This window comes from Lutra lutra, chromosome 10, assembly GCF_902655055.1.
Source record: "Lutra lutra chromosome 10, mLutLut1.2, whole genome shotgun sequence".
In the NCBI taxonomy this organism is placed as follows: Eukaryota; Metazoa; Chordata; class Mammalia; order Carnivora; family Mustelidae; genus Lutra; species Lutra lutra.
In genome coordinates this window covers 54065008-54192943 of record NC_062287.1, presented here as the reverse complement: position 1 = coordinate 54192943, position 127936 = coordinate 54065008, and the positions used below count along the sequence as shown (strand labels likewise).

At 38.4% G+C, this 127936-nt stretch overlaps 1 protein-coding gene and 1 long non-coding RNA gene across 15 annotated transcripts; one reads left to right on the top strand and one right to left on the bottom strand.

The window, feature by feature from the left end:
* Positions 1–17528: 17528 nt before the first annotated feature.
* LOC125078439 (uncharacterized) lies at positions 17529–28140 on the bottom strand. Its single transcript, XR_007120895.1, has 3 exons — positions 27724–28140; positions 18004–18064; positions 17529–17884 (listed from the first exon to the last, which is right to left on the bottom strand). It is a non-coding gene; the product is annotated as an uncharacterized LOC125078439 (long non-coding RNA).
* Positions 28141–28400: 260 nt separating this feature from the next.
* On the top strand, positions 28401–115887 carry EMSY (EMSY transcriptional repressor, BRCA2 interacting). 14 transcript variants are annotated; one of them, XM_047691128.1, is made up of 22 exons: positions 28401–28544; positions 30268–30376; positions 35730–35829; positions 37332–37406; positions 38744–38785; positions 42082–42257; positions 43849–43998; positions 46384–46643; positions 55431–55707; positions 67495–67749; positions 81082–81231; positions 84198–84368; positions 91147–91283; positions 93703–93876; positions 95815–96013; positions 102085–102249; positions 103967–104122; positions 105258–105299; positions 107556–107755; positions 109625–110188; positions 111160–111660; positions 115468–115887. In XM_047691128.1, the coding sequence occupies exons 2-22, from the start codon at positions 30307–30309 to the stop codon at positions 115660–115662; spliced, it is 4059 nt and encodes a 1352-aa protein (XP_047547084.1). In that variant the 5' UTR covers positions 28401–28544; positions 30268–30306; the 3' UTR covers positions 115663–115887. The 14 variants fall into 14 exon arrangements, with proteins under 14 accessions (XP_047547084.1, XP_047547082.1, XP_047547085.1 ...); XM_047691126.1 differs by having other exon boundaries at positions 43846–43998; XM_047691130.1 differs by having other exon boundaries at positions 28402–28544; positions 43846–43998; positions 107604–107755.
* The last annotated feature ends 12049 nt before the right edge of the window (positions 115888–127936 follow it).

The window sequence follows — 127936 nt, the reverse complement described above, 5'->3', positions numbered from 1 at the left end:
TGCTGGTCACAGCTACCCTTCCCAGCTCAGGGGAAAGCTCCACCCGAGATGTAGCAATGACACCATCATCTAGAGCATGATGGCAAAGACCCAAAGCCCCTTACCATGAGTCACACACTAAGTTGCTCTCCTTCCCTCCTTTGTCCAAAAGAAGCCAGCTCCTTCTTTTAGGAGTACTGCCAGCAAAATGGCTTGGAAGGCTTGGTATGGCCATGGGCCCACCCCAGGGGCTCATATTTTCTCAGTCTTTCCATCTTCTCTTTCATTTTAAATTGGGTTTTATTGTGCAAACAATATAATGATAACAACAGAAACCCCCAAAATAGGAGAAAGCGGGAAGATCTCCCACTCACATGTTATCTGTTTCCATTTCTCCTTGCCTTTTCCTGCAGGTGTCGGTAGTGTAATTTTTTTTGGGGGGGGGCTGCTTTCATCATTGATAGAATTACATATTCTATTTTTACTGCTCAGCATCGTATCATACAGCTTTTTCCATTTGCTACTTATTGCCAATGCCTGGTGTCTACACAGGCTTGGTCCGGTTTCCCCAAGACTAAAGACAGATACCCGGGGTATGTAGAAGGAATGCCCTGTAGATAACATTGTCATCATTGACAATGGGCATCAAGGTGCAGAGGAAAAACATAAACTGCTCTGTCATCACATAGACCTAGATTAGAATCTCAGCCCCTTACCTCAAAGCCAAATGGACTGAGCAGATCACTGCCTCTCTTGGAGCTTCTGGTCCTTGTCTGCAAAACGGGAATGGTATTTAGTACCACCTCACAGGACTGCCATGAGGATGTAATGAAATACTGAAAGGGAAATGCCCAGTGAATGGTAGCTCCCCTCCCCTTTCCCTTGCTGGGGCTGACCTAGGGTCCACTCTGCTTCCACCCTTCCTCTCTTGCCTACATTGGGCCTTCTTGCCTCCCCTGGGCCTCCTGGGCTAGTCTATCTAAATTCGGATATACCTAATCTGCCTATTTTTTTAAATTCCAAATATAATTTTATTAATACTTTACATACAATCTACTAAAAAAAAAAAAAACCTTAAAGAGTACAAAACCAAATTTCACAGAGATTGGATTTAATGTGAGGGGTGTGCTGGCCTGTTCATAAGCTTGTTCCAGTCAGGAACACAGGAGGATACGGCTACCTGCATGTCAGGTGCACTACTGAGCCTGTTTCTTTTCTTCGTTTTTAATCGTGTCAAGATTGAAAATCCTAGTTCACACAAATAAGTAGCTATGAACGGTAATAACAATATGCTCTTTCTACTTAGCAATGGAAATTCATCTTTAATCTTAATCCAAAATGCTGATAGACTCAATGTCTTATAATAATTCCTTAGTGTGAATGATGAACTGAGCTTCAGTAATTCATTCTCTTCTTCCGGCTCCAAGTTTAACTCACTGATTGATTCCGGGGTCTAAAAAACAAATGGAGCTTTTATCCAAATATTTTCCTTTAATGATTTAAATTTCTCTTCTGGAAAGTAACAATGAAAGGTTTGAGACAAAGAAGTGAGATGCATCAGTATCTCTAATTTTATTTCTTTTAAGCGGTCTTCATTAATGATGTTCCCTTTAATGTGTTGCAACAAAGTTGGGAACATATAGTAGCTAGGGTGATTACTTTTAAGTCTTGCTTGCCACAACAGTAATGTCTTTTGGAATCCTAGAATACGTTCAAGGTATTGAAATACATTGTTTTCCCCCTGTACTTTCAAATTTAACTCATTAAGAATGCCAAAAACATCACTTAAATAGGCCAGTTTTATTACCCAAATGTCATCTTCAAAAATATTTGCCAAATGAGATTGCTTTTCAATGAGAAAAATGTAAATCTCATCCCTGAGTTCATATACTTTGCTCAGTACTTTTCCTTGAGACAACCAACGAACTTCTGTATGAAACAGTAAGTGGATTTGGTTAATTCAAATCTCTGAACAGAATATTTCAAGAAGTCGACTGTTCTGGGAGCCTCCTTTAATAAAATTAACAATTTTCACTGCATTTTTCAATACACCCTTTAGACTTGGTGGAATTTTCTTAGACACCAAAGCTTCTTGATGAATAAAACAGTGATTCCAAAGAGTCCTGTTATGTGTTACTTCTAACAATTTTTCAATAACCCTGCCGTGTTTTCCAGTCATATTTGCTGTTCCATCACTCGGAATTCCTTTACAGTTTTTCCAGTTCAATTTATATTGACCAACAATGCACTTCTCTAATTCACTAAATAAATCTAATACGGATATGTGTGAATTTAAACTTACACAACAGATCCTCTATAAAATCATCTTGCCACATGTATCTGATGTAAACCAGGAGTATTGGACAACTTGTGATATCGTTGCTCTCGACAAGTTGGATTGCAAAATCGATCCCAGTCTGCAGGCGTGCAATAAGCATCGTCTTCAAGTGTTTTGTAATCGTACAGATTCGATGAGATATTGTATTGTCACTAAGAGCTATGGTTCTTAATTTATCAGCAGATTTATCATCAAAAATTGTCCGTACCATACCATACATGCTGGAAGAATAATTTTTTCAGCATCTGTGTGAGCCATTTTTTCTTTTGCTACCTGATAGACAATCAAGTATGATGATAACAAGGCCCTCTCATTGATGGTTGTGGACCAACTAAGAAATGGTGGGGATGATTCTATGCCATTTCTTTCCCTTTGGGAATGGTCTTCTTCATCTTTATCTTCCTCCACTTTCACTATCACTACGCCTTCCATCTCCTGGGTATGCCCTGACTCAGTCGGTGTTCAGGTTAAAGAACTGGCCTCCTTGATCCAAACAGGGTCTGTCTGCAGGACTATCCTTTTTGTCCTAGGTGTTTTAGGAGACCAGTTTCTGCCGTCATCCGGAGCCCTCATCCGGGCCTGCCTCAAGTCTGCCTGTTTCTTATTTACTGGGTGAATGCACCATCATTTACCTAAGTATTTTCCTTTGAGGGAAACATTGATTGCTTTCCCATTTTTCACTATATCCAATAAATATGCAATAGGGATCATAATGAATATTGGTCACTTCATCCTTTATCCTTCCTCCTTTAAAAAGTAAAGTAGTCCCTTAGGAACAATCTCCAGGACCTCACTAGGGCAGAAAATAGAATCATTTTAATGGCTTCTGATATATATTTCCAAGTTACTGTTCAGAAGGTTTGCGCCTTTTACTCTGTCACCAGCTCGAGGGAGAGGACCAGATGGACTACATTAGAAGCTCTTGGGCTCTTCACAAACTGTTGGTCTTGCTTTATTTTCCATATTTTCTCCCCCAACCTGCCTCCCATACTGTAGCCACACAGGATGACTCACACCCCTCCCCCAAATGATTCTGCCAAGCTTTTGTGCCTTTGTACTTCTTATTATCCTCCATCACCCTTGCTCAAGAATATCCTTTCCTTAATATGCCTTCTCACCATTCGGCTCACCCTTTATGGAACTGGAAGCTTTCACACTATCTACAAGACCCAGCTTAAATACCCCTTTCTCTCTGAACTAGCTGCAATTCTCCCAAGCAGAGCTAGTCACTCTTATAATATGTGGTGCCTGGAGGGACCTTTGGCATCCAAGTTCTCCCCAAGAAACAGTCCTTCTCTGAACCTAGCTCTATGCCCAGCTCTGCGTGATTCTCCTCTCTCTCTGCCTCTCTCACTCTCTGCACCAGCAGTTGCTAAGTTATGCCAACCATCACCTAATCATGATGTTGGAGCCACACATCTCTCATTGCCATCACCATTGGCATTAACAGCTGATCAGGATTCCTGCGTCAGTCTCCTAAAAGGAAAAAAAAAAAAAAAGAGTACTATGTCCATGGTTCAAAAGTCCTGTTTTCTCTAAGGCTTATAATAAAAAACAGTAGATTCCTGTCCCATGCCTCCCCACACCAAGCCCTGCACCTCAGAGTCAACTAGCCACTTTTACTTCTTCCAGCCTTTTGTAGTTACTTCCATACTCCAAATAATATACCTAGACTGCTGCTTTGTGATTTTTAAGTTCAGACATTACCTACTGACTTTGAGCAATGGAAGATTTCTCTAACACCACTTCCCTGCCCCATCTTCTGATATAACTGTATTACCATTTTTGGTTAAATCATCAGATGGCCCTTATCTATTGTGACCAGAAGTATCATTAAAAATATTTGCCCTCTGAGATGCCAGTATTCCCTCCAGGCCTGTTATCTCTCCTAGTGGGGTCAGAGCCTGTTGGGGGAAGGCAGAACACTTGGAGACAGGGACTGATGTGTGGGAGGTGGGGCAGGCCAGCCACTGGCTAGCAGATTGATGTCTCTGGAAGGTTCCCACATAGGGCTGGCTCCCTGGGCGCAGGGAGGTATAGCAAGCAGGGTTGAGGTAAACCTTCTGAAGAAATAAAGGGAGTGCCAAGGAGGGGCTGGAGTGCTTACTGGAACAAGCACTGACTGATACCAAGAGAGGCTGGCCTTTCCAGCAGGTTTCAGGAGCCCCTGCTGTGTCAGGTATTGTCTCTTTAGTTGCTGGATCCTGGGAAGGTTCAGGGAATTCTAAGATAGAGAGCTAGGGCAATTGGTGCTTTAGCAATGGGGTATTCAGGAAGCGTGGGGGTAATTATTATTTACTAACCGGTATAGAAAAATGTCAACAATTCATAAAGTCTAAAATACCTAATATGCCCTCTTGATCCTGATTATGGCTATGTAAATATTCACAGCCAAGCCATGAGAGGCTTTGTGATTATATTTCCATTTTTGTTAAACTTTAGTTTTTCCTAGAGTTAATAATTGCCTTGCTGTTTTCTTTTGCTTAGTTTCACTGTACTCATTGCTAAATCATTTCCCAAACTCTTTGGTAGAATAATATGATGACCAAGCCATCGAGTAATTTCTTGCTTCCAGCTTTATCCCAGGCACTGTGCTAAGCACTGGGGATTCAACTGGGAACAAGACAGACATGGTCCCTACTTTCACTGAGTTTATAGTCTAGCAAGGGATCAGATATAAGTAATTATACTTTTTTAAGTGTCACAATGGGAGAAGAATGGGTTGTATGGGAACACATAGCAGAAAAATGGATAGAAACTATTCATTCAGACATTTCATTTCATTTACATTTCATTCATTCATTTACTGAATTTCTCTTACGTGCCAAGATGTGTTCTAAATGCTGAGAACACAGCATCAAACAACCCACAAGGCCCCTGCCTTCCTTGAGCTTACATTCTATGAGATAATACAGATAATAAACATAGAAGATAATTTTTAATAGAAACAAGGACTATAAAATAAACAGGGTGGGGGCGCCTGGGTGGCTCAGTGGGTTAAGCCGCTGCCTTCGGCTCAGGTCGTGATCTCAGGGTCCTGGGATCGAGCCCCGCATCGGGCTCTCTGCTCAGCGGGGAGCCTGCTTCCCCCTCTCTCTCTCTCTGCCTGCCTCTCCGTCTACTTGTGATCTCTCTCTGTCAAATAAATAAATAAAATCTTTAAAAAAAAAAATAAAAAAAAAATAAACAGGGTGGCTTGAAGGGGAATGACTATGGCAGGACATCAGGAAGATTAAGCTATTTTAGGCAGATTGGCAAGATCATGGAAAGTCTTTCTGAGGAGGTAACAACTGACCTGATGTTTGAAGGATGAGAATAGGCAACTGTATGAAGAATAAGGAAAGGCATGTTCTAGACAGAGGGGACAGTATCTTCAAGATTGGAGGAGGAGCAAGTGCATAGGGTTACGTAACAGAATTGAAAGTAGTTCCATATGGCTGCGACATACAGGACAGGGGGGAAGTTGCTAGATATAAGTGAATGGATCTAATTTATAGGGAAGGAGCCCTGCCACCCTTAATAATATCATTATTGATAAAAATCCCTTCTATGCAGTTATTTGTCTGTCTTAAGATATATTCCCACCCTCTTTGCTCTCTGTAGTATTATAAGACATATGGACACTTGCAAATTACTTTTTTTTTAGACTCTCTTGGCAGATGGAAGGCATTGGCAGGAGACTAAAGGGTGTGTGGAAGGAAGAAGCCATTGCTTTGTCCCGCTTTTTTTATGGTGTCTCCAGCAGCAACAGCAGCAGCAACACCAACACAGGCTCTTGGGTTCCTTCTTAGTAGCAGCACCCCTAACAGATTAGTACCTGCTGTGGGCCAGCCCTTACCCAGGGTGGCAGCACCTTCGTAATCTCTTTTTCTCTTCTAATTCTTCTAAGCCCTTCTTTCCTTGGACCACTCCCATGAGCCCACCATCTCTGAAAACAATTGCCTGGTTTAAATCCCTTTCTGCTTCAAATAATCTAGAGTAGTACTATCCTATAGAATGTTCTGTGATGACAGAAATGTCCTAATGTGCTGGCCAATACAGTTTCTACTAACCGTATGTGGGTACTGAGCTCTTGAAATGTGGCTAGTGTGACTGAGGAATTGACTTTTTAATTACATTTAATTTTAATAATTTAACATAAATAGCCACATATGACTAATGGCTACCATACTGGATAGCACAGATCCGTTTAATTTGTTTTTCATTTCACGGGACACTAGCTGATATAGTAGTTGCTATGGAAAGTGGTGAGAAACTGACCCTGAAAGAGAGAACTCTGGGATTGTTGTATGATCTGACTGGGCTTGAATTCAGCAATGACTTCATTGCCAGTAGAAAACAGGATACTGGGGGTCCCTGGGTAGCTCAGTTGGTTAAGCGTCTGCCTTTGGCTCTGGTGATGATCTCAGGGTCCTGGGATTGAATCCTGCATCGGGCTCTGTGCTTAGCGTGGAGCCTGCTTCTCCCTCTGCCTCTGCCTGCTGCTCTGCCTACTTGTGATCTATCTCTCTTTATCAAATAAATAAATAAAGTCTTACAAAAAAAGAGAACAGGATATTGTGTCAGGGAAGAGCCCCCACCTCATGGAAGATGGCAAGGAATAACAGGACTCTAGGTTGGCTTGCCACACTCTATAGGTGTTGAGGGTAAGACAACTAGGTGCAGCAGATTGGAGACAGCTTATTTCATAATACTGCCAACAGCAGGGGAATAGTGTGGCTCAGCTCCTTGCCCTCAAGTCCCATTGGGCAATGCAATGGGCCCAGATGGCAGATACCAATACAATGCAGTTGCACCATAGCTGAGGAACCCTGGGCCGAGGGCTCAGAACCTTTTATAACAAGCAGCCAACAAGCCAGTGTCCTTCCCCTGGGGAGTGAAGAGTTGTACAGTAGTCATGTTATGATCACCTTGACCTACTTAATTGCCTTTGAGACTAGTTACAGAAATGACTCAGGGACAGAATGTGGTTAGGTCTTACAGTTTGGCACACTCAACAAAGATGTACAGGGACACTTGAGATCACCGCTGGACTGCCTCCTTCAATAACTAGTAATTGGTGGCATGCAATGGCACAAGAGTTGCTTAGAAACTATACCTGGGAATTCCTGGGATGATAAGCCTATGGAAAAACAAGTCTTTCGTAGATCAAGTTGCCTCTGAAATGAACTGTTATGGTAGGAATTGTGACTTCAAGTATTTTGAGATGGGTTGGCTGCTTTTGACTGCACTGGAAGAAAATTACAAGCTCAGTTCTATGCACATTCTGAGAACGTAAGAGCTTCTACTATGGCTCTAGGATAAATTTTTAATGTATTATAGCTTCAGGACTAATATAATTGAAAATCACACTCAAGCTTTGGTACTGTGGGTAGAGAATTACAATGTTACAATTCACCAGTTCCCAAGGTTCTTGGATGAAAGTTAAGGCATGAATGGGGAGGAATGGGACCCTGGGATCTGGAATGGAGACATTTGGTTTGATGCAGACAAATAGGAGAATCTGAATACCTAAATCATTGGGCTCCAGGGAAATAGAAAAGAAGCTTATGGGTCTTTTTTTTATCTATCTAATTTCTTGGGGAAGTATGGAAGTATATACTGATCAAGTTTTTTAGAAAAATCCTTACATATGGAAGTATATGTGTGAGTGTGTGTGTGGTGAGAGAGAAAGAGAGGGAGAGCAGAAAGCACACTTGTACATAAAGGCACCTATACCCCACTAAGCCGATTCAGCACCCTTGTGTTTGAAGACAGAATTTAAAAATCCAAAGCTCTTTCCAAGTCAGATGAATCTAGGGCTCTCTGTCCTTCAAGTCACTTTGACTCTATGTTCAGCCCTGCCTGTGAGTATACTAAAGGCAAAGAAGGTCCATGTGGAAACACAAAATTCCCAATCATAAATCTGTCAGCTTTAGGAGCATTCATAGCCTCTTGCCAAGTCCAAGTCCAATCTTCCTCTTGGGAGCCTACATTTCCCCTCTCCCATTTATCCCACACTTTTATTGTTTGTTTATTGAAGTGTTCCACTTGCTGGAAGTCTCCCAAGGAAGTAAATCATCATGCTATTTTATTGTGATTGGGATTCTGGGGGTGCAGAGGGAGGGTGAATGATTCTGTGGTGCCATTGGGGCTCCACACACCACCAATGGCAACTTCACTGGACATTGCAGAACTCCCCTTCATTGATAAGACTTCGTTGATAAGACTTATCAATAAAGTGATAACACTTTAACACTCTGCTCATCTGAAGGTAGAGAAATGAATAAATTGGGTGACCCTGCCCTCTACTCATGGTTTTATAATCTAGTGGCAAATATAAAGTAAAAGACAGTTATGATCCAGCATTGATAGAAATGCAATGGAAGAAATAAGTATCAAATGCTTCAAGATCATTTGAGCTGTGGGTAAGAGGTGGAGAAAGAGGTGTTTTCCTGAATCCCATCCTGAAGGATGAGGAGGGGTTTCCAGGCAAGGATGGGAGTGGGGCTGGCATTGATCCTGGCAGAGGAAGTAGCAAGATCAAAGACTTGGGGAGGACAGAGAGTGTGGTCCTTCTAGGAACAACAGGTCATTCCAAGTGACCAGTGAACAGAATTTGAAGGGAAACTGATGAAAGATGAGGCTGCCTAGGAGAGTAGGGGCACCTGTTCTGAAAGTTTTATTTTATTTTTTTTTAAAGATTTTATTTATTTATTTGACAGAGTTCACAAGTAGGCAGAGAGGCAGGCAGAGAGAGGGGGAAGCAGGCTCCCCGCTGAGTAGAGAGCTCGATGCGGGGCTCTATCCCAGGACCCTGGGATCATGACCCGAGCTAAAGGCAGAGGCTTTAACCCACTGAGCCACCCAGGCCCCCTGTTCTGAAAGTTTTAAGTGCATGAGTGACATGGTCAGCTTTCTCTATCAGAAATGTCATTCTGGGGGCACCTGGGTGGCTCAGTGGGTTAAAGCCTCTGCCTTCAGCTCAGGTCATGATCCCAGGGTCCTGGGATCGAGCCCCGCACCAGGCTCTCTGCTCCATGGGAAGCCTGCTTCCTCCTCTCCCTCTGCCTGCCTCTCTGCCTGCTTGTGATCTCTGTCTGTCAAATAAATAAATAAAATCTTAAAAAAAAAAAAGAAATGTCATTCTGAAGGGTGACTTAGGACACAGAGACTAGTCAGGAGGCTGCTGCATTACCCCAAGAAATACTGGGGAGTCTACAACAGTGGTGATAGTAGGAAGAGAGGGGTATGTAACAATTTCAGGGTTATTTAAAAGGTAGAATTGACAGACCTTATTAACCTATTGGATATAAGGAGTAAGGGAGAGGGCAGAGTCAAGGGGGAGCTCAGGTTTATGGCCTGGCTAGCTGGATGTACTCCTAAGTGTGAACCAATGGGAAGTTCAAGCTTTAGGAGCTCAGAGGATAGAGAGACCCCTGTGGGAAGGAATGTGGGAGGTGTGATGGGTGGGGGCCTCTGACTTCAGAGGCAAGATTACAAGAGTAGATTAAGAGAGAAAGATGGGCCAGTAGAAGAGCATGGGGCTTTGGAACCAGAGATACCTGGGTTCAGATCCCTGCTCTGTCACTAACTTTGCTGTGTGAATTGGACCAAGTTGTTATTCTCTGAACCTTAGTATCATCATGTATAAAAATTAATCTAAGGCTAATTTCTACCTCTACTGGGAAAACTTAATTTGTAAGAGTTGTAAGCATTTGGGCATCTTTACCAAAGCTCTATGACATAGATATTATCATCCCTATTTTACAGGTGAGGAAAATGAATTCAAAGAGAGACTTCACCTAAGGTCACAGTGCTAGTAAATGGTAGGGCTAGGATGAGAACGTGGATCTGACAAGGCTATGGTTCTAGGTGCCGTGGAGATGCGGAGACTACAGATGGTTCCATCAACTCCCATCCTAATTTGAGGACTCAAAGGCCAGGAAGTGACATCTACTTTTGCATGAGTTGTTGGTCTTAGGCCTTCAAATCCCTGCTGTCAGAGAGGCAGGATTGGGTCTAGTGCCCTCTAGGGGCAAGAGCACCAGAAGAGTGGGGCCCTCTAGCAGGAATCCTTGTCTTACTGGGTCTCCTGAAACCAAGGAACTATTGGGCAGGGGCAACCATTCCTGACAGATTAGGGTCTGGTAAATTGATACTCACAACTCAACCACAACTACAGAACATGAAGTATGAACTGCTTCTAGTACTCATGCTTTTGACTTCTGCAGGCTGAGGTTAACCCTGGAACTTCTGGTCTTTGTTGGAGACCTCAGCCTGCTGCCCAGTACTCTGGCAATAATTGTATACAATTATAATAAATAGTCTTCATTTACTAAGTACTTAAGACTTTATAAATGTCATCTTATTTAATCATATAACCATCCAGCAGATTGCATAATCCTATTCCCATTTTACAAATGAGGAAATTAGGGCTCTAGGAGATATGTGATTTGAGTAAGTTCACACAGCCAGTAAGAGTTCATAACAATAGCTAACGTATACTTACCATCTGCCAGATTCCAAGCTGCAGCAGACCGTGTTGGTTACTCACCCACAATCATCCCATCTTTATGATCCCAGAATCCTAATTCTATTCAGATATCCATCCCTCAGAAAAAGGGACTCTATCTCCAATATGACTGCCCAAGCCAATCGTTGTGATCTATTCCCTTTTGTCTGTGATTGGATTAAATCCCTTGAGACCCAGCTCCAGCCAAAAATACGGGAGGGCCATCAGTGAGGAAGTAGCATAAGTAAGAACTTGGAGGGGAGAGACAGGGAAATGTTTTCTCACTCTTCAAAAATATGAAAGAGGTACGCCTGGATGGCTCAGTAATTAAATGACCAACTCTTGATCTCAGCTCAGGTCTCAGTCAGGATTGTGAGTTCAAGCTCCAGTGTGGAGCCCACTTAAACACACACACAGACACACACACACATACACAAGGAAGAAATGACTCCCTTCTGTTGCATATTGTAGTGTTTGGATGTGATGCCTGGAGCTGTGGCAGTCATCTTATGACCACAAGGAAAGCCAGCCCAGGAGAGTATCATTCTGGCTGGAGTATTTGGTGTTCATAGTAGGAGACAGGCCTAGAAAAAGCATTTGGGGGTCTTCCCGGGAAAGGCCCAAAATACTGGGGCAGGTGACTTGGTTTTTGAATTTGGTGGAAAATGAGGCGCCAAAAGCTTTTCATCAGAAGTGTAGCATATTTAGCATTATGCTTTAATGTATGTTAATTCAGCAGGTATAAGCAGAACTAGTGTGGGAAAAGATGGGGAGTGGGGAGTTCAATTTTAAAACTTTGGGGGTCCCTTCCCCCGACCACGTCATGAAGGCACTGTTTGCCGACTAGGAGAGTCCGAATGTCCGGCATACCACAGAAAGGCAGATTCAGTGGCTTGCAAAGAAACTCACACCTCTCTTTGAGGGTTCCTGCCTGGCTCAAGGCTCACACATGTCATGGTGCATACAGCAGAGGTGCTGACAGACCTGGAGGACTGGGATCAGTTACGCAGGGGCAGGAGGGAAAACTGCCAGAGCAGAGCTGCGGAGAATCATCACTGAAAATAAGAGGCCCCAAAGGAGCCCAAGGCAGTCTCTTCTCACTCAGCTGGCTGCAAGGAGCTCAGAGCTCAGAGCTCGGAGCAGGAGTTCCAGGCTCTGGGAAGGTTGGAGGTCTTAGCTGCATGGGAGTGTGGTGTGCCTACGTAGGATGGAAGGACCAAGGGGGTTTCTAAAGTCATCCTCTTACTAAGAGGCTGGGCCAGTTCTGCATGATTATTGGAGCACCTTAGTCTTCTGGCTGTGGATCTGGAAGTGAGGGTTACACTGCATTTCCCTGTGTTGTCACTGGCTGTGGAGAACTCCTGCCATTAGCTGCTTTGGGGTCACAGACAAGCCCTTTTCTGAGTCCCATCAAATTCTTCCTACTTGATTCATCACCTATTTGAGGCTCTCAGAGCCAGCACTGGCGTCTCTTTGACAAGCTCTAGGCAGACATATACATGTCTCCTACACCTTCTTTAAGACTAACACTCTTGGGACGCCTGGGTGGCTCAGTTGGTTAAGCAGCTGCCTTCGGCTCAGGTCATGATCCCAGGGTCCTGGGATCGAGTCCCACATCGGGCTCCTTGCTCGTCAGGGAGCCTAATTCTCCCTCTGCCTCTGCCTGCCATTCTGTCTGCCTGTGCTCGCTCTCTCTCCCTCTCTCTCTCTGACAAATAAATAAAATCTTTAAAAAAAAAAAAAAAAAAAAAAAAAAAAGACTAACACTCTTGGCGCATTCCTTTTTGATGGTCTATGAACACTGCAAAGCTTTCTGATGAGTGTAGCGGCCCCATGAAGTTACCACTCTAGGTAACAAACCTTGCAGGTAACATAAATGAGGGAAGGGGACAGAGTTGAAATGAAAGTTGCAGTCCTCCAGTGGATGTATTTGTTTCTTCACTTCCAGAAGACACATACTGTTCCCAGTTTTTGGAATGCCTGGCTCTTGTGTCTAAACTCTACTTCCCGGCTTTTCACAGAAACCCAGGTATTGGGATGCCTGGGTGGCTCTGTCAGTTAAGCCACTGCCTTCCCTTCAGGTCGTGATCCCAGGGTCCTGGGATCAAGCCCCACAACAGGCTCTCTGCTCAGCAGGGAGCCTGATCCCCCTCTGTCTCTGCCTGCCTCTCTGCCTACTTGTGATCTCTGCCTGTCAAATAAATAAATAAAATCTAAAAGAAAGAAAGAAAGAAACAAACAAACAAACAAACCCAGGTATTAGGAAATATTTCTCTCCTTAAAGAAAAACAAGAGTGCAAGTATGATGACCATATAGTGTGGCGGAGACAAGCAAATTACCGAGCACATAAGTGGGGTGCCCGGTTGGCTGAGTTGGTAACATGTGTGACTCTTGATCTCAGGGTTGTGAGTTCATGCCCCACATTGGGCCTAGAGCTCACTTTAAAAATAAATAAGTAAAGACCAAAAAAATCCACTTTTTAAAAAAGATTTTATTTTTTTTTAAAGCAACCTCTATACCCAACGTGGGGCTCGAAACCTACAACCCCAAGGTCAAAAGTTATACATTCCACCAACTGAGCCAACCAGGTGCCCCTAAAAGATCCACTCTTTAAAAACAGCAACAACAGAAAACAAAAGCACATATGGCATCTAGCAAGGATGCGTAACTCAGCCCATATGAGAGTGAAAGCCCAGTATGGCCAGATCTGATTTTTCGACAGAAACCGGAGATCCAGAATTTTATGTGAAATCCCCCAATTTTACAATGTTGGCTCATTTCCCTCCACTTCCCAACTGCGCTTGCAGGCTCTTGCCACCACACCAGTGCACCCGCAGCTTCCCAGGCCCTGTCTCTCCCGTCTTCGCAGCTCTGTGTTGTTGGGCTCTATCTGCGACACACATCCTCCCTTTCTCTGCCTGGGAATCTCTTAAGCAATTTCTCAAGACTCAGATCCATGTTTACTTTCTTCTTATAAGATTAGGTGCTCTTCATTCCTTCTATGCTCCCACCGTACCCTGAATGTACCTCAACAGACCTCATTCCACACGGTCCTGGAATTGCTGGTTTCCTTGTCTGTTTTTCACCAGCCTAAGAACTCCCCGAGGGCAGGGACTTTCATGGTCTCTGACCTGAAAACTTCCGGTAGGAAAGTGGGAAATATGCCAAGAAAGGGAAAATAGTTTACTCAAAGGGGAAAAAGAAAAATTCAAACAAGTTAGAGAGCCAGGGGCTTGAACACTTTAAGTAATAGGGCCAAGAGGTGCTAAACAGGTGCTAAACAGAAGACGAGCCCAAGAGCCAGAAATCGGAATAATTAAAAGAGGTTGGGAAGTGAGATGGTTTAAGATAGAAGCTGTGGATGAGGTAAGAGTGTCTGGAGCCTGTTTTTACAGAGTACTGGATGTGATAGGGACAGAGGTGGGTCTCACTGCCTTAATGTCTTAGTTTGGGGCTCCACTGTTATTAGCATAATAGTCTGGTGAGTTTCTCTTCTCCATTCCAAGGATTCATCCTCAGCCAGCATTTACTGAGCATTTTATCCTGTGTCAGGCTCTGTTAGGCACCATAACTATAGTGCAGAATCGGATCTGATCCCTGTGCTCAAGCTTGTGGTCTGGTGCAGGAAATGGACACATAAATAGATAATGACAAGAAAATGAAGTAAATGCTACAGCTGAGAGCATAGGCAGCTACAGTAGCACAGAGGAAGGATTCCCAATCCATTAAGGTCTGGAAATGGTAATTTACCTGAGGTCATATGGCTGGTTGGTGGGGGGTGGGGGTGGTGCAGACCCAGGATTAGGTAGAAATTGGGAGAAGACAGAAATGACTTTATGGCGTTGGGGGAAATTTATGTGCGCCGGCTTGGTTAAGTGGCAAACCCCATGGTTCTAAGTTAATGTTGGTTTAAAAAGATAGTTGTTTGAGGGGTACCTGGGTGGCTTGGTTGGTTAAGCAGCTGCCTTTGGCTCAGGTCATGATCTCAGGGTCTGGGATTGAGCCCTGTGTCAGGCTCCCTGCTTGGTGGGGAGTCTGCTTCTCCCTCTCCCTCTGCCTCTCCCCACTGCTCGTGCTTGCTCTCTCTCTCTTGCTCCCTCTCTCTCAAATAAATAAAGAAAATCTTTTTTAAAAAAGATAGTTGTTTGAGATTTGGGAAGCAGAAGTGAATCAGCAGCCATTGATCACTAAAGTCATGGACAGATGTGAAGATTCCAGAAGGTTCCAGCTCTTCACTGTCCTCCACTCTACACCCAGCTCTTCCTAACTGCTGACTCTGTTGGTCAATAGAAGCTCCAAGCCCACCACCAGACCCCTGGCTGTGGACCCGCAGCCTTCCCTTGTAGACTTCTCTATCAGCTTCCCCTTCACAGCCCCCGTCACCTGGATGTGCTTGACTTCTGGGACTGACTGGTTGGTGACTCCGCTGATCACCCTCCTTTCAGAGGTGCACTGCCCCAGCCCCTCCCACGACTGTTTAAGTTCTAATGTCTATAATAAATCCCTTATCCCACAATGAAGAGTGGTTCTACTTCCTTAGCTGAATGCTGACTGAAATACTGTGCTTTTCCGCGAAGATGAAAATAATTGAGCAGAAAGACAAACAGACGAAGTTTAGAAGCCTAGCTTCAGCAGTATCTCCATAACTTCAATGCCCCTGCATTTCATAGTTCAGTATTTGTCGAATTGAATTTTATGTTGCTTTTGGTTCTTCACTGGTACAAATATCATGGCACAGAATAGTTTCTGGGGAAGAGATTTTGTTGTTGTTGTTTTCTTTTCTTTTTTCAATTCCCTAAGATCAATGTGAAGTTTTGGAGTCATTTATGGCTCAGGCTCTGAAATTCTGACCCAGGACAGTATCTGCTGTATTGACTACATGTGTTCTTCATCTCCTGGGGTGCAATAGATTTTCCTCTGGCTTCAATTTCCCTCTCTCTCCCTCACCTTCTGTCCCTTGCAAAAACAGAGAAAAACCTCACTCTTGTGTATTTTCTCCAAAGAAAGTATTTCACACTCTAATCAAATCAGCCAAAAAAGATATATTGGGTTACCCTTATGGGAATGCTCTTCTGGCCTGGCTGAGTTGGAAGTGGGAGAAACAAAGACATCTGGAAGTGGAAGACAGACAGCAATCAACTTTGAACCACTTAATTGCATGGGAATTTCCTCCTTGCTACTTAGACCATTCAGCACTTGTGAGAAGACATGTTATGCACTCACTTTGCCTCCTGGAAAGCTGGGTTAAATGTTGTTTCAATTAGACAACCATTTATGGAATGTCTGTCCTAAACTAGTCCCTCCACTAGTTGTTGGAGATACTGCTCTTAAGGTGTTTTCAGCCAGAGTGGGAGGGAAACATAGCGAGTTACATAGTTCAAGTCAGCCTATAATAAGTGCTAGAAGAGAGGCATAAGCCAAACACTATGGAACAGAGGAGGAGCAATTACATCTGAAGATATAATTGGCAGTGGGGAAGGGGAAAGAAGTGTTGAGGAATTATAGGCAGAGGGAGGCAACATTTTTTTTTAGAGATTTTATTTTAGAGAGAGAAAGAGGGAGTGAGAGAGAGAGTGTGGAGAGGGGCAGAGGGTGAGGGAGAAGGATAAGTAGACTCCATGCTCAGCGCTCCCCACGTGGGCCTGGATCCCACAACCCTGAGATCATGACCTGAGCCAAACCTAAGAGTCAGCCACCCAACCAACTGAATCACCCTGGTGCCCTGGGAGGCAGTATTTTTTAAGCACGGACCTGGGTTTCACAGAGGATGCTAAACAAGGGGAGAAGGCTAACAGTCACTGACTATCTACCCCATGCTGCTCACTGAGATAAGACTGTACTGTACTTATGCTATCACATTAACTTCTCCCAAAACCCATCTGGAGGAAACTGAGGCACAAAGAACAGAGGTAACTTGCTCAAGAACTTGAAAGAAGTAGAACTGGGATTCAAACCCGTTTCTGTTGGACTTCCAAGAACATTCCCTGCTTCCATCTGTGCATGGAGAATTATTTTCAAAAGATATTTGCAATGGACTATAAAGAATGAAGATTTTAATAGGCTTCAAAAGGCCAGAGGGTGTAAGAGGGATGGCATAAAAGCATTCCAGAGGAAAGATGGGAGGAGATCAGCCCCAGGGCATGACATGAAGGTGCAAGGTTTGTGTGGAGAAGCTTAGGCAGTCTGGAGTGACTGTGGGAAGACACTGCCATGTGCCCCTACCACTGTCTTTTCAGGTTCCACACGTCATTCAGTAATTTACTCAACAGTGCTGGGCATTCAGAACCCAACTTCAGTTCTTGAAAGTCTGGAATCAGGGACACCTGGGCAGCTCAGTGAGTTAAGCGTCTGCCTTCCGCTCAGGTCATGATCCCAGGATCCTGGGATCGAGTTCCACGTTGAGTCCCACATCCCCCTGCTGAGCAGGGAGTTTGCTTCTCCCTCTGTCTGCTGCTCCCCCTGCTTATGTGCTCTCTTGTGCTTTCTCTCCCTGGCAAATAAATAAAATAAAATCTTAAAAAAAAAAGGTTTCTAATCAGTCTGGTGAGATTAACTGCTGTCTCCACAGACTGCCTTTTACACTTCAGCTCAGGTTGTGTGTTTACGGTGGGGGTGGGGCACATACTCATACAACCGTTATTTGGACCATTTCCTTCCCACAATCATTCCTCAACAAATACATTCCCCAGGCCCTCCATAAGCATGCATTCCTTTATTACCTTTGCCTTTAGCAAGGCTTGGATTTGAACTGCTGGCCTTGACGTGATTAAGTTTAAAGCTCATAGCATCTCAGCAAATGCCCTTTCAATCCAAGAGAGACCTGGTCTTGTCTTCCATGAGCTCACCTAGAAAATAATGATCAGTCCTAGGGTTGTGAGGAAACGATCTTCATTGGAACTGACAAGAAAGCAGATACCTTGTACAGTTTCTCTGCAGACTTCACAAGTGCTCAACACTTCTTGAAAGAGAATATGGTTCCCAAGCCTTTTGCTCAGCTGGCTGGAGCAGTTTAAGAAAATGGATTTCATCTCTGGCAAATCACAGCAAAACGTCATTAACAGCTGGAAACTCTCTGAGGTGAAGACAAGTTGGATATTATGTTTGGAATTATAGCCCCCTCCCCTAAGATAGCTGACTTCCATTTCCGACAGGGTTATTATTTCCATCTTTATGAAATATCTTGGATCTCACCTTGGATAATTGCTGATTATCATCAGCTCCTCACCTGAGGCGCTTTAGCATTTGGGTGAACCTGAAAAAAAAAATTTTTTTTTCAGGAATATGTACTAGGGAAAACTCACTGTGTGAGATTATGTCTTTATTTCTATTTTCATTTGCAATTCCCTTTGGTTTTCTAATGATCAAGTCATTAATCAGTGTCAAATCACCATCCAGAGCACGGACAATATTTTTGCCACTTGGGTTCCAATGTGGATTAAATGGCAATAACTTGTGTTCTTCAGTCTGGTGCTCTCTCATTCCTGTGGTAATCACAGACTCGAAAAATCTTGAGGGTATTCATGAGATCTCAGCCATCTAAGGTTTTTAGCCAAAGGTGTACATTACAATCTTCTGAAATTTGATGGAGCTCCCTAAGTTAGTCCAATGAGTACTCCCAGTTGAGGATCTCTAAGAGTCCAGCATCCTTCATTTCACTCTTTGACATTGCCATTCTACGTGTCCCTTTATACTTCCAGTCTTTGCTTATTTCCTCCGCTGTGTTACCCTTGATACCCCCTCCCCCACTTCTCAGCCTGGTAAAATCTGTTCACTCAAGAGGCCCAACCCAAATGCTACCTCTGCTACGAAGCCTTCTGTGATGAAAATCTTTTTCTTCCTGATCCTATAGCACTTCTTCAACACCTTTATGAACATTCTGCCTTATTGTGTTCTCCTAGGGTATATAGAGCTATCTATATGTGTCTAACCTCCCCACTCAACCATGAGCTTCAGAAAAATGGTGGTAACTTATTCATCTTCATATCTCCAAGGCCTGGCATGGGGCCTAACATTCACTCAATTAATGAACAAGGAGGTTGATACCCAAAAGTAGTCCGTACATTGGTCCATTTAAGTTAGTCAGATCTGAGCTTACTTGGTATTTCTTGACTGAGTTGCTTACAAAAAAAAAGATGTGCAAGGATGTAAGGTAAGGAACTTTTAAAGGGGCATGATATTAGTTTTTAATAGCCTTTTAAAAACAATACTTTCCCAACGAAAGTGATAATAGCTCCTTTAATATGAATTAGTAATGAAAGGCTGTATACCAATGTGAACTTGAGGATTGTTTTCAGGATAACAATCTCACAAAAATCCAAATCTTAATTGATTGGTTCAATCAATGTAGAAAATGTTAGCCTGAAAATCATAAGACCCGCCCTCGGTTCCTGTGTGACTTTGTGCAAGTTACTTCTTCTCTCTGGGTCTCAGATACTTCTGTAAAATGGGGCATTACACTGAATATCTCCAAGGTTTCTGCTAACTCTAATGTTCTGTGACCTTAACCAGGATCATTAGTAAACCAAGGTAGCAGTTTATTTTGGTTCTACTCCATAGTACTTAGGAGACTGGAGTATTCTTATTGAGATGCTAAGGAGTGAGGCACCTGGGTGGCTCATTGGTTAGGCATCTGCCTTCAGCTCAGGTCATGATCCCAGCATCTTAGGACTGAGCCCCATATTGGGCTCCCAGCTCAGTGTGGAGTTTGCTTCTCCCTCTCCAGCTCCTCTGTATTTGTGTTTCCTCTCTCGCTATCTCTCTCTGTCATAAATAAATAAATAAAATCTTAAAAAGAGATGCTAAGGAGTTTTACAAAATCCATTATTAAATCATAACAATGACATAAATACCTAAGAGGAAACTTGAAAAATAAAGGAAAAATAATCATCCATAGTGCTACCACTCTAATAAGTTATTGTTTGGGCAGGTTTTCTTTCATTTTTCTCATATTTACACGTGTCCTTTTATATATGTATATACATGTAAGTACATGCTTTTCCCCTTATCTTAAGCATATTCCTTGATGTTAACTATTTGTAATTTTCATTTTAAATGACTACATACTGAGTAGATATGTGGGATATGCAAATACTCTTCTACTGTAAGATAATTATGTTGTCAATTTTTTGATAGCATTGAAACTAGAATCTCTGTAAACATAACTTTTTGGATTATTGTGGATAATCATAATAATCCACATTTTGGATTATTCTCACAAATGGGAATCCTGTATCAAAGGTATGAACATTTTTGACTCACACAATGTCCTGCCTTATTTTAATAAGCATCTGTGATTTTGCTGGGTAGTACCCTATTTTTCCTAAGGGAAGCCAAGCCTACCCCCACCCTACTCCACGTACTTTGGAATAACTGACTTTGCTACTCAGCTTCCTCCTTTCCAGAGAGTAAGTAACATGTGGATAAGGCCTGACAAATCAGAGCATTACATTCCCCTGGCCAGTTTAGGGATAGGCATGTGACCCAGATGGCGCCAACAACAGAGGAAGACTTTTGATAAGATTGTTGGAAGCGATGGCATGTGCTTTTCTGCTGAGGCTATAAGCAGGGAGGATGACAGAAGCCTGGAATTGCCGGGAGTCAACATGTGGAACCTGAAATGAAGCCAACACAGCAGGACAAGGTGGGGGATGGGGATACTCTACATTCAGTAATGTCATTCAGTAATGTCCAGAACTATTCTAGGACTTACTTTTAAGTAAAGTGAACCAAAATTTTCACTGTCCCTTAAATCATTTCCTCCTCCCTCCCTCCATCCATTCTTTCATTTGACACACAGACACACTCCTAACTGGTACGAATAGAGCTTTTTTTTTTTTTTTAATATTTTATTTATTTGACAGACAGAGATCACAAGTAGGCAGAGAGGCAAGCAGAGCGAGAGGAGGAAGCAGGCTCCCTGCGGAGCAGAGAGCCCGATGCGGGGCTCGATCCCAGGGCCCTGGGATCATGACCTGAGCCGAAGGCAGAGGCTTAACCCACTGAGCCACCCAGGCGCCCCAACGAATAGAGCTTTTTAAAAGAAACCCTTTTTACTTTTTTTTTTAAGTAATAAACTTTAGTTTTAGAGCACTTATAGGTTCACAGTATAAAAAGTTCCCACATACCGGGGCACCTGGGTGGCTCAACAGGTTAAGCCACTGCCTTTGCCTCAGGTCATGATCTCAGGGTCCTGGGATCGAGCCCCGCGTCGGGGTCTCTGCTCAGGAGGGAGCCTGCTCTCTACCCCCTTCCCTGCCTGCCTCTCTGCCTACTTGTGATCTCTCTCTCTCTGTCAAATAAATAAAATCTTTAAAAAAAAAAAAAAGTTCCCACATACCTCCAGTCCTACCCAGCCCTTCCACCTGCCCCCCTCAACATATAATCTCCCTATTAACATCCCATGCCAGAGTAGTATGTTTATTACAATTGATGAACCTACACTGAGGTGTCATTACCACCCAAAGTCCATAGGTTACCTAAGTGTTCACTCCTGGTGTACATTCTATAGGTTTTGACAGATGTGTAATGATATGTATCTATCATTACAGTGATTTTAGTTTTTATTTAAGTATAAACTACATAAAGGATATAATCTTACATGTATAGCTTGATTCATATAACCTCTACCCAGATCAAAGATCTAGATCATGGTTCCCACTCCATCCAAGTATTTGCTCCTCTAAAGTTATTTACTATTCGGGCTTCTTTCACAAAATTTTTTTTTGCTGCTTCTGAACTTTATATAAATGGAATCTCACAGTGTGACTGCAACCTCTTAGCCTCTTAACAGCCCAATCTTTCCTTCACAATGAGAAAAGACTTGGGGGCTGGGGATGGGAGCGGTGGGGGAAGGAATGAGTATGCCTTGCATATGAGGGTATATTGTGAACAGAAGGTTGACTACAGCAGATGATGTTTTTCAAAATGGCCACAGCAGTATTTCTGGTTCTGTGTGTTCTTTCAGAACTCTACCGCTCTCGCATTAGGAAATGGAGTCTATTCCCCTTCCCTTTGAACCTGGTGGGCCTGACTGTTCCAACCAAGAATATGGCACAAATGATAACATGACTTCCATTGTTTGATCATAAAAACTTCCATAGTTTTGTTTCTCTCTCTCCAGTCACTTGCCCTTGGAATTTTGCCACATGTTGCAAGGAAGCCTAGGCCACATGGAGATGCTACATATGGATGTCTCTGCTGATAATCCCAACATAGATTCCTGGCAACATCAATTGCTGGTCATATGAATGAATGAGACCTCAGATGACTCTAGATCTTAGGTGCCAAGCTTCCCCAGTGGACTTCCCCAGTGGACCCCAGAGGAGGAGAGATAAACTGTCTCCACTAAGCCCCACCAAAATGAAGATTTGGGAGCAAAATAAATTGTTCAAGCTACAGCAATGGTTTGTTATGCAACCACAGATAACCAGGATTCTGTAATATCTGTGTGTTCTTGGGAAGAGTCTTTTGGTGATACCTGACATCGCACAAATTACTTTTCTCTCTAGGTCCTGGTTTCCTCAGCTATGAAATGGACAATGATTACTGTCATGGGAATGTTGTGAGGTTTAAATGAAGTGATGTACACATGGTGCTCTTTTTATAACTGGACTTCAATAAATGCTACTTAACTTCCATAAAGTTGTTCTAGATTTGTTGCTTTGTACAGATTCCAAAAACCAGATTTTGTCCACACACAAATGGGCAGGTACATTGCAACATTGTAGCTTCCACACTGCTCTAACCCCTCACTTGCTCTAGGGGGAGCCAGCCATCATGTTGCGAGGATGCTCAAGCAGCCTTATAGGGAGGTCACAGAGTGAGATACAGATCTCTTCCCTGGCTAAAGTGTCAACCACCTGAAGGAACTACCTGGGGAGCTGATCTTTTAGCCCCAGTCAGTCTTCAGATGACAGCTGCCCCAGAGGACATCATGACGGCAACCACTTAGAGATTCCAAGCCAGAATGAGTCCGCTAATTTAATTCCCACAGAAACTGCAAAACCCATATGAAATGAAAACAAAAACAAACCCAACTGAAAACCAAAATCTTATTTTTGTTTTAAATCAAGGTTTGGGATTACTTATTATGCCCCAATAGTTAACTAATAGCTACATCAACATGGGAAGGGATGTAAGGAAGGAACTGATTGAAGGAGGGCTGTTTTAGGGTTTATATGGAAGGACGGAAATGGCTGAATGAAGTTGAAAGTGCCAATGAGACCAAGTTTGAAACACATGATCCCAGGTCCCAGCTTAGAAAGGGAATAAAGTAAAGTTGGAGGAGGGGAACAAACTTGGAACCGGTAGACTGTAAACTACAGATTTCACTGAAGTTGAAGAACAGGTTTGGTGAGGGTAAAGGAGTATAAAAAGTCTGGACAAAAGAAGGTCTTGTTTAGAAGGTAGAATCCCTTGGTTACTGATTTCAGAGGTGGAAGAGTTCTGGAGAACAAAGCACAGGATATGATCAAAGAAATGGGTGGTTGAAAGGCAGTGCCGGGGGAAGGTTTTTAGTGTTTTTTTCTTTAATCTTTCTGGTGAGGACTAGGGCAGAGGGGACAACGGGGCAACATAAACTAATGATAGCAGACTGTTAAAAAGTTTATAAGATCCCATCATCCCTTGAGAAATGGAATGTAGATGGAATGGAGTTTGCATGGCTTGATAGAAAAAAGCCTCAGTGCAGGAGTAGCTGATCTAGAAATGTGGTTACAAGGTGAGGAGAATGCCAGCCTTTACTTCTGGTTCAAAATACTAAAGATGGGGACAGAATTCCATTTGAAAGGGCTTTAAGAGCAGCAGTTAACTTTAGGACTGTATCAGATTTTAGGCAAGATAAAGAAGTGATGGCAGTGCTCTAGGAAAATGTTAGATATACAAGGAAATTTCTTTGCACTGATGTGAGTTTGCTTGTAAAAAAGCTTGGACTTTATTCTGTTGGCAACTGGAAACCACTGGAAAGTTTTGCACAGGTGGCTGACATGGTGAGCTTTGAATTTTAGAAAGGTCACCCTGACAGCAGTGGCGGTATGGTGGATGTACTGGGGAAGGAGTGTAGAGAGGTGCTTTTAGAGAAAAAGGGTTGGGAAAAAGGTCTACTCCACACAGGTGGTGTGATGAGGCCTCATTATCAGCTCACTGAAACACTGGGGCCAGCTATTTGTGAAGTACAGACTACAGAGTTTAGTGGGCAGTAAGGGAGAGGAGTTAAGACAGTTGACAAGGCAGGGTCCAGATCTTTCACCTCGTTTCTGAAGCTGTTCTAGATTGTTCAGAGCATTTCTGATCTTTCAAGAAAGCCAGGTATATAATTGCCATCTCCCCTTACTTACCTTTTCTTTTCTGTCTCCCAAATCTACTTAACTTGATCTATTATTTTATATGCTACTAATATAGTTTATTGCCAAGTTATTTTTAAATATTACTAATTTAATTTTTTGCTTTTGCTCTTCTCATTTTTAGTATGCACCTTGGCTTATACCATTGTGGTAAAAAATCTTTCCGAAGGTAAGAATCTAAAGGCAGTGTGGTACAATGGAAGGACAAGCAGCCTTTAAGTCAAAAGGGTTGGTTTCCAGTCCCAGTCCTGCCACGAAGTTCCTGTATGACTCTGGTTAACTCATTTGATGTTTTTGGACCTTTTTTTTTTTTCATTCTGAAAATGAATCTCTAAAGTCTTATCCATTTCGACTTGCCCACCTGTATAATATTACAGGGAACTTAACATATTTTCATGATAATTGTGAAATCCAACTTCTCCAATAAAGCACTACAAAATTAGAGTAGTGGATGGTAGGCTTCTTGAAAAAGTCTGTTTCAAGAAACCTGCTTAACCTGGTTGGTCAATAGAGGAATAAAGTTTGAGGCATATACTGTACTCCAACACATTTTCCCAGCCTAGAGTTAGTTATACTCATGTCTAGTGGGACAATAAGTCTCGGCTTTTCTTTTTTGGAAATGGAGGACAGCTCATGTTTCCTGGACTTAATATGCCTTAACTTGAAATCATCGCTCTGCTACTTACTGGCTTGTTACCCTAGGTAAACTACCTAATCTATCTGTGCCTCAGTTTCTTCATTCATAAAATGGGAACAGTATATCTCATAAGGCTATTGTGGAGATTAAACATGTTAATGTATAAAGCAGCATCTGAAACAGAGAAAGCCCTAGATAAGTATTAGCTATTCTTTTTATATGCTAGACACTGGAGTGCAAAGACCTCTCCTTAAAGAGCTCATTGTCAGGAAGATTTCTGAACAAATGACCGTAACTTAAATGTTCTGGATTCTGTAATAAGGTGTATAGAAGCAGAGGCAGAAAGAAATGCCTGTCCTATCCTAGAGGGAAAGTCAGGGGCAGGATAAGTTTCTTTTCTTTTTTCTTTTTTTTTTTTAGATTTTATTTATTTGACAGACGGAGATCACAAGTAGGCAGAGAAGCAGGCAGAGAGGAGGAAGCAGGCTCCCTTCTGAGCAGAGAGCCCGATGTGGGGCTTGATCCCAGGACCCCGAAATCATGACCTGAGCTGAAGGCAGAGGCTTTAACCCACTGAGCCACCTAGGCACCCCAGGATACGTTTCTTGAGGGTAAAGTTTGACTCTGAACCTTAATGAAGAGAAGTTAATACTGGGAATATTTGGGAACATGGAGCAATCAGAGGCAGAATGGGGAAGGCGATTCTGGCCACAAAGTACAAACATATGTAGTTAGGAGGAAAGGAAGGATATATGATAGATTGGGACTTTGTTAGAAATACAGAATCTGGGACGCCTGGGTGGCTCAGTTGGTTAAGCAGCTGCCTTCGGCTCAGGTCATGATCCCAGCGTCCTGGGATCGAGTCCCACATCAGTCTCCTTGCTCAGCAGGGAGCCTGCTTCTCCCTCTGCCTCTGCCTGCCACTCTGTCTGCCTGTGTTCGCTCTCTCTCCCTCTCTCTCTCTGACAAATAAATAAATAAAATCTTAAAAAAAAAAAAAAAAAGAAATACAGAATCTAGGGCACCTGGATGGCTCAGTGGGTTAAAGCCTCTGCCTTGGCTCAGGTCATGAGTCCGGCTCTCTCCTCGGCAGGGGGCCTGCTTCCCTTCCTCTCTCTCTGCCTGCCTCTCTGCTTACCTGTGATCTCTGTCAAATAAATAAAATCTTTTTAAAAAGAAAAAAGAAATATAGAATCTTAGGATGCTTGGGTGGCTCAGTTGGTTAAGCGGCTGCCTTCGGCTCAGGTAATGATCCCGGAGTCCTGGGATTGAGTCCCGTATCAGGCTCTCAGCTCCACGGGGAGTCTGCTTCTTCCTCTGACCTTCTCCCCTCTTATGCTCTCTCTCACTCTGTCTGTCTCTCTCTCTCAAATAAATAAATAAGATTTTTTTTTTTTTTAAAGGAAGAAACATAGAATCTTAGGCCTTACCTAGACATAACTCAGTCAAATGGGAATTTTTGACAGGATCCTCAGGTAGTTCCTACTGAACATGCAAGTTCGAGAACCACTGGTCTAGAGCAGACGCTGGAGTCAAGCTGCTTAAGTCCTGGCTTTATTATTTACTTACAAATGTATGACTCTAGGCAAGTTATTTAATGCCCTTCCTGTGCCTCGGTTTTCTCATTTGTAATTAGAAATAATAGTTTCTACCTCGTAAAATTTTAAGGACTAAATGATTTATATGTGAGATGCTTATAATAATACTTGGCACCAGGTAAGCACAAGAGTTAGCTATAATTCTTGACTTATATGCTACGTATTATGGTCAGAGTCAGTTTTATAAGCAGCTTGTCTTTCCATTTCTACTCCATTACTGTCACCTTGACATCTGATGTAGAGGAAGACACTTGGAAGTCAGAAAACATGGGGTTATAAAGTCCACTTCACTTTAATTCCTAGCTTTGTGTAATTGGGTGAGTTCTTCAATTTCTGTGTTTTCCTCATTCAAACGTGTTTGTGGGGGTGGAAGGAGGATCTAAATTATACCTACCTGAGATGCTGTGAGGCTCAAAGAATGTATGTTAAACTACAAAACTGAAGTTTCTTTTTTTTTCTTTTTAAAACGATTTTATTTATTTATTTGACAGAGAGATCACAAGTAGGCAGAGCAGCAGGCAGAGAGAGAGAAGGAAGCAGGCTCCCTGCTGAGCAGAGAGCCTGATGTGGGGCTGGATCCCAGGACCCTGAGATCACGACAGGGGCTGAAGGCAGAGGTTTAACCCAGTGAGCCACCTAGGTGCCCCAAAACTGAAGTTTCTTTTACCATCTTTCCAAAAGTTAAGTAACTGACCTGAAAACAGGTGGGAAATAAATGGAACAGAATGCATTTTAAGATCAAGGAGGGAGAAAAGGGCCTGGGTATTATCTGTCCCAATTCATGACTTTCTGGAGGGGCAGGTTTGGATTTCAACGATAACAATTTTCTGGGACCTCAGAGACTATCTTTAGCTAATGGGTAAATAGAAATAAGAAACTTAGATTCTATTTATTTTCTCTTTTTAAGCTATAGCTCCATTCGGAATATCACCAGTCTCACACGTTTGCACAGAGGTCCACAATTTACAAATAACTTTTTTCTATGTTGTGTATCACCAACATCCACATAGGGTACGATTAACCCCATTTACACGAAAACTGTTAATATCAGAAAGCGTATTAAGAACCCCATTTGACTTGGGCATTTTAACCAGATCCTACATTCCCAAAAGTACAAACTTTAAGAGGAAGAACAATCACAAAACTTGGGATTGAATCTTCTACAATACCAAGCACTGGCTTCGATTGTATGGCCACGAGAAACGACAGACTGGGTCCCTTATCTCATACGTAAAATAGGGTCAACAATACCTTCTTCGCACAATTGTTCTGTGATTAAATTAGAACAAAGGCTAGAAGGGTGAACCTACCACGCCGTAGGGCCTCTAATAAATACCTTCTCCTTCTTCCCTTTGACAGCTAAAGCACGAGATATCACTATCATTCCCACTTCACACGTGGAGAAACCCGAAGTGGAGAACGCTCGGGTTCCCCTTATCCACTGGCAACTCCGCAACCCCCAGACTGGGTTTGGGCAATTGAGGCGTCCGCTATGTCGGTTCATGTAGCGTGGATTCTCTCCTTGAGTTGCGTCTGGTGGGGGCTGGAGGCCTCTGGTAATTGCTCCCATGACTCTGAGGAATCCGATACTAATCCTGAACGGCGGTTCAGGGACAAAGCTTCTTTCCTACGGTCCCTAACCTCGCCTAGAGTAAAGGTCGCGATAAGCCCTCGGCTCCAGCTACCGACGCCATTTTGGCCTCTACGTGTGACGCCACACGTAGCAAAGAACGCAGTTGATTGGTTGGGAGACAGCAGCCGGAGGAGAGGCGCGCGAAGCCCGAGAGGAGGGTATGGAGGAGAAGCCAAGGAAACTACAATCCCGGCCTTCCTTGCGCCTACGACAGCATACAGAGAGCGAAAGAGAAGGGAGCTTGGTTTCGGACCACAATTCCCAGAACCTCCCGCGATGTCTCCTCTTTCCTTTCAAAACGCGGAGGAAAAGAGGGACTGGGAGAACGGAGGCCTTCTGGAGTCTGTTCTCCGAAAGGCGGGAAAGGAGAACTACACCTCCCGACTGGCAGCGCGCGGCTGCGCTTGCGCCCTGATGCCTGTCGCCATCTTGCCCCTTCTGAGGCACCGCAAACAAACCCAATTCCTGGTGTTCCCTAGTCTTGGCGGAGGAGCCTTTTAGATGAGCCCCGAAAGGCCGGGCAGGTGGGTGACTCTCAGACAGGGTGCTGGGAAGAGCTGGCAGGTTAGCCAGGCTGGAGGAGCCCCGGGCCAGCCATTTGGTCCCCGGCTTGGGGCGCCCAGCCCCATCCTCCGTTGTCTCCTAACGGGATCGTGGGGGCTCCCCGAGGTGGGCTGAGGGGGACTTTGGCAGGCCTGGTGCTGGGATCCTCGGGGTCCAGCTCTGGGAGCCTCCCGGTGAGTCTCGGTCGTCCGTCTGGCTGTCCGCGCGCCTACTCTCTCCGTTGTCCTCTCCGCTGAGGGAGCGAGCGAGGTGCTGATGCCGGCCGGGGCCCCTGACACCGGCTACTGGTCCTGAAGGGTTTGGGTAGTGGGATTGACATTGGGGTTGGCGCTGAGCGGCACCGGTGAGGAGGGTGGGCGGGCTGCTCTTGTTGTGGTGCTGCGAGAGAGTGCGTGTTTGGGGAGGGGGCGGGGCGGGCTCGCCTCCTTGACACTTGAGTGGGGGAAGGATTACTCGAGATCCCGGCTCCGGAGCGGGCTCCCGCTACTGCTGCCTAGATTTCCAGTGCTCTGCGGCCCCGCGGTGGGGTGCGCTGGCGGGGACGCGTCGGGATGCCGTGACGTGGTGCTTGATTCGGGCGGTCGCCGGCCGCCTCCAAGATCCTGTCGGGGGGCGGGGACTGGCCTATGGAGGGAGCGGATTCCTTTGGCTCTGCCCCTTCTTCCTCCTCCCCACCCCTTTTCTTTATGTCATCCTCCTGGCTGGGGCGCGCAGTCCGGTTCTCCTTGCTCTGGCTTGGTTTGTAGCTGAGAGGACTATGGGAAGTCGGAGGGGGGGGGGATCAACTCCGGGCGCAGAGCTGGAGTTAGGAGCCCCAGTGCCTGGAACGGGATGTAGCAGTTATTACGGTTCGGTGCCTGACTCCTCGACTAGACATTGAGCTGGCTCACTCACTCACTCACTCACTCACTTACTCATTCATTTTACCCACTCTTCTCTATCTTCATTCATCTACTCAACAAATATTTACACTGGGTCTACCGTGTGCTAAGCAGATATTGTGCAAGCGCCCAGCGCTGTTGTCTTTTTATCCTCTAGACCAGGCAATTCCCAGTATGAAATAAGTTCCTGACATCTAAACTTTTGGTAAATGATTCTTTAATGACTACAGAGTGAAAATTCATCGCTCATTGTTAAGACTTGAGAAGAAAGTTTTTAGTTAAGTTCCATTAGCCCATGTAACGTGCTAGGAGGTATATGTGTTTTATCTCTTGTAACTCGCAAGTGAGAAACCAGACACAAATCAGGTAACTTGGGCAAGGTTACACGGGTAGTAGCACCTATTTATTAAACAACGTGCCAGCCACTATCATAAGAACTTCACATATTGTTCTTTAATCCTTAAACAGATTGGATGAAAGTACTTCTGTTTTTACAGATGTGCAAAACTTTTGTTCAGATAGTCCACTTTACCAGGATCACTCAGCCAGTGAGTTGAAAGCTGGAACTAGAAACTAGAGATGTCTGACCCTAAAGCCTGTGCTCTTTCCACTGCCCCATGCTGGAATAATAAAGCTGCGGAATGGTTGTTTAGTTCTTCATTTATCAGAAGTTGAAGATGTGGTGGTGAAGTAGGATTGTGAGATGTTCTTACTGGTTTTACTTCTTAGTGTGTGGATCTCCAGGTAAGTGGCCTTTGAATGTACTTTGGTAATTTGATTTTTGTTTCATTTGTTTTGGTAGGGAAGACAAGCTCTTTGGGGCTACCAAAAAGAAGCAGCAATGCCTGTTGTGTGGCCAACCCTTTTGGATCTCAGCAGGGATGAATGCAAAAGGATTCTTAGAAAATTGGGTACGATTTTCGTTTTTGATGTTTATACCTTTCTATGATACTTTTCCCTTTCTGTCTTTGTCATGGCTGTTTGCCTGGATGTCATCTCATGCTGCATTAGAAATTCTTTAGAGGTGCACTTTTCATCTTCTCATTGTTATTTCCCCACTGCCTAGCATAGTGCTTTTTTTACTTAGTAGATGCATGGACCATAATAATAAAAATAGTAGCTCAGAGTTCTTGAGGGGTGCTGGGCTATTCGGAGTTCTTTACATTCAATATCTTATTTAATCCTCACTCAAATGGGAAAGGTGGGTATTTGTGTATGTGTGTGCTTCCATATTACAGATGACAAAACTGAAGTTTAGAATTCAACGTGATGCTGATAGTATAAGTCAGGGAGTCAGGACTGTAACCCAGGGAATATGGTTCCAGTCTTACTTTAGCATTATTTTAATCTTCATGAATGTATGTGTGAATTATAAACTGTTTCTGAATTCTAAGTAAATGTTAACTATGCTGACTTTCCTAAATTATGTTTACAGTCAGTAATAAAACATGCTTTATGTTTATAATTCATTATTTTGAGCTGCTTTTCCTTGAGAGGAGCCTTTCTCAACTAGCATTTAGGGAGAGAATTAAGCACTAATGCCAAGCCTAATCCATTGTATGTAACATTGTATGAACTAACTTCTTTTTATGCATTTAGAATGGTAATAGTTTTGTACTGTTCTTGAGAAAATTGAGAAAGTTACTCAAATCATTTTTTATATTCTGTGTCTCAAATGAAGATCCTTGTTTGAGAACGAATGCCTTAGACTCTAAGGTCCAAGAATGACCTTGTGTCTTCTTTACCACTATAGTCTCAGGCTAGCACATAGTGAGTGCTCAGTAAATGAAAAAATAATTTGAAAAAGAACATTAAATGTTTTGGAGGTGGATATGAATTATTTGTTTATAATTTTAAAGGGGAAAGTGTGAGCCTTGAATTCAGAGGGACCTGGGGTCTTGGTCTTGTCACTAATGACCCACAGGATCAAGGACAGTTTATTTAATCTCCTTAAATGTGTTGACACTTTTGTAAAAAAAAAGCATAATATCTGCCTCATAAGTTTGTTATGTGGATTCGTTGTATATAAAAGGGTCCTACCATAGTGCTTGACATCTGAGGGTATAGTGTTTTAGAGCAGTTGCTTTCAGACATTATTTGCAGGAGAATCTTCAGAGGAAATCTTTGTTGGGAATTCTTTTGTATAAATCTGAATCATAGCTGCCCTGGTGCTGTCTGCTAGTAACATTATCTTTTTTATTTCCCATCAGGCCACTGGGAGGATTTCTCTTATTTTAAACTATTTCTTAGCATTGTATTTTAGCATGTTTAGAGAGCTTTTTTGGGCAATCATCCATTATCATTTTTTTCCTTTAACCTTATATCCAAACTTTTAGTACTAATTCAAGGATGATTTTCTACACACTTGCATGCAATTGCTATAGTTTGCTATCTACCGTTTATAGAGTTGGACTGCTATTTAATACATAGCTAAAATAATTGCAGATGAACAGATCCCAACTACAGTAGATTGGATTAGAGTTTCTGGGCTTTTGGGGCCTTGAGTCAAGAGATTATGTTTAAATATAAAAATGGTAACCTTTAAGTCTAAATTTATCCTTAACTTTAGCCAGAGCTGTGTGGGTAATATTGCGGGAGAGCTCTTTCTATACAAAAGGAAACAGCCTTCCTACAGGGTAATGTCATCTTCAATGACCCTTCACTTTGGGAGGTGAGTCTTGATAGTGATTTGCAGAAAGACTTCCTCCCCACCCGTTGGCTCATTATCATAACAATGAAACTTTTGAATTGCCTTCAAACACTAGGTCTCGATCCAAAGTTTAGAGAAAGTACTGTATTTAAGAATTAACTTAAAATATTTTAACAATTAAGTTTGTTCTTTTAAAAATAGTTATAAATCATTTAACATAAAATGCTAAACATTTAAATTTTACTTAGATAAAAAACACTGAGATCGAGAATTTTTTTTTTAAGATTTTATTTATTTATTTGACAGAGAGATACAGGGAGAGAGGGAACACAGCAGGGGAAGTGGGAGAGGGAGAAGCAGGCCCCCTGCTGAGCGGGGAGCCCATTTGGGGCTCGATCCCACATGACCTGAGCAGAAGGCAGATGCTTAATAACTGAGCCACCAGGCGCCCCAAGAATTTTTTTAATACTATACTGAACATGCCAGTCTATCCTGCCTTTCCCATGCCTTATTTTAAAAAAACCATTCCTCAGTTACAACACCAACATGGGGCTTCATGGATTGTAGTATAATTGAATGGCTGATTTGTTTAAATGGAACGTTGAGTACTTTATAGAGTGATTTGGCAAATCTTTTTGTTTTCCGTGGTGTTTGCATGTATCTCTTAAATTTTTGTGCCATTGGAGTTAATACTACAATAGAATGGCACCAAAACGATGAGAAATTCAATTAAGTTTGATATTTGTCAGGATCTGAGGATACCCATCAAAATGGAAATCATATGTCAAGGAAGTTGGGAAGTCAGTAAAGGTTCTTTACAATGAGTGAATTTCTGGAGAATGGAGGAAGTGCCTCAGATTGTGTGACTATAACCGTGGTCTGAGTTCTGGTTTAGTGTGAGGTTACCACCTCTTAACTTATGTCCATGACTTTTTAGTTAGACTTGGAACGAGACTTGAAATGTCAAAAACCTTTGCTGCATTTCTTTGATTAATTTCACTCTTTTTGAAGTAGTATCTTGATCACCATAAATTGCATAGGCCAAAAGTGAACGTCTTTTTCTTTTTCTCATACCATTTCCTCTCTCTGACCTCTCCATTTCTTTTTATGGTATTGCCCTTCACCTAAATATCTTGCGGACTACAAAATCTGTTTCCTTTCCTTCTGCTATTCCTTCCACATTTAATCAACTACTGGGTCCTATCCAATAAAAGCTTTTTAGCCTGGAACTAGAGGCTTAGTCTGGCCCCAAACTACTTTTCCATTTTTGTCCTTCTTTATTCCTATGTACAGGTCTCTTCTTTGATTTTAATTACCTTGAGGATAGGACTTTGTTTTATTCATGTAGATATTCTCCATGGTACCTTGTAGTAGTAGTAAGGTGCAGTTAAATTTGGTTTGAGTTAGTGACTATCCAAATACAGGCATATTTTTACTTATACTAAAGTAGAACTCCAAAAATATTCACTGACTGTTCCTGGAAGTTTGATGTCTGTATGAGACATTATTTGTTCTTTTAATGTATTCCTTCTGCATATTTGCATTTTTTTTCTAATTGCTTAGAGCACATTTCTCTTTCTGATGAAAGCTTATGCTTCTAGACTGGGTGATGTGTTTTCTTCTCTTTGCTTTTATCACTGTATTATAAACTGTATCATCATTGTCTGATGACTTGTTTCACTGTAGCTTTATTCTAGAGTTAACTGACTCAGTACTGATCTGTTGAGTAAAATATTCCATAAACGAGGTGTAAACTTTTAGTATAGTGATTTCTTAGTTGGTTATTCCCAGTGTCTTTCTGAACTTTACTTTGGGTCCTGATAAAAGCTGAAATAAATGTTTCTTGGTACTAAGTATTTCCTTCACCATTCTAAGAGCAGGAAAGCTTTGTTCTTCCAGAGATACCCCATGAAACATCTACATAGTATTCAGCATAGATTGAATATGCAAAATGTTTACACATGGGATAATTCAGTTGGATCAGACATTTCTTTCCAGCAGGGAGGAGGAGCAGGGGGAGAGGGATAAGCAAGACTCCCTATTGCTCAGGGAACCTGATGTGGGGCCTCAATCCCAGGAACTTGGGATCACAGCCTGAGCTAAAGGCAGATACCCAACTGACTTGAGCCACCCAGACACCCCATGGATTGACATTTCTGTTTAATATAGTCAGCTCACTCTTTTTTGGCTCTCAGAACTGTGAATAACATGAACTAAACAAGGCTACTTGTTTATTATTGGTGCAGTACCTAGGATGCACATATGTATGCCTTCATTATTTGTGCGTCAGGCCTTGGGAAATACCAAATACTAGTAGCAGCTTGAATTGACTAAGAAGATAACTTGTAGTTTGGACACTTATTCCTATCATTCTAGTTTGCTTAGATTTACCTGTCTCATAGTGTTAGTGGCATAAAATGACTATTTTTTTATTTCTTTTGATTCTGTGGTTGCTGGTTTTGCCCGAGCTCTCATGTGGCGTATTCAGCTGGTACGTTAGCTGGTTTGCTGGGCTTAGCTCAGATGGCTGGGCCTCTCTCCATGTGGCCTTTATCCTGGTCTTCTTCGCAGCTTGGTTATCTCAAGAGAGATCTCAAGAGAGAGAGAGAGCAAGGCCCTGCAGGCAAATGTTAGTGAGCTTCATACATAATGTTTGCATTATGTATGCTGATGTTCCACTGGCCAGGGCAAGTCACATGCCAAGCTCAGAGTCAATGTGGGAAAGGAGTATTCAAAAGTAGTACAGTGCCCAAGGAGTGTGCTGGGAGACAGGCATGGTTCATTGGAAGCCAGTGAGGACTTTTTGCTTTTATATTTTAACCAGTATTGGAGACTGGCAGTTTCATTTCATAATGGTTGTTGCTGTGGAAAGATAGTGAAATGAAACTATTTGGCATTAGGGTTCAGTATATTATATGCTGGTTGCTATAAGAGCAACTCATGTTTCCTAACCGGTCTTAGTCATTTCGATGGTAGATGCAGAGGATCTTAGATCTGGAAGATACCTTCGATGTTTCTTCTAGATAAAGAAATTGAGGTTCAAGAGTGAGAAAGAACTTGCCCAAGGTCACACAACTAGTAAGTGGGAGTGCTGGAACCAGAATCTGGTCATTTGACTCTTATTCTAGGAGTTTTCTACTGTGCATTACTCATTGTATTCTCAACCCCAGGAGGGAGGTAGAATGTAGTTTGAATTCTAGGCAGGACTAAGAAATTATTTCAAGGATTGGTCATTGTAGGTAACCTGTCAGTAAAGCTAAAAATTTCTCTTATCAGCCTTGTATCACTTGGAGCCTGTTCCCAATTGTTGGTAGCATCAGAATTACATGTTCTTCAGTGATAATGTGTGAGATAAAATACTTACCATTAGATTTTTCTACCTAAACATTTTGTACACATGACTTCTGTGACACAATAAAAAAAAGATATACAATTATAAAAACCACATTTTAATCAGTGCTCTTAGATAACATTTTTGAGAGGAACTTTAAAAATTTTGTGTGTTGATTTTTTTTACTGATTTCTAGGTTTTTTTGCCCTAAAGTTTCACTATATGTAGCCACAGTATTAAAATATTGAAGGCCTATCTTGATAAAATAATTTTCTTCTTCTAGAATTGGAGGCATATGCTGGAGTTATCAGTGCACTTCGGGCACAGGGGGATCTCACCAAGGAAAAGAAAGATCTTCTTGGAGAACTCTCAAAAGTTCTTAGGTAAATTATCATAAAAGTTTGTGAGATATGACTCTAGAAATTTCATTTTGAGGAGTTTTAATACTTTTCATTCTCAAGTTGAAGACAGAGTTGTTCAGGTTGTTGGTACTTAGTTCATCCTAGTTGTGTGCTTTTTACAGAAAGTTATGTAATTTATCATTTATTCTGTAACCAGAAAGAGTTTAAGGCAGGTTATTTTAGGTTTTGGTCACCTGGGAAGGGGAGGTATTTTTGACATGGGTGAAGGGAAGAAGACCTGGTAGCAACAAGATCTGAAGACTTGGAGTGGCCCAGTGTCATTTGTTGGGAGGGAAGAAGGACATACTAGGAAGCTATTATCTTAATTTATAGAAATGGGTGGTTTTGATATAGTCATAGCCCTGCAGATAGTTTATACCCCCATTTTCCGGCTAGAGTGGCACTTGAATCCATTAAAAAATTCTAGTGAGTGGAATTCTTTGATACCTGTCTTGATCCATTCTGACATCTTGAGCTTTCTCCGAAAATACTGTTTTAACTGAAGTTTCCTTTCTACATTTAAAACCATTTTGTCCTGTTCTTTTTTTTAAATGAAAATAGAGAAGTCTTTTCCTATCTATGGTTGATATAGATATTGATATTATAAGATATAGGGATATTATTAAGTCAAATCCTTAATCTTATTGTCTTCCTATTTAATAGTTTATATATTTTTTGTTTGTTCTTTGTGGTTCCCCATAAATCTGCTTTCCAGCAGATTTACCTATTTTATATTTTAGTCCATGATACAGATTTTGCTTAAGCAGTAAAGATTACAATTTGAAGAGTGGTTATTCATTTTACTGAATATTTACTAATGGAATGGGTGTAGCCTTTTTTCACTTGTTTAGTATTAACTTTACGTGTATTTAGTCAGGATCAATATCTGCACATTTTGACTGGAATGGTAACGGTGTAATGTAGAAGACATACAGCTGAAGTGTTGAGTAGGGGAGTAATGTCTTGGTGTCAAATTTCATAGCATATACCCACAGGAAACAGATTATCTTGCCACTTTTGTTTCTTTATTATATTCACTGAACATAAATTATAGATTCTTAAGCTTTAGAAAGAACTTTAGAAGACTTGCTTCTAAGTGCCAAAATCTTCTCAGTAACCACAATTACGGGTCATTCAGTGGCTGTTTGCATATTTAGATAATAGGAACCTCTGCTAATCTTGAACATGGTCTGACATTTCTGCTGCGTTTTGGAAGTAATGACTTGCTACCAAGCTGATTTGTCTTCCCGTGATTTCTAATTTGCAACTAATTCTTCCTGCAGTTACACAGAATCACTTTGAACCCTTTCCTATGATTTTAATTAAAGCATCTGAAGATATATATTAGGCCCCGTCTATATCTTTTCACAAATCAATCTTGTCTCCCCTCTTCCCCAAACAAAATGTTGACTTAAACATTAATAAAAATATAGAAAAGAGCTGCCTGCTTGGCAGAGTTCTATAATGGCTATTTTTTTTCATAGCATCTCAACAGAGCGCCACCGTGCTGAAGTTCGGAGAGCAGTAAACGATGAACGGTTAACAACAATTGCACATAAGTAAGCCATTAGTCATACAACCCCTGATTTTTATGACGTAGTATAACATAGTTTTGAAACAGTCTTCCTGTTGTATAGCAGATTCCTGAGTCTTTTATCTTAATAGTAATATTTCTTTACTCAGGGATCCTGACCATAGAGGTGTTAACTGTTTATTCAGTTGGTTATGTTTTTGCATTTGGTTAGGCAAGCTTTAAGTACTCAGGTCAAATCCAGTTATAATGTGATCTCTGGATAAAAGGCCACCACAGTTTAGCAGATGATTTGCTTACTTAAAGCAAAGTTCAGTAATAAAGTAGTATGCTCCCCTCATTTGACAGCCCCTTAGAGGTTCTTTGTAATGGTATGTGGTATACATATTGCTTTATAAATAGGCATTATATATTTTCTTTATAACTAATATTTCATGTATTTTGAGAGTCAGAAAAAGGATTGTAAGAATATATGTTCTACTTTTAAGAAATATGAATATATCTTAATTTAACTTTAAAAAAGCCAACAAAATAAAATTATGAAGGATTCTTATCAAATTATTTTCAGATCATTAAAACTATGTGACAGATGGGGGGGTGGAGGGGGGTGGAGGACTATGGGCAAGGATCAAACATTGTATGGAGATAGTGCCTCCTAAAGAATAGAAAGAAACAAATTATCCTTAAATGTTAATGCAAGATGACAGGAACATTTCATTAAAAATAAGATCTATTACAGTATAATTCATTTATTTTTTATTTTTATGTTTTAATGTGAAATAAAACTAAAGGAAAAAATTCAGTGCATTTCCATAATGTGATCAATAGTGTGTTTAAACCAGTTGGCAGTATTTGAATTGACGCTGCAGATTCATTAGCTTCATGTTGTGCTTCGTTGTTCCTCATTTTACTTAACTTATAAAATGGGGTGCTACCTTTTTAACTGTGTAGTTTGAAAGCTTAGGTATCTGGATTTTGAGGTTTTTCAGTGGTGGGTATGTATGCACTGTAGAAGTTTGGAATTTTTCTACTAGAGACATTAAGTATTTAGTTGTCAGGCCAACATGGTTGAACCATTCAAATATTAATGTGTTCCTTCTTTAATTTGCTCTAAACTTTTGAACTGGGTTGCTCTAAAAATAATGACTGAACCTAGATTCTAATTTGAGATGGTAATAGGAAACTTATGTGCTAGATAATAAAGTAGTAAACAATAGCTTAACATTCAGAGGCACTTAGAGACAGTTAGTACCTTAAAAGCATTGGAAAAATGTTGTGGGGCAATTAGTTGTAAGTTGATGCATCAGTTTCATACTTAAAGGATAACATTTATTTAGTCTCCTTTTCCTTTTTTCCCCTTTAAAGAATGAATTTATCCTTATATTTGGGTGAAAGACCAAGTTACAGGTATGCAAATAGGTTATTATTATTTCAGGCTTTTTCTTGTATTATTTCAAAATTGAAGCTCTCAATTATTCAGGGGCACATATTCCCATTTACGAATTAACCGTGCCCTCTGCTTTTCCTTCTCTTCCCCTCCTCCCCCTCCTAATACTGCCCACCCTTTAGCCATTTTGCTGCTTGGGAGTACCTCTAGTCAGAGGGTGGGAAGGGAGAGGAGGTGAAAATTTTAATTAGTCATTTTACTACTTGTTAGTTGACCTGGAAATGGCTTGGTGGAAGAATTTACAAGTATTTACCAAAGTATTTTTGGATAATATGTGGATTTCTTTAATCTGTTTGACCTCTCCCTTTCCCTCCTCTCTCTATTAGCATGGATAATTGAGAGTTGGCTTTTATCTGCCTGTGTTTCCTTTTTTCTCTCCTTTCTGATTTCTTTAATACATGAATTTAATTTTCTGAAGAGTTTACTTCAGCATATAATTTTAAAAGCTTCTTAGGTCTTTCTGTACTCCTGTTTTAATATTTTATGCTGTGGTTTTAGTTTGACTAGGTGTCGTATTTTACTTGTTGAGCCCAGGGGTTGGTGAGTGTGGAGTGGTAAGGAAGGCATAGATCCCTTATTCTCTATACCTCCTCTGCCCTCTTTCCTTCAGAAGTAGTAACAGAACCTAAATCCAAAGATTATCTATAGGATGGCCTCATACTCTGAGCCGGAAAAAAGCAACTGGAGCCAAGGGGAATGCATCTGAGCTGACTACATTCCCTTCCCCTCGCCCTTCCCTCCCCCACTCAGAATCGCAGCTTAGGCCAGAAGGAATGTGGTTGAAAGGTGAAGAGAAAGCCGAGAAGATCGAGCACAAAGGAGGTGGAAACAAAAGGAGCTGGGTTTCTGGGATCAAAGAAAAGCCTTGCTTATGGCCGGAAGCATAACACGTGTTTACTATTTGGCACCAGACCATTTTTTTAAGTTTGATACTCGAATTCAGTTTGAAACATGTCAGAATATTATAATATTAAAGCCTGGAATGTCAAGGGGCTTCAGAGTTTTTAATTGTGCCCCCCCTTGCCAGTACTGTCTCTAACGTTCAAAGAAAGTCGCTGTCTGGAATTACTGTTCTTTTAAACTCCTTCCCCATAAGCCGGACATTCATAGGCTACTGTGTGAGTTTCTGTGTGAGGGTAAAGATTTCTTTTTTTGCTGGTGCACTGCATACCAAAGGATGTGAGGGCCAAGGTAGTTTCATTAGTATCATGTTAGATTTTTCAGGAAAGGGTCTGGAGCAAGGTTTCTACCCTCCCTTGCCATTCTTAATCTAAATAGAGAAGCGATCCTTATATTGAAACTTAGGGGCTCCAGGGAAGCCCCGGAGTAAGATGTAAAATTCAGTTTAGATGATTTGGGCAACTAATGCATATTTACACCCTCATTACTAAGCAAATAGGCATTTCTTAATCTAATTCTAACATAATTTTTTACTCACTTAAAAAAAGTTTGAGCATGTTTGCATGAGTAGAAATTTGGAAGATTTACAGATTTTTTAAAAAGTTGCAGTTCTGTCTTTTGCACTGCAAATTCTGTCTTTTCAATAGCAAATATACATGTGTTTCAAATTATTAATCTTCCATAATTTCTGCCACCATTTAAACAATGCACCAGGTAAGTGTAGACATCACTTTATTTGTGTGTAAACAATCACCTAGCAAATTTACTAGTGATGTTCTAATAAAATTATAGCAAAATAGGAGTCAGTTAAGAAAACACTAAATAGCTTTTAGAATTTTTTCCTTTGACAGTTAGCTGTAGCCCGTTTCTGTTTCTCTTATTTATACCATTCTTTATTTCATAACTAGTGTCAAATTGGAGATTATGTGATAACAAATTTATGGAGTTAATTGGGGTTTTAGAAACTCTTCTTTCCCTCGTTTTAGGTAGTACTGGTTAAATAGTTTGCAAATTTCTTATAGTAACCCAACTAGATTCATCAACTAGAAATTCCTTTCTGAACTGAAAGTAAATCTTAAGTTGTAAAGTAATTTATTTGTTCCATTCAGCAAAAGTGTATGAACTTAGGAAGTTATTTAACCTTCCAGTGACTCAGTTTTTCCATCCACAAAATAGAGATAATAATATTACCAATTTCATAGGATTATTCAGAGAATTATGAGTTACTACATAGAAAATGTTTAAAATAGTGCCTGACATAAAAAAAGTGCTTAGTTGATGTTAACTACCATAATCATCATCATCATCATCATCATTATTCCATTATCCACTAACAAGGGCTTTTGTGTACGCTCTCTAAATATGAAGAATCAGTGGACTATTCAGGTCTTAAGCCTTAGATTGGGTTGTAGAATCTTTGGTTTGGAAAAGGTACAGAAATATTTCTGATGTAGTAAAGAGATTGATTAACCTATTCTGGGTATATTTTAAACCTTGACACACTAATCATTAGGAGAAGTGATGCAACTGCCTTTTGTGAAGCCAAATCAAGAGAAGTGACACAATTATCTTTTCATATTTCAACCATATTTCAGTTGGATTCCTGGGATAAAATTCATTCAAGTTTTTAGAGTAGAGAAACAGAATAGTGTCTACTTAGGGAGATAGTTCAGTGACCTCAAATATTTCTTAAAGAGTGGTATAAGTAAAATTAAAGTAGTGGCAGGTTTCTTCCAGTGACCTCAGATCTAGTTTATTTTTTAATGGGAAGGATACTAATATAACACACCATCAGTGACACATGCAGTGATATATACAACCCTCTTCTCTCCCTCCATACTTGGTCTCCCTCGTTTACTGCCTCAGTTTCCCTTGTTTGAAAGCCTTAGAACCTCTGGCCATGCAGGCAGTTAGATAATTTTTGCAAAGATTCAGTGAATTCTATCCTCAATTATTAAAATCTAATCTTAAAAATTATAAGTACCTTTTACCTTTTTAGTTGAATTACAAAATTAAGTCTAAAACTAGTAGATGTACTAGTTTTCGTTAGCAATGCCAGATTTAAAGTAATGAAAATAAGTTCAATATTTAGAAGGCATAAAACATTTTTTTATAGTTTCAGTTGTGTTAATTATAAGATTTAGATTCTAGAATAAAATGTGTAAGAACTTTGTGTGTGAAATCCCTTGAATTCTGATAATTATTCATAATTTTGATTTTGCTTGCTTAAAATAAAGTCTCTCCTATTCACTCAGGATAGTTTTTATAATTTAAAAAGTTATATTTGCTTGAGAAAATAGTTGATTCATTTTTAGTGATTGAGAACCCTTGTAGCAGCATTTTCTTTTTTGTTTAGTATGTCTGGACCTAATAGCTCTTCAGAATGGTCCATTGAGGGTCGTCGCTTGGTTCCACTGATGCCCCGGTTGGTTCCTCAAACCGCCTTCACGGTAACAGCTAACGCTGTTGCCAATGCAGCTATCCAGCACAATGCATCTCTTCCAGTGCCTGCAGAAACCGGAAGCAAGGAAGGTGAGTAGAAAACTATACTTCTGTGTGTAGAGATGGCTTTTCTCAGATTCTTCAAGGAAAGGTATCCTGTTTTTCATCTGTTTTTAAATCCCAGTGTATGAAGGTTAAAAAACACAGTAAGCAGCTCTTACTCTGAAACTAGAAACTGCCAAGTTTTTAGTCTCAGCCAAAACTAAATCTCCCTTTTATTCAAAGTGTGAATTCTATTAATCAGAAAATTGCAAAAGCCTTCTTGGAGAGAATTTTTGATATCAGTCTTGTGAGAAGTGCATGAAAGGCCTTAATGGGTGACATAGGAAAAAAAAGGATGGAAGTCACTTACCTGCTGGGGAAAGATGCCTAACTGATTACTTAGACAATAAAACTCTGTTTTATCTTCTGGAGTCAGTGGTATATGGTGTTTCTCTGTTCTAGTCAGTGTTCTGAATCTATTAGGGATTACCTGGCAGAGGAGAAGGCTTTTTTATTGTTATTTAATCTAGTAATTGGTATGTGCTTTACTTGAATTCTCTTGAGATCGCCAAGACTAATATTAAATTCGAGAGCTCGTATTCGGATTGATTCTAGTAGCTTAGTTTGGTATTGCTTGAAAGTAACTCTGAAAATAATGAAGTTGTCAGATTACTTTAGGGAATTGTCGTTTCTTGATTAGCAGTGGATTGTGGAGCAAAATGAGACACTTCATGCATGCCAGGCTCTGTTTTTGACTACAGGAAGCTATATTTAGAGAGAGACAGGTACCAATATACAAAATCCTGTTTTCTTTGTTGTAGGAGAGTTATCTTTCTCTCTTCTTACGTTTACCTTTTCTATCCACCAGCTGTCTGGTAAAGTGAAAAGAATATAGGATTTCTGCCTTTGAGTCCTAGTTAGCCATTTCTTAGTTATGTAACCTCCAGCAACTTAAGTTTCTGTGAACCCTAGATTCCTCATCTTTAAAATGAGGATGTGGTGGTGTGAGAATTCGTGCTAATATACGGAGAAGGATTTAGTGTAATGCATGCTATCAGTAAATGGTGTCTTATGAACTATTCTTCCTTCTTGTTGTCATTCAAGAAATTAACATATGATGTCATTTAGTTGAGTTATTTTTGTACTGGTTGGATGGCAAGTGACTATAAGTTGTTTTATAATAAAATAACCTTGCTGTGGTTCCCCCCAGTAGCCAAGTTGGAAATTGCCATGGTTAGGGAAAAATTACGCATCACTCTATCATTGGTGCTGCTGTCAGTATTAAAAAGGGAATACAAGTATGCCTTTTGTCTAACTCTTGCCGTGAATGAAAAATTATTTTTATTTTTCTCAGTATAGTTTTAAACTTGATTCTTTATAATTGTGCTCTTTTCCATTGGCAATGTCACCTGTAGAGCAGCTATTACATACTTGAGTAAAACCCAGTGAAGTGATGATTTTCAGGAAGGGTTATTAATACCTTTTAACTTAGTGGACCTAATACCTCGTAATGGCCTCTAACTTCTGATCACATGAAAATGTTAAAATTGGCCTGCAGTAAAAAAAATTACTTTTCTGTATATGCGTGGACAGTTTTGGTGAAAGTTAACAGCAAACTTTCTTATCGTTCCTTCAGTAGTGGTTTGCTATTCCTACACAAGTACCACGTCAACCCCAACCTCTACCCCTGTTCCAAGTGGCAGCATAGCAACGGTTAAGTCTCCAAGACCTGCCAGTCCTGCCTCCAATGTAGTTGTCTTGCCAAGTGGAAGTACTGTTTATGTCAAAAGTAAGTGATATTCTCAGTGTTATCAGGGCCATCTTGGCTAAATGCTGCAACATAGGCTCCGATTAGATCTGCCTTCCTGGATTAAATCATCGGTCCACTGGCTATTAGCAGTGGTTAGTTTTTGAAGGTTGTAAATTCCTTTCTTTACATGTGACTAGGTATATATTGCTTTTTAATCAATACTGGGGGTTGAGAAATGACGTTTTTTTGTTCTCTGTGGGAAATCTGCCTTGAACAGTGCTATCTTCCAAGTATTCACTTATTTTTGTTGTCATGGAATAGAAATGGGAATGGAAACTGAAGAAATGTGCTTATATGATTTATTCAGCATTTACTCCTATAATTGTAATCTCTGTAATGTTCTTTAAAAAAATTATTTATATAGCATATCATCCAACTGTTACATTCAGTGCTACGTTCTAGAGAGTCCATCTTTTATATTTCTAGTTGACTGTAAGCTTTTGAAGTTTATTTACAGTTTTTAACCCCTTGATTCTCTCCTGTGAAACAGTTTAAAGACCAGGTCATGTTTTGGTTTTAGTGTCTGTTATGTCAGTATTGTTTTACTTTTGTTATCAGCTGGAGGGATTACTAACATTTGAGTTTCATTTTTCTCAATATGGCGATAAACCTGATTTCTTTGTAACTTTTAGAGGTAGAGTTGCTGTTTTAGGAATGATTTTAGGTCATTGTCAGCCTTATTTAAATTAAAGTCTAAAAATGAAGGTATAACTGTATAAGGAGTTATATTTTATTAACAATTCCATAAGTCATGCTGTATACTTATTTTTGTCTGCTCTGTAGAGATTTCCTGTGTATGTTGCAAGGTTTTATGCTTCTCACTTAATTTTTTCTTTTTTTAAAGTCTGCAAAAATAATTGAGGCTTTAGTTCATAAAGAAGAAAACTAAGAATCTGGAACTGTTAAGTTTCTATCTGATTTCTGTAGATTTTGCCAAGGTGACTGTAAGAGATCTGTTTTTTTGTTTGTTTGTTTGTTTTTGGTAATCTCTATACCCAACATGGGGCTCCAACTCACAACCCTGACATCATTGTATGCTCTTCTGACTGAGCCAGTCAGGCGCCCCACAATCTACCTTTTTTTTTTCTTTTTAATCATTTTTTAAAACATTGAGAGTGAATCCCAAACCCAATGAAACCTTTAAACATAAAATGTTGTTTAAAGTAATGGGAAGTTTATTGCTTTATTCTCAGAAGTCACAGAGGCAACATTAGTTGGAGATATAATCGTTCATTAATCTAGCTTCATATGTACAAGGCACTTGCCAGGGAAACAAACCAATAAGTCTTAGTCATTGCCATCTGGGAGCCCCTTTATAATGGGAGATATGCAGTCCAACAGCTACAGTGCCATGGGGTAAGTGATACAGAAGAGAATATACAAAGTGCTTAAGCTCAGAGGAGATGTGGATTAGTTTTGCTTAGAGGAGTAAGGGAGAACGTCACTGAGGAGATGATTTGCAGGATGATGAAGAGTTCATTGTTGGTGGGTAGTATTCCCCAAAGAACAATAGCATTTGGAGAGTCTGGTTGGGTAGAATGTGGTAAGGTAGGGCTTTGGGGAATCGTGAGCAGTTTAGTGTATCGGGATTACAGGGGGCACAGGGTTGGGTAGAATAGGGTATAGTTGGCCCTAGAGCAATGTGGGACTAAGGGACGCTGACTCCCTGTACAGTCAAAAATCTGCATATAACTTGACTCTGCAAAAACTTAACTACTAATAGTCAACAGTGGGCCAGAAGTCTTACTGGTAACATAAACAGTTGACTAGTATGTATTTCGTATATGTGTTATGTACTATATTCTTACAATAAAGTAAGCTAGAGAAAAGAAAATGTTACTAAGAAAATCATAAGAGGAAAGAGAAACATTTACAGTAATGTACTATATTTCTCAAAAAAAAGCACGTATTAGTGGACCTCTGCAGTTAAGACTTGTGTTTGTATTCTTGGAAAGCTGTAGAACCTTAAATGATGTAGTAATGATTTAAGTGCCTCTTCTTGTAGGGAGATAAAAACTACTTAAGGATTTAAGGCAAAGCATTGACACCATTAGATATAAGATTCTGTAACTGACAGCAGGATAGAGGATTGAATTGGAGTGATTGGAAGCATGGACACCTTTTAGGAGGTTGCTAAAATACAGGCTGGGGATAAGAAGGCCTGACATAGCCAAAGTGTTAGAGAAAGAAGGAAAGGTATTCAGAGAAAAATTCTGAGGGAGGATTGATAGGACTTACTGTTTGATTGGGCTTGAGGCAAAGGGAGAGAAGTAAAGGACAGCTGATGACACAAAGGCTTAAAATGAAGTATAAAATGCAGGGTTAGATCGTGATAAGTACAACAGAACTGTCATTGCCTTTCAGGTGTTAGCTGTTCAGATGAAGATGAAAAACCCAGAAAACGAAGGCGAACAAATTCTTCTAGCTCCTCCCCCGTTGTCCTAAAGGAAGTTCCAAAGGCTGTTGTTCCTGTCTCAAAGACTATCACTGTGCCTGTGAGTGGCAGTCCCAAGATGAGCAACATCATGCAGAGCATTGCCAACTCCTTACCACCCCACATGTCTCCTGTGAAAATAACCTTCACCAAACCATCAACACAGACGACAAACACAACAACACAGAAGGTATGTGAAGGAGGGAGTCTCTGTCTGCCAATTGCTGTTTCCATCTCTTTCAGTCAGTATGATTCAGATTTAACAAACATGCACTGAGTGCTTACTATGTGCTTGGCATTATGCTGGGAACAATCACGTTTCTTTAATTCTCCACAGAAAGCTTTGGGATAGATATTACTAATTCACTTTTTGTAAACAAGGTTCAGAGATGACAAATGACTTGTCTAATGTCACACAGCCAGCAGATGTCATACTTCTAAGACTTGTTCTGTTTTATTACTGTAATGCCATTTGGGAAAAAAATGAAAATGTAGATTTTTTTAACCTGTATATGGATAACTTTACCTTTAGGAACTCAATTTTTACTTTGCCAGAGTAACAAAGTTGTCAGAAGTGGGTGTTTTATAGAAGAAAGGAAGGATATGATTAAGTGAATAATTATTGTTGCCTCCTTTTTTTTATTCTTTGTATGGTATCCTTAGTTCTTTTCCGAAACTCTTCTTAGTATGTTCAGATCATCAGTATTCTGTCAGTTGTATGTTATTAGAACACTCTAACTTTCCACACTAATCTGGATGCTGATGGTGCCCAAGGCTTGTTGCACACCTGTATTTCTGGAGTCTCCCTTCACTAGCATGCTGGTCACCCTCTTTCGTTTATTTACTCATTTGCTGGAGCATCCTCTGGTAGCTTCTTGGTATATGGGTGGATGGAAGGTAAAGTTTTGGAGACCTTGTATGGTGGACTGAAAATGTCTTTATTTTAGTCTCCCACTTTCTTGATGGTTTAGGTAAAGTATTTTTTAGGTTGGAGGTAATTTTCCCTGAGAACTTTAAAGATAGTGCTCCATTGGCTGTTGCCTTCAGTATTGCTTTTGAGAAGCCCAATGCCGTTTTAATTTCCTCTTTTTGTCTTTGAAAACTCTTGGTAACTTTTAGAATTCTGAAATTTCAAGGTAATTTCTCTTGGTGTGGGTCTTTATTTTATCCATTGGTGCATACTCAGTGGTCCCTTTCACTTTAGACACTTGTATCCTTCAGTTCTGGGAGATTTCTTGAATTATTTCCTAGGTCTTTCTCTGTTCTCTCTTTTTGGATCAACTATTTAGGATGTTGAACTGCCTGGATCGATCCTTTTGCTTTTCTTTTCTCGTTCCCATTTTCTATTTGTTTGCTTTTTCTTTCTACTATAATAGTGGTTAAAAGCCTGGATTTTTGGAACTAGACTTCTGAGTTTGAATATCAGTTTTTGCCACTTAACCAGTTTTGTGACTGTGGGGAAACTAAATTCTGGAATTAAGTTTTCTCATTTGAAAACAAGGAAAACAACCTATAAGATTTTGGGGTGTAAATAAATGAGATAATAAATATAAAATTGTTAGAATAGAGCCTAGCACATAGTAAATGCTCTTTAAGTATTATTTTCTTTATCCTTTAATGTTATTCTTCACTACTTTTCTGGATTTGTCCTTTTAGCTATCATACTTTAAACTTCTGGTAACTCTTTCTTGATCTCTAAAAGTTCCTTTTTTAAAAAACAGCATCCTGTTTTTTAGTAAAATCACTGTATCCTGATGATATCTGTGATTTTTTTTTTGATGTTTTATTCTTTTATGTTTTCTCTCTTACCTGTAAGTTCCTTGTATCTATTTGTTTTGATCTCTGTTTCATTTCAGAGTTTTCTTAAATGCTGGCTAGCTGTCCATTATATACGAATATGGGCACTAAAAACTGACAGAAAGCTGTATGTATAGGGTGGGGCATGTTGGCTGGCGGCTTTCATTGTAGACCTACCTAGGCTCTTCTGTTGAGAAAAACCTACTACCCCTTTACATCTATCAGTTATCAGTCTCGTTATGGCTTTATTATGGACTGGTCAGATTTCCCCAGAGAAGAATTTTCCAGTCTCCTGCTTAGAATAGTTAGCCAGTCTGCTAGTATTTTGGGAGTAAATGGAGGGAATGGGCTGGGTAGTCTGACCATTCAGTATATAGACTTCACTTAACCCCTCTGCAGCACAGTACTCGGCTCCCTTGGCCCAGTTTTAGCAAATTCCCTTGGATTCAATCTCTCCCTCAAGAGACTAAATTCCTAATCTTCCTTTAGGGTGGGGGAGGATATCTGTAGATATATATGCTGCTTAAGTAGATTTTCAACTAATTTTCCTCTCTCTAGTGCTACTTTTACTCCCACTTAAGACATATCTCCTGCTCTCAAGTCCTGAGTCTTTCTGGGGTTCTCTGTTTCCACTTTGAGGTTATGCTTGATTGATTACTACTTATCTGTTGTCTACTTTACAAAACTTCACAGCTGTTATCTTCTTTCCATTTTGACCTTAGGGGTTTACATGCCTCTTCCCCTTTAAAAAAAACATCCCTTCATATCATTTTAGAGGGATTTGGGGGAAGGAAGGGAGAGGTACATTCTTATCTTCCGCAGATGATCTTTCCTATCTTTGAACCCTCAGACACACAATAACTTTCATTTAAAGAACCTCCTTGAGTTTCCTGGAAAGATATCATTACATAATACATGAGAAATTATTTTCTTAGTAAACTGTAAGCAATAATGAGCTGATCTGTGGAATGTAATTCTGTTTTCAGTTTCAGGATGAGGCATTATGGTACAGTGTTAAAATCAAGCAAGAATTTTTGTAGTCAGAGAGGCCTGAGTTGGAACCCCAGTTCTTCTAGTATGACTTGAGATAAATTAGGTCTTTCTGAATCTGTTTTCCTATTAGTGAGATGAGAATAATGCCAATCTTAAAAAGTTACTGTGAGGATTAAATGAGATCGGGTATTTTAAAGTACAACAATAGCTGTATACTCAAAAAAATGTTAGCTCTCTTTCCTTGCCAGTATTTTATGTAAGGCAGTGTTTTATTTATTTGCACTATTGAGAATGAGCTCTTCCAAATGAATTCATCAATTAACTGAAATTACCCCTTAATATGTAGAAATTGACTATTTTTGATAACTTTTTAAATGTTAAACTGAACATGGTTTTTGCATTTGTTTTTGATGACTCCAAGGTAATCCTTCTGAATATCACTTTTCATATAATATAATACAGTTAATGCTTTCTGGACTAACCCTATATTAAGTGTTATCAGCCTCCTCTATGAGTTTATAAGTCTGCTTACTGTAATTTTTTACTGCCCTCCCCCCCTTTTTTTGCTGGGACTTAACTTTGTAATTCTTCTATCTTCCCCCTTCTTTTTTTTTTTTTTTTTAAGATTTTATTTATTTATTTGACAGACAGAGGTCAGAAGTAGGCAGAGAGGCAGGAAGGGAAGCAGGCTCCCTGCCGAGCAGAGAGCCTGACGTGGGGCTCAATCCTAGGACCCTGGGATCATGACCTGAGCTGAAGGCAGAGGCTTTAACCCACTGAGCCACCCAGGCGCCTCTGTCTTCCCCCTTCTTAACTACTCATTTAATTTGGTATTTAAGAAATAGTGTAGCAAAGTTTGTTGTTTTTTTTTTTTAAGATTTTTAAATTTATGACAGAGAGATAGAGCACAGGTAGGCAGAGCAGCAGGTAGAGGGAGAAGCAGGCTCCCCGCTGAGCAGGGAGCCTGATGCGGGACTGGATCCCAGGACCCTAGGATCATGACCTGAGCCGAAGACAGACGCTTAACCAACTGAGCCACCCAGGCATCCCAGTGTAGCAGAGTTATATCTGAAAGAGCACCCATCTCCCATCATGTCTTTTTGTTTCCTTACTCATTTTATTTTTATTTATTATACTTATAACCAGTTAGTATCATATTATATTTTTATTCATTTCCTATTTCTCATATGTTGCTGAGGGTAGAAACTTTATCTTATTCATCACTGTATTTCCTAGTATTTAGAATAGCTCATAGAAGGTGTTTATTAATGTTTGTTGAATGAATGAATGAAAAAATGAATAAATAGATCTGATTCCTAGTTCTGATTTCTGCCAGCTCTCTTGAGCCTCAGTTTCTGTATAAAACAAAGATCATAGTACTTACTTCCTAGAGTTATCAGGAAAATTACACGAGATGATTCATGGAGAGTACTTAACATAGCACATATGATGAATGCTTAGTAAATGTCACCTTAACATTTTTAACTTTCAAATCTTCTTTGAAAGATAGACATAGATAAAAATACTTGTAAAAGATGGAAGGTTCACCTGTAAGTGAAGTTGGCGTTTTTTGTTTTGTTTTGATTCAATGACTTTATCATATCTTTATTTTTGCTTTTTCTTCAGAATTGCCAATTGAGAATGGGTAGTCGAGGTTGTCGACATATGATGTTATAAGCATATTTATCTCCACGGTCATATGAACCATACCAGGAGATTCCAAGCTCAAAACCTTAGATTTGTCCTACTGTACTTAAAAAATAAACATTTAAAACAAATTAAATTAAAAATAAGACTCATTCATTCCACAAATATTTACTGAGTATCTACTATGTTCCAGAGGCAAAACTATACTCTTTGATTTCATGTGTACCCAGTGCCATTGGTTTTGTTACGTCTTGGACAGGCTGAGTATGGTAGCACTAATAGATCTTCTTTGGGATTTTTGTTTGTTTTTTGTTTTCCTTCTGCTGGGTAATTGGACTTTCTTGAAATCTCTGTAAGGCTGTTTTCATTACTGCATTCACCTTTGATTTCTCACAAATCCTATGTAAGTCAACTTAGGAATTATTTTAGGTAAAGTGACTTTACATTAAGTATAATTATTTATGAATTTGTGGACTTGATTCAAATTCAAATAGGTCATATATTTTCAGGGTAGACAAATTTCCACCTATGTTAATATGGTGCCTTCATTTTAAGATTAACGTTGGTACAGCACTTATATGAAAAAAGCAACAAAATATAGCTTTATGCTTTCATGTGCTTGATTGATATTTTTCATTTTATCCTTAGGGTGCAAGTCCCAGCACTCTTAAGGAGTTTTTGTGAGTGCTAGAAGGTCAGTAATTTGAATTATGGCCTGAATAAACACTGTTTGGTTCACTTGGTTTCAAAATCCCTTTATTTCCCCTGTTGTAATTCATAACTTTGAAGTACAGGTGCATTTTCTTTAAGGTGGATCTCTAATTTTGGATAACCCCTTTTCAGATCAGAAATCAACATGCAGACTGAAATCTTAAAATATATTTTAACATTTGTATCTATAGCCTAAAAAATGCTCTTAAGGACTTCTAGATTTATTTTGCTGAAATTTTGTCTTAATGTTAGAAGCCTACATGGATACTCTAGTTTTTAAACATTGGAATTATTTGACACAAGTGTGAATGCTTCCCCTTCCTTGCCCATGACAGACATTGTTAATTGACTGTGGCATACTTTCCTGCCAAGCCTTGGTGAATCCTTACCTGTGTCACAGAGTCCTTATAAACGCTGCTCCAGGAAGCTACTATTATGAGTTCAGAGTTGGCAAATGTGAAGATGTGAAACCTAATTACCATTACCACTATAATTGGTTTGACTATGGTAGTAGCTATGAGTTCTTTGGATTCTGAGGGGTATCAGAATTTGGGGAAAAGATATATAACATTTTATATGTATATATATAAAAGATATGTAACATTTTTTAATGGAACAAAAAAAGAATACATAAAATATATCTCCAGATTGAATTGATCCATAACACCTTTACCAAATAGTAGTAGTAATAATAACTACTGTTTGTTGACTGCCAAATATTGACCACCTGCTATGTGCCTAGCACTATGTTAGATGCTTCACATCATTATCTCATTCAGTCCTTGTAATGATTTGCAAGGTAGGTATTATTATCCCTATTTTATAGATGAAAATAGGAGTCCAGAGATTTTTAACCTGTCTGGGGGCCTGCCATTTGTCAGTGGCCGAAGCAGAATTAAGCTCAGGTTCATTTGACTCTTAAACTTCTGGTCTTTTTACCATTTTGGTCTATTTCTTCTCAGTTTATATGATAGCGTTTGATTGTTTTTGTAATAATGCTATATAGATATTTGCTAAGTCTATCTAGAAGTGTGCTGGTCAACTCTATATAGATGTTTGCTGGTCAAGACTTAGATATCTGTCTAAACTCATCAAATAATTAACAAACTGCTTAAAGTAGTGGATATGTAGTTACGTCTTATAATTCTCCATGACACTTCAAATGTATAATAATGATGATATAGTTAAAATAGTGATGATATAGCCATCTTTGAATTGTCAGGATTGAGTGCAGACATACTCAGTAAATTTTGACCAACTGATGTAGTATCAGGCCTTCTTTAGGACTAATGTGAAAATGAAAGAGAATTTCCCCCTTAATTTCTTTGGATTTTTCAAAACAGTTTTCTGCCCTAGATAGGTAGAGGGAATTTTGGTGAAAGAAGAAAAAGAAACTCTGGTCTGTTTTGGTTATCACCATACCACCATTATGCCCACCCAGAATAAAACTGTGATACTATAGTTGTGTAAATGATTTTTGTGTTCTCAGCTGTAAAATGGGGATAATAATAGTGTCTGTGTTACAGAATTTTGGGGAGATTGAAATTTAGCTAATGCACATTAGCTCTAGGAGTTCATCTTGATTATGTTATTTTCCTTAGGCCTATAGTTTCTCTACATCAACAAGTCCTATTGACTCTACCTCTTAAAAGAATCTACATGTGATCACTTCTCTTTATTTCCACTATTAATACCCTAGTCCAAGCAGCCTCTATCATTTCGTGCCTGCTCTACTGCAACAGTATATTTACTAGTCTCACTGCTTCCATTTTTGGCACTCACCACATAGCAGCTAGAATCATCTTTTAAAATATAAATCAAATTTTGTTGTTTCCTCACTTAAAAATCCCCCTATGGCTTCCTGTTGTACTTAGTATAAAATTTAAATCCTTTACTCCAGCTTATAAGTATAACCTGGCCTCTCCATACTTTGCCAACCTCTCCTTACTCTATATAGTTTTTGCTACACTGACTTTCTTTGTTTTTAAATACATCATGCTGATTCCAACTATAGGTCCTTTGCTCTGTTGTGTTTTTCTCATCTGAAATTCTTTGCCTCCCTATGTCTTCTACACTTTTCTAGCCACACAGGCTAACTTTGAAGTCTCTTTCCTGCTTCTTTTTTCCCTCCATTCCCTGTATCAAGCTATGAGCAAATCCTCTTCATTTTATCTTTAAGTATATTCAGAATCTGGGACGCCTGGGTGGCTCAGTTGGTTAAGCAGCTGCCTTCGGCTCAGGTCATGATCCCAGCGTCCTGGGATCGAGTCCCACATCGGGCTCCTTGCTTGGCGGGGAGCCTGCTTCTCCCTCTGCCTCTGCCTGCCATTCTGTCTGCCTGTGCTCGCTCGCTCTCCTCTCTCTCTGACAAATAAATAAAATCTTTAAAAAAAAAAAATGTATATTCAGAATCTTTACTTTTCATCACTTCTACTACAAACACTTTGGTCACGATCATCTCTGCTTGCTTTATTCCAGGAGCATCCTAATTGTCTCCCTCTTTCTACTACCTCTGCCCTACTGTACTCTTCATCTAGCAGCAATAATGCTTTTTTAAAAATATTTTTTGGAATAGTTTTAGATTTACAGAAAAATTGAGGAGATAGTGCAGAGAGTTCTCATATACCCTATACTCAGTTTCCACTGTTCTTAACATTTTATATTACTGTGGTACTTTGTTGTAATTAATGAACTAGTATTGATGCATTAAGATTAACCAAAGTCCATAGTTTGTTCAGATTTCTCTCTTACAGGATACCACATTACATTTACATGTCATGTCTTCTTAGGTTCCTCTCGGCTGTGAAAGTTTCTCAAGACTTCGCTTGTCTGTGACAGCTTCTAAAGACTTCGTTTGACCAGTATTTTAAAGAATACTGGTCAGATATTTTGTAGGAGGCTCCACTATTGGAATTTGTCCGATGTTTTCTCATCATTAGACTAGGGCTTGGGGGTTTTGATAAAGTGCCATTTTCATTTATCATATCAAGGGTATATAGCATCAACATTATTTTATATCATCTGGTCTCCCATTACATCCCTGATTCTGTCTCCTACTACTCAATGTGTCCTAAATTCCGGTCCCATTCATTAAGTCCTTGAAGTTTATTGAAGATACCAAGCTTGCTTCTGCCTCAGGGCCTTTTAATTTGCTGTTTTCTATGCCATTGGAGCACTTGTTCAAGGTGGCAACATGGTTCACACCCCTACTTCTAGCTTCTGCTCAAATGTTACCTTATCAGAGAGATTTTCATGGACTCCTGTATAAACAATAATACAGTACTCTCAGTATTCTTTATTTCCTACCCTACTTAGTGTCTGTTCCATTTATCTCTATATGACATATATGTGACATATATTTTCTAATTTGTTTATTGTTTTCTTCCCCGCCTATAAGAATTTAGCTCCATGAAAGTATGAACTTTGTCTGCTTTGTTCATTCCACTATCCCCAGCATCTAGAACCATGCCTGGCACATAGTAGATGCTCAACAAATATTTATAAATGAATGATTATGCAAATTACTTTCTAGAAAGATTGTACGTATTATACTCCCTAAGCAGTATATTGAAATGCTTATTTCACGGTATCTTATACCGCATTGAACATTATTTTTAAAAATACTTGGTTGGTAAAAATTGTTTCTTTTAAACATATTTTGATGGTTACTAGTAGAGGAAAGCTTACACATATTTTTAGTTGTGTATTTTTCTTTGGTGAATTGTTTCTTCATATTTCATAAGCTATTTTTGGATTATATGTAACTATGAGTCTAGATACGTTAGTAGTATAGTGGGTTCATAAAAATAACTTATTTTTCCTTCCTTAGGTTATTATAGTGACCACATCACCAAGCTCAACCTTCGTGCCCAACATTCTCTCCAAATCCCATAACTATGCAGCAGTCACTAAGCTTGTACCAACATCAGTCATTGCTTCCACAACCCAGAAGCCACCAGTGGTTATAACTGCTTCACAATCCTCCCTGGTCAGTAGTAGCAGCAGTGGCAGCAGCAGTTCTACACCATCACCTATTCCTAACACAGTTGCAGTGACAGCTGTGGTATCTTCCACACCATCCGTGGTCATGTCAACAGTAGCACAAGGTGAGTGGTGACCTGCCATGTAATTCTGTACCTGTGGTGTATGGGGATTTTGAAGACAACCAGCTGGGTATATTTTTCTGCTTTGGGTATGAGGATCCCTGCTTTTTATATCAGCAATTCTTAAATGAGGAACTTGAAATTACAATGGACTTTTGAGCAACACAGGGGTTAGAACACTGACCCCTGGCACAGTTGAAAATCCACATATAACTTTGACTCCCCCAGAATTTAACTACTAATAGCCTACTTTGACCAGAACCCTTACTGATTAACAATCAATATATTTCATATGTTGTAGCCATCAAATACTGTATTCTTATAGTCAAGTAAGCTAGAGAAAGGAAAGTGTTATTAAAATCATAAGGAAGAGAAAATACATTTCTCATACTGTACTGTATTTATTGAATAAATCTGTGTATGAGTGGACCCATACAGTTCTTTGAGTCAGTCTTACTCAAGATTCTTAGGCGGGGGTGCCTGGGTGGCTCAGTGGGTTAAAGCCTCTGCCTTCTGCTCAGGTCATGATCTCAGGGTCCTGGGATTGAGCCCCACATCAGGCTCTCTGCTCAGCGAGGAGCCTGGTTCCCCCTCCCTCTCTCTCTGCCTGCCGCTCTGCCTACTTGTGATCTCTGTCTGCCAAATTAAAAAAAAAAAAAATTAAAAAAAAAAAGATTCTTAGGGGAAACATTAAGTATACAACGTTTTCAGAGTAAGTAACCCAATGATAAGAAGCAGGAGGAAGAGGATGAGTTCAGGGACATGTCATTCACCCTTTCTTCAGTCTTCCTAAGTTTTTCTGTATGGTGGATGATGGGAGATATTAAGAGGAGCTAAGGCTGACCTGAAGAACAATTGCTTCTTAGTAATTCCAGAGGAAAGGAAATGTGGAAACCTTAGTTCCATATTAGCCTAAATAAGTTTAGCTCTCTTCCATATCTTTGTCTTCCTCCCTATGAAAGCCAGATAGCATACTTTCAGAAATCTTTTTCTTAGTGCTAGTGAGTCTTCAGATGGGGATGGGAGAGAAGCATGTACTGTACAGAAATCACACTCATGGTTGAGGTCTATCAAAGGGATCATAGAGACAATATGGAATACAACTTAGTTTTAGTTTTCATTGAATTTTACTTGAACAATACATAGGACTTGAAAGTGTCCTAGTTTATGAACTAGTAGTGAATGCAAGCACTAGCATAGGAAAACAGAAGTATTTTTCATCATTGTTTTAGTAATGTTTAGTGTGTTCTCTGCAGCTGCGTAGGCAAGGAAGAAGCTATATAGATGCAACGCCATCAGTATTCCTTTACTTTATAGCTCCAGTGCTAGGATGTGAAAGCAGCTGTCATTATTTCCTGGCTCTCATACCTATTTAATGTCTCAATCAAGGACAGAAAATAGTAGTCTTGAAATTTTCTATTTGTTATTTTAAGTAATTAAAAAAAATTCCAACTTTTCTATTTGCATAGCAGTAAACTATAATAAGTTTTATAAGAAAGTTTGTTGAAAATGTTAGTTACAAAAATAATCCAAATTCATCATTTTAAAATTTGAAGGTGGGAGAAGGGACGGCCACCTCTGTCCTTACCTGAGTGATCCTTGTATCAAAACTATCATCCACTGATAATTATTTTTTCCATCCAGTACTCATCACACAGTTTGTTGAAGTTTAATTGAACTATTAGAAGAATTACTGTTCTTCCAAAGAAAGATGTTATTACTTGAGATAAAAGGGGGAGGTTCTCTTGGCCACTGATGAAATATCTTTTTTTTTTTTAAAGATTTTATTTATTTATTTGAGAGAGAGCGCGCCCTAGCAGAGGGAGGGGCAGAGGGAGAGGCAGACCACCCCCCCTGCCCCAGGACCCTGGGATCATGACCTGAGCCAAAGGCAGACACTTATAGACTGAGTCACCCAGGAATCCCACTACTAATGAAGTATCATTAGGCAAAATGAATATTCCGTTCTTCTATTTCTCACACTGTTTTTTCTAGGTATCTTCTGAAACTCTTGGGAACTTAGGACTTCCCTGTTTTCTCCTTTGCTTCTTATAGTATTCTGTATCCTTTTGAGCTTCAGGTAGTTATTGGGGAATTGAACAGAATATCTCAGAGGTTTCTTGGAAATTCACTGGAATTCAATAGAACATGAGAGCTATAAAAATAAACTCATGAATGCAGATACTCAGGGAAACTATGATTCCTTTGAGTCTTTGAGATATTTAATTTAGCTATTACTAGTGCCAAAAAAATTAAAGCAATTCCTTTTAAAAAAGGTAAATATTAGTGGAAGTGGTAATATACAGACCAGAGCTGTCATTCTGACTGTAGGGCTTCTGTAGCAGCTTCAGTGTGGCTAACTGGGGGACAAGGGCATTCAGTGTCTAATTTTGTCGGGGACTAGAGACAGGCTATTTCAGAGTTGATGTATCTGTCTCTGGTTATTCTTGTAAGGGCAGCTGGTGGTAAAGGGGGGGGGAAGAGTCTTAATGGCAGCAACTTGGTAGGTAATTCCATGTTTAAAAGTGTAGAGATGGTTCCAAAGGTAGGGGGTATGTTCTTATGGTTGGTTTATGCCAAGGGGATGGAAAGGAAACCCTTAATATTTCAAATATGGGAATTCTTAAAATTTTGCCAATGAGAGTGGTTATTTGGGGTTGGTCATCTGAAAGTTTAAAGGATGATTTAGGAGTGCCTCGGTGGCTCAGTCAGTTAAATGGCTGCCTTTGGCCGGGGTTGTGATCTCAGGGTCCTGGGATCAAGCCCTATATCAGGCTCCCTGCTCAGGGGGGAGTTTCCTTCTCCCTCTCCTCTGCTGCTTCCCCTGCTTGTGCTCTCTTGGTTGTGCTCTCTCTCTCTCAAATAAATGAATAAAATCTTAAAAAATAAAAAATAAAAGTTTGAAGGATGACTTAAAAACTTTTTTTATTATGGAAAATTCCAATCACATGTAAGTAGAGAGACCAGTAGAATGAACCCCCATGAGCCCATTGCCCAGCTTCAGAGATAGGCAGTATATGGTCAGTCTTATTTCATCTATACATGCTATTTCCCTCCACACACCATTGACCTGGAATGTTTGGAAGCAGAGAATTTCAACTATTAATACTTCAGTATGTATCCCTGAAAAAAAGATCACAACTCACAATGCCACTATCACCTAGGATTTTTAACAATAATTTCTTGATATAATAAAATATTTAGTTCTTATCCAAGTTTCTTTGATCATGCTTAAAAAAATTTTAATTGGGATCCAAAGTCCATACATTGATTGATATGGTTATGTCTTTTTATTTATTTATTTTTTATTTTTTTTTAAAGATTTTATTTATTTGACAGACAGAGATCACAAGTAGGCAGAGAGGCAGGCAGAGAGAGAGGAAGGGAAGCAGGCTCCCTGCTGAGCAGAGAGCCCGATGCAGGACTCGATCCCAGGACCCTGAGATCATGACCTGAGCCGAAGGCAGCGGCTTAATCCACTGAGCCACCCAGGCGCCCAGGTTATGTCTTTTTAAACTTTATAAGTCTATCTTCCTTTTTTTTTCCCCCTTTGCAGTTTATTTGTTGAAGAAATCTGTCATTTTTCATGAGAGTTTCCTATAGTCTAGATTTTACTGATTTTTATCCCCATGGAGTGGTTTAACAAGTGCTCCTGTTCCATGTATTTCCTTCCATAAAACTGGTAGTTAAATCAAGAAGCTTGATCAGATTTAAATCTGATTGTTTTCGGGAGATGTGGGATTGAATATTTTTTTTTAAAAAGATTTATTTATTTGAGAGAGAGAGAGAGAGAAAACACGAGTGGGGGAAAGGGGCAGAGAGAGGGAGAGGGACAAACAGACTGTCCCCTAAGTGGGGCTTGATCTCAGGACCCTGAAATCATGACCTGAGCTAAAGTCCAACACTTAACTGATTGAGCCACCCAGGGCTCAAATGGAATTGAACATTTTTAATAACCTTTTTTTCCCTTTAATTAGTTTTTATTTGTTTTTATGTTTTTTAAATATGTAAGCACGTATGTACATAATTATATTTTCTCTTTCTGTTTAATGGAAAGTAACATACACATACACACTGTGCACTTTAGTGTTGAAAGAGATAATTTTTAATTTGGTGGTTTTAAGTCTGGTGCTGGTAATACAAAATGAGGCTGATAAGTTGAAATGTGCTTTATGTGCATAGAAGGAAGTTTATTAGATGACTGCTTCATATTTGATTCCTTCCCTTTTTTCCCCTATAAATTGCATAGCCTTTTCTGTTATATCTTGAATCTGTGTGTCTCTTCTTGTTCCTCATAAACCACACAGGTTGATTACCGTGACCTTTCTACTTTTTATTCTACATGCTTCTCAGATAAATCCTGTTGCCATTGTCTTTTCTCATATTTTGGTGAGAGAAATTTTCTTTCATGTCATTCTTCAACTTATATTCTTTTGTGGACTTCATGAATTATTTATCCAATACTGAATCTGTCTTCCACTGACCTTTTATTTTATGTCCTTGACCCCACTTCAACCTGAGTAACATAATTGCTTTCAGTTGTTTCCACTGAAAACTCCTGTTTTCTTCACTATATTGATTTTCTTTAGGGTCTCCCTGAATGGAGTTCCCGTTTTAATATTTCTGTTTCATGAAATCCTTTCCTTACGAAATCCCCCAACCCTGTCAATTCAAAATGATCCTCATTTAGCATCTAAGTTTTTTAAAACCTTAAAGTATTAATGGATTAATTTCAGAGAACAAAAACCCATCAGTAATCCTACCACTGTATCACAATAGAACTTTCCATTTTATGTATTAATGCATTTTTACCTATGTGAGTAAATTATTTATTTAGAATTAAAAACTCATATTCCCTTTGGTATCATACTTTCTTCAAAACATTCTTCTATTTTTCTAAATTACCCTAGTTATTTTCAATGCTATTTAATATTTCTTTTTCTATTGTAGTTTATTAAATTCTCTCAATGTTGGGTATTTAGAGTATTTCTAGATTTTGATATTATAGATTTACCTATAGCAAATATCTTTGTGAATTTAATTGAGCCCTCTCTTAGAACCAGTTTTCAGGAGCAGGATTACCAAATCAGAGGGTTGGAATTTTTTTTTTTGTAAGTACTGTATGAGTTTTTCTTTTTTTTAAGATTTTATTTATTTATTTGACAGAGAGCACAAAGGGGGAATGAGAGGGAGAAGCAGAGTCCCCTCTGGGCAGGGAACCCCACTTGGGGCTTGATCCCAGACCTGTGGGATCGTGACCTGAGCCAGAGTCAGACATTTAACCAGCTGAGCCTCCCAAGCTCCCTGAGGGATGGAATTTTGGGGGAGAGGTTGCTAAATATTATATTTTAGTTCCCTGAACTATATCATCTTAGAATATTTTACTAGTACGTTTCCACTATTAAGTCTTTGTTCCTCCTATTCACAAAAGTTGGGGGGGAAGGAGTGTAATTTCTAGGATTAAAAAAAATTTTGAACGGCATACTGTTGAATCAGTCAGTTGTTTAATACTAGGTTTTTTCCTTTAATCTCTATAAAACAAAACACAGGTAAGACTTAAAGCTGTATAACTTCTTTCCCCTTCACTTAAATGACTTTTTTTTCCTTTTTTTTTTTTTTTTTTAGTGTGTTTTTGGCTTCATTCTTTCCTTGGGGCTCATGTTAAAACTCCAAGCAGTTCGTGTTTATTCAGATACCTGTGTAGCCTAAACTGTATTTAATGTCTCCAAATATGGCTTATTATGTTTGCTTCAGTGCTATTCACTGTTGCCTGTATTCTTTTGGCATTCAGATGTTTGATTGTTTTGGAGCCCTGGGTTATTAATACATAAACTGAATTGCAAAATTTGATAAGTAATTGAATGACTTCATATAAATTTGAGCAATTTTTTTTCCTTTAAAGATTTTGTTTATTTATTTGACAGAGAGATAGAGAGCACGAGTAGGCAGAGTGGTAGGCAGAGGAAGAGAGATGAGCAGGCTCTCCACTGAACAGGGAGCCTGATGCGGGGCTCTATCCCAGGAGCTTGGGATCATGACCTGAGCCGAAGGCAGCCGCTTAACTGACTAAGCCACCCAGGCACCCCAGCAATTGGTTTTTAATAAGAAATTTTTTATCTTATTATTATCTCATAAAACCAAAAGTTCAGAAGCAGAGAAGTTCCAATTAAGTTATTTTTTTTAAAGATTTTATTTATTTATTTGAGAGGGAGAGAGTGAGAGGGGAGAGGGTCAGATGGAGAAGCAGATTCCCCGTGGAGCGGAGAGCCCAATACAGGAGTCAGTGCTGGGACTCCAGGATCATGACCTGAGCCAAAGGTAGTTGCCCCCCAGGTGCCCCCAGTTAAGTTAAATGGTAGCTCACCGAAGCCATCAAGAAGTTTTTTCTAGGCTTTCCTTGTATGTCAGCTTTTTTTTCAGGTAGCTCACATCATGGTTGCAGAATGAGTGCAGCAATTTCATGTATCGCATCCAGATATGACAGCAGGCACAGAAAGAAGAGACAATCAGTCCCCTTTTGTGAATCTGTCTTAGGAAAGAGAATACCTTTCCCAGAAGTTCCCAGGAGAAGGAACTTAAATCTTGTTGGACACAACTGTGTTATACACCCTAACCTAAATTAGTTCCTGGCAAGAGTAATGGAGCCATCATGACTGGCTTAGATCAATTAGAAATTGCCCTCTAGGGCTGGTTTGGGGTCCTCCATAAAATAAATGTCAGTACCCAGGAAGGTGGATCCTTTTGAGAGGAGAAAACGGGTTTTTGTTAGAAAGGACAAATGGCAGAGGAGAAAGAATATTAACCGGGCAACTAGAAGTATATACTGCATTAGATTATTTAGTAAATGGTTTTAGAAGAATTGACTTTTTATTTGGTCTTTTACATGTCAGTGAGGTTAAATTGGTTAAAAGAATTGTTCAGATATCCTTTTTTTAATCTTTTTTTTTTTTTTTGGTCTACTTGTAATATCAGTTACTGAGAGAGGAGTGTGAATAACTTCAGCTATAACTGTGGCCTTGTGCATTTCTCTTTACAGCACTATCAGTTTCGTCTCATGTATTTTGATCTCTTTTATTAGGTGCATGCACATTTAGGATTGCTGCCTTTTATTAGTGAAGTGTATTTGACTTGTTTCTTGATGAAATCACCCCCTTTTTATAAAGTGTTGCCTTTTTTCTCTGATATTTCTTGTTTTAATGTCTACCTTTCTTGATATTAATGTCGCCATGCAACTTTCTTTTTTTTTTTTTTTTAAAGATTTTATTTATTTATTTGTCATAGAGAGAGAAGCGAGAGTGAGCACAGGCAGACAGAGTGGCAGGCAGAGGCAGAGGGAGAAGCAGGCTCGCTGCCAAGCAAGGAGCCCGATGTGGGACTCGATCCCAGGACGCTGGGATCATGACCTGAGCCGAAGGCAGCTGCTTAACCAACTGAGCCACCCAGGCGTCCCGCAACTTTCTTATAAGTAGTGTTTGCATGATATATCTTTTTTCATCCTTTTACTTTTAACCCATCTGTCCTTTGTGTTTAAGATGCATCTCTTGGGGCGCCTGGCTGGCTCAGTCAGAGCATGCGACTCTTGATCTTGGAGTTGTAAGGTTGAGCCCTACGCTGGGTATAGAGGTTACTTAAAAATAAAATCTCTTTAAAATAAGTAAATAAATAAAAAAATAAAATAAAAAAAATAAAATAAAAATAAAATAAAAAATAAAAATAAATAAAAATAAAATAAGTAAAATCTTTTTTTTGGATGGATTTGGATAGTGGTCATGGATTTTTTGGATGGATTTGGATGGTAGTCATGGATTTTTTAAATCCATGACCACCTCTGCCTTTTAATTGAATTACTGAGTCTGTTTATATTTAATGTAATTATCAATATGATTGAGTTCAAGTTCTTCTATCTTGATAATTGTTTTTATTCATCCTTTCTGTTCTTTGTTTCCTTTTCCCTCTTTTCTCATCTTTTGGATTTATTGATTTTTTTTTAAATTTTTTATTTATTTAATAGAGATTACAAGTAGGCAGAGAGGCAGGCAGAGAGAGGGGGAAGCAGGTTCCCTGCTGAGCAGAGAGTCGGATGCGGGACTCGATCCCAGGATGCTGGGATCATAACCTGGGCTGAAGGCAGAGGCTTTAACCCACTGAGCCACCCAGGCGCCCGGATTTATTGATTTAAAAAAAAAAAAAGATTTATTTTATCTCTTCCATTGGTTTCTTAGCTGTGTGTGTGTATACTTTTTTTATAGATACTTTTTTTTTTTTTTAAGATTTTATTTATTTATTTATTTGTCAGAAAGAAAGAGGAAGAAAGCACACAAGCAGGCAGAGAGGCAGGCAGAGGCGGAGAGAGAGGCAGGCTCTCTGCTGAGCAAGGAGCCCGATGCGGGACTCGATCCCAGGACCCTGGGATCATGACCTGAGCCGAAGGCAATGGCTTAACCCACTGAGCCACCCAGGTGTCCCTATAGATACTTTTTAAATAGTAGTAGAGTTGGGTCTCAACTGTCACATATGGACATTTTGGGCCGGATAATTCTTTACTATGAGGGGCTAACCTGTGTATTATGGGATGTTTTATAGCATTTCTGACCTCTGCCTACTAAATAGCAGTAGTTGTAGCCCGTCATGACAATGAAAAAGGTCTCCAGTGATCGCCACCTGTGGAAATAGGAGGAGGCAAGCTGCCTTTGGTTGAGAACTCAGCTCTAGAGCTTACATTTTGCATTTTTAATTTGTAACAGTCTGTCTTGAAGTAATACGCCACTTCCCATATTGTGTTAGAATCTTAGAATAGTACACTTCTGTTTTGTCTCTCTCATCCTGTGCTATGGTTATCCTGCATCTTATTTCTCTACATTACAAACCCCACATTGCATTGTTATTATTTTTGCTTTAGTTTTTCTGTTTTCTGTTAAAGATATAACAAAAAGGAGTAAAAAGTCTTATATTTACCAAGCTCATTTTGTACTTTTCCTCCTCTAGCCGTGGGGTCAGCCATTTTTCCAAGGAACCCTGATTCCATTAGTGGAAAGTAATAATTAGCTACAATCTGAGTACTAGATATGCTACTGCTATATTATGTGTGTGCATTTATATGTACACATATTTATATCTATATTTATTTCTATATATTGAAAACTGTGGGTTCATACTGATAAATCTAATTTCAATCAAACAGCTCTAGTTTTTTTTTTTTTTAAAGATTTTATTTATTTATTTGACAGAGAGAGAGAGAGATCACAAGCAGGCAGAGAGGCAGGCAGAGAGACGGGAGGAAGCAGGCTCCCCGCAGAGCAGAGAGCCCGATGCAGGGCTCGATCCCAGGACCCTGAGATCATGACCTGAGCCGAAGGCAGCGGCTTAACCACTGAGCCACCCAGGCGCCCCAAACAGCTCTAGTTTTTTCCTTTCCCTTCTTTGATAGTGAAAAACCTGACTTCCATTGTCTTTCATATATTGACTTATTTTGTCAGTTCCCAGTATGCAACCAGTCTGTTGTTGCTGTTGCTCCCACCACAATGCAGTACCTCTCAACTCCACTCAGGCTCTGACATCCTGTAGACTCCTGCATCACCCCACCTATTTCTGACACTCTCCCCACATCAGTCTTTTGCATGGATGCCAGTCTCATCCTTCTCAGCTCTAATACCTATGACAGGCTGCCCTCCCACCCAGAAGGCCTTTTCATTTAGTTTGGATTCTGATACTACCTTAGCCACCCCTTCCAGTGGACATTCTGCTAAAGCTTTGAGTCTGTTTGTTAGGTGGCTCACACTCACTTGCTTGGGCTCTAGCTATACATGTGTGCTGCCTCCTGAGCTTCCCCAGCATGGACACCCTCCTCATCCTCTCCTGATCCCATGCTAGCCCCATTTCTGCAGTGAGCTCTGACATTTCATGCTAAGCTACTCTTCTCTTTAGTTGCCTAGTTGTTCATCTTGCTTTGCACCAGCTGATAGCTTTAGTGCTGAATTGTTTTGGAAACAAAGGGCAAAAGGAAGAGGACCTTTCACTTATTTAAAACAAAAATAGTCTTCATTACAGTTTATGGTAATAGATTTGTATAGTCATTTGATTATCTTCTCTTGTAACCTTTCTGAAGGTAAGGACTGTTTTATGAATACAATATGGCCCCAAGGAACTAGCATGAAGTATGTGCTCAGTAAATTTTTACTGAATGAACATTCTTAAATTAAGTACTTCAGTCAGGTCATATAGCTGTTAATGTGTTTATGTGTTGAAGGCACGATTTGGACATGGTTCTCTGATTCTAAAGTTATCCTGACTGCTTTTACATCACATACTTACACTATAAAAACTATGGAGAACAGAGGGAGTTTCCCATGTACACAATTTATCTCAGTATAAGAGTTCATTATAGATTCAATATAAAGGTTAGAGCTTTTAAATAGTTTAGAAATAATCTCATCCACTAATATAAAACTTTATATTCATTGAGTCATAAAATGTTGGTGCTGAATGGGGCTCCAGAGATACTCTTGTTCAGCACAACTAAGCAATGTAACACAAACTTGTCAAATACTAGTATTTGGGGAGGGATGGGTTTGGGTGAGGTGGGAGAATGTGTAGGTAATGTGGATAAGCCCTCCAGGTGATTCTGATTACACTCTTAGTCTCTTAAAATAGTTCTTAGTCTGTGATTTCACCTGATCCACACAGCAACCCTTAGAGACTTGCAGGGTAAGGAAAATTTAACAGATGTAGGAGCTGAGGCCTCAGGAATCAGAATGACTTCCCAAGGTTTCTTTTCCATCTTTATCATTCTCCAGAAACATTTTACATAGGAACATGATAGTATTTAATGTTTTTTCTATAATGCAATGTAATTGTCATAATGGGAGGTGTGGGAGAAGAAGGTGTGAAATAGCCCAAGAATTTGGCAATTGGGCTAATTAATTTATGAGTTTCATTGCATTTCAGCAACGCTCAAAAAGTTGATGAGTTATATTCCAGGTTGTTAGGAAGATTAAATCATTTACAGATAATCATCCTGTTGTGTAGTTGAAGAATTTTAAGAAAATTACTGAAGAACTATCTGGGAGAGGGAAGAATTTCTCTCAAACTCGTACATCTTTAGTGGACATTACTGGTACTTCTTATCTATGCATGCTACTAATATTAGCATTGCACTGAGAAGCAATGTCTTAATACCTTATGTCATCAGAATTGTTTTGCTATGGATATATTGAGTATACCCGCTTGTAATTTTTCACAGATTACTTAATGGCCCAGTTAGAGTTCCTAAGCAATGACTTTAATTTGTAGATCATCAGAAATGAGATATAGGAAAACTCCTTTGCCATGCTGAGTAGTTCAAAAGATGAATGTTTCAGTGTGAAATATTTTCTCTGGCCTTATTTAAATTGACTTGCTGGAACCTGAAAAGTAGTATTTTTAAAATGTATCACAAATAAGATTCAAAACTTAGTTTGCTGTGTTCTTATATTATTCACACTAAGAACTTGTATTTTTCAAAAGAAAATTTATTGAGAGACATGTAAGTATTCTTCCTGTTATTTTCTCTCTTTTACTCTACTGTTCACCAAGGGAACATCATTTTTTTCAAGTGTGAGAGCAATGACACCTTCCTTGCCAAGTTGAGGACTGTGTATCAAATATGTAGAACACCACATCTTATGTATGACACTTAACAGGTGCTTGATCATTGTTTTTATTGATTTACCTAGTCTTTATCAATTACTACAAGAAGTAGCTTTAAGTATGCTTTGCTATTAAATAAATTCTTTGCCCCCTACTCTTCTGCAGGTGTGTCTACATCAGCGATCAAAATGGCATCAACCAGGCTTCCTTCCCCCAAAAGTTTAGTGGGCGCCCCAACTCAGATTCTCGCACAGTTTCCTAAACAGCATCAACAATCTCCTAAGCAGCAGTTACATCAAGTGCAGCAGCAGACCCCGCAGCATGTGGCCCAGCCTGCGCCAGTATCTCATCAGCAGCAACCTCAGCAGTCTCCTTTGCCACCTGGTATCAAGCCAACTATTCAAATCAAACAGGAGTCAGGTAACTGGAAAATGTTTATAAGATATAATTCTTCCCCAGTCACTGCTTCTCTGAAGACTGTGAGTATATATGGATATACAGTTTCCTCAAGCACCAGAATTTAAATTCCAAAATATGTTTTGAGAGCCTCCTGTGGGAAATACTTATATAAAGAACTAGAGCTTGGGCATAGAAATGAGAAAAAAAGCAATTTGCTCAGCAGGAAGTTATTTTCAATGAACTCTCCAGGGAGGTAAGGAAGCTGAGGAAGCAAACCCAGATTTTAGAATTATATTCTGGATGCATTGGGGTTATAGAATGTAGGCAGTTGAAAAATTAGTCTGGAGTTTTGTGTTAGAATGCTGTATTATGAATTTGGCATAAAATGGTATGAGCAGAAGCGCTAAGATTATAAGACACTGTGTACGATAGTTTGTGGAATAATAATTTGGGAGTTTATTGAAAGCATCTCTAGGACAGTGGGAACTCAGGAGTAGGAGTCAATTAGTTTAAGTTATTGAATCATAAAGTATTGAATAGAGGTCAACTGGGTGGCTCAGTTGTTAAGCATTTTGCCTTCAGCTCAGGTCATGATCTCAGGGTTCTGGGATCGAGCCCCGTGTCAGGTTCCTCGCTTAGCAGGAAGCCTGCTTAACCCTCTCCCACTCCCCCTGTTTGTGTTCCCTCTCTCACTGTGTCTCTCTCTGTCAAATAAATAAATAAAAATCTTAAAAAAAAAAAGTATTGAATAGAAAAGCAGATAGGATGGGGGTTCAAACACAGGGAAATTAGAAAGACTCTTAATATGCTTTATATCTTTAAGAAATAGAAATGGCTTTTTTTCTTCCTCCAATGAATCTGGACTTTATTTGGTGGTAAGAGAAGTGTTTGAAGATGCCAACATTTTCAGTTTTGTTTGTTTTATTTTTTGATAGGAACATTTTGTTATTAGTTTTTGAGATATGACTGACATATCTCAAACTTTGTATTATAGGTGTACAACATAGTGATCTGTGTATATATTTCAAAATGATTACAGCAAGTTTAATCAACATTATTACTATACATAATCACATTTTTTTTCTTGTGATGAGAACTTTAAAGATTTATTCTCTAAGCGGGACGCCTGGGTGGCTCAGTTGCTTGAGCGGCTGCCTTCGGCTCAGGTCATGATCCCAGTGTCCTGGGATCAAGTCCCACATCAGGCTCCTTGCTCGGTGGGGAGCCTGCTTCTTCCTCTGCCTCTGCCTGCTACTCTGCCTGTGCTCACTCTCTCTTGACAAACAAATAAATAAAATCTTTAAAAAAAAAAAAAGATTTATTCTCTTAGCAACTTTCAAATATAGTACAGTATTGTTAACTATAGCCACCATACTATAGGTTACATGCTTAGGATTTATTTATCTTATAACTGGAAGTTTATACCTCCTGACCAGCTTTACCTATTTTGGCCAGCCCTCCATCCCCTGCCTCTGGCAACCACCAATATTCTTTGTATCTGTGAGTCTTTTTTCTGTTTGTTTTTTTAAGATTCTACATGTAAGTGAGATCGTTCAGTATGTGTCTTTCTCTGTCTTATTTCACTTAACATAATGCCCTCAAGGCCCATCCACGTTGTCGCAAATGGCAGGATTTCTTTCTTTCTTTTTTAGTTTTTATTTTAACTCATTAGTTAACATACAGTGTATTAGTTTCAAGCGTACAATATAGTGGTTCTACAATTCCATATATCACCTGGTGCTCATCACAAGTGCACTCCTTAATGTCTATCACTCACCTCCCCTCTGGCAGCCATCAGTTCTCTGTAGTTAAGAGTCTGTTTCTTAGTTTCTTTCTCTCCCTTTGCTTCTGTCTCTTTCCTTTTGCTCATTTGCTTTGTTTCTTAAATTCCACATTTCAGGGAAATCCTGCAGTATTTGTCTTTGTCCAACTGACTGACTTTGTTTAGCATTATGTTCTCTAGCTCCATTCGTGTTGTTGTAAATGGCCAGATTTCATTCTTCTTCTTTATGGCTGAATAATATTTCATCGTACACAAACACACGTATACACACACACATAATGTCTTCCTTCTCCATTCATCTATCAATGGACACTTTGGCTGCTTCCATAGTTTAGCTATTGAAAATAATGCTGCAGTAAACACAGGGGTATATGTATCCCTTCAAATTAGTTTTTTTTTTTCTTTGGGTAAATACCCAATAATACGATTGTAGGATCATAAGGTAGTTCTATCTTAACTTTTTGAGAAACCTCCAAACTGTCTTCCACAGTGGTTGCATCAGTTTGCATTCCCAACAAGAGTGCACAAGAGTTCCTTTTTCTTCACATCCTTGCCAACACCTGTTGTTTGTTGTATTTTTGATGTTAGCCATTTTGGTGGGTGTGAGGTGTTTTCTCATTGTAGTTTGGATTTGCATTTCCCTGAGGATAAGTGATGATGAACATTTTTTCATGTGTCTTTTGGCCATCTGGATGTCTTTTTTGGAGAAATGTCTGTTTATGTCTTCTGTTCATTTTTTAATTGAATTATTTGTTTTTTAGGTGTTGAGTTTTATAAGTTCTTTATATATTTTGGCTATTAACCCTTCATCAGATGTCATTATATCTTCTCCCGTTCCATAGGTTTTAGTTTTGTTGATGTTTCCTTCACTGTCACTATACAGAAGCTTGCTATTTTGATGAAGTCCCCAAGTTATTTTTGCTTTTGTTTCCCTTGCCTTAGGAGACATATCTAGAAAAAAATTGCTACAGCCAATATTAGAGAAGTTACTACCTGTGTTCCCTTCTAGGATTTTTATGGTTTCAGGTCTCACATTTAGGTCTGTAATCCATTTTAATTTGTTTTTGTGTATGGTGTAAGAATGTGGTCCAGTTTCTTTTTCTTTCTTTCATATATTTTTTTTAAAGATTTTATTTATTTATTTGAGATAGAGAGCGGGAGAGAGAGAGAGAGAAAGCAAGCACCAGTGGGGGAACAGAGGGAGAAGCAGGCTCCCACTGAGCAGGGAGCCTGATGTAGGGATCAATCCCAGGACCCGGAATCATGACCTGAGCCCAAGGCAAACACTTAACCAACTGAGCCACTCAGGTGCCCCCAAAGTGGTCCAGTTTCATTCTTTTGTGTGTTGCTGCCCAGTTTTCCCGATACCATTTGTTCAAGATACTGTCTTTTTCCCATTGGATGGTCAAAGATTGATTGACCTTATGTTTATGGGTTTATTTCTGGGTTTTCTGTTCTGTTCCAGTGATCTTTGTGTCTGTTTTTTTGTTGTTGTTGTTGTTTTCTTAAAATATTTTATTTATTTATTTGACAGACAGAGATCACAAGTAGGCAGAGAGGCAGGCAGAGAGAGAGGGGAAGTGGGCTCTCTGCTGAGCAGAGAGCCCGATGGGAGCTCAATCCCAGGACCCTGAGATCATGACCTGAGCTGAAGGCAGAGGCTTAACCCATGAGCCACCCAGGCACCCCTGTGTGTCTGTTTTTGTGCCAGTACCACACTGCTTTGATGACTACAGCTTTGTAATATAACTTGAAATCTGGAATTGTGATGCCTCCAGCTTTAATTTTCTTTTTCAAGGTTGCTCTGGCTATTTGGGGATCTTGGGGTTCCATACAAATTTTAGGATTGTTCTAACTCTGTGAAAAATGCTGGTGGTATTTTGATAGGGATTGCATTAAATGTGTTGCTTTGGGTAGTATAGACATTTTAACAGTATTTGGGCTCTCAGTCCATGAACATGGAAATGTCTTTCCATTTCTTTGTGTCATCTTCAATTTCTTTTATCAGTGTTTTACATTTTCAGAGTATAACTCTTTTGCCTCTTTGGTTAGTTTAATTCATAGGTATTTTATTGTTTTTGGTGCAGTTACAAATGAGATTGTTTCTTACTTTCTTTTTTGCAGCTTCATTATTGGCATATAGGAATGCAGCAGATTTCCGTACATTAATTTTGTATCCTGTGAATTTTCTAACTTCATGTATTGGTTCTAGCAGGGTTTTTTTTGGAGTCTTTTAGGTTTTCTATACAGTGTCATGTCATCTGCAAATAGTGAAAGTTTGACTTCTTCCTTACCGATTTAGACGCCTTTTCTTTTGTTGTCTGCTGTGGCTAGGACTTCCAGTTCTGTTGAATAAAAGTGGTGAATGGGATTGACTCCTTAATTTCTCTTTCTTCTGTCTTATTGTTGGTGTAGAGAAATGCAACTGATTTCTGTGCATTGATTTTATATCCTGACACTTTACTGAATTCCTGTACAAGTTCTAGCAGTTTTGGAGTGGAATCTTTTGGGTTTTCCACATATAGTATCATATCATCTGTGTAGAGAAATTAAAAAAAAAAAAAAAGTGGTGAGAGTAGACAACATTGTCTTGTTCCTGACCTTAGGGGGAAAGCTCTCAGTTTTTCCCCATTGAGTATGATTTTTGCTGTGGGTTTTTCATAGATGGTCTTTATAATGTTGAACTTCCCTCTAAACCTACTTTGTTGAAGGCTTTACCATGAATGGACGTTATACTTTGTCAAATGTTCTTTCTTTGTCTACCGAAATGATTATATGGTTCTTATCCTTTCTTTTATTGATGTGATGTATCATGTTGATTGATTTGTGAATATTGAATCACCTTGCAAACCAAGGATAAATCCCACTTGATGGTGGTGAATGATTTTTTTAAATGTATTGTTGGATTTAGTTTGCTAGTATTTTGTTGAGGATTTTTGTGTCTGTGTTCATCAGAAATATTGGCCTATGGTTCTTTTTTTTTTCTCCTGGTGTCTTTTTCTGGTTTTGGTGTCAAGGTGATGCTTGTCTTATTCCAAAAATTAATTTTTAATTATCTCTTTTGAACAGCAGGGGTAGGAGATACTAAAAAATTTCTAGTGAGCAAGATGTAGTTAATCACACAAAATCTAGTATAGCTAATAAAAGCTGTATGATATTATATACTTATTATGTTGTCTGGATTTACTTTTACTCTATGTGAAAATGCTTATAAAAGCTTTTCTAGATTGACTCAAAAATCTGTCTGCTAACCCTATTTTCCCCATATGCCTTAAGCCTCAATTGTGGAGTCTTATGCCATGACTTCTTTAGGAAGTCTAACCATCATAGGTATACAAGGAATAGGTTACTAATAAAATTCCACTAATAGCTCTGAGTTGTTCATTCATACTAGATTTTGATTCAGTCTGGTTTATCAGTTTTTCCTTTTATGGATTATGTCTTGGGGATGAACTCAAAATACTTTGCATAGCTCTAGGTTTTAGCATTTTTCTCTAAAAGCTTTATATATTTTTAATTAATTATTTTTATTAACATAATGTATTATTTGCCCCAGGGGTACAGGTCTGTGAATCGTCAGGCTTATACATTTCACAGCACTCACCATAGCACATACCCTCCCCAATGTCCATAACCCAGCTATCCCTACCCCCCACCCCCCAGCAACCCTCAGTTTGTTTTGTGAGATTGAGTCTCTTACGGTTTGTTACAGTTGTTTTTTTTTTAGTATCTAAGCCATAATTTATTTTGAGTTAGTTTTCTTTTTTTTTTTTAAAGATTTTATTCATTCATTTGACAGAGACCACAAGTAGGCAGACAGGCAGGCAGAGAGAGAGGAAGGGAAGCAGGCTCCCCACTGAGCAGAGAGCCCGATGCGGGACTCGATCCCAGGACCCTGGGATCACAACCCGAGCTGAAGGCAGAGGCTTTAACCCACTGAGCCATCCAGGTGCCCCTTGAGTTAATTTTCATATAAAGTATGTGAGGTTTAAGTCAGGGTTAATTTTTTTTGCATGTGGATATAGTTGCTTCTGTGCCTGTTGTTGAAAAGGTTGTCATACTCTACTGAATTGCTTTGGCACCTTTGTCAGAAATCAGTTGGGCATATTTGTGTGGGTTTATTTCTAGGTACTCCCATTTGTTTCATTGATCTTTGTATCTCTCTCTCTGTTAGGACCATACTGTCTTGGTTACTATAGCTGTATAGTAAGCTTTAATGTAGATAGAGTGATTCCTTCCACTTTATTTTTCTATTTCAAAATTATTTTAGCTATTCTAGTTTTGTTGCCTTTCTAATTTAAGCTTAAATGTATCTGTGAATAGTAAAACCTTACTGGGATTTCCTAGGAATTGCATTCAACTTCTAGATGAGTTTAGGAAGAATTGACATCGTGTTGAGTTATCCAGTTCATGAACAGAGTGTGGCATTCCATTTATTTAGGTCTTCTTTCACTTCGTTCATCAGTGTTTCACAGTTCTCAGTGTGCAAATCCTGTACAAGTTTTGTTACATTTATACTTAACATATTTCATTTTCTCTGTGTTGTTTTATTTTCATTTCTCATATTGAGAGTGAGTTTGAACAACTCTTTTATGTTTGAGAGCCCTTTGTATTTCATTTTTTTGTGTACAGTCTGTATTCATTGTCCATACTTCTGCTGTGATATTTTTCTCATCAATTTCTGGGAATTTTATTATATCAGGATAATTAGCAAACCCTGTGTGTGTTTCATGATTTGCAGGGATTTTCCTCCCAGTTTGCTTGTCTGTTGTTAACTTTATTTATGAGGACTTCTGCTGTATAGATCTTTTTTTGTTTTTATATAGTTGAATTTATCAGTGTAGTCTTTAATGCTTCTAGATTATTAGCTATGATTCACATTTTCTACATTTAAATATTTTTCCAATTTATCCCAGTATGAGGAATTGATGACATATTGCAGTCTTGGGAAGTTGGTCTGTAGTTTTCTTTTTGTGTACAGTCTTTGTTAGGCTTTAGTTTAATATTATGTGCTTTCGAGAAAGAATTGCAAAGTTTTCTTTCTTAAAAATGCTTGGAATTAAAAAGAAAAGCTTATTGAGTTTTAATTTATATACCATTCAAATAACCATTCAAATGACAGTTTAGTAGTAGTTAGTATATTCACAGATATGTGTGACCATCACCACAGTTAATTTTAGAACATTTTCATCACTTCAGAAAGAAACCCTGTAACCTTTAGTTATCATTCTTTACTCCCTATGACAGCCTCTCCAGCCCTAAGCAACCACTAATCTACTTTCTGTCTCTGGATTTTTATATGAATGGTCTCATGTAATATGTGGTCTTTTGTGACCAGTTTCTTTCACTTACCAATGTTTTCAAGGTTCATACATATATTGCTATTTCATTTGTTTTTGTGGCCAAATAATATTTCACATTTTGTTTATTCATTTGTCCATTGATAATACATTTGGGTTTTTTCTACCTGGTGGCTGTTATGAGTATATTCTCTGGAAAGTATTATGTGTAAGTTTTGGGTATTCAGTTCTCTTGTGTATATATTTTGGAGTGGACGTGCTCAGTTTATGGTAACTCTATAATTGTTTGAGAAACTACTAGACTGTTTTCCATAATGACTGTACCATTTTACATCTGCATTTGTGTATGAGGGTTCCAGTTTCTCTGCCTCCTTTCCAACACTTGCTATTCTCTGACTTTTTGATTCTAGCCCTCCTAGTTTCTGTGAAGTGGTATTTCATTGTAGTTTTGATTTATATTTCTCTGATGACTAATGATGTCAAACATCTTTTCCTCTGCTTATTGGCCCTTTTTATATCCTCCCTTGGAGAAATATTTATTTATATCCTTTGTCCACTTTTAAATTGGGTTGTCTTTTTATCAATGAGTTGTAAGGGTTTGTTTGTTGTTGTTTTAGTTTATATATTTTTTATATTAAATCCTTGTTATTAGATACATGATTTACAAATATTTCCTGCCATTCTGTTGGTTTTCTTTTCACTTTCTTGGTGATGTCCTGTTACAGAAGTTTTTAATTTTGGTGATGTCCAATTTATTTTTTCTAATGTTCCTTATGCTTTTGGCATCATGTTTAAGAATCTTACCAAATTCCTGATCATAAAGATTTATTCTGTCTTTTTCTAAGTGTTCGGTAGTTTTACCTCTTAAATTTAGGTCTTTGATCCATGTTGAGTTAATTTTGTTATGATGTGAAGTAAGCGTCTCATTTAATTTTTTTGCATATGTCTATCCATTTGTTCTAGTACCATTTATTAAAAAGACGATCCCACCCCACCCCGCTGCCTGCACCCTTGAATGGTCTTGGCATCTTATTGAAAAATCATTTGGTTTGTTTCTGTGCTCTGAATTCTATTCCATTAATTTGTATGTGTATCTGTATGCCAGTGCCACATTGTTTTGGTTACCATTGATTTGTAGTATGTTTTGAAACCGGGAAATGTAATTACTGTTACCTTGTTCTATTTTTAAAGATTGTTTTGACTATTTGGGTTCCTTGAAATTCCATACAAATTTTGGAATCAGCTTATTAGTTTCTGTAAAGAAGTTAACTTAAGATTCTGATAGGGATTGCATTGCATCTATAGGTCAGTTTAGGAGTATTACCATCTTAATAATGTTAAATTTTTTGACCCATGAACATGAGATGTTTTCCCATTTATTTAGATCTTCTTTAATTTATTTCAACAATGTTATGTGGTGTCTAGAGTATAAGTTTTACACTAATTTTGTCAAATTTATTCCTAAGTATTTTTTTGAAGCTACTATGAATGAAATTGTTAATTTCATATTTTGGATTGTTCATTGCTGATTTATACAAATAAAACTGATTTTTGTGTTGTTTGATACCCTGTACCTTTGCTGAAGTCATTTTTAGTTCTAATAGTTTTAGGTGAATTTCTTAGGATTTCCTATGTAAAAGATCATGTGATCTACAAATAGAGATAATTTCTGCTGTTATAGTCTGGATGCCTTGTTTTTTGGTTTTTGGTTTTTGGGGGGCGGAGGTTTGTTGTTGTTGTTGTTGTTATTTTGCCTAATTTTCCTGACAAGAGTCTAGTAAAATGTTGAGTATAACTTTTAAGAGTGCACGTCATTGTTTTGTTCCTTGTTCCTTTTCATAGAACTTCTTTTAACGTCTTTTGTAAGGCAACACATTGTTACTAGCAACAAACTCCATTTTTGTTTAACTGGTAAAGCCTTCATTTTCCATGTATTTCTGAAAGATAGCTTTGCTGGATATTGGATTCTGGGTTGGCAGTTTCTTTCTTTGAATACTTGGAATAGTTATCTCATAATAACTGCTGAGAGTTCAGTTATTAACCTTAATGCAGTTCCTTTATAAGTGACGTTGTTTTTTTTCCTTGTTACTTTCGAGATTTTTCTGTTGCTTTTGACTTTTACCATTTTTAGTATGATGTGTCTGTTTGAAGATCTTTTTGTGTTTATTCTGTTTGGCTTTTGAAGAGCTTCCTGGATGTGTAAGTTACTGCTTTTCAGCTTCCTGGATATGTAAGTTACTGCTTTTCAAAAATTTAGGACATTTTCTGCAATTTCTTTGAGTATTTCTTCTCTTTTCTTGCTGTTCTTTTCTTTTGGTAGTTCTCTTACTACATGTTTGAGCACTTGTTGGTGTTCTGCATTTCTCTGAGGTTCTGTTCATTTTTCTTCATTCTTTTTCCTTGAACATTTTTCAGCTTTCATAATCTCAGTTGCTCTTTTCACATTTGCTCTTTTTTTTTTTTTAAGATTTTTTTTTATTTATTAGAGAGAATGAGAGAGAGAGAGAGCGAGAGCACATGAGAAGGGGGAGGGTCAGAGGGAGAAGCAGACTCCCTGCCAAGCAGGGATCCAGGGAGTCCAGGATCATGACCTGAACTGAAGGCAGTCGCTTAACCAACTGAGCCACCGGGTGCCCCGCATTTTCTCTTTTATTTTTTTCCTGCCAGTTCAGATCTACTCTTGAGCCTCTCTAGTGAATTTTTTATTTCTGTTATTATACTTTTTAACCCCAATTTTTCCCTTTGGTTCTTTTTTGTAATTTCTTTTGCATTATTAATATTCTCTGTTTGATGCAACTTTGTTGTCATACCCTCTTTTACTTTTCTATAATCATGCTTTCCTATACTTCTGTGAACATGTTTATAACGGCTACTTTCAAGTCTTTTGTTGTTGTTAAATCTGACATATGATTGCTCTCATAGGGAATTTCTGTTGCCTGCTTTTTTCCCCAGTGTATGGGTCATATTTTCCTGTTTCTTTGTACGTCTCCTTGTAGTTTGTTGGAACTGAACATTCTAGATGTTTATATTGATAATTTAATTTATTTTACTTACTTAATTATTTTTTTAAAAAGTAGATTCCTTGCCCAACATGGGGCTTGAATTTAGCCTGAGGTTGACAGTCACATGTACTACCAAACTAAGCCAGCCAACCACCCCTGATATTTTAGATATTAGACATTATATATTGTAGATGTAGACATTATATATTGTAGGTAGACACTGGTCTTGTACCTTCTCAATCTGTAATTTTTTTGTTATTGTTATTTACTTTATTAAATGTTGTTTAGTAACTAGGTCATTTATTTTAGTGAAGTAATCTTCTGATGCTATTGATCAGGGAATCACAGCTCTGGGTATGCCCACAGTTGTTCTGAGAAGACAGTGATTCTCTCCTGCTCTTTCTCTGACCACACCCAACTGTCAAACTATATTAACTGCTCTATTGTTTTCCAAAGTGTCTTGGAGTCTTAAGTTGCTTTACGAACTAGTTTAAATTGTAGCTTCTTTGAAGGAATAGTTTCAGAGGTGTATTTGTTCCGACCACAGGAGGGTTCCTCCCAGCTTCATTATACCTCAGTTCTCTCCTGCAAGCTATCTGGCCTATTGTCTTGAATGTTGGTTGTTGTTGTTGTTTTTTTTTAAGATTTTATTTATTTGAGAGAGAGAGCAGAATGAGAGGACATGAGCAGGGGTGAAGGGCAGAGGGAGAGGGACAAGTGGACTCCCCTCTCAGCAGGGAGCCCTACTCGGGGCTCAATTCCAGGGCCCTGAGATCATGCTCTGAGTGAAAGGCAGATGCTTAACCAACTGAGCCACCCAGGTGCCCCGAATGTTTTTTTCTTAAATCCATAAATTTTCTTCCAGTTGTCGCATCCTCAGCTATTCTTGAGAGCTTGAACTTCTCCATGTGGTATTACAAATGAAGTCAGTTCCTTTGGGAAGAGATTACAGACTACCTGTTTTATTATCTATTTCTACTCTCAGGCAGCTCTGGAGCTCTTCTCTGAATGACACTGCTGCTCTAGAAGCTTGAGCATTCAGTGAAGGCAAGGGTGGGAGTGTGGGTAGCAACCTGATATCCTCTTGGCTCGCTTCTCTAGAGCCACCACCTCACAAGCCAGGGCAGTGGTGATTAGGATTCCAGTTTTTCAGTAGAGTTGTGCCCAAAGTATAGCCTTTGTTCCATAAGTTGGGGGCTTGGCCAAAGAAGGGAATGCTTACTTCTTGACATCACTTGCCTGGGGCTTAGCAGTACCTACCTGGGGGCAGGATGAGGTAAACTGAAGTCTTGGGGCTCCTCAGAAGAAAACCCTCCAACAAGGAGCTCAAAAGAGGAAACCTTGTGTTATTGACTACAGCAGTCTGGAGAGGAGTCTGCTTCCCTCGTAGTGGGTAGGGACGGACAGGTCTTAGTTTAAATACCACAGATCTCTCCTTTCTTTCTTTCTTTCTTTTTTTTTTTTTTTTTTTTTTTAAAGATTTTATTTATTTATTTGACAGTCAGAGATCATAAGTAGGCAGAGAGGCAGGCAGAGAGAGAGGAAGGAAGCAGGCTCCCTGCTGAGCAGAGAGCCTGGTGAGGGACTCCATCCCAGGACCCTGGGATCATGACCTGAGCCAAAGGCAAAGGCTTAACCCACTGAGCCACCCAGGCGCCCAGATCTCTCCTTTCTTACTGAATTTTTCTGCATATTCTTGAATAAATTTTTCCTCATTTGTCCTTGGGACTATTTCCTGAGCTTCTCATTGGTATCGTTTTACTAGTTCCATTGGGTTAGCAGATTAGCAGAGCTCCTTATGCTCTCTTGTCAGAAATTGATCTCTGAATGGTTTTTGTTTTTAATTGAGATATAATTGGCATATAACACTGTATTAGTTTTCGGTGTATAACATAATGATTTGATTGATATATATATGTATTATTAAATAATCACCCCAACAAGTTTAGTTAACATTTATCACTGCACAGTAACAAATTTTTTTTTTTCTGATGATGGGAACTTTAAAGAGGAATGGTTTTAAATACATTGTAATTATCTTTTTTTTATAGGGCTGTGGAATTGTTCTGTGAAACTATCTGGGCCTGCTATTTATTGGTGAAGGGGGAGGAGTTCCTTAAAATTTATTTTAAAGAAATTTGTTTATTTAGGTCCCTGTCTTTTCTGAAGTCCGTTTTGATAACTAATATTTTTCTAAATAATTATCTATTTGATCTAAATTTTCAACCTATTTGCATAGGACTGAGCAAAGTAATCTCTTATGATTCCATTAAGTTTTTTCTGACTGTGGTTATTGGGGGGGGTGGATGTACTTCTTTTTATATGTCTTAAGGATTATTATAATCCACTAATGAGGTAATACTGGAAAAAAATTTTTTCCCTACAACTTGTCTGGTTATGATTTATTGTAATCAGGGTTTCTTTATTTCTACAATAATAGTGCTTTATTGAATTCTTGCTGTGTATTAGGCACTTTACAATTTTGATTTATTTAATCTTTATAACAATCCAAGAATGTATATACTGATAGTATCTTTATTTTATGGATGAGAAAATTGAGCTATAGAGAAAATAATTTGCTCAGTTATGCCTAGGTGATGATCATAGTTTTAACTTCTTAGTTGGCCTACAGAAATTTAAAATTATTTAAGGTTGTTAAATAAATAGATGTATTTACTTCCTAATGTCTCAACCTAAATCACTATCCAAAAAGTATAATTTTTAGTTGTCTATGACAATATACTCCATCCCATGAATTTTTTCAATGAAGTTAGTGGGGTGAAAAGGGTTACCAAATTTTCCTTCCTCAGTTAACAATTAGTACTTAAATTTGTAGTTAGCATGAGGGATTCGTTTTATTTTTTATTTTACTTTTTTTGAGAGCTTTCTTTTAAATGGATATTTTATATTTGGAAAGTCAGTGTAACAATTAAAACATTTAAATAAAAATTTTGAAAAACATAAGAAAAATCTACATCATTACACTAATTTGGTTTGAAAGCTCTTATTTGACATGATCATATACAAAAAAATTTTTAAAGAAATTATTAATAGTTTCTGTAATATCTTAATTATATTCTTGAATGAGAGAAGTTAAGAAAGATAGGAATTTAAGGAATAAAAATTGAGAGTGTCATCATTTTGAAAAAAAAACTTCCTGTTTAGGCAAGACTGAGTAAATATGTGTAACTACTGCCCTCTTGGGTTGGTATAAGGAACATGTTTTTCAAAATAATCTGTGTTGAGATTTCTCTTTCTTCTTTTAAAGGTGTTAAAATCATCACACAACAAGTTCAACCAAGTAAAATCTTACCCAAACCAGTGACAGCAACTCTGCCCACCAGTAGCAATTCCCCTATTATGGTGGTTAGCAGTAATGGTGCAATTATGACAACTAAACTGGTAACCACTCCTACTGGTAAGTTTTCTTGAGCGTCAGTCCATTCATTTATCATTTATTTATTGAGTAGTTTCTTTGTATCAACACAGTGCTTGACACTGGGAATGTAGGGATTAATGACAGTTCTTTAAGAGGCTTTCTCTCCAGGGGCACCTGGGTGGCTCAGTGGGTTAAACCTCTGCCTTCAGCTCAGGTCATGATCCCAGGGTCCTGGGATCGAGCCCCACATCGGGCTCTCTGCTCAGCGGGGAGCCTGCTTCCTCCTCTCTCTCTGCCTGCCTCTCTGCCTGCTTGTGATCTCTCTCTGTCAACTAAATAAATAAAAAAATCTTAAAAAAAAAACAAGAGGCTTTCTCTCCAACTAAAATTAGCTTTCTTTTATTATTGTCATGGTCTTCTGTTTTTTTTACTTTATAGGTATTATCTTAATCATCGTCATCTTCTCATTTCTTTGATTATTTGTTGATTTACTGTAGTTCACCTTGTTAGACCATAAGCTCCATGATAAGGGGCAGTCTTTGTTTTATTCACCATATATATGTTGAGCTGGTCTGAAAGTAGGTGTTTAGTCAGGATTTGTTGAGGGACTGAAAACATACTCTCTCAGCCCAGAAGGATTGTACTCTTAGGAGGTTGAAAGTCTATATTACATTGTGGTGTAGTAAGCATTACTCTGACTGAGAGAAGCACAAGATGCCTTTTTGCCCAGATATGAGAGCACCCAGGCTATGTCCAAGGAAATGACAGTGTAGAACATTTTTTTTTAAGATTTTATTTATTTGACAGAGAGAGAGAGATCACAAGTAGGCAGAGAAGCAGGCAGAGAGAGAGAGGGGAGGAAGCAGGCTCCCTGCGGAGCAGAGAGCCCGAAGTGGGGCTCGATCCCAGGACTCTGGGATCATGACCTGAGCCGAAGGCAGAGGATTTAACCCACTGAGCCACCCAGGCGCCCCCAGTGTAGAACATTTTAAATAGTACCACCCTTTGTATCCTTGAGCAGTTTACTAATCCCTCTAAGTCTTTTCTCTTGTCTATTAAATGGGATAACAATACCTGTACCATAAGGTTATTGTAAGTATTAAAGGAAATCAGGTATGTAAAGTCCCCAGCAGAGTAATAGCTGTTATTATTAATTAACGTAAGAATTAGCTATTACTATTATTTTAAATTTGTATAACTCTTACCAGATTTTTTGAGAAGGGTCAGTACATAGATGATAGAATCTAAATAATGTAAAATGATACCCATCTCAAGTTTATAAAGCTATCATTTATTGGCCAGGATGTAAAGGTCTACGCAGACATTACACTTAATCTCCCTTAGGCTGATATCTCCACTTTTAGCGGCAAAACAGAGACTGATGTAAAGCAACTTGCCCAAAGTCATGCAGCCAATAAAAGGAAGATCTGGGATTTGAACCCCAATCTGTTTGACTCCCTTTTTTTCTTTTAAATTGTGACAAAAATAGAACATGAAATTTACCATTTTAAGGGTATAGTTCATTGACATTCAGTGTCGTTCATATTATTTTTATACCTATCAATCACCATCAGGCTTCAGAACCTTTTCATTTTCCCAAACTGAAACTCTACACATTGAACAGTAACTTTCCATTACCACCTTCCCCTAGTCTCTGCCAGCCAGCATTCTGCTTGCTGTCTCTGCAAAGCCTGTGCTTAAAAACATGGTATTCTTGCATTAAATTTATCATACTCACCCTCCTCGCCCCCTGCCCCAAACTTTTTTCCATTTGGTACAAAGATAATAGTGTTATCTATATATGATTCTTTACCTTAGGGAAAGGTAGTAAAAATAATAATGTGTCTGTGCCTTTGTATCTATGTTAGAAATGGTGTTTCTATTTTTAAAACAAAAGCTTAAGTGGAAAATGTTTTGTTAAAATTCAGCTGATTCACATTATGTTTGTAGCATATTTACTTTGCACTAGATTTTTTTGAGGGGGATTCAGATGTTTGTAACCAGTTTAAATTAATTCTACCTAATGTTCTTCTTTGTTTGAGTTGTGATTGTATTAAAAATTTTTTAAATATCTTGCTAAAAGCATTTTTGCAGGATAACCATTGAAAACGGTTATCACGATGACCATGAGAAAGCATGAAAAAATGCTTTCCTGTCAAAGAAGGTATTATCTTAATCATCTTCATTCTTCCCCAGACTAATAGTTCTTAGTGCAAGAATAGTATTTCTGAGTTACTGGACTTGTAGGAAACTATGACAGGCTCATCTGATTAGTTTTTAATTCCTGTTTGGGAAAAGAAAGAAGTCCTTAGGATAGTGGGCAAGAGTGCAAAATCCTTTGAGAGACATGAAGAAAAATATTCTAACAGGTCAGTTAGAGTTGAGGAAATATGTAAATAGTGAACTTTTTTGGCTAGAAGAAATATTTCTGGCAACTCTTGGCAGCTTCAACTTTAATCTCTAGTAAAATGATGGAATAATTCTTTTAAAGATGGAAATATATTTAGAGAGTAGCAGAGAACAAAATAGTAAAAGTTTATAAAATTTTAAGCAAACAATACTGCCTTATTTGCTGAGTGCTGACATTGGGTTTTGCACTGAGACAGCATAAAACAGATGCAGAGACCTTAAAATCTATAACAGAAATATCTAAAATGCTCTGGCAGGGAAGATGATTAAATTTAAGTTTCTTTTGGCATAGAACTAGTGGAAGAAGGGTAGTGGAAGAAAGGAACATAGTTACTTGTACTTTTTCTTGAGCTTAGTAATTTGATGCAACACATCACAAAATTTTATGTGTAAAATTAATTCAAATTGACTTGGCCTTAGTTCTTGCTATGTGCATTGAAAACTGGCTATAAATTGTCACTTAATGTCTTGACACCTTGAAATTCCATTTTCAAGTTAAAGCAATGTAGATTACATTGAATTATAGCTGAACTGTATAAATTGTCATTCTTCTATAAGTAATGACACGTTTTTCTTCGGCTTTTCCCTTTTTATAGGCACACAGGCAACCTATACCCGGCCAACAGTGAGCCCGTCCATAGGTCGGATGGCTGCAACCCCTGGAGCTGCAACTTACGTGAAAACTACCAGTGGTAGCATCATTACAGTTGTACCCAAGTCATTAGCCACCTTGGGGGGCAAGATAATTAGCAGTAATATAGTTTCTGGTAGGTATATCTGAAATATGTTAAAGCTATAGGTAACTTGTAAGAGGAAAAAGCTTTTCACTGTTGAAGGATTCTTTTTGATCTGTTTTCTGCTTATGATTCTGGAGCTTTATTTTTAGTCCTGATGTTTAATGATTTTAAGTCTAGTTTTTTATTTCTAGTATTAAGTTTTCACACATTAAGTTTTTTATTTTAAAATAGAACATTTAGTAGTTTTTCATCAGAATGGAAATACTGTGATTTACATTTGTATGGCGATTTTTCATTTACTAAGTATTCTCCCATTTGTCAGTCCTTTCAGAGCTGATAAATTCAAATAGTTGGCATCACCCCCAGTTGACAGGTACAGACAGATGGAAGTTTAGAGAGATGAGATTGACCTATCGAAGACCACACACGCTAGAGAGAGGAAGACCCTTTTTTTATAGAATAATCTTATTTTCCTATTCTTTTAAATGTATCTTGAGAAACTCTGTCCCCACTTAATGGATATTCATCTAAATATGTTTGAAGGACTATATCTCATAATTGCATTTACTAATGTCACTTTAGCTTATTAAAAATAAAAATATTTGAATATCTTTTTATTTTCTTTTCACCATTATATTGATTGTTTACTTTTAAGAAATACTTTACTCAGATAGTGAAAGCTAATACTTATTGGTATTCTGGGACTTTACCTGGTTTTTATCAGCTCATTAATTCCTGCAGTATTGGACCATGGACTCTGAAGTGGAATGTTAACATAGCATCTATTTTCTTTATTAGTTTTTAATTAAAATTATGTAAATAATCTCTCATCAAGCAAGCCCTGTGGACTTTAACTGTCTACCATTTTTGTGGACTAGCCGTATTTTTTATGCCCCTGGTGAGTTGTTCTGTGAAGGGATTGAAGTACCTGCTAATGTATGATGTTGCTGATAACTCAGGGACTGAAAGAAAAAAAAACAACAAAGCAGGGCATGATATTGGCATAAAGCACAGTATTTAAAGCTGCTAATATTGGCTCTATTTTTAAGTGTAAGTGAGAAAATCTGATGTTTGCCAAACTGAAGAGGGTGAAACCAGTAGGGAAAGAATCATCATACTCTAGCTTTAAGAGGATTTTTTAAAATAACACAGTGAAAACTCAAATTATGATTTATTAACTGACAGTATCTTAATGGTATAGAGCGCATTCTAAAACATTTTTCAAAAAGTGATCATTCTTCATTGGTATGTAGCTTTTTATCACTATAATGGTTTTTCTTTACTTACATATGAATTCATAATAACCTTACAGCTTGAAGGAATGTCTAGATGTCATGAGGCCACTGTTGTCAGATCTTCTTCATGATTTAGCTGCTTTGTACCAGGTTAGAGCGGTACAGTAAGCAAGCATATTTTCCTGGAAGCCAGAGATCTGTATCTTATACATGTAAACATTTTATCCACCTTTGTATGTAAATATAAAACAACTCATGGTTAGCTGCTATTTCAAGTACATTTGGTATACATGAGAAGAGTTCTTAAACTTTTCTAGCAATAGGATGTACTTGGCACAAAGTTGAAACAGTGCTCTTCGTTGTGTGGAGCTCGTTTTGTGTCTACTTCCACCTCACTGACACTTTTATTTTAAGGTATCTCTCATTTCTGACTGCTCTAAACTGATCCATATTGCATATCAATATTCTTTATAAAGACAGTTCTCTTATTTTGTAATGTTTTTGTTACTTCGTGATAGTGGGATTACAGTTTAGTTTATTAGCAGTTTTCAGACCCTGGTTATCTATTCACATAGAACTGGTAAGCCTAGTTGGATGAATTTGGGTAATCCATAATTAGATGCTGGATTCTAGAGTTTGTGCCTACCCTGCTTCCTTATCCCCAAACAAAAATGAAATGCTTTTCTTAAAAGATACCCAGACATCTGGGGTGCCAGGGTGGCTCAATCAGTTAAGCAGCTGCCTTTGGCTCAGGTCATAATCTCAGGGTCCTGGGATCAAGCCCCACATTGGGCTCCCAGCTCAGTGGGGAGTCTGCTTCTCCCTCTTTCCCCCCTGCTCATGCTCTCTCTCTTAATGTCTCTCTCAAATAAATAAATAAAATCTTCAAAAAAAATTTAAAAAAAAGGGCGCCTGGGTGGCTCAGTGGGTTAAGGCCTCTGCCTTCGGCTCGGATCATGATCTCAGGGTCCTGGGATCGAGCCCCACGTCGGCCTCTCTGCTCCGCGGGGAGCCTGCTTCCTCCTCTCTCTCTGCCTGCCTCTCTGCCTCCTTGTGATTTCTGTCTGTCAAATAAATGGATAAGTCTTAAAAAAAAAAAAAAATAAAAAAAAAAAAAGATACCCAGACAGCTAGCTGTAAGAATAGAAGGCTTTAAAAAGGAAAATGATACTTTCCCCCTTATCATGGGTAATTTGGAAAATACAGAAAGATACAATGAAAATTAAAAACATATGATTTTTACCATCCAGAGAACTATGGTAAATTCAAGTGTATATATTTCTGTTGATTCCTTTTTCTGTTCATTTTTTTTGGTTATAAGTGAATGTATGTGTATTTTTAAAATTACATTGAAATCTATTATAATCAGCTTTTACCCTTTTTTCATAGAATAATCTTATTTTCCTATTCTTTTAAATGTATCTTGAGAACTCCTCTGCCCCCACTTAATGGCTACACAATGTTTCCTTATATGATGCACCATAGTTTAGCCATTTTCTCATTATTGAATGTTTTAGGTTGCTTCCAATTTTTTTGGTCATTATAAATAAATTACGTGATGTTCTTACTTCCTTTTCTCTAGAAAGCACTCATGCTTCCAAAGTGCTTTCTAGAAAGGTCAGATTTTTCCTTTCATTAGAATAAACAACTAAATGGAAGGCATGACTATTTTTGTAGTTATTTAACTCCTCAGAATCAGATATTTACTTCTATGTATATATGAAGAGAGGGCTATCAGATATGTGAGTTTTTTGGTGAACTTTGTTGAGGGTTGGTTAAGGAACCATGGCTATTTTATGCAGAAGATTGTTGCATCCTTCAGAGATGAACTCATCTTCACTCGAAGGACATTATGAAAACCTGTGACATTGGCAAGACTTGATTTTGATTTTCTTGATCCTTAGTACAATGTTCAGGCAAGGGCCTAGTGTTTATCTTTCCATTTGTTCGTTCATTTGTTCATTCTTTGAGCAAAGCAACATAAAACATTACCCAAGAGACCAGATTGTTAGAGTGATGTAAAAAAATCTCTGAATAGTAAAATCTGGGCCAATAAATTAGTTTCTTTAAACCATCCTCCCATAATGCTCACATTTTTACAGGAATCTTATTTTTAAATAGAAATCCCTGGAATGCATCCAATATCATAGGCCATGATCCAAATGTGAGTTATAGTTAATTTGCACAGTAGGTGCAATTGATAACTAAAGACCATATATATAGTGGGTCCTCTGATATTCTATGAGCCAGATCTTTGGCTGGGTGCTGTGATACATAGGGATGTACATGGATGCATTCTCTGCCCTAAAGAATGCTAAACAAATGAACTTTTATAAGCTCTGTTGTAGCATGAGAACTGTAGACTGACTACAGTGAAAGTGTAGAGGAAGACCTTTATTTTAATTTTTTAAGATTCACTTATTTTATTTATTTATTATTTTTTTTAAATGATTTTATTTATTTGAGAGAGAGAGAGAGCATGAGAGGAGAGAGAGATCAGCGGGAGAAACAGACTCCCTGCTGAGCAGGGAGTCTGATGTGGGACTCGATCCCAGGACTCCAGGATCATGACCTGAGCCGAAGGCAGTTGCTTAACCAACTGAGCCACCCAGGCGCCCTATAGATTCACTTATTTTAGAGAGAGTGGTTGCCTGTACTAGTGGGCAGAGGAACAGAAGGAGAGGGAGGGAGAGAGAATCTCCAGCAGACTCCCCATAGAGTGCAGAGCCCAATGAGGCGGGGCTCAAGTGGGGGCTTGATCTCACCACTCTGAGATCATGATCTAACCAAAACCAATAGTCTTATGCTCTGAAACCAAGCAGTAGTCTGATGCTCAAATGACTGAGCCACCTAGGCACCCCTAGAGGAAGATCTTTTAAAAAAAAAAATGAGTAACACTTGTTTCATCCATACAACATAGTTACCAGCTGAAAGAAACATGCTCACTGGAATTTCACACTTTAATAACTTGATAATTCTAGTCATAAACTATTCTGTTTTAATATGACACCCTTACTTTTCCTTACGTTATGCCTTTTCCTTCTGTTTTTTACCTTCTCCCCCCACCTTTCATTTTGTTAAGCTGGTGAACTTAATTTGCAACTGTTCAATAAATTGACAAATCCCTGTAATGGAAAGTTTTAGACAGTGACTTAATACAAATATAAGGCACTTGTTTAGCAAGCTTTTTAAAAAAATGGTCCTTGTACTTTGGTGAAAGCTTAGTTTACATTTCCTTGAGATAATTTTTAATGCTTACTTTCTAAAAACATTTTTATTAACCAAATATTTCGTGAGGCTGTATTATTGAAGGAGTCATAGTAATCAGTCATGTATGAGGGATTGAAGTTAATTAAGAGTTGAAGTTGATACATATGAATAATGGTCAGTGTGGTCTTTGTGGCTCTTAACAGCTTACTATTCAAAAACTACAGATAGAGGGAAAATCATTTGTGAAGCTGGTGTTTGGATAAAAGTGTGTTCTTATGTAACCTGATGGTGTTATCTTGGACAGATAAGACATTAGGTGATGGCAAGTATATTATAAAGATATATAAAGTAATAAGCACTAAGATTGCCAAGAACTGACTAGAATATCCTTGTTTTTAGTGTAACCTTATTTCTAAAACTCTCGTCAGGAATGTTGTTTTTCTCATAGAAAAGAATAAAATTTTGTTTAATTTTTCTTCTTGGGAACATATTAATCCATCATGTTTTTAAATGGTACCTGTTCTGTGCTTAGTCATTTGATAAATGATAAGCAAGCCTAGAAAAGAAAAGTATGACTTGTCTGTTTTCATGGGCAGAGGAAATCATAGGCATAGAAGTAGCATTATAACATAGGCTCGAGGACCAATGTGGAAAATAACACACTCAAGGAGATTTTATATATATATATATATATATATATATATATATATATATATATATGAATGATAATCCTGAAAATTAAAGTCTGGCAAAACCTGGAAACCTAAGAGGAATCTGGGCTCTATATGACAGGTAATAGGAAACCATAGTGAAGAAGTTACTTATTAGACTAGAGTCTGTGGTGTATATTATGGAATAGGAACAAATAAAATCAAATGGGTAGATTAAGGATCGGGTCATGTAGGATTGTGAAATCTAAGAGGGAAAGTTAACTAGATAAAATAGGGATTAGGGAAGTTTTTTGTTTGTTTGTTTTTTGTTTTTTAAAGATTTTATTTATTTGTCAGAGTGAGCACGGGCAGACAGAGTGGCAGGCAGAGGCAGATGGAGAAGCAGGCTCCCGCTGAGCAAGGAGCCCGATGTGGGACTCAATCCCAGGACGCTGGGATCATGACCTGAGCCGAAGGCAGCTGCTTAACCAACTGAGCCACCCAGGCGTCCCAGTTTGTTTTGTTTTAAAGTAATCTCTATCCAGAACAGGGCTCAAATTTACAACCCCAAGAGTCATATGCTATACTGACTGAGTCAACCAGTAGCCCTGGGCAGGTTTTTGACCAGTTTCACACTGGGTTCTTGATGTGATCAAAATGGTTTTTTAAAAAGAATGTTTGATATAGCAGGAGCATGAGAGCTATTTGTATGCTACAGAAACTTGAAATAGGGAAAAAATATGGGAAGCCCAAAGAGAAGAGGGTCTGTCTGTTGACATTGATAACATTTTGAAAGAAGACATAAGTTGATGACAAATCGAGTTTGTTCACATATTCATTGAACAACTGTTACTGAGTAATTGCCATGCAGTGTGTGATAAGCGCTGAGGAATTAGGGATGCAAAAAGATAGAGTTTGGAGCTCCAGGGGCTTTCACAAAGCAAGATTGGCACCAAGATTTCTAACTGCGACAATCAGAATATAGGGTACAAATTTGATAGGTATAAGAGAAGTAGGTTGTGGAAGGATGTAAGGAAGAGAGCACAGTAATATGTTTGGATCAGTAGATGTAGATCTACTGAATAGATCTTAATTGTTGAAAATATAGATCCATTTATATAAATATATAAATTGGAGTTTCATCCTCATACTCTTCAGAGTGGTGTAGATCACAAGAGCATGTGTTTAATCTGTGCCTTGGTCTATGAGTGCTTGGTTTTTTTTAATCACAAACACAAATGGCTTATTTTCATAAATTTTCTGTACAGTCTAAAGTTATGTGATTTTGTTAAGTATTTACCTCTTTTTAATGTTCTTTTTTGAAGAGTTTTTGCATCACACTAGTCAAATAAATATAATACTGGGTTTGAGGAAACTTTTTTTGTGGAAGGCAGATTTTTATTTGTTTCAATTAACTAGTCAGGGGAGGAATATTGACGGGGAAACTGATAGTGATATTTTAGATTTTGATTTTGGTGTACAGGTTTTCAAATTCCAAAAAGATGACTGCTGTAAAAGTTAATTCTTAATATTCTCTCATTCTAGGACAACTTCTGCTTACTGTTCCAAGCCTTCATTTTCATCCTCATGACAACTTTTGTGTCATCTGGGAATGACATTAACTACGTGTATTAATTATATACAGCATAAACAGAAATAACCAAATATCACTAGTCCTTAACTCAGGCCTCCTTTTCTCCCCCCTTCTCTAAGGAACGACAACCAAAATCACTACAATCCCAATGACTTCCAAGCCTAATGTGATTGTTGTGCAAAAGACTACAGGAAAAGGAACGACTATTCAAGGCCTCCCCGGCAAAAACGTTGTCACGACATTGCTAAATGCTGGAGTAAGTAAGAGCTTGTACTGCAGACTCAGCGAATCCACTGAGGATTTTAAAGACCAGCTATATAAATATTTGCCTAAGGACTTCAGAACCCCACAATGGCCTGTATGGTTTGATTTACCACTACTGTGATGTAATAACTGTTAAAACACCACCAACTGATGCCATTTTTCACAGTAATTTCTAAAACATGTTGCTCATAGCTACATTGCTTATGACCATGATTTAGATGCTTAGCTTAGTCCAGATGGAGGATTCCACTGGCTTAACTACAGGGAGACCTCTGTTAGAGGACAGTTTTGTTCCAGCCTCTGGCCAGTAGACACAAGCCTAGTATTGGCCCAGGCTGGGCAAAGTGAAATATTTGGAATGAAGAAAATTAATTGACAGGAATTTACTTTCATAATTAACTGCTTCATTTGTAGTTGTGAAGGCAGTTGTGCAGAAGTTTGGAGTTAGACAAACCTGGGCTTTGTCTCTTAGTATCGTAGTTGTTTGATCTTGGCAAATTTACTCAACTTCTGTCATCCTTAATTTCCTCATTTATAAGTTGGGGATGATGATCTTTACCACTGAGTTTGTTCAGTAACTGGTAGCTGTTTTGAAAATCCTTAGAACAGTGCCTCGTGCGTAGGAAGTCTTGAATAAGTAGTTTTTTTCTTACGTTGTTACTCTTGGTACTTAACTATTTAGGCTTGGTAATGTCCTGATTTGCTAGAAAAAAGAATACTGTACTTCATTTTAGTAGATCTTGAGTAGCTTCCTAAGCATCACAATCTTTATAATGTTGGCATTAGATCTTTTCATCATGTGGGAAAACAGCCTGAGTTTACATGGTAAGCCAAAATAAAGCCTGGATTAGAATTCCTATTTTCAGAACCCCTTTATAGTCTGGTTTACAGTTTCATAGAATTTGATATGTAAGAGGGGATGCCATGTACCCAAAGTCCTGTGGTCACATACATCGAAGAGTCGTGTATGAATCCTAGCTGCTAGGTATATCTAACAGCAGGAGTTTGACTCAGGAAATACTAGTAAAATAGAGCAGAGCATAAGACTACACATATGTATATGCATCTGTACTCATCAGCTTGTTTACCTGGGCATGTCTACACACATCAGAAGAGCTTCTTCAAAAGACAGCCTGCTAGTTGGTTTTGATAGGCTTTGAATGAGTCATTATACTTGGACAGGGCCCATTAAGCCATTTGATAGGTAGATATGCCCACTTGCAAACTAGTGGCTCTTGGCAAATGAACTAGAGCTCCTTCCAAAGCTGCTGCTGTGAAGGGTGTGTTTGTATTAAAATAAGTAATAACAGGAGTGATAGACACTTCATATCTCCCTGAGATAACTATCTCCCTTACAGCAAATAAACTTGTGATTTTTATAATCCTATTTAGCTCTAAATTCAGAGTGATTACCTTCTGCCAGCTCACCTGGGTACTTTGTTCTTACTGGCTGCTAAGTTTAGATGGCCACACATTTAGATGATGATGACTAAAAGTTAAAAACCAATAAGGTAAAAATTTTTCTTTTCAGTTTTATGGATTTTAACTTTTAAGAATGAATGATTTAGTAAAATCACCGTTTTTGAATTTAAACTCAAGTGTTGACTCTATAAATGACAGAAGGAACTTAAGAATAGAGCAGACAAAAGTGAAAAAATGGTGAAAAGTTAATGGGCTTAAGCTATCTAGTTAATAGACTAAAGTGATATTAGTAACATACTAATAATACAACATGGGAAATGCCCTAAGTTTGTTTTTTGTATTTTCCCATATAACCTCAGAACATTTGTTAATATCTGCTGATTTCATCTCTTGCCATGCTTTTTTGCATAGAGATTGTTGTTTGTCTTTATAATTTTGTATTTGGGGAGCTTAATTTATTTGTAGGTATATACATTTAGCTATTGGTATAATGCACAGTAATTTCTTATTACATTAATGTCTATTTTGGTTAAATTAGAAAATAAAGGTAATGTTTATTTTACCCAAAATAAAATTTGGGTAAATTAGAAAATAAAGGGGGAGACTTATAATCCCAACTCTTAGAGATAGCTATTGTTAACATTTTAGTATATATTCTTATATAATTTCCTGACTATTTTAATGTATGTATTTTATGGATGTGACATGGTAGTAAATATTCTTATGTGAGATAATTTTTAAAATTCACTTATCAAGAAATAAGTAATGCTTTCTTTGGATCAAAAGTTGGGCAGATGACTTTTAGGACTGTCTCAACTATGTCTAGGATTTTTGGTCACCTGAAAACATTGTACTTTGCTATTTAATTTACAGTCCTTTCCCCCATCATCCTGGTAAAACCTTGCTGTGTGATTTTTCAATAAAGGGATTTTTTAGTTTTTGGCATTTAAATACATATAAATCTCATATATTCACTAACTTTAATTTAGGGAGAAAAGACTATTCAGACGGTGCCAACAGGAGCAAAGCCAGCTATTATCACTGCTACAAGACCCATCACCAAAATGATTGTAACTCAACCAAAAGGAATAGGTTCCACAGTTCAACCAGCAGCTAAAATCATCCCGACAAAAATTGTTTATGGGCAGCAAGGGAAAACACAGGTATGCTATAAGATATGGTGGCTTTTGGGGCCCCTGGGTGGTTCAGTGGGTTAAAGCCTCTGCCTTTGGCTCAGGTCATGATCCACGGTCCTGGGATCTAGCCCCACATCAGGCTCTCTGCTCAGTAGGGGGCCTGCTTCCCCTCCCCCACCCTCCGCCCCACTGCCTGCCTGTCTGCCTACTTGTGATCTCTGTCTGTCAAATAAATAAAATCTTAAAAAAAAAAAATACAGTGGTTTTTCTTGGCTCTGGCATATTTCAAATTCCTAAAATTCCACGCTAGAAATTTGAATGAGAAGATCAATAATCTTTTAAAAGATCCGATTGTTAAATTAAAAAATAAATAAATAAATAAATAAAAAATAAAAGATCCGATTGTTAAGTTATGACCAAATGTACATAACCATCTGTTTTCAAAACCTGTGTTTCTCTCTTCAGTACTTTTTTTTGAGGGGGGGGGTCTAAATATGTGTGCCATGTCATGAGCAAAGTTTGGGGAAATGAACACCCTTGGAATAAAATTTGCGGAAGGGATATATTGTTATTTGAGAAGTAGATGCTTGAGGGAGAGTGGTAGTTATTTGGAATCTCTCAGAAACAAGTATTTTTTATAAGCTAGTATGACCTTTGAAAGCACTTCAAATACTTAAAAAAATTGTTTTACTTGAAACCTAAGTGATAGAGTAGCTAGAGATCTGTTCATTTTTCAAGCAATAGAAGATAAGGGAATTTTTCTGGAAATTTGCCTAGAAAATTGAGGCTAAGGATTTAATCTTATGTTGCTAGACTACGATTTATTTTATAAAGTTCCTACTTTAAATGCTTTATGAGAACAGCAAAGGAAGTAATGTCAACTTTGGTTGAGAAATGTTATTCTAGAATTCTTGTAACAGGTTTTATTTTACTTTAGTAATTTGCCTTTAGGATCAGTTCCCTTAGAATCATAGTGAAATCGTATACACATCTAAACAAACAAGTTTTGTGATTAGAGATAAGTCCAAATTGCCTTTAAGTTTTAACTGGTAACAATTCTCATTTGCTCCATCATTTGCATCATAGTATAACCCATGTTTTCATTCTTGAATTCTTGGAAATGGGTGAATTAGTGGAGTCTGAAAAGGTTTCGAATCTTACGTATTAGAGAAATAAAAACTGAATGTGCTCAGTCAACATTTTTATTCTAGGCTTCCAATTGAAGTCAGCTCCTAGAGTTCAGATTTTGAAGTGGAATGGTTCAGTTTGAAATCTTCCTCCCATTTCACTTATTTTAATGTCTGTGGTTTTGACCTTTGCCAGGAATTGATCTACCACATGTTTCATATTGCTTCTAATAACAGTTGTCTAAGCCAGTGTTGTTCTGGGGATCTTTCGTAAGATGACTTAGGTCCCCACCATTTTGTGCAGGTGTCTCAATTAGGAATTTCATTTGGTTGTTAATGAAAAGAAACCTGAAGAACAGTGGCTTATACAAATAAGGGCTTATTTTTGTTATGTTAATAATAATGTGTTAATTATTTTATGATGTTAATAAATGTTCAGAGGGAGGAAATTCTAGACTATTCTCTTGGCATTGGGAATCCAGGCTCCTTGTGTCTTTCTCTTCTGCTGCCCATAGTGTGTGGCTCTCTTTCTACTATATAGCCCACAGATTGTAAAATGACTTCTGAAGTCATCATAGGCAAGAAAAAACAGGGGAGAGCCTCGTCAAAATTGTGGCTGTTGCAGTCTGGCATGTACCACTTAAAATCTTTTATGTGGCTTGACTCTAATTTGGTCATAGATTGAATTAGTCTTTGATGAACAGTGTTGTGCCCAAAGCATAATAAATATACAGAATACAGCTTCCCATGTCAGGAAAATATTCTTCATGACTTCAAGTTTGGCATTTTAAATAGTGCTCTAAAATTTAAGCTGGGTGTATTTCTGATTTTCTTCTAGGTTCTAATTAAACCCAAACCAGTGACATTTCAAGCCACAGTTGTTAGTGAACAGACAAGGCAGCTGGTCACAGAAACATTACAGCAAGCATCTAGGGTGGCAGAAGCTGGTAATTCATCTATTCAAGAGGGAAAAGAAGACCCACAGAGTTATACAGATAGTAGTTCCTCTTCTACAGAGTCCTCCCAAAGTTCCCAAGGTAAGATCCATTTTACTTCTGATTTATGTAATTGCTTCTGACATAGTGCCCTATTTCCAAAATAGTTGAATCTAGGGGTTTCAAACAAACATGTATGGTTTGCTTTGTTGATTCTTTTGATTTTATTTTCCTTTGTTTGATATGTAATCAGTGAGCTGAAGTTTTGTTTTTGGTAAGATTTTACCATTCTTTCCTGCGTACCTTATGTTCATCAAATAATTGGTAAACTTTAGATGGTGATTTTGGCAGGTAGATGTTAACCAAACTTAAATAGTGCTGTGGTTCTTCTTGTTTCCTTTTGGGTAGTAGTAGAAGTAAGTGGGCAAGAAAGCAAATGTATCTTTCAAATGGTTACTGTATAACCTTGAGAAAGAATCAGGGTGGCCAAAGGTGGGCCATAACTGAGCTATAAGTAGAGTGACCATACATTGCAGTTTGCAGAGGACAAGTCCTGGTTTATATCTGTTCCAGCATAACTATTAATAGCATTCCTTTTCACTCTCAAAGGTATCCCAATTTAGATGATACTGTATGGTTGTCCTAATTATAAGGAAAGAGCTATGAAGCCAGACTCTATAGTAGGGAAGCTCTTTATCCTCAGTGTTGTTTTAATTACGTAGTTTGCCTAGGACGTCTCTTGAAATATATTCTTGATCATAAGCTCTGAGACCTACAAATCTAGTACTAATGTCTGTCAGTTACCTTGATGGCCCTTATTGTCAGATGGCAGGTATATTTATGCCTATGCTTGCTTATATGCTCCAATGCATCTACTAAGCAAAGCTGTTTATCTTCCCTTGATCATCCCTCACACACTCCATTCCCTCTCCTCACCCCCCTATTATTTTTTCTGGAGTGCTTTCTGAACATCTTCACTTTTCTAATGCAGATTCTTCATCTTATGCACTTCTATTATTCTAATTGTTTAGCAGAGTCTTTCCAGATTAATGGGAAGTTCAGATTGCTTACAGGGTTCAAATTCCTGATTAGTCCATTAATTGAATTTGACATTTATATATATATTTTTTTATACTACATATTAAATATTATGCTAGGCCCTATAAATGTTGAGTAAAATATAATTCTTGTTAAAATCTAGAATAGGAGATTAACAAATACATGTACAACTTCAGTATGAATATAATAAGTTTATTAGAAACAAACAAAAATGCCAAAGGCTAAAAATTCACACTCCAGTGAGGAGAGAATAAGAAAGCTTCATGAAGGAGATAGCATTTGAAGTGGTCTTTGAAAACTCCTCAATTAAAAAGAAATAAAACTGTTGATTTTAACAAACAATATGACACTCATTTTAGAGAGTGGATAGTTTTCTTCATATTATCAATGTTAGTAATATGTTCTGGATCGATTTACTGAGAAGATTCAATTTATCATTCTATATTGATTATGAATCAGTCTTTGTACAAGTTACAATGGAGTGATGCCTGTTCTCTATTTCATTTGATCTTTATTTCATAATGATTTGCTATTTAAAGATTCCATTCTTACTTTCACACATTGGCTGTATTTTCCTCTTTTACTTTTAAGTCTCTGGTTCCTTGAATAATACATGTCATTTTTTTCCTTGAGAAATATTTTTATAGAGGACAGGTAAATGTTTAGCTTATGAGTTGGTCCTAAAAGGGGGGCATGAACAGTAGATGTTTTTATATCCATAATCTCGGGTTATCTTGTGAAATTTCAAGTCTTTTCCTAAGGGACCTGTAAGCCAGTCATTACTTCCCAAACATGCCATTTCATTAGGCAGTCTTAAGTATTCATTCTAAGAATGGGACAGAAGTTTGGCTATTTTTGGAAGTGATTGAGTGGAAGGTTTTCTGCTTTTCAATCTCTTATTATACATGGCTTCATCTATTTTTATTTATTTGTCCTATATCATTACATATTTATTTTAAAAAATTCTGTAATATAGAAAAAGTCAACAATTCGGAATACCTATATCTAGATTATAAAGCCAGTTTTTATCATCCTTATCCCACTCATATCTTTATATAGCTCCTTAGTGCATTCTCACAATGACTGTTGATCTATATGCTCTGATTTAAAGAGAAAGGGATAGAGATTTTGGTCAGTCTAAGATCATGCTGGCATTCAAAGTATATGAGGGTCGTACCTGTTGGAATGTAAGCACTACATAGCAGTTCATTTTTTCCTTTATATTTTTTTGTAGTTTTTGCCACTCCCCCACCTTTGATAACTTTTTCTTTTAATGTAATTTCAAACTTTCAAGAAACTTGCAAGAAGAGTTAAATTAAAAAGAGAGAAATTAATATTTTAATATAATTTTAATATAATTAATATAATTTAATATAATTAAGATTTTCTTTTTTTAAGATTTTATTTATTTATTTGACAGAGATCACAGGTAGACAGAGAGGCGGGTAGAGAGAGAGAGGAAGGGAAGTAGGCTCCCCGCTAAGCAGAGAGCCCAATGTGGGGCTCAATCCCAGGACCCTGGGATCATGACCTGAGCCAAAGGCAGAGGCTTTAACCCACTGAGCCACTCAGGCACACCTTAAAAATTTCTTTATTTAAATTTTGTTTATTTCCAGTAGGTTTAAGGTGGATTAGGTAGAATATAAGATTATGTGAAGTGAAATGGAAGGGAGCAAGGAGAGAAAACCAAGGGTAGGGATTTAAGATGGAACAAGGTATGAGGCAGATACACAATTATGCATCCTATAAAGACATTGCTTTAAGGAGGCCACAACTTGGTTTCTAGGATGATTTTTCCGGAAGCTTTATGATCTTGGTAGATCATGGTGAGGGTGGGAAATAAATCCAGGTTAAGTAAAACATACTTATTGCAGAACTTTTCAGAGCTATTATGTGTTAATATATATTGTGAAAGATGAAGAGAAGAGTATATAATGTAAACTGCTCCCCAACTTTTTTGATCATAGAACCCTTCTTTTGCAGAACATCTTTAGGAACTAATGTTCTCTGAAACATTTTGAGTGATGCTGTCTAGGCAGTTTAATACCACGAAGGGCTAGGGCTTTATGACAGTACTTCAGTGGAAAAATGCTTATTACATCATAGAAGGGACATAGACATCTTGGGTTTAGTGTTGTGTTTTTGTTTGTTTGCTTATTCATTTGTTTTTTGTCAGAGAGAGAGAACACAAGCAGGCAGAGTGGCTGGCAGAGGCAGAGAGAGAAGCAGGCTCCCGCTGAGCAAGGAACCCAGTGTGGGACTCTATCCCAGGACCCTGGGATCATGATGGGAGCTGAAGGCAACCGCTTAACCAGCTGTGCCACCCAGGCGTCCCCTGGGTTTAGTTTAGAAGGGTTGGTTTAGATGAGTAAGGCATCTGGGAATCATTTTATGTGAGAAAGTGTTGTTGGAAACAGGACATTTATTATGGAGAAGAGAAGATGAGGATTGGTTTGGGCACATTGGGAGCTGTCAGTTTTCTTGACTGTGACATGCAAGAGGGAAAAGCGTTGGTCTTTGTGGCTACATGGATGGAAACTAGAACCATCGGGTAGAAGTCACAGGAAACCCTGCCCATTTAAGAAAATTTTCTAATTGTCATAACTGCAGAAATGGGAGGAAACTATCTTAGAAAGTAGTGAGCTCTCTGGTGTTGCAGTTCCTGGATTGGGATACTGTGAAGATTTTAGTACAGGATTGCTGATAGCATGAAATGAACTTTTAGATCCCTGCTAGCTGAGAGGTCTGAACTTTTCCATGAAAATGTGATATGGGCCTTTTATGGTAAAGTTATAGGAGACATTCTTTCATAGAGATGCCTCATCTGCCCTTGCATATAACAGTACAGTGTGTATTTCTGGTACCTAACATGTAATAGACATCCAGTAAATATTTGTTAAGTGACCTGTGGGGAAAGCTATCTAAGGGTTAGCAGACCATCATCCTCAAGACAGTTAGGGAAGTCTACGATGCTGCTGTGAGATCGTGTTCTTGATGTCTCTGTCATTGCATTCTGACCTCATTCTCAGACTTAATAGGCAATAGATTTATCTAGTCTAAGAATAAAAGCCAAAGTAAAGAGGAAAATCACTTAAGGATTGGTTTCTACATTGAGAAATGTAGAAACTTTGTCACAGCTCTTGGGGTTGCCGCAGTGATACTGTGCAATGATCAGCTACTTTCTGAGTATGGGCAGAAAGAGTGAAGAATCTCTAGCTCCTACAGGATAATGTTATTTGGGGTGATAGGTGCTCCCTTGCAGAGATTTGTTTTCTTTTTTTGGTCTCTTTCTACCTTATCCCTCTGCAAATGTTATCCTTGCTTTCTTCTGGATATTTAACGAATACACAGAATTGGGTTGCAAACATTCTTTGCCATGGGTCCTCTCACCTACCCAAAGGGGTGCTTACATCATTGTGAGAATTTCTTTTTTTTTTTTTCATTGTGAGAATTTCTTAAATGTGAGAACTTGGGTTTTATAAAAAGAATTATTTCCTAATAAAATTACTTTTCTTAAGTGTAAGTTCTATTTGTCTACTTATAACAAGTAAGGGAAAACTGTGGTATGCATCACATGACATTTGGTATTGAAGGATAGTGTCCCACAGCCTTCTAGAATTTGGGGAGAAGTTTAATGGAAATTATACACCCCTGTCGTATATTCTGTCGTATATTCTGCCTGGTGTTTGGGTAACTGGGGATGCAGTTTGTTAATGGTAATTAAAAATTCCATGTCTATTATATATCGATTTTTCTTTGGGAAGGCTGTTTTTTTGTTTTTTTGTTTGTTTTGTTTTTTAAGAGTCATTTCACCTCCCCAACCTTTTTCGACAACTTTGTGGTGTTCAAAAATAAAAGGTTCAAAGAAGGTGAACTTACATTGAATTTATTCTTGGTTTTTTTTTTTGGAGTGGGGCTACATGAATTCTTTTCATTCTTCTACAATGCTTTCACTGACTAATCCAAATCAAAGCAGTCTTTTTCTTTCCATGTATTTGTCTTGTTTGCCATAGTCATTTGATTTTACCCAAGAATACAAAGCTATATGTGTGTTTATTTTATTCTCCTCCATTGTAATTTAAACGTGGGAGTGGGGATCCAACATAATTTTTGTCCTCTGTGGAATCCTGACAAGGGAGCAATAGTCTAATCCAACCTGCTTTATTCTGTAGATGGAAAACTCAGTAAATTTGTTGCTTATTTTAATGCACATTTAGTATTCACATGCCTACTTTCATAGTATAAATATAATAAACCTTGGAGTTAGGGCTCTAATTTATTTTGAAATTGACTAAGAGTCTCAGAATCAAGAACTTTTAGGACACAACAACAATAACATTTCTACTGTCCTTCATAGTTTATGGAGCTCTTTTACATGCATTCTTTCATTATATCCTCAGAATTCCTGTGAGGCAGAGAGGTAAATTTATCATTGTCATTTTAGAAATAATGGCACTAAAACCTAAAGGCTCAACTTGTGAATAATTGCTAGAGCTGGGGCTGTAACCTAAGACATTGAACTCCAGATGTTATATGTGTCCTATTAGATCATCCTATTTCTAGATCATTTATCCATTCTTGTTGTTGGTGGATAGGATTTCTTTCCAGCAATTCAGCCATCCAGTAAGTGTTGACTGGATGCTCAGGTTGTAATATAGAACACATTTTCAGGTGCACTGAGGAAAATAAGACTCCTACAGTATTTTGCTCTTATTATACACAAACATGCATCTACTTACACAAATGCACACCTATTTATTATAGCAATTATCACATTGAATTGTAATTTGTCTTTTTACATGTCTGTCTCTCCAGCCAAATTATGTGCTTCTTGAGCATCCTCTGATTATTCCGTAAGCTCCTTTATATCCTCAGTGCCAATACTCCTGCTTACAGGTGCCTAGTTTGTTGAATCAATGTATAGGAGTGAATGAGTGAGTGAATACAGACACAAACAATATTATGCCCTCTGGGGGCTTACAGTCTTCTTGGGGAGATAAAGCATGAAGTTTACAGTAAATACAAAGATTAAAAAAAAAAAAACAATTTGTTTTTTTTTTTTTTAAGAGAAACTTTGTTTATAGGGTTTTTTTTTTTTAACTAATATAAAACAGATTCCCAGCCTGTAGTTCATGTAATTGCTTCCCGGCGTCAGGATTGGTCAGAACATGAGATTGCAATGGAGACTAGTCCCACCATAATTTATCAGGATGTATCCAGTGAATCACAATCAGCTACTTCAACAATCAAAGCTCTATTAGAACTCCAACAGACAACAGGTATGAATTCACATGCTCAATTGAATGAAGCATGTTTTCTCTAGAGATGGGTTGTGCTAAAATACTACCACTGTTATATTTTCTTTGTTATTATTTGAGCACATTTCCCCCCTCTGGACTGGTCTATAGTCATTGCTGCAGTCTGTTTGCTTGTCAGTTCAGTAAGAATACTGAATTCAGTTCAGTAAGAATACTGCCCAGGAATACTGAAGGATAGGCTAGTCAGGGAGAAAAAAAGGGCAGAACTCTTTCTTTTCTGTCTCCTGCTTAAAAGGGCAATCCTTGTAGCCTCTTGTCACCAGAAGGCAGTAGTTTCTATCATTTCTTAGCACAAGGGTAGATCCAGTAGAGCTGCTAGTTCTATGTAAGAATAATAGTAGGAAGCAGATTGAAGAGCCCCTGCCATCCTCCTCGATACTGGTTGGGCAGTTTTGTGGACATAAAACACCATTAATAGCCCTTGCTAGCATTCTAATTGGTTTTATCTTTGTAGTTCATTGTATAATTTAACCACTTGAGCTTCCATGCAAAGCCATCCTTATTTAACAAGATCCTATCAGTATTTCTGGTTATTTAAATATCTTCAATAAACTCCAGGCAAAACCTGTATCAGTTATACTGATTTACCTGTTACAGTAAGTTAAAGATTATTAGGTTACTAAAGGGGCCTTAGCAATGATCTCATCCAGCCTTCATTTTATGTGTAAATAAACTGAGATCCAAACATGTTACCTAGTAGGCTAGTGGCAGAGCAAGACTCCATGTCTTTTGATTCCTATTTCAGTGTCTGCTCTACTTTTGGGGTGACTGTAATATTATTTTGGTTTTGTTTTGCTTTCTTTGTTTAAATGATCAGCTTGACTTTGTCACATTATACTTCGTGGGAATGATCTGGATGATCATTCAGTGGACTTAGTTACGGGTAACTATTTGCTGTAACACCCACTTTACACTAGCCAAAGAATACTAGCATTTAGTGTCTTTGGTTAATCTTTTTATTGGTGTTATTTTTGGCCTTAGGTATTTCTTCAGCTTCTTGTCTTTGACATACTCAGCCATTTGCATTAATGTCTTATAAGGGTAGAAACCGAATGAGTAGATTTTATAGAAAAAGTGTTAAGATAGAAAGTAAATTTATTCATGGAACCCATTCTTGTTTCCAGGCCATTCCATAAAACATTTTTGTAGGAACAGAGAAACACTGAAAATTTTTATTCTTTAAGAGTCGTTGAAGACTTGGTAAATTTCTTTGGAAATTATCTTGAATTTTTAATAGATCAAATTAAACCGGTCATTATATTGTGCTATTCTGGGTAGGTCTGCCCTAGAGCAAATCATGGTGTATACTGCTTATTCACCCTTTGTTTTCAGGTTGGTGAACTCAAGAAAACCAGGGACTACCTTGAAGAAGGGTAAAGGAAATGTTCTAAGAGGACTGTGTACAAGAGAAACAGATTGCTTGGCCTAGTCATAGTAGGGGGGAATTTTAGTCTGAATGCATATGAGTTTTTCTTGCTAGGCTGCTGGGTATGGCTGTACAAGTTGTGCATTCTACAACCATACATAGCAGTCTGCTTTTTTTCCTTTTCAATTCACTGTTTCCTTAGTCACTGCCAGTGTAGCACCCCAGAGGTCTGGTTCATATTCCCATGGACAACTCTGGTTTTGATACTTGTTTGCAATAAAAGTTAACTTTTCCCCTGACTTTTTTATGCAGTAAAGGAAAAATTGGAATCTAAACCAAGACAACCCACTATTGACTTGAGTCAGATGGCAGTGCCTATTCAGATGACCCAGGAAAAGAGACATTCTCCTGAGAGTCCATCCATTGCTGTGGTAGAGTCAGAACTAGTTGCTGAATACATCACTACTGGTAGGTGTCCTTGTAAAAAGTAGTATTAAGGTAGGAGAGCTACCTTTCTGGATTTATGGGATGGTTGTTTGGGGGAGAATATAGTTTTTATATTTCTAGATCTTTTCCAATTTGGTCTGAGAGTACATTCACATTGTCCTTGGGACTTACCCTATCATTAATGACAAGGGGGAAAAAAAGCAATTGGTTGTTGCAAACTGTAAATAATAAAGAATTGAAGGTGGCCGTAAATGAAATCTGTGGTTATAAGGTGACAGCTGTAAAGAGGATAAAATACCTTTTATATAAGGATAGATATTCTGATACATCTGAATTTTCTAGTTTTGGGGGAGGGGATGTGGGTCAAGGGAGAAAGAAGGTATAAAACCCAATGCTTTTTTAGCGTAAAGGAAAAAATGGAGACCTTGAAATCCATGTAAATACTTAGGAGTTCTGGTGGAAAGCAAATTAGGTATTTGTTTAAAATGTGGTCTGGCCATAAAACACTAATGAGATTTTTAGATGGCATAGATAGAAAAGTGGAGCAGGAAGGATCCTAAGATTCTTTCTCTCATATTCTGGTGAGACCATTCCTGGAATACTGCTTTCTGGTTTGGACACTTCATTACCTAGAGATTTGAAATAGTTCAGAGGATAGTAATGTGAATAATTAGGGGTTGGGAGAAATGACTTATGAGGCAGTATGTCAAGAACGCCTGTCTTAAGTTTTCTTAAGCAGTAATTAAAGGAGAATGTAAAGTTAAAAATATTTAAAGGATGTAAAAAATACTAAAGCGGAAAAGGAATTCTTTGGTATCATTTTTAAGAGATTTTTTTAAAGATTAATTGGTTATGGTGAGTGCTCTGAATTGTGTAAGTCTGATGAATCACAGACCTGTACCCCTGAAACAAATAATATATTATATGTTAATTTTAAAAAAAGATTAATGGGTTAAAATTGCCAGAAGGGAGAATCCAGTTAAAGACTATGGAAAGCCATCTAGCATCTTTCTTTAGAGATATTTAGCAGAAAGCTAAATAAAGCAGAGGGCAGTATGTTGGGAATATGAGTATTAACCTCTGGGGATAGACTAGATTATCAGATGGTAAATGGAGGAAAAGACCTATGATTTCTTCCCTTACTTATCCTTTTCAGAACGCACTGATGAGGGGACAGAGGTTGCTTTTCCCCTTCTAGGTAAGTGGTGTGCATCCATTTGTAGTATAACTGAAGGTAAAAGATTATTGTTTTGGGGGGAACCACTTAAATGGATGCGCTCTACTCTGATCTGGTAGAGGAAAGGTAAGCTCCACTCAGTGAAAAGGAGACTTTCTTTTTGCAGGATAGTAGGATTCTTTCTCAGAAATGAGCAGTTTGACATTGAAAAAAATAAGAGCTGTTTAAAGAAATAAGTGACTGTTTTATGCTGTTGATATGGCCCAGTTAAGGTCACTTTCAGCTGTTTTCCATATGTTCACTCTCTGACTTCCTTCCATAATCTCCTCCTCATCATATCCTCAGCCACAGTAAGCATTTTCTTTGACTTCAGATCCAGGTTCCTGGCCCTGATGTCTTGTATTATCCTACAATAGGTGTTAGTTTTCTCTGACTTTCCCGCACACTGGGGAATTACTATGAAGGGGTTTATAGATCTTGAATGAGGATTATTCTTAAATGATCTTAGTTGATCTTCTATTAAATCCATTTCCTTTCTTAATAAAAAATTTAATGTTATAATCATGAAGATTAGTATGGACAGCAGAAATGTTCCATATAATCTGATAATTTCATAAAAGATTATTTATTATTTTTCAAATGTCACTCATTTCTGATGATGCTTCTATCAGTTAAAAAACTTAATTGATTTGTTTAATTTTAATATTAGTATGATTTTTTTTTCTCCTTAGTCACATTATAAATGATTTCAGTAGTTCTAATATCAACACTTTTTTTTCAGTTTGGTTGAGCACATGTGGAAGATTTTATTAACTTACATAATCTAAAATGTGCATGTAAAGCATACTGTGAAATGCAGTAAGATACTGCAGTACATTTATACCAGTGATGCTGCCTATAATCTCTTAGAGCACCTGCAGGCATATGTATAAGCAGCAATAGAAAAACTGTTTGTGAATATAGACAGAATGAGTTACAAAAATAAGTAAAGCTTGTTTATATTACATTGGATAGTTTTAGTTCTGTACTTATAATACCTAGGTGGTACTTTGACTTTGATTTCTGTAGTGATCATCTTCTTGGACATTCCACTATCACTTTTCTAAACATGGAACCACTTAATATGGAACTACTTGAAATTGCAGTTTGAGATATTTGAGCATTAGAATCGTGGGTTATTCAGAGAATTTTGATATTCTCAAAATACTTACCTAATCTTACAGATTTGTTTTACTCTGCTCTTGATTCAAAAAGTTCATTTCCCAATAACCATAAGCATTTTTAAGGCTCTGTAGAATAAGAAGTGGTGAAGGTTTTACTGTTTAAAAAGTTGAAGTTGAAACTGGTAAGAGATAGTTTGGCATCAGTGTAGACATTGTTTTACATCTGTTACATGGATATAAATGCCTAGCTTATTCCTTTGGACTTTTGTAGTGAGAGAATAAGAAATGGGGTTGTTTTCCTGTTACACTGTATTCTCACCCATTTATGTCAGATGAACAAAATTTGTGATTTTTCTATTCCTATGTTTACTTTTAAGACTTAACAATTTAAGGACCATTTTCAGTCTGTTACTTCGTTTGATCCTCTTCTAGGTAGAAAAAATTTTTTTATTTTCCTATTAAAAAAAAAATAAAACCTCTAAGTTTAGAGACTAATAGAATTTAAATGACGTGTTCAAATTCACATAGCTGGGGTTGGTGGCAGAGTGGGACAGAATCCAGGTGTGACTCTTGGTCCAGTTCTTTTTGCAGTATCATCTTGACCTCTTACATCCTTAGGACCTATAAGGCTGCAAGACAGTGTCACTTCATGTAAAAGAATGAATGCTTCTGGGTTTTATATTGCATTAGGAACTGAGACCAATAAATTAAAGTGTTATCTTAGTAAATTTAGTATTACCTTCATGTCCTTAAAGACATTAGCCTGGGATTTGATTGCAGAAATTTATTGCTGTTTTGTTACCTTAAAGGGGTGAAGGTTGTTGGACAAATTAAGTACAGCTCACAGGAGGCTGTAACTTTACGGGGTTTGTTCCTCCTTTGTGATAATAGTTTTCACGGTGCTTCCGCATTTCTCATCTCATCCTTATAATGGCTCTGTTATTCCCATTTTACAGATGAGAACACAGAGTCTCAGAGAAGATAAGTGACTTTCTCAGAGTCACACATCTCATAGATGGGCAGACTCTGGTCTTCTGCCTCCTAGTTCACAGTACCACATATTCTCTGTGATGCAATCTCACAGACATTTGTTTAAAATGACTACTGGTTACAGATGCTGTGGTGATTTCTGGAGAAATATCATCACCTCCTCTATTTTCAGTCAGCCATCGCTCCCAGCCCCAACAGCCCTCCCAGCCCCAGCGGACCCTGCTCCAGCATGTGGCTCAGTCACAGACTGCAACACAGACTTCAGTGGTGGTGAAGTCCATCCCGGCATCTTCCCCTGGAGCAATCACCCACATTATGCAGCAGGTTGTATCTCTTCTTTCTCTTCTTACCTTCTGTTACTGTCTCCTTCCTGAATAAGGTTTAGTTTCATTGATTATAGGAGAGGAAATAACTGAATTGAAGAGCAGTTCTTTCCTCTGTGAGGACTGAGTAGAGAAAATGAATTGAGAGTCTTAAAACACTGGAAAGTAATTAAGAAACAGTATTCATGGATCTTCTGTAAAATTGGAACATTTGAAAAGGGTCGGATTATGACTTCAGAATTGGTCATTCTGTATACGTTGTTATGAAAGCATTTATCACTGAGGTGAGATTTTTAAATGAAATAGAAGTTAGCTTGTTTAGCTGTTTGTTGCTAGGTGTTTTGGTTTTAAAATGAATTCTCATAGGAAACATTATTTATAAGTACGTATAAATATCTCACTTCTTTTACTCTATGTGACCAATTGAGGAAGAGACTTAATGGGGGAGGAGAATGAGTTAACATAAAACAGGAAATCTGGTATCAAGGGTAACAGGGAAAAAGAATATGTTGATAAGCTGATTTTGTGTCAGATACTGTGCTTTGAGCTTTAAAATACATTAATTTGTTTAATTCCCACTATGATCCTGCAAGGTAGGTGTATTATCCCTCTTACAAATGAGGAAACTCGTGCTTACAGAAGTTAAGTAACTTATTCTGGGTGGTAGAGCCAAGGTTTAAACCCAAAGCATCCTGCCTCTATACAAAGTGATATCATAGATGCCAGATTTAAGTGTGACTTCTGATTAGTTGTCACATAAATCACCATCATTTGACTGGTAGCAGTTGATCCTAATTGTAAGCAAACTAACCTGAATGACAATAAATTGTTGCATTAAAAACCTCTATGTGTAAGGTCATTATGAGATAGAGGAGGGTTTCAATTGAATCTCAAAGTTTTTAAAGTTTAGAATAAAGGAATAGCATGACAAAGAAGTAGGAAGAAGGGGGTTGGGGTGGATGTTGTGTCACTGAGGAAAGCCAGGTGGCCAGAGGTTTAGCTGAGTATCAGATCTCAGCCTGGTTGCTGGCAGGTCCTGACGTTGAGCTTTCTCAAGACCCCCAGAGAGGTCAAACCGGCTGGCCCTAACCATGTCCCTCAAGATCGATGCTTCCTCCCATCACAGTTACAACTGACACAGAACAATCTCCCTTTCCACGGACAGGAGTGCTTCTCCATCCCCTCCCTGGTCTTCTCCCCTCCTGGCAGCCCAGTCTCTGGGAAACTGTTGCTCAATGGGCCCAGAAGATGACCAAAGTGGGGAGGACGACTAGTGCAGAGGGTTCTTCACACAGGCCTTGGTGAAGCTTGAGGACCCATTTCCACTCTGAGCAGAGAGGCCCTCTTTGGGGACTCGTATGGGCATGTCCCTCAGACAGTGACTCTTCCCTTCTGGATAGGGTTGGACATACACACGGCCAACGTGGGCTTCTCTGAACCTTGGCTTTTCTCTGGACACCTCATTCCTGGGTTGCTGCGTTCTTTTCTTTGATTGGGTCAGTATCTCTGATGACCAGGCAAGAGAGCTGTGTCCTGAGCCAGAGAACCTCTCCCTTTTCTGTGTTGGGCTGTGCTTGCAGGGCAACCTTACTCCTCCTACCTATACATTCTGGGCTCTCAAGGACTTTTCTTAAAGAAGTGAGTAGATCAGTTTTTGCAGTCCTTAATGTCTAAGAGTTGAAATTACAAGAGTCTCAATCTAAAGACCCCCCTTTAGAGTTAGAAAACTTGAGTTTCTTGGTCTTTTTAGGCTCTTCCTTCTGAAAATTTTTGAATGAATCTCATAACCAAGTCTCTTCCAGTTTGAGGAAAATGTAGCAATGTAGGTGTTTTTCTTATTTCATTCTTACTTTGTGCCTTTTTTACTTAGGCATTAAGCAGTCACACTGCTTTTACCAAACACAGCGAGGAACTTGGAACTGAGGAGGGCGAGGTTGAAGAGATGGACACTTTAGACCCTCAGACAGGTCTGTTTTACCGATCTGCCCTGACTCAGTCGCAGTCAGCTAAGCAGCAGAAACTTAGCCAGCCCCAGCTGGAACAGACTCAGCTGCAAGTGAAAACTCTGCAGTGCTTCCAGACTAAACAGAAGCAGACCATCCACCTGCAGGCAGACCAGCTCCAGCACAAACTCCCGCAAATGCCCCAGCTTTCCATCAGGCACCAAAAGCTCACCCCTCTCCAGCAAGAACAAGCACAGCCCAAGCCAGATGTACAGCACACACAGCATCCCATGGTGGCCAAAGACAGGCAGCTTCCTACTTTAATGGCACAGCCCCCGCAGACTGTAGTACAGGTGCTCGCAGTGAAAACCACGCAGCAGCTCCCTAAACTGCAACAGGCTCCGAACCAACCAAAAATCTACGTGCAACCCCAAACCCCCCAGAGCCAAATGCCGCTCCCAGCCTCATCAGAGAAACAGCCGGCAAGCCAGGTAACGGAATATTGGTAGCATGCAAAGCTAAACTTCTCTGTTCATGGAAAAAATAAGAACATCATGACCCTGTCGTGATTAGCAGTGCTTTCTCCTGGCAAGAGGAAACTCAAAAGCCTCATTTATGCTGGTATTACTTTACCCCATCAGAAGGTTGATATTAGGGAAGAAATGTACGCATTAATAATAGGAAGAAAAAAAAAAAGCATAGCATGCAGAACTTGATTTTCCAGACAGTTAATGAAATCACTTCAGCATTGGTCAGCAGTGCATGGAAGCGAGATCCCTAAATTATTTGTATTTTTTAGGTATAAAATAATTTTTTTTTCCGTGCCTATAAACTCATATCTGTGGCAGTAAAGCTAAGTAAACTAGTCTTTTAAGAAGCTTCATTGAACATCTTCCTTTGTAGTTTACATCATTATCATCTAGTTAATAAATTTACCTTCTGGATTTATCTTCTAGATTATAGAGGAATTATCTGGATAATCAAAAGAAAAATTATATTAAGGAAAACCAATGGCTTTAGAATGATGTATATGTGTGTATGTGTGTATTATATAGAGAATATATTTGTATAGGTGTATTTTGAAGCAAAAAATTGAAAATCCTACTTTTTATTTTTAAAAACTGAAGAAGATGCAAATAATTTGAGAATGGGTTGAAGGTATACTGTGTGGGGATATAAATCCCAAAGGAAAACAAGGCTGCTGTGACTTTTTTTTTTTCCTTTATTGCTGTGAACCTTGGCTGGCTAGACGAAGGTTCTTTTTATCCCTCCTCATTCCCTAGGTTTCTTAAAAATAACCACATACTTTCCCATCCAGCCCTCTTTTAAAACACCAAGCTTCATTCAGAATGTCTTCCTAGTATACCGCACGAATGTTTCTTTTGCCATAGTATCTGGGGTGTTGGATAGGTTTTCTCAAAGAGATGTAGCTGTAACACACACAACCCCAATTTGTTTTCAGGTGGAGCAGCCAATTATAACCCAAGGATCCTCTGTTACAAAGATAACTTTTGAGGGGCGCCAGCCTCCCACAGTTACAAAGATAACTGGTGGCAGTTCTGTGCCTAAGCTGACATCACCAGTTACAAGCATATCTCCCATTCAGGCCTCTGAGAAGACAGCAGTGTCAGACATTTTGAAAATGTCTTTGATGGAAGCTCAGATTGATACAAATGTAGAGCATATGGTAGTGGATCCCCCAAAGAAGGTTCTTGCCACTGGTATGCTCACTGGTGAAGCAGGATCATTACCGTCCACCCATGTGGTGGTGGCAGGGATGGCGAATTCCACTCCCCAGCAACAGAAATGTAGAGAGTCCTGTTCAAGTCCATCTGCTGTTGGCCCTCCCTTAACGACAAGGAAAACCGATGCACCAGGAGTGCCTACGACAGGCCAGTTCATGCGTATTCAGAATGTAGGCCAAAAGAAAGCTGAAGAGAGCCCAGCAGAAATTATCATCCAGGTAAGAATTGGAAGGAACATGAGAAGTATTGGGCATCTTGGGGGTTGTGGGTTTGCTGTGATTGGGGCTGTCACAGGAAGAGTCATGCCAAGATAGCAAAAGACATAGCAATTATTTTTGAGATGGCATTTGAAAAATTGGGGTTTAATACCCATTATAAATATACAAATTTTTATTTTCTGGAAGAGAATTCTAGAAAATTGGTGGATGTTATCACACCCCCTCTTAGAGGTAGTCAAGGGCCCTGAGCCCATATGTCAGCTTGATTTGTAGATATAAGACATGCTTGCCAGGGGTAACTCAGTAAGTCAACCCAGAAAATCAGCAACTTGATGGGGTCAGTCTCCCCGGTCTTTGCTCAAAAACTCCTGGGATATAACTGGATTGCACTTTTATTTCATGTCAATTTCAGGGCCCTTTCCTTGGAAATACACAGCTCTTTATCTTGATCTAAGTTTATGGTTTTCAGGACAGTTAAACCTTAATTAACTGCAGTGTCTGGAGAAACATGTTGTAAGAAAATGTTTCTATGTAATTTAATTTTATATTTAATTTGGGATTAACCATAAAGCTTTGATTTTATTTCAATCATTGTTGAAAAATCTTGTTATGGTTACTGTCCTACCTTGGTAAGTACAGGCTAGTGAACATAATGAATTATTCATTGGCAGTAGATCTTCTGTGCTTCACATTCCCTTCATTTTGAAACTCATCTGTCATCATGCATAATAGATCAAGACTAAAGAATTACTGAGTCCAGACTAGCCTTTAGAAGTTGTATTTTACTTCCCTTTCTCCTTGCAGGGTTTCAGATTGTTTTCTTGTCACTTGTCATTTTTTTGGCTACACTCATAAGATGACTTGGAAGGTTATCAGAACAACACATTTTATTTAATGGAGAATTTGGATTCATTGAAATGTGGATAATCTAGGATTTACCATAGATTCATTGTTGTGTGACTTGGAAGTTTCTATGGTAAACTTTCCCTTTTCCATGATGCCAGGCTATAAGAGAATACAAATTGACCAATATTTTATTTATTAATATAAATAAGTATGGGGGAAATGCTTAAAGGCAAATAGAACTGGCCATTGAATTATTAAATGATTTCTTCCTCTGTAAAAACAGTTGTTAGCAAATTAAGTCATTCTTGACAGGGGGAGTCATTGGTGTGTCGCTTCCCCCACCCCACCCCCCAAAAAGGTGGAAAAAGACTTTGAGTTCCTAGCTTTGCCACTCATTGTGTGACTTTAGGCAGGGTTCTTATACCCCACTCTTCGTTAGTTTCCTCACCAGTAAAAATGGGAATAAGGAATGCCTATTTTACATGATTAATGGGAAGATTGTACAAAATTGAGATGAAGCACCTAGCACAGTACCTGGCTCTTGGTGATTGCCCAATAAATGGTGGCTGTTAACTATTTTACTGTGGCTCCTAAGAGTTTAAATTGGTATGCCAACTATATTGGAAATAATTTGGAATAGCTTATTTGGAAATTATTTTCTGTATTTTATGAATAGGGCTGAAAATTGCTTTGTGTATCAAGGATAGTATCTAATGAGTTGGCTCTCTACAGAACACAAAACTAACTTTCAGTGTATATATACCATGTGCTGGGTGGCCACATCAGAGGAAAGGACAGTGTGGTGGTTAGGAACCAAGCTTTTGGAGTCAGAAACACCTGGGTTTGAGTCTCAGCTGTGCTCCTTCTTACCAGCATTGTGGTTTGGAGCAACAGAGTTCACCTCTGTACCTCCATTTCATTCCCTGTGAAATGAAGAGCATAACAGTTGCTCACAAGGTTGTTTTGAGGATTTCATGGGTAACTGTATGGAATATAGCTAGTTAAGTGTCTGATACAAAGGAACACTCAATAACTATAGCTCCTGTTACTATAATCATCAGGAATATATTGTTGGGATATTTTCAGATCTTCCTAGATACACTTAGCTTTGACTGGAAGTACTGATTTTATGGATTCAGTAAAATAGTGTGGGGATGAATGAAAGAAGTCTACAGAAGTGCTTTGATTCCTTGAAAAATGTTTTATAAGAATTCAACATGTTTAATAATAAATACTTTGAATGAAAGCATTGTTCTTTGTAGACACTGTATTTCATTCATTTGTTCGTTCATTCATTCATTCATACCACATGTATTATTTAACCTCTGTGTTCTAGGTGCTGTGCTAGGTGCAGGCTAGAGGAGTAAACAAAACAAATATATCTTCTATTCTGAAGGAGTCTATATATGTGGAACTCATAGTTTTAGAACCTTAGATATACTCTAAAGATTTTTAGAGTATATCTTACTGCACAAGATTAAAGCTCAGTGAGGTGAAGTGACTTGTTCAGAGGTCCATAGCACATCTGAGCCAGAATTGAACTAGAATTCAGGTCTCCTGACCCCACCTCAGACTTCTTCACAGTGACCAGCTATATGGACCAGAGTGGGGGAAAACAAGTGACAGAAGACTCCACTAATCTAGATTGAGTGCCTTGGCATCTTGCAATATTTTCTTTATAGTGTTAAAATTATATTTATATCCCTCTCCCGATCAGTTCCCACCCTGGCAGTAGAAGACTGTTTTGGTCAGGTGTATTTCCTGATACTCAGTTTTGCCCCGGGACTTTGAATGGTAAAGACAGGTCAATTCATTTGGCAGGTGTTTATTGAGCAACTAAGGCATGACCGGCCCTGTTCAGAGCTCTGGGCATCTAGCAATGAAAAAAAGTAGTCAAGGTCTGTGCTCTGATACATACTCTCATGGAGCTTACATTCTAAGGGTGAGAAAAAAAAATTAACAAAAATGATAAATGCAGTGAAATAAAAAACAACGTAATAGAGGTGGGAGTGGGACCTACCCAGTGATCTGGTTTCATGGTCATAGAAGGAAAGCTTCTCAAAATGTTTTACTCTAAGCATTTGAGCTAAGATGCAGATGACAGGATGGAACCAGCCATGCAGAGATTCAGAGAAAAAGTATTCCAGGAAGAGGGGAGGAACCTAGTGCAAAGGTCCAAGGTATGAGTGTGTTTGGCATAAACCTAGAGTCGTGACAAAAAGTTTGATTTTATAGCAATTACGGTAGGAAACCGTTGTAGAACTTTAAGCAGAGGTATGATGTGAACTGATAGACCTGATAAGGATGAGAAAGAAGAACCTGACAAGGCAATATGGCCATAATATGTGTTTGTCTACTCATATTTTAAAAGACAGTTTTGTCCTCTTAGGAAAGAGAATTAGTATGTCACCCAAATAAATAACTTCCCCTTTGAACTACCAAAGGGTTACTGAAGGTTACTGAAGGGTTTAAAATATATTGTGGTGTCAGCAAATTAATCATATACCTTGCAGATAATAATGAGTGAAATCTGACTGCATTTACATTTAAAATTTGCTTAATAATCAAATGAAAATGTCCTTTAAAGTCTCTCTCTTGAATTAGGCACAGACTTCAGCCTCCTTTACTGGAGGACGTGCCATCAGGAAGTGAAAAGATCACTTTATGTTGTTAGAAGACTTGAGCTTGAATCCTGGCACTTTAACTTTGACCAACTGTGTGACCTTGATTAAGTCACTTACTCTCTTAGTTTCCTCATTTGTAAAATGGGAGTAACATTTTTCTTACAGTGTTGTATGGGGATTTAGTAGAGTATCATATGTGAAAGCACCTAGCACAGTGCCTGGCGTGTAGTAGTTGTCCAATAAATGTCAGTTTCCTTGTTTCCTTCCTTAGTGTTGGGGAAATCCTCCTGTTTCTTCTTTTTACCATAAAGCCTCTCTCCTGTGTCTTCTCTTCCAGGCTATTCCCCAGTATGCTATTCCTTGTCACTCCAGTTCCAACGTGGTTGTAGAGCCCAGTGGGCTTCTTGAGCTAAACAACTTCACTAGCCAGCAGTTGGATGACGATGAGACGGCAATGGAGCAAGACATAGACAGTAGCACAGAGGATGGAACCGAGCCCAGCCCCTCTCAGAGTTCTGCTGAACGGTCCTAAGTTTTTGGAAACAGGCGTGCACTTTAAAACCTACTTGGTTACCAGGTGTCCAGGGAAGCCCTTGATTTTTGATGTCTAAAGAGAGCACTTTGCCCATGCTTAGGCTATGGACCCCCAAATCACAGTGTTTCAACAAGAGTTGCTGCAGGAGCAGCATTTTAAAACAAGATAAAACTCACAGGGGAATGTACTTTTTTAAAATAAAAAAAATTTAAAAAAAAAAAGGAAAACTAAAAAAAAAGAAAAACATGCACATCTGCAGTGACAAAAGACCTGATATTCTTTCTCTGTTGGACCACAGCTGATGGGAAAGTATGTCATGCAGTGGAAAGAGACTTTTCCTGTGAATGTTCCTCAACTGGTTTCTGCTGAGCAAAACACCATCAGAAAAGGAGAATGTGAATAGTTTGTATTTTGAAACGGTGTGTCAGGAACAGTTTTTTAAAAACCTTGTATGTTTTTGAAAATCTCTGGAAGTGTTGAATTGGTTAAAATTTTACAGTTTGCTCAGTTTATAGTTTATAAAATAACTAGAAAAATACTGGCATTAAAGATCCTTGTTAGATGGTGGAAATCAGATCCCTAACCAGTGGGAAGTGCTTTTTGGGTGGCTTGTACATTCTCATCAATTGTATGCTAATTTATTGTGTTGTTGTTCCTGTGCTCTAGGCAGCCTTCTATTTATTTAAATGTAAACATTTCAAAGCAGGCCATATTCTTTCTGAGAGATTTCCTGTAAATCAGGATTGCCTGCCTTTTCCACCTCCCACCCCTCCCACTCCTTTAAGAAAAGAGAAAATGTTTCATTGTGAAGGAGAGGAAAAGAAACATTTTCTAGCCCAAAGGAAATGTTCTGCTATGTTCAGGAAAAATTATCCATGTGATGCTCTCTTAACATTGAAATTGCACATTCATATTGGACTGAGACTTTGAAGATAACTTTTACATACTTTTGTTTAAACCCCTTTGAAATGTATAAAAATTAATTTGCAGTTCTAAATGTAATGTTTTTAAGCATTCTGCCTTTTTAGGACACAGTTTGTTTAAGCAATATGTTTGGGTCTTGTGATCACTGTCTGTCACAAATAGAGTGAGGGGTAAGAGGGTGGGAGGGTAACGGTCAGTTTTGACAAGTTGTGGCAAAGGAAGCAATTCTTTTCATTTTTAAAAAAATGTAAATAGAAAAGTTTTTAACGGTTTTATATAGATTTCACTATAAATAAGCATTTTAAGACTGACAAATGTTGAACTGTACATACATATCTCAGCATAACTGCCCAATTTTTTGGTGCTGAAGTACTGTAAGTAGATTTCATCAACAGTCTCCTAATTTTTGCATCTATATCTAGAAAAAGAAACTGTGATACTGTAGTTAATAAATTCCCACTAGAGTGACACTGAAGATTTAAACACAAGCATTTATAAGATGCACTGACCTCTGGTAGTCGCCATCATTTCTCCTGAGTGGTTAACGACTTACCCATAGATGGGGCTGTTGGATTTTATTTTATTGTACAAATTCATGTTTAAAAGACTTTGTGATTGTTTCTAGTTAAGTAACTTTTTAACCTCTCCAGTCATAGGCTTCTTTGAAAATCTGATCACACTATGAACTCTCCCCAAAAAGACACACATGCCAATATACATGTTAGATTTTACATACAATCTTAGGGGTTTGTGGGCCCCTAAGCCTAACCATGTATTGAAGGTTAAGCCCTCTCTTATGGTCAGTCCACTACTTACAGATGTAAGTTTTTATAAAATAAAATCTTTTAAATATTCATGGGTCAGGTAACAAGAGCAAACGTGAATAAAGTTATTATGTCTACTTCTACATATTCTGGCAGCATAGCATACCTGTGTCCCTTTGACAATTTAACCTTAATATGTTTTCAGCAACTGGAATGGCAGATGAAACTTCCATAAGCTACACTTTTAAAAATTAGTGTGTATATATTAACAAATTATCAAGTGACAGATTTAACATTTTTTTTTCCTTCAAAGATATTACTTTCAAGGAGACCATGAATTCTTTTGTTTATTCAACAAATATTATTTAAACATCTTCTGTGTGTCGGGTACCGTTCTAAGCACCAGGGATTCCACAGTAAATAAACAGAAAATGCTACCCTTATGGAGTTTACAAACAGAGCTTCCTGCTGAAGAGTGGATGCCAGGGCCAAAGGAAGGAGGAAACTCAAGTGACCCTTAGGTTTCTTGCTGAAGTGAATGGATGGTGGTGCTGTATATGGGTCTCTAGGTATCCTTTTACTGAAAGTCTTAGCATTATTAAATGTAATTTTAAATCAGTCCTCGTGAAAGATATCCAGAGATTATGCTGCAAATATTACAGAATTATTAGAGTCCTAACAACTGTTACAGGCAGTGGTAAGAAAAATTCATTTGGTTTGAAGTAAACTTTGTAAAGGCTTTGTATTGCAGAATGCAGTTTATGCTGAACTTAGGGATCTTAAAAAAATGTTTTATTGAAATTAATTCACATGCCATACAATTCACCCATTTAAAGTGTACAGTTCAGTGGTTTTCACTGTATTTACTGAGTTGGGCGGCCATCACTACAGCCAGTTTTAGAACATTTGCATAACCCTAAAAAGAAACCCTGTACCCCTTAGCTGTTACCCCTGAAACTCACCCTGCCACTCCAGCTCTAGGCAACCACTAAACTACTTTCTGTCTCTATGGACTTGCCTATTCTGGACATTTCATAAAATGGAATCATACAATATGTGGTCATCCATGACTGGCTTCTTTCATTTGGCATAGTATTTTCAAGATTGTAACATGTTTTAGTCCTTCAGTCCTTTTTATGGCTCAGTAATATTCCACTGCATGGATAAACCACATGTTATTTATCCATTCATTGGTTGATGGACGTTGGGGTTTCTACTTTTGGCTTTTATGAATAATGCTGCTGTGAACATTTGTGTACAGTTTTTACATGTTTTCTGTTCTCTTTGGTACATTTCTAGGAGTGTAATTGCTAGGTCCTACAGTACCTGTGCTTAATGATTTGAGAAACTATCAAACTCTTGTCTACAGTGACTGTACAGTTTACAGCAGTATAGGACAGTTTGACCTTTTCTACATCTTCACCAATGCTTGCTATATTTGTTTTTTGTTTTCATTATTTTTCAAAATTATATCCATCTTAGAGTGTGAAATGGTACCTCATTATGGGTCTGATTGACATTTCCCTGATGGCTAATGATAAGAATCTTTTCATCTGCTTGTTTGCCATTCACAGATCTTTGGAGAAATGTCCTTTGCCCATTTTCAAATTGAATGATTTTCTATTTTATTATTTAAATTGAGAACTTTTGAAGCACAGGCAATAATACCACTCTTAAAAGAAAAGTAACCTGTTCTCTAGTCATTAATTCATCACCCTTAAAACCTTAATCACGTTTTACTTCCTCTTTAATGTAACAAATTGCTTAACATTCTTAAAACTGTGTAGAGCTAATTGAAAACGTTTTTAAATACATTTCTTTGTGAGGTTCTCTCAATGACCTGCTTGGATGGGAGACATAGTACAAAGGAAAAGTACCCAAGTGGTCGGATTTGAGTCCCAGGCTCCTGTGTTAATGAATCATATGAACTTGAGCAGGTCCCATTCCCGGTAATACAAAGTGTGAGTTTCTGACCCACTTGGGGTTATCTTGAAGAATGCATGAAATAGTGTATGTAAAAATGCCAGGCACAGAGGTGCTCTGTTTTTTAAGTCTAATAGTTATTAACAGTCCCACTTTATAAATAGAAAATGAGGGTGCAGAGACAAATGAAGTACCAAAACACACAGATTATATGCTAATAGGCATCATGCTGATCCCCAAGTTGATACTTTCTATATAGGAGTGTATGTGTGCCACCAAACACAGAACTGGCCTTTGGAAAGACAGGGGAACTTGATGTTGGCCTTTAACATAATCTCTTTGTCGGTCTTGGGTGCCTTCACACAGAGGTGCTCACACACAAGTTTGTTTTTTGAGTTCAATTACATGTCACAAATCCCAGATGAGAGGAAGTAGAGTGAAAAAGCACCATGTAAGCAAGGCCTTTCCAAGAAGAGTGAGAAAACAGTCTGCTGCCTCTGCTTACAGGTGTATAAGCCTTTAAGTGAGGTCTATGACCTATATATTGAAAAAAGGATTGAAACACCATAGAATCAATCAGATTTGTACTTGTGAGAAGTCTTGCTCTGCTTTCTTACCTCTTCCTTGCTTACACAGACTGTAACTGAAAACAGGGCACTTAAGGAAAAAAAAAAAAAACAAGCCTAGGTTTGAATCCTGACAAGCCATGTAGCTGGACAAGCTCTGAGAGGCTTCAGTTAGCACAAGATGGAATGAATGGTTTATACTATGTCACCTAATACCCATTTTTAAATGTCCTGACTTTTTCTTTTCCTTCCAACAAATAGTTACTGGGCATTTCTTATGTGCAGACGTTGGGGATATAATAGCCAGGGAAAGACACCCCTACCCTCTTGGAACTTGAGCCTTTATCTCCTTTAGGAGATACATGAATCAAAGATTACAGCTAAATATATTCATTGCTAAGTGCTATGGTTGAAAATAAGTAGTGCTAGGATAGTGTGTAAATACGGAGGTTGGGGAGTTTTGCGCAGAAAGGGATTCTTAAAGTGATTTGAAGGAAGGGATTTAACTAGGCAAGAAGGATGTGGTGGGGTGGGGCAGAAGGATAGCAGCTATGAAAGGCCTGTGGTAGGAGGGGCTTGGGGAGAGAGGAACTTTGAGTAGGCTAATGACATTGCTAATAATCATTGTTAGTGACAGCAATGCAGCAAGTGAAGGTAGCAAGCGTGGGAGCAGAAAGTAGAGACAGACCTATATGTGGATCTTGCAGGTTATGATAAAGGTTGGAAGTTTTATTCTTAGAACAAGAAGTCACTGAAAAGTTTTAAGCCATTGACCCTGGCAAAATGAATTAATATATGTACAAAATAGTTGGAGTTATGTTGGTTCATTAGTACAGGAAAATATATTTAACTATTTTTTTTAATGCCAGTCTCATCTCCTTATGTCTGGCATTCAAGGTTCTTAGCCAGAGCTGTAGTCTACATCCGTAGATTCATAACCCATTTCACTACCCCGACCTACTGCCTGTCTCCCCCATCACACATACAGTTTATGCTCTGTATTTGAAAGGCTCACTCATTTCCCAAAACCCTGCTTAAAAACCACATCCTTCACCAAGACTGCCCAGATGTGTTGAAGGGGAACTTAATCTCACCCCACTGCTGAGTTCCTCTAGCATTTGGGGAGAAATACACATTTACTTAGCACTTACCATTGCTTCTTTACTGTGAATTAGTTGCAATTTCTCACAGTATGCCTCTGGGAGAGTCCTTGAAATACAGTATTCTAAGGAGTCATTCTAAATTCTTTTAGCTTAAGTAAGAGGTGCTGAGCTTTCTGGATTTTTTTAAATTTATTTTTTATTTATTTATTTATTTTTGTCTCTGATGCCCTTGGATATCAAGGCTTACTATTCAAGTTTGTTAGAGTTTAGTGAGATCGTTGGTAATCTTAAGATTCACTCATTCAAGTCAGTAGCATCCTGTTTGGTTCTCCACAGGATCAACTGCTATTTCCTTGCATGGCAGCGTTCACCAGGGTCTATCATCTATGCTATCACTTTGACCTCTACCATATATGGATTAATTAATTAAATCACTGAATAAATATTGAGCAGTTATTGTGACCCAGACACTATTCTAGCCACTAGGGATATAGCAGTGAACAAAATAGTCGAAAAATAAAACAATCTGTGTTATGTAGCTTACATTCTAAATGGGCTATAAGTGTAAATTAAAAATAAATGGTATGATAATTAGAACAAGCAAAGTGGGAAAGGGGAATATGAAATTCTAGGATCTGTAGGTGTTAAATCTTAGATGGAATAGACAGGGAAGTTCTCACTGAGAAGGTAAATTGGAAAAAACCTGCAGGACATGAGGAAGTCAGCTGGACTGATGTCTGCAGAAAGAGTGTTCAATGTGGAGGGGACAGCAAGTACAAAGGCCCTGAGATCCGTGCCTGGCATATTCAAAGAACAGCCAAAAACGAACAAACAATAAAAGACCAGATAGGGTCATAGTGAATGGGGATGGAGGGAGTTATGTCTTCTCTCTTTTTTTCTTTGTCATTACCTAAAGGGTTGTCAAGTTTGATGGTCTTTTCCAAGAACTGACTTTTGGTTTCTTTGATTCTTTTGTTTTTCTATTCTCTATTTCATTTATCTCCATTCTATTCTTTTTATTATTTTCTTGCTTTTGCTAGCTTTGGGCTTTGTTTGTTTTGTTTTTCCCCCTTTTTCTAGTTCCTCAAGGTGTAAAGTTAAGTTATTGATTTGAGATCTTTCCTTTTTTGATGTAGGCATACACAGCTGTAAATTTCTCTCTGAGCACTGTTTGTGCTGTATTCTATAAATTTTTGTATGTTGTGGGTTTTTTTTTTTTTTTTCACTCATCTCAAGGTATTTTCTAGTTCCTCTTATGATTTTTTCAATCACTGGTTGTTTAAGAGTTTGTTTAATTTCCACGTATTTGTGAAATGTGCAGTTTTCCTTCTGTTACTGATTTCTACCTCTATTCCATTGTGGATGTTCTATCCATGATTGAAAGTGGTGTACTGAAGTCTCCAGAAGTCTCCATTAGTGTGAGCTGTCTATTTCTCCCTTCAGTTCTGTTAATATTTGGCTCATATATTTTGGAGCTCTGTTTGGTACGTGTATGTTTATAATTGTTATTTCTTGGTGAATCAACCCCTTTATCAGTATATAGTTCTTCTTTGTGTCTTGTAACAGTTTTTACTTAAAGTCTATTCTGTCTGATATTAGTATAGTCACCTCAGCTCTCTTTTAGTTACTGTTTGCATATATTTTTCTATCCTTTAACTTACAGCCTATTTATGTCTGCATTGAAAGCCAGTCTCTTGTGGACAGCATATTGGGTCATTTTTAATCTAATCTGCCAGTCTTGACTGTTGATGGGAGAGTTTAATCCATTTATTTTTAATGTAATTAGGAATAAAGAAGGATTTACTTATGCCATTTAATATTTGTTTGCCATGTCTAATACTTTTTAAAATTCCCTATTTCCCATGGCCTTCTTTTATGTTTAATTGATTTTTTTTTTTGTATTGAGATGTTTTTATTTCCTTCTCATTTCCTTTGTGTAAATTTTTTAGTTATTTAGATACTTCCTTTGTGGTTACGAAGGGGATTACAATAATATCCTTAATTTATACCTAGTTTGAATTGATACCAATTTTACTTTAGTAGCATACAAAACTTTGCCCCTCTATAGCTTCATTCCCCCCTTTATGTTGTTGTCATCACAAATTACATTTTTATACGTTGTGTGTCCAATAACAGATTTATAATTAATTTTATGCATTTGTCTTTTCAATTATGTAGGAAATAAAAAGTGGAATTACAAAACAAAACTGCAATAATATTGGCTCTTATATTTTCCCGTGTAGGTACCTTTACTGGAGGACTTTATTTCTTCATATGGCTTCAACTTATTGTCAAGTGGCCTTTTGTTTCAATCTGAAGGACTCCTTTTATTTTACTTATTTATTAAACATGGGACTTGAACTCAGGATCCTGAGATCAAGACCTGAGCTGAGAACAGAAGTCAGATGCTCAACTGACTGAGCCACCCAGAAGCCCTTGAAGGACTCCTTTTAGTAGTTCTTTATGGGAAGATCTAGTGGTAATGAGCTCCCTGAGCTTTTGTTTATCTGAGAATATCTAATTTTTCCCTCATTTTTGAATGACAGTTTTACTGGATAATGAATTCTTGATTGACAGGTTTTATTTTTTTTCTTCCAGCACTTCATGTCATCTCACTGCCTTCCTAGGCTTCATGGTTTCTGGTGAGAAATCTGCTGTTTACCTTACTAAGGAGAACTTGTACCTGACAAGTTGCTGCCCTCTTGTTTCTTTCCAGATCTTCTTTTTGTCTTTTGACAGTTTGACTCTGACATGTCTTAGTATAGCTGTGTAAGTTTATCCTACTTGGAGTTCATTCAACTTCTTGAATGTGTAGATTCAGGTCTTCCATCAAACTTGGTAAATTTTCGATTGTTTCTTCAAATATTCTTTCTGCCCCTTTCTCTCTTTCTCCCATAATACATATATTGAGCCTTTTGATAGTATCCCGTAAGTCTCATAACTCCTTTTAATTCCCCCCCCCCCCTTTCTGTTCCTGGATAATTCTGTAACTGGATAATTTCAGTTGTCCTATCTTCAAGTTCACTCATTCTGTCTTCTGCATGCTCAAATTTTCTAGAAGTTGAACCCCCTCTAGTAAAGTTTTTTTTTAATTCATTTACCAACATCTCCCTATTTCTGCAGCCCTTGGCAGCCACCATTCTACACTGTTCTGTGAGTTTGACTTTTTAAGATTTCACATATAAGTGAGATCATGCAGTATTTGTCTTCTGTTTCTAACTTAATTCACTTAGCACAATGTCCTCCATGTTCATCCATGTTGTTGCAAATGACAGGATTTTCTTTTTTAAGGTTGAACAATATTCCATTGTGTGTGTGTGTACATACACACACACACACACACACACACACACACACACATACTGTATTTACTTCATTCATTCACTAATGGACACTTAGGTTGTCGCCATTGTGAATAATGCTGCAGTGAACATGGGAGTACAGATAGCTCTTTGAGATACTGATTTCATTTTCTATGAATATATATCCAGAAGTGGTATTTTTGGATCACATGGTAACTCTTAATTTTTTTGAGGAACCTCTATAGTGTTTTCCATGGAGTTTTCATTTCAATAATCATACATTTATGTCCAAAATTTCCATTTGGTTCCTTTGATAATTTCTCTTTATCGAAATTCTTATTTTGTTCTCAAATCACTTTCTGTATTTCCTTTAGTTCTTCATCTTTGGCTCTTTGAACACATTTAAGACAGTTATTTTAAAGTCTTTGTATAATAAGTCCAGTGTCTGGGTTTTCTTGAGAACTGTGTCAGTCAAGTAATTTTGTTCCTTTGAATAGGTTGTATTTTTCTGTTTATGGGTATACTTCGTGATTTTTTCTTGTTGAAAAGTGAACATTTGAATATTGTGGTGTGGTAACTAGAAATCAGAGTTTCCCTTTCCCCCCAGGATTTGCTGGATTTTTCTTTCTTTCTCTTTTTTTTTTTTTTTTTTTTTTTTTGATTGTTAAAGGCTATAGTGGCTCATTTGTCTACTGACATCTTCCACCACCCCAACCCAGCACTGTATTCTTTTCATGTGTGGTCACTGAAGTTTCTGTTCCACAGCATGTATTCGACTAGTGTTTGGCAGATTTCTTTGAACCCCAGGAGCTAAGCAAACACACACATACACACTCACACCTCTTGGTCTTTGCAGATTGGCTTTGTGCTGTGGTCCTTCTTCAGCACTTACCCAGACTCCCACTGAGTCTAGGGACCAACCTGAAGTGAAAGCTTGAGGTCTTCTCAGTTCTTTTCTAAGCATGTATGTGGCTTTGTAAATTCTTCTTTTATATAAAGTGCTTTTGAATGTCCTAATTTCTCAAAGAAACTCTCCTGGTCTTTTCCTCCCAGGCCTTAGGTGTTCTTTCATGCCTCAACCATAATCTTTTACCTTAGCTGTCTGCAGATTGTTTGTCAGCCTTACAGTGTTTTCAAACAATGTATTCTGCATTTCCAGCATGACTGAGTTCTGAGTTAGGCGAAACAGAAATGATTGCCTTTCTTCAGTCCTTCAAATAGCCCCGAGGCAGGTTAGAATAAATGTACACAGTAATTTGCAAATAAGGTGTCCTGTGTTCCTTTCAAAAGCAAGGATCAGTGCCTCACCCTGGCAACATGGGCATCCTTAAGGTCATTGCTGAGCCAGGGAGAGGCTAGGGTAAAAGCCAGTAGAAATGCCACAGAGTTTTCCTATAGTTTTGTTTCTGTCTCATTTTTTTAGGTGGCAAGATATACATGAGATAAAACTTAACCATTTGTAAGTATACAGTTCAGTGGCATTGTGTACATTCATATTGTTCAATCATCACCACTGTTCTTTTCCAGAACTTTTAAATCATCCCAAACTGAAACTCTGTAGCCATTATATGATAATTCCCCTTTCCACCTCCCCCAGCCCTTATTAAGCACCCTATACTTTCAAAGTTGCCTTTTTCTTGATTCAGCATTTGGTGTTGCTATATAAAACTTTGACTATTTTCCAGAGTTCTGACAAAACTGGTTCTGGTAGTTTCTGCTTGTGTTTCAGTTTCTGTGGGTAGTGTAGGAGCTTGGAGCTATCTACTGTGCCATTTTGCTGACATCACTCTCAACACTACAGTTTTGTCCTGAGCAATTTGGAAGAGTAGACTAGCCATTTACTGATTGGAAAGACTGTGGGAGGATCTAATTTTGAAGAATATCAAAGGCTCGGTTGGGGATAGATTAAATTCAAGACACCTATTAGACATCAAGTGGAGAAGTCAAGTAGGTAGGTAGAAAAGAAAAGAGCTCCCAAGAGCTGATCCCTGGGTGGTCCAGCACACAGCAGTCAGGAAGATGAAGCAGAGCCAAAAAAAGAGACTGAGAAGGACTGGCCAGAAGGATGGGAAGTAAAGCTGGAAATTGAGATTCTAGTGTCTTGGAAACATAAGATGTTTATCTTGGGAACAGATAAAGCTGCTAAATCAAAAAAGGTGAGGACTCCGGGAGTGAGCCATGTGAAGTCATAAGTGACCTTGGAAAGTGCAGTTTGGGTGGAGTTGGGGACAAAAGCTAGAAGAGGTTGTGAAGAGGGAATTATAGACTGAGAATACAGATAATTCAATGAGTTGCTGTAAAGAGCAGTGATATGGAGCAATTGCTAGAAAGGCAAATGGGGTCAAGAGGTCTGCTGTTTTTTAATTTAAGGAAGTGGGATTCCTGATGAGATTGAGCCAATGGAGAGAAGAAAGTGTTTGTAATGCAGTCAAATCGCTGGTGTACTCTTAGAATAGTGGTAGGAGCTGGGATTTGTGGAGGTTCTGGGTTCATCCATCATAACAGAAGAGAAGATATGCAGCGGCAGAAGTGGGTAGGCAGGTAGCTACATCTGTCTCCATTTTCTAATGAGTCCCAAATTCCTGTCTACAATTGTTATCTCTTCCCTGGGCCAAAGCCTACTGCCTTGAGACATCCCTGACTGGATTTCCTACAAATACTCGTACAAATACTTTACATTGTCCCAAATGAACTACCTTCTGATTCATGCTCCCTGCTGTGTTACTACCTGTCCATGGCATCCAGATCCATGCTGAGAAGAAGAAAGGCCAGCTTTTGCGCTGGGGTGTAGGCCTCAATAAAAAGGCAGCCCCAGAGCTGAGGCTGGAAGAAGGGTAGATTTCCTCCATGGGCAAGGGAGTAAAGCGAAGTAAAATGAAGTAGGCAGAGCACTCTAAGATGGGGTGTCTGGTGACCAGATGGCAGTGAACTCAGAGCAGTCACCTGGAGGCAGTTACAGGATTTAAAGAGCTATTTATTTTGAGTTTTTCTTCCTTAGTGTTAGATTGTTGTCCTGCTGAAGAAGAACCCTGACAAGTCCTTTCGCACTCTGTGTCTGGCACAGGCTGTTCCCTCCTCACACACAACACACTGACCTCTCATTATTGACCAGTCTCCTCTCTGCATCTCCAAGGTCACCTGGCATGCTTCACCAGACTCTCCTTCTTTGCCTCCTCATCTCTATCTCCTTTATGGCTGTTCTACATCTCCTTTATGGCTCCTACTTCTTGTTCCACAGAAGTTTTGCTCTGAGAGTTGGATCGTCTTCATGGCATTAGGAAAAAGTACCTGGTGTGTAGGAGGCACCGTCAGGTCTGTTGACTGGCCATGTAGAAAACTCCCAGACTGGCCCTGAGGCCCTGCCCACAGGTGTGCAAATGCTTATTAACTAAAATGCACAAGCAAATCCAGAAATAACATCCCTATTGCAGATTGTTTGGGGATGAGGATGTTATTGTTGTGAAATGTTTGTGTATCAGTCACTCTGGACCCAGAGGACAGTGCCCATCTCTGTTGTCATTTGTTCTGTCGCTTCAAAGTACAGGAAAACCATGGGTGGTGGTTTTAGAATCTTACTCAGAACCCTCAGGGAATGAGTCATTTTGTACTGACGACTTTTCCGGATTGCCACAGTTCAAATAAATGAAGCAACAGGACATTGTTGTTGTTGTTGTTAATTTTAACCATTT

What these genes read in the sequence shown, in the direction of transcription:
- EMSY (XM_047691126.1), top strand. Translation starts at nt 30,307, where the DNA reads ATGCCTGTTGTGTGGCCAACCCTTTTGGATCTCAGCAGGGATGAATGC. An exon ending in GAACTCTCAAAAGTTCTTAG is followed by an intron (nt 35,830 to 37,331) that starts GTAAATTATCAT and finishes TTTTTTTCATAG; the next exon opens with CATCTCAACAGAGCGCCACC. An exon ending in CATGTCAACAGTAGCACAAG is followed by an intron (nt 55,708 to 67,494) that starts GTGAGTGGTGAC and finishes ACTCTTCTGCAG; the next exon opens with GTGTGTCTACATCAGCGATC.